The sequence below is a fragment of the Pleurodeles waltl genome, chromosome 4_2 (assembly GCF_031143425.1).
Source record: "Pleurodeles waltl isolate 20211129_DDA chromosome 4_2, aPleWal1.hap1.20221129, whole genome shotgun sequence".
In the NCBI taxonomy this organism is placed as follows: domain Eukaryota; kingdom Metazoa; phylum Chordata; class Amphibia; order Caudata; family Salamandridae; genus Pleurodeles; species Pleurodeles waltl.
This window is the reverse complement of record NC_090443.1, coordinates 332,991,329-333,135,507: the sequence shown is the minus strand read 5'-3', so window position 1 is coordinate 333,135,507 and position 144,179 is coordinate 332,991,329. Positions and strand designations below refer to the sequence as shown.

The 144,179-nt window shown below is 45.5% G+C and overlaps 1 protein-coding gene across 1 annotated transcript; it reads right to left on the bottom strand.

Annotated features, from left to right (window-relative positions):
* Positions 1-38,070: 38,070 nt before the first annotated feature.
* CSF2RB (colony stimulating factor 2 receptor subunit beta) lies at positions 38,071-132,325 on the bottom strand. The gene is made up of 14 exons (XM_069231350.1): positions 132,199-132,325; positions 126,556-126,702; positions 126,011-126,146; positions 93,916-94,097; positions 92,388-92,548; positions 82,675-82,846; positions 81,887-82,022; positions 67,911-68,071; positions 65,200-65,363; positions 62,312-62,519; positions 50,622-50,712; positions 45,858-45,927; positions 43,522-43,625; positions 38,071-42,435 (listed from the first exon to the last, which is right to left on the bottom strand). The coding sequence occupies exons 2-14, from the start codon at positions 126,641-126,643 to the stop codon at positions 41,388-41,390; spliced, it is 2,721 nt and encodes a 906-aa protein (XP_069087451.1). The 5' UTR covers positions 126,644-126,702; positions 132,199-132,325; the 3' UTR covers positions 38,071-41,387.
* Positions 132,326-144,179: the final 11,854 nt, after the last annotated feature.

Sequence of the window (144,179 nt, the reverse complement as noted above, 5' to 3'; positions counted from 1 at the left end):
GGACTTGTGGAACAGATGAATGGAACCTTAAAATCGAGAATGGCAAAAATGTGTGCTCCCACGAATCTGAAATGGCCTGATGTACTGCCGTTAGTTCTGATGACAATGAGAAACACACCTGACAGGAAAACAGGACTGTCACCGCATGAGATCCTCATGGGCAGAGCGATGAGGTTGCTAGGGGTTCCTGCCAATGCTCTTGTGAACATGACAGATGATATGGTGTTGGATTACTGCAAAGGTCTGGCTGATGTGGTTCACTCTTTCTTGCATCAGGTGGAAGCCACCACACTGCAACCGTCTCAAGATCAAAGCCACAACCTGAGAGCGGGTGATTGGGTTGTGATCAGAAAGCATGTGAGGAAGATGTGTTTGGAGCCTTGGTAGAAAAGTCTTTACCAAGTAGTACTGATCACCACTATAGCTGTGAAGTGTACTGGAGTTCTAAACTGGATCCATGCCAGCCATACTCAGAAAGTACTGTTGGACAATGAAGAAGAGCTGTTGAGAGTGCCAACAATGTCTAGACCGACTCCAGAATTGGAGAGAGGAGAAGGAGAATCAGAGACGGAATCTGAGCAGACTGAAGCCAGTGCAAACACTCCTGTGAAAGACGAAATGGAAGACCTACAGGAGAGTGACAGTGAACCAAACTCAACTGAGGTAGCAGGAGAGTCTAATCGGAGGAGGGATCTCCCAGAAGTGGAGAGTCTTGAAAGACAAACAGAGCAAACCACAGATATCAAGGGGGAAGGAGTTGAGGCGGATCAAAGCCAAAGAGATCTGATCTCCTAAACCAGTCGCAGGTACGTCAAGAGTGAATCCTGCAGAACAAAGAAAAATTACAAGCCCGACACTGAAAAGTACATTGACAAAAGGCCCACTGAATGGAGATAAATGGCAGAAGTCACAAGCAAAGAGAAAAGAAGCAATTGCAGTGACAACAACTGAGGAAGAAGTAGACACCACAAGAAGAGAAGATTTGAGTGATGGAGAGTTAAATGTAGATCGAAGATTGAAAAGGAAGAGAATTGCAAGTCGAAGGTATGCAGGTCCTGAATGGGCGTATGCTGTGACAAAAGAATGGCAGAGTGAATATTTGTCTTTTTGTTTTGATCGAGACATTCCAGGTCCATATTTTGGCACGTAAAGAAAATCAATGAACTGAACTGTTGAAAACTGTAAACTGAGAACAGTGCAAGAGAGAGACTATTGAAAGTAACTGGAAAATACTTTGATAACCTGATTGACAACATGCTAAACTGATTTTGACAAGCTACCTATTTTTGACAAAAGGTCCTGGAAGAAAGACTGAAAGCTGTAAATAACTGCTAAAGAAGATCGAAGATTTAGTTTTTTGATTTTGCTGCATAGCTATCATTTTCTCTTCTACTTTATGATTCTTTACAGATCATGAATAACCGTAGCCAACAAGGTAGGAAGAATAGGTGCTGTAGATACATGGGTATTGGTTTGGCGATTGCTTGCATGATATTGTGTTTGGTGTTGATTGTGAGTATGACTCTTCTTGATAAGAGTGTGGCCAACCATAACTCTGCTTTAGAGACAACTACTACACTCACAGAAGTAGATAGGTTTAGGTTAGATGAGAAATATTTGGACATAGATAATACCCAAGGAGAGCTTTCTTCTAATGTTTTCTATTGCTTACTGCGTGTGTATGTTGAAACAATGGATGCGAGAGATTGTTCTGTCTACACACAGATTCCTTCATTGGTGGAAGTAGGAGTTACTTACCATAGTTTGCCCCTTACTTATGGAATAAATTGTAGCCTGTTACTAACAAGATTCTATACCCAGGAGTACATTCAGTACTTCTAATTCAATTATGATGTGGTATTTTCGTTTGTCCCTATAATTAAGCACCCGAGTAGAGTAGCTAAGGAAAATACTGTAGAATTAGTGAGAGGATTCCTTGAACCTACATTGACATTTGGCTCAGCTTATGCACATCGCAACAATCTGACATGTTTGCTTATACTTATATAAAAGAGCTTCTTTGATCAGACAGATGATAGGAGAAAGGCGTTAAAGGGGAAATTAGAAAAGGGCTAGAGAAAGGAACATTTAGAAGTTATTATGCATTTTAGTGACATAAAGACAAAAGGGAGGTTAGCTTTAGATGCACAGCACGTAGGAAAGCTTTGTGTATATAGGCCTAAATCTAGAACTGATACGTTGTTTGTGGGAACGAGTGAATGTAGTGTAGACATCTCTTTTTGTTTCAGAGTAAATGGACATTTATGTTGAATGGACAAGACCCAGAGATTCCAGGAGTTTATTACATCTGTGGACCAAATGCATATTACCGTCTTCCTAGAGGATGACACATGTTACTTGGAGATAGTTTTCCCAAAGATTTATCATCTTGAGAACTTGAGTAAATTACCTAAAATGATTGAATTTCATCATGTTAGACAAAAGCAAGAATCGTATTCTGGCATAATTGGAGACAAATTGGAGCAATAATTCCTTCAGTAGGGGTTATTTTGAATCGAATACTGTGAATAACATGTTGACAAATTTTTTCAAAAGTCATAATCCTGCTGGATATAGAAATGGCTGCAGTAAGATCTATGACTCTTCAGAACTGCCTTGCTTTAGACATCTTTTTAGCAAAGGAGGGCAAAGTTTGTAAAATGTTGAACTCGCAACATTGTGGCTCATATATACTTAACAATAGTAATGAAATTAGGAACCTTATTAACAAGATGACTAATGATAGCGCTGATTTGATAGTTGAAAGAACCAGGAGTTTGGGAAAATGTTGGGAAAGTATTTGCTTCTGTGGGAAATTGGCTTGGCAACCTAGTGAATGGGATAATATTGAAGATAATACAAGTAATATTGATTATTGTGATTTGCATAATTGGAGCATGGGGAATATGTAAATTGTATCGTGTGATTAAATTAAAGAAGTTGAAAAGTTATCAGAGGAGGGAAGAAATAAAAATTGAGAAATTATTCAGGGAAAATCCGAAAAGGTAAAGAAGAAATAAAAGTTATAAGGAGGCCAAATTTTAGGGGAGTAAACATGTGTGTGGGAAGATGTAAGTGCGATGACATATTTAGTCATCAGAGGAGGGATTGTGAATGTTGAATTAAACTAATAAATATTCATGTATTTTGAATTATGAATCTGCATAGAATATGACTTAATTTAGAGAATACTTGAGTGGCAGCCATTAGTCATGAAGTGTCCTTATTAAATGCATATTAATGTTCATTGAAATGTTTTCGCTAGTAAAATGTAGTAATGTGCTATAGTAATTAATTTGTTTTATGTATCTGCTTAATTAATTACAGGCCTTAAGTTAGTGAGATTTTGGGCCTAGTTTGCACTGCCTCATGTCAAGCTGCACTGTTCAGATAGTGCCGTGAAAAATGTACGCTTGGGAAAATAATACGCTAATTGTTTTTACTATGTTGACCAAACGCTACAAATGTCTTTTAACTTTCTCATGTGAACTACGTGCTAGAATGTCTTGTGCTAGTAGAAGAAACTTTGTATAGTGTAGTATGTGGGAAAGCGATGTTCCCAGGAGCTAACAATGGATGCATTGACTGGAGTACAGATGGATACATAAATTGTTACCTGACGAGCCTGGCGATGGGAACAGGAGAAAAGGAGCTAATCATCGACATGTGAAAGACAGTTTAGTTATATTTTAGAGATAGAAATTAATCCTTATTGCACTAATTGTAAACGTACAATTCTTTGACCAATGGCAACGCGGGAAGTGTTTTAGACAATTTTAACTTAGCCCTACTGCACAGAGGAGAAGCAACCATTTTTCGATCATTCTCATTTGCATGCTTCTTCTATTCTGCTTGGGAGCTGAACGGTTCTGGATGACTTAATTCTATCTTTAACTTTATCGCCTAAACGTCTAATGCTGAATGCTGATCCCTTAGACATTGCTTTCAAATGGTTTGGATAGAGTCCCCATTTCTGAACCATTCCCTCCCATGGTCCGTTGCTGACCGAACAGATGTCCAACTGACGAAGATAATCACAGCTTGCTGATCCATACTGAGAAGAGGTATGACAAAATGCTATTGTTCTTGTTGTAATTTTGCCTTTTGTTTCTATGTGCCAACAGCTATGTTTGATAGAACCCTAGCTAGATGTTTTCCAAATTTATGTTGACTACATTTTTTTGCATGAAGCCCTAACATGCTATTCTAATCAGAAGGTTAATAAGGGAAACCTTGCATATTAACAGGTTTCTATTAATGAAAGTTGATGTTGCCCAGTTGCTGAATCTAGATGTATGCTATTTCTATTGTGCAGTTGTTCTTGCTATTGATTTGTACTGTAACTCTAGAATGTTTAGTGATAAATGCCCTAATTAAATTGAGATTCTTTAGAAGGTTTTGTCAACCAGTGCTGTTTTTCTACGTCTATCAGTTTGTGTTGAGATTAATTTACATGATATTAGCATTGTTAATAAAAGGAAATAAACATTCTGATTTCTACATAAAGGTGTGGTTATTCATGGTGAAAGGGGTCATGGTGCATGAGATTACTGACTCCAAAGATTATTGGTATTGTTGATTGATATTGTTGATGATTTGTATTGAAATTGAGACTTATGGTGGAACACTCTAAGCGCCGTCAAAAGGTCCATCAAACCTCTAACGTGTCCCCTTATAAATTAAAGATAAGAAACCAAATAAGGTCAGACGCGCTAACATGAGTCTGCTGAGGATCTTCAGATGTGTGCCTCTGTTCGTTTTACATGGCACCTTGACTTTATTCTTGACCTTTCAGGTTGTTGTCCTTTTGCTTTCAACTGCCCGACCTTGCAAACGTTTACAACATATTTATCTTTGCTGCTCTTCCTACACTTATGTTCCATAGTGGGGAAGACACCAACAAATAGATTATGCTGGTCCCATCCGTTAGCATGCGTTGTCATTCTTGATTGATGTTGGTGTTTGTCTGGCTGTTTTAATTCCTTCTGACATCCAGTGTACTTGTTCGAGTGTTCTTGTCTGCCCATTGTCCATGGTAATGGCATGTGTTGTGGCTCTGACATCAGTCTTTGTTAAGACTGGTATATTGGCCAGAGTGCATATTTCTTTTAAGTGCTTGTTATGAAAAGTTGTTGAATCGCTCCCTCTGATGATTGTCAGTTGTATTGCTTCCGCGCTGTTGAATTTTTCGAATTTACGGTATGTTACCAACTTCTTCAAGCTGATTGCAAAATCATCTATCTGTTCATCATCCCCTCAAAATGCTTTGTTCAATCTTCAGCATTCATAATTAGTATTGTGCTGTGTATTAAAGCTTTCCATAGGCATTTGATTAGACCTTGGTATATGGCGATGGCTTAAAGTGGTAACATCACCCATAAGTCTTCCACATCGTCTCTGACCAAGTTGTGGAACAGGTCCCTTGCTTGTTTTTTAGTATAGTTCTTGCAGGTGGCATGCAGGTATGGTTTGACAGGCCTAATCCATTTTTCCCACCTGGCTTATTTGATCTGGTTGTCTGTGAGGTCAAATGGTGAAGAACATTGGAAGACAGAGCTGGGTATGCCCTCTTCAGCCATTCTGGTGATTTAGTTGGGGTGTTTATGGTTGTGATTGCTTATGTGGGGCTAATGTTGATAAATCATTTACGTATGGTGGTATCATTTACTTTCTGGGTGCTTAAAAGTTCACTTTTTGTAAGTTGCCTGGCTTCAAAATGGCCACCAGTATTGTTTCCTATGAGATTTATGGATTGCCTCACCTTAAAATGGCTGCTCCCAAAGGCTTCTCTGAGACTTTCAGTTTGCCTGACTTCACAATGGTATTTACCTTTTTGTTTCTGTAAAGCTTACCTTGGCTTCAATTTGCCCAGTAATCTTGTGAAATCTCACATTCTGTGTCCAGGACACTGCATTCCCGGGGCACCTCTTTGAAGAAGTCTGTCATGCTTGATTGTAAGGTGATCAGAACATTGCCCCGCGTGTTTTATTTGGGTCGCTGTCTCATGCCTCTGAGGAGACTTGTTCGCTTTCTTGTGCCAGTGGCCTTGCTGCTTTGATGACCGATTCAGGGGGGGTAATGTACTGTAGCATGCGACCGCAGGGGCTGCTGCTGTTTTTCCCCTCCTTGTTAGTTCACCTGATTTCAGAGACGCTTCACTCCGTGCTCAGATTTGCAGTTCCTTTGGCGCAATCTGCAGACACAGTTTTTCACACCTATGTTTGCCACATGTTGTGTCACTGGGGAGCCAACGAGCACATAGAGTGGTAGGCGGGCCCCTTACCTACTGTATTTAGATTACCAGATATACAGGTATATAAAGAACAGCAGACCCCCTTTCTTCTGCTAGCGCACCTGGTCCTTAGTTAGTAGGCTTACAAGGGGACGCGTATAGGCCGATGAACCTTTTAAATTGCATGGAGTATCTTAGCTATGTAGTAATTGATGAACATCAATTATCAATGTAATCAATCAACAAACACTAAGAGAATTATTAAGCATGGAACAATATAGCAGCATTCATGAATAACCACAACTCAATTATGCGTTTTATCAACTTTATTTCCCTATTGGTTACAATACTAAGGGGGTCATTACAACATTGGCGGTAAAAGGCGCTTACCGCCGTGCAAAAGACCGCCAATACACCGCCGCGGCTGCGGAATTCCGCCACAGCAATTATGACACATATCTCGGAATCTGCCGAAATTCAGACACCCACACAAGTCCGCCACACCAAAGGTCAGTGTTAAATTGGTGAAAACAATTCCTCCACCATCACGGCAACAGAAACACGCCCATGCTATCACGACCCACAAATCCACGCAGCGGTCTTTCAACCGCGGTATTCCATTGGCGGTACACACCACCGCGCTCAAAATACACACACATCTCCAAAACACCGCCAAATTGGACAATTCCAAGTACACACACCTGATACACATAAAAACACCACTCCCACACACCCAACACAATATAACACACACACCTACATCACCCACAAACCCCTACGACCAAAAATTAGAGACGAAGGCGACAGAGAGAGAGCACAGCATAGACAACCTCACCACACAGAGGCACACAACACCATCACCCATACAACATTCCACGCACAAAACACCACACACCACTACACATCAACACATACACCACCCGACACATCACCCACACCACCCCATGTCACGCCAAAGACACCCCAGGTTTTCCGAGGAGGAGCTCAGGGTCATGGTGGAGGAAATCCTACGGGTAGAGCCACAGTTATTTGGCTCACAGGTGCAGCACACCTCCATAGCCAGGAAGATGGAGCTATGGCGCAGAATTGTGGACAGGGTCAACGCTGTGGGACAGCATCCAAGAAATCGGGAGGACATCAGGAAGAGGTGGAACGACCTACGGGGGAAGGTGCGTTCAGTGGTCTCCAGGCACAACATCGCGGTTCAGCGGACTGGCGACGGACCCCCACCTCCTCCCCCACAACTAACAACATGGGAGGAGCAAGTCTTGACCATCATGCATCCAGAGGGCCTCGGAGGAGTCGGTGGAGGAACGGACACTGGTAAGTCAAATCTTAACTATCATATCCCCCACCCTACCTGCATGCTATCACACCCCCCCCACCCTCATCCCCTCCCCTATCACTTCAACTCCTCACTAATGTACTAATAACACAAACCACACATCCCAACACCAAGCCCTGCATGACACAAGTAAGCATGGTCACCCCTCACTAAAGCATGCTCACTGCACATACCCATAACAACCCCCTAAACCATCATCACAAAAACCCCCACACAGGAATGCTTGCACTGGGGTACACGCATACCCACCCATTGTACACCATGACACACACACATGCAATAATCATGCTCTTATACCCCTGCAGGACCACTACGGAACGTCACCACACAGGAGGGTCCAGACATCTCCACTCCTCCCAGAGAAGAGGCCCACAGTGATGACAGCAGCTCTGGCCAACTGGATCCAGATGACTAGCCCGGACCATCGTGGGCCTCGGGACAGTCGGTTCTCCTTGCACAGGCACAGCCCAACACTGACCTTCCACCCTCTGGTAACACCAGCACAGCACCCACCCAGCGGGCCCATACCTCCTTACCCAGGACACGTCAATCAGCGGTGTGTCCACCACTACAGGGAACCCAGGATAACCCACCACCCCAACAACAACAGGGACCTGGGGACAGTGGTAGTGGGCACAGGGTCCAGGGGACGGAGGCACAGGAACACAGGGGAACTGGGAGGGCTGCTGTGCGACAGGGGGCGGACAGGCCAAGGGAACCCACTCTCCACGAGGCCCTCTCCTCCATCATGGGAGCCTACCACCACTCCCAGGAGACGATGGCGACGGTCCTGGCCAAGTTTCAGGAGACCCAGCGCCTGCAGGAGGAGCAGTATTTGGGGTTCAGGGAGGAGCTCAGAACCATCAGCGCCGCCCCGGGCACCATCGTAGGGGTGCTGAAGGACATACAAAAGACCATGAGGGACACAGTGGCACTCCAAGGGGCCCCTGACACTAGCATGGACGATGAACTGCCCACCACCTCTGCCGGCGCTAGTGGACAGGACGCCCCGCCACAGGACCATCACACCAGCACCCCACCCCCTGCAGACGGACAACCACCCCGCAAGCGGTCCCTGAGATCCAGGAACAGGACAGAGCAAGATGGCAAGACCCCCGCCAGGAAATGAGACCACCCTGATTGTCCTCCCACTGTCCCACTTTATAACCCTGTCCATATTGGAACTGCCCCAGCTCCACTACCTGTGCCCATATGGGCAAAGCACCTGTGAGACGAATAGACTGGACTCTGCCATGGACATTCCTCCACCATCACCCATCACCATTTTACAACCCCCCTCCATTTTTGAGCACTTAAATAAACACCCTTGAAGTACAAAACAATCTGGAGTCAGTCTGTGATTTGGTAAATTTGTATTATCAATGACAGTGTCAAAATGCATTTTCAATTGTAATGTCAACATACCCATGTCACACATCACAAGTCCATGAAGGATGCAAGCAGATGACACACGTTGGTAACCACACCTGTGAAACCGTAATGGAAAGGTACAACTCAGTTACCATATACTGCTACTAAATGATAGACAGGATAGAGGTAGAAGTGTGAAAGTGAATGTAATAGTAAAAAAAATATTCTCACCTGTGTGTCACTGGAAATATTGCTGTATGACTGACTCCCTGTTATCTATGTCTTCTTCCTCAGCTTCCTCCTCATCACTGTCCACAGGCTCCACAGGCTCCACAGCTGCCACAACACCGCCATCTGGACCATCCTCCTGCAGAAAAGGCACCTGGCGTCGCAAAGCAAGATTGTGAAGCATCGAGCAGGCGATGATGATCTGGCACACCTTCTTTGGTGAGTAGAATAGGGAACCACCTGTCATATGGAGGCACCTGAACCTGGCCTTCAGGAGGCCGAAGGTGCGTTCGGTCACACTCCTAGTCCGCCCACGGGCATCATTGTAGCGTTCCTCTGCCCTGGTCCTGGGATTCCTCACTGGGGTCAATAGCCAGGACAGGTTGGGGTAACCAGAGTCCCCTAATAGCCACACACGGTGCCTCTGGAGTTGACCCCTCACATACGGGATGCTGCTATTCCACAGGATGTAGGCGTCATGCACTGAGCCAGGGAACATAGCATTAACCTGGGAGATGTACTGGTCTGCCAAACATACCATCTGTACATTCATGGAATGATAACTCTTCTGGTTCCTGTACACCTGTTCACTTCTGCGGGGGGACCAGAGCTACATGGGTCCCATCAATAGCACCTATGATGTTGGGGATATGTCCAAGGGCATAGAAGTCACCTTTCACTGTAGCCAAATCCTCCACATGAGGGAAAACAATGTAGCTCCTTACGTGTTTTAGCAGGGCAGACAACACTCTGGACAACACGTTGGAAAACATAGGCTTGGACATCCCTGATGCCATGGCCACTGTTGTTTGAAATGACCCACTTGCACGGAAATGGAGCACTGATAGCACCTGCACTTCAGGGGGGATTCCTGTGGGATGGCGGATTGGTGACATCAGGTCTGGCTCCAACTGGGTACACAGTTCCTGGATTGTGGCACGGTCAAACCTGTAGGTGATGATTAAATGTCGCTCCTCCATTGTCAACAGGCCCACCAGCGGTCGGTACACCGGAGGATTCCGCCATCTCCTCACATGTACCAGCTGACGGTGCCTAAGAAGGACAACAGCGACCACAGAGTCAACGAATTCCCAGGTATGTACCTACAGCTACACAGAACACGACACCAAATACAAAACTCTTCCTGTATGTGTGTTGAGTGTAGGCCTAGGTATGTGTGACGCAGTAGTAAATGAAGCCATGTGGGCCCCTGAAATGGTGGCTGCCTGACCTCTAAAGTGGGACAATGGGATGTGAGGTATCTGCGCTGGCGTTGTACACCGTCGCGGTCGTAGACCGCGGCGCAATGCTGCATTGGTTAACATTGGACCCTATGGGTCCCAGGAGCCAATGATGAAGTGCGCCGGCGGTGATGATATGCACCGCTGCGGACGTCACCGCTGCGGACGTCACCGCCGCAGACGTCACCGCCGCAGACGTGACCGCCATTTTCTATCTGTTGAATCACTCGATACCTGATCTTCGACAGGAGAGGACCTACACTGCAAGTGCTGCTGTGACCTCGGTCTGGAAGAGACAATGGCTGTTGCGTCTGGGGAAAGGGCCCCTGCCTTCACTGCTCAGGAGTTGGAGAAGCTAGTCGACGGGGTCCTCCCCCAGTACACGCTACTCCACGGTCCTCCAGACCAACAGGAAAGTACACAGGGAGCACATTGTATGGGCTATGCCTGGGTGGAGAGGGCTGGATGTCAGTAGGAAGGGGGCAGAGTTCAGGGAACATGAAGGACTGTGAATGCATGTGCCACATGGCAAGGGTAGGGATGGGGGCCACCCACTTTGACGGTGCTGTTGTTAATGACTTCTCTTCTTCCCCTGTGCATGTCATGTAGGCCAGCGCCCACCAGAAGAAGGACATTTGGCGTGCCATAGCCAAGGACGTCCGGACCCTGGGGGTCCACCAGAGACGGGGCACCCACTGCTGGAAAAGATGGGAGGACATTCGCCGCTGGAGCAAGAAGATGGCGGAGGCTCAGCTGGGTATGGCCTCCCAATGTGGGAGGGGTGCCTGTCGCACCATGACCCCCCTGATGTTCCGGATCCTGGCGGTGGCCTACCCTGAGTTGGATGGGCGCTTGAGGGCATCACAGCAGACACAAGGGGGTGAGTACACTCTCATTCTGCGGACTTTGCGTGCAGTGGAGGGGTCTGGGTGGGGGAAGAGGGCTGTGGGTTTCCCTAGGCCAGGGTGACTTCCGTAGGCTAGGCCCCTCCGTAATGCAGGCCATGTGCCACTCCACCCCACCTCTGTAGAATGCCAAGTACATGCCTCTGTATCATCTATGTGTGCAGATGACCACCATAGCCATGTAGGCCACATCCCAGGAATTGCATCTGTAGAGGCCAAGAGCACGGCGTAGTGCAGGGGGCTGCTGTGTCTGTATTGTCCGCCAACGGTAGCGGTAAGCCATGCACTCAACCTGTCTTTCTTCTGTCGCCCCCCCTTTTTGTGCTCTCCCTGTTTTTGTGTGCATCAGCATCATCAGGCGGAGGTACAGTGGCACCGGAGCACAAGGGAGCTGCATCCCACCTGGCCATGGAGGGCCACACCACAGACTCTGAATACACCAGTGGGACGGAGGGCGAGGGGAGCTTCACGTCGGTCACCGGATCACCAAACAGCGACTCGTCCGCCGATGGGAGCTCCCTTGTGGTGGCGGCACCATCTGTGCCCCCCACTTCTACAGGTACAGCCGCCACCTCCCCTACCAGCCCCACCCTCCCAGCAGCCCCTCAGCCTTTGCCCCGTGCCCGCTCACCCAGGAGGGTGGGCATCACCTTCGCCCCAGGCACCTCAGCCCCTGCCCCAGTCACCCCTGCTGCCCTCAGTGAGGAGGCCATTGACCTCCTCAGGTCACTCACTGTTGGGCAGTCTACCATTGTGAATGCCATCCAGGGTGTAGAAAGGGAGTTGCAACATGGTAATGCATTCCTGGAGGGCATTCATTCTGGTCAGACGGCCCTTCATCGAACCCTGCAATCTCTGGCCTCAGCACTGATGGCAGCCATTGTCCCTGTGTCTAGCCTCCCCCCTCCAACTTCCTCCACCCAGACCCAGTCCGCTGTACCCCAGCCTATCCCAAGCACACCATCAGACAAGCATGCATACACCTCAACACACAGTAGTATCTCAGGCAAACATAAGCACCACACCACCCACAGGCACTCAAACAAGCATCACCCACATACAGACACAACAACCTCCACTGCCTCCACTGTGTCCCCCTCCTCGTCATCTCCCTCATCCCTCCCACTGTTGTCTACACTCTCACCTGCATGCACTACATCTACAGGCACTAGGACTCGCACCAGAACACCCAGCACCACACCCCGCTCACCTGCACTCACCACCCCCACTACCATTTACACGTCCCCTGTGTCCACTCCCAGTGTGTCTGTGACGCCCCCTCCCAAAGTACACAAATGCGGGCACCCACACACCCAACATCCATCCACCTCACGACAGCCTCCAGTACCTGCACCTGCACCCAAATCACCTACAGTTACACCTCCTACAACCACCTCCTCTTCCTCCACTCCCAGACCCCCTCCAGCTACCCATCCCAGTCTTTGTCAGCAACTCTTCCTCAGCAACGTTGACCTCTTTGCCATCACCCCCACCCCTCCAATTTATAGGTCCCGTAGTAGCACCTCAGCCAAAAAAAGTCTGGTACCAGTGGTGCGTGTTAAAGGTGTGTGGAGTGCACCGGCCACCAGGGCAGCCAGTGTGACACAGAGCCAAAGCACTGCCAGTCCACCCCCTGTAAAGCACCTTAAGTTGGAAAGTGGCCGACGGGACAGGGTGAAGACTCCTGGCGGTAAAACTGCTCACAAGGGTCCCAGGGGGAGTGCCGAGTCAGCTGTGACTCCTCCAAAGGTGGTCAAGGGCCAGAAGAAGTCTGCACAGTCTGGGAAGAGCAGCACAGCGGAGAAGGGCGCCATCCTCCCCGGCGGCCGGGACGCCACCGCTAGCACTATCGTCACTGGTCAGGAGACCACCGCCAGCGTCAGTTCCCGGGAGGGCAGCACAATCGTCACTGGTCAGGAGACCACCGCCGGAGTCATTGCCCAGGAGGGCAGCACAATCGTCACTGGTCAGGAGACCACCGCCGGAGTCATTGCCCATTACTCAACAAGCAATAGAAAATGTTAGAAGAAAGCTCTCCTTGAGCTTTAGTATAGCCATGCAAATATTTCTCATCTACCTTAAACCTCTCTAAAGCCGTTTGTGTAGTAGTTTCAGGATCAGAAGTAATAATAGCTCTTTTCATATCATGAACAGACATTCCCACAATCATCACTATAAACCTTATTCCACACATAACTGCCAATCATGTATCTACAGCCCCTAGCAATTCTATCTTGATTATTTAGCTCAGCCATGATCTGTAAAGAATCAGAAAGCAGAAGTAACTCTTATATAAAGTGCAGTAAAATCAAAAAGAAAAATTATCTTCTCACAATTCAGTTTCACATCCAGGAACCCTTTTCCTTTGTCAAATCAATTAGCAGCTTGTCACATCCGGTTTTCAGTGTCAAATCAGGTTATCAATGTCTCTTCCAGTTTTATTTTCAAACAGTCTCTTTCTTAGGTTTTTCAGATTAGCTCAACAATTCAGCTTCCTCGATTACCTTCAGGTTACATCAAAGTACTGACTCAGAACCTCTCTATCAAAACAAAAGGACATAAACTTGTGTTGCCATTCATTAGTAGTTGCATATGCCCATTCAGGACCTTCATAGAGTCGACTTGCTATTCTTTTTCTTTTCAACTTTCAATCACCACTTAGTTCTCCTTCACTTAATTCTTCTTTTCTCGTAGTATCCACTTCTTCCTCTATTGTTTCATTTATGACCAGTTCCTTTTTCTTCCCTATTTGCGATTCAGGCAATTATCTCCTTTTCTTTTTCCGTCTGTTAATATTCTTCTCAAAATTGGACTCTTTTCCTTCTCTTTCTTTATGGTGTTTTCTCTTGATGGACCTGCAACTGGCTCAGGAGGAGTCGAATCACTTTGACTTTGATCGGTCTCAACTCTTTCCCCCTCTTGGTCTGGCACTTGCTCTGTCTGCTTTTCAGCACCGTCTGCTTCTGAGAGAACCTCTGCTGAGCTAGGCTCTCCAGCTGTGTCCGTCGAGATTGGTTCTTGCTCACCCTCCTGTAATTCTTCACTTTCGTCTCTTACAGAGGTAATGGAACCATCTTCCACAAGCTCTGGTTCAACTTCAGGCTCTATTGGTTCTCTTTCTGTTCCCGGTGCGGTAACCTGTTTCACGGCTGTTGGGGCTTTCAACAACGCTTCTTCATGATCTGGTGGACACACCACTCTTTTTGTATGGCTTGCGTGTATCCAGTTCGGGAGTCCTGCACACTTCACAGCTGTCATAGTTGTTAACACCACCTGATAAGGACCCCTCCAATGTGGTTCCAAACAGGTCTTGCGAACATGCTTTCTGACAACGACCCAGTCACCGGCTCTCAGGTTGTGCCCTGGACCGTGGATGGGTGGCCTGCACCTGCTGAGAGAAAGAGCGAACCACATCAGCCAGACCCTTGCAGTAGTCCAACACCATATCATCTGTAATGTTGACAAGTGCATTGGCTGGAACTGCTGGTAATCTCATTGCTCTGCCCATGAGGATCTCATGGGGCGACAACCCTGTCTTCCTGTCAGGTGTGTTTCTCATCGACATCAACACCAAAGGCAATGCATCTGGCCATTTCAGATTTGTAGATGCACACATCTTTGCAATTCTGGATTTCAAGGTACCATTCATCTGTTCTACCAGTCCTAAAGCATCAGGGCAGTAACTACATTGCAACTTTTGCTCAATGTTTAGTGCTGCACATAAGAGTTAAATCACCTCGTTATTGAAATGAGTTCCCCTATCTGATTCTAAAGAGATTGGAAAACCGAAATGTGGTATCAACTCTCTAAGTAACAACTTTGCTACTGTCATTCCTCCTGGTAGGGTATGCTTCAATCCAGTGACTAAAAACACACACAATCACCAACACGTACTTCAAACCTCCACACGTAGGCATCTCAAGGAAATCCAACTGCATTCTGCTAAATGGACTTCCTGCTCTTTCAATGTGGCTCAAATTCACCACTGTCCCTTTTCCCACATTTAGCTGCTGACAAATTATACAGCGCAACATACTGCCTCTGCTGCCTGCCTAAACTTAGGGTTAAACCAGTCAATCTTGAACAATTTAACCATGGCATCCCTCCCAATGTGTGCCTGTCCATAATAATATCTGGCCATTTGCGACAATAAACTATTGGGCAGGACCATCTGACCCTCCTCAGAAACCCAAATCTCATCAGGTCATTGGACATATTTCAATTTGGCCCATAGACGTTTCTCTTCCTTGTCAACATTACTTTGCAATGTTTTCAACTCTTCCAGGGTATCAATCACTTTCAATGCAAAACCTGTACATGTGTTGTCTTCTTCTGACATCAATTCCCATTTGTCTTTGAACAATATACAGTTCAATGAGCAAAACCTTGCGACATGATCTGCATATCCATTTCCCAGTGAGATGTAATCCTGTGCCTTTTGATGTGCACTGCATTTCACTACAGCAATGTCTTAAGGCAACTGTATCACATACAACTCTTTTATCTTGTCGCCATTTCTTACTGGTGTACCAGTAGAGGTCAGGAAACCTCTTTGTGACCACAATTGACCACAATCATGAACAATTCCAAATCCATATTGGCTGTCAGTATAGATTGTGACCCTTAGTCTCGCAGAAACATGGCACACTCTAGTAAGAGCTACCAACTCTGCTACCTGTGCAGAATATACACCTCGAAGCCAGGAAGCTTCTAATGTACCTGTGATTGTGCATACAGCATATCCTGCTCTCAATGTCCCTATACCATCTCTGAGACATGAGCCATCAACAAAGACAATTTGGTCATTTTCGTCCAATCGAGTATCTCTGATATCAGGCCTTGGTTTTGTACACAGTTCAGTTACCTCAAGACAATCATGCTCAGTGTCTTCCTCTTTTTCAGTTTCAACAGTATCGCTTGGAAGTAGTGTTGCCGGGTTCAACACTGTACATCTTTTCAATGTTAAATTTGGAGCACCTAGTATGCTCGTCTCATACCTGTTCAATCTTGCACCAGTCAAATAGTGTATTTTCGTCCTTGTCAGTACAATCTCAACAGAATGAGGAACCATTCTCATCAAAGGGTATCCCATCACTACTCCCTCACATTGTGAAAGGCTTTGACCAGCTGCAGCAACAGTACACAGACAACCTGGTAAAGCTGCTGCGCGTGGGTCCAGGACAGCTAAAAAATAGGCTACTGGGCGATAAGCACCTCCATTGATCGGTGTCAAGACAGGCAAAGAACAAGCATCACGTTCATGACAAAACAATGTGAATGGCTTTGTGTAATCAGGCATTCCCAATGCTGGAGCTCTGCACAAACTGTTGCGCCGCGAGCCGAACATTTGGCTTGGGACTTGCCCGCGAGCCGCCGCGGCGGGACGTGCAACGCCCCTGCCATTTTCTATTTTTATCGAGGCCCCAAATTGGGCATGGGGCCTCGACATATTAAGAGTACGGCACGCCCCTTCTAGTTTTTGCCTCCCTCCACTCTCCATTCACCCCCACTTACCTTCTGCTTCTTTTTTCTTTCTTCTTTTCTGCTTTCCTCATTTCTTCCTGTATTTATGCCTTTCTTTCATTTCCATGTTCCTTTCTCCTTCCCAGCATGCCTTCCTTCTCCCTGCATGCCTTTAAAACCTTACTGACATGGTGACTTTTTCTATAGGTTTCTATGTTATATTCCCACTCCAATATGGTGTCTTTTACTTCTTGCCGGTCACTTCCTGTTCTTTGGGTATATAAGGTGTGTGATTCCTGTTTTCTTTGCGCTGCAACACTTCCTCTGGGTGGTGATCTTCACTCCTGTTCTTCTGCGTCAGTTATATGTTTTCTGAGCCTGTTCCAGCTTTTTTCATTGACATTTTTGCCTTTTGTTCAGATTTACTTTTTACTTTTTGTTTTTGTTCCAGGAGTTCTTGTTTGAGTTTTTTTTCCTTTTGGGGTTTTTTCCCTCGGGGACTCCTTCTGGAGGGCACGGACTGCCTTCGGCGTTCCCTCGATCAGCAGCACCGTGGCTACCAGAAAGGGTCGCCCCTACTTGGGTCAAGGCAGAACCTATAGGAACCAAGACCTCGCCACATTTCCAGTGGGCCACAGACATAGACAACAAGTAGGTCGTGACACAAACTCTCTCTCAGCTCTGTGAACGCTTTCATCTGATCCTCATCTAAAGGTATGGGATCCGTAACATCTTTGTGTGTCAGCTGCTGCAATGGTCTGGCAATCTCAGCAAATTTTTGAATCCACTGACAACAATAACCTACCATTCCCAGAAACATTCTGATATCTCTCTGTGAAGTCGGAGGACTTCTCTGCAGTATCATTGTAATCCTCTCTCTGGAGATTCTCCTTGACCCTTTCTCAATCTGGTGTCCCAAGTATTTCACTGACATCTGACAGTACTGCATTTCAAAGGTGAACACTTTATGTCCAAATTTTCCCAAGTGATTTAACAGGGCACTCGAGTCGTACTTACACTCGTCCCTTGTCTTGGATGCGATCAGCAAATCATCAATGTACTGCACTAGATTGGAATGGTAGTTCCAATGACTCCAAATTCTTTTTCAGGATCTGATTGAACAGAAACGGTGACTCCGTATACCCTTGTGGAAGTCTGCACCAGCTGTAGACTCTGTCTAGGAATTTTAAACTGAAAAGAAACTGACTATCCTCATGAAGAGGCACAGAAAATAAAGCTTGTGACAAGTCAACCATTGTGAACCACTCTGCATCGCATGGAATCTGAAACAGTATCACTGCTGGGTTTAGCACTACAGGACAACACTTGACCACCATGTCATTCACTTTCTGCAAGTCCTGCACAATGCGTACTTTCCCACACGGCTTCTTCAAGCCGACTTTCAGTGAATTACACAGACTGCTCAACACCTCTTACAAAACCCCTTGTTTTAGAAAATCGCCAGTTATCTGCACCACTTTCATCAGAACATCTTCTGCCATGCTATACTGTGGAAGTTGCTGAAACACTACATTCGGCTTCAAAGTAATCTTAATCGGTTCCACTCCCTTGATCATGCCCACTTCTTTACCTGTCAGGTCCCAGACACTTTTCTTGAACTGTTCCCTGCAAATCTGCATGCAATTCTTTCACAGTAAACATCGGGAAAAACTCAATCAACGGGTACTCTTCGTTAACGTTTTCAGTCTCAGTTTCGGGTGCCTGTTCTTCCTCATAATCACTATGTGTCGAAATCTCTATTCCAGCAGTCGAGCAACTAATTGAACATCTGGTCTTGCACAACAAGTCCCTTCCCAGTAGGGATACTGGATTCGAATCACAAACTACAAACTTTTGCAGTCCCTAGAAGTTGCCAATCTCAACCTGTACTGGATGTGTGATCGGATTTATCAATTCTCTGTTTGCTACTCCCACAACCTGAACTGTTCTGCCTGAAAGAGGTAAATTCGGAACTTCTGCACTTTTCACTGTAGAGCGTGTAGCTCCTGTGTCCACTAGAAATGAAACCCTGTGACCCATCCCATCACCATTCCCTTCACGAAGGGTCCTCGTTGATATAATTCTAATGAAGCTGCAAGCATACATGGCTCTTCATCCGAACTAATACTCATCCATTCATTGTTTATTTAATTCTCACTATGTAACGAGAATTGGTGCACTGTGTCATTACTTCTATCTTGTCTCTGACCTGTGATCTGTGGAGTAAGCATCCTCTGTTGCTGTTCCATCAGGGCTTGAGGTATCTGCATTTGCTTTCTAGGTACCATAGGAACCTGCTGCCGCATTGGTTGCAACTGTGTCACTTGTGCATGCAGCAGTTGCACCTGCTGCATGGGTTGAAAATTCTGCACTTGATTTGCAAATTTGGATTACGTCATCTCATTCTAGGGACTTTCACAGTTTGAAATGTATTGACATCACCACTTTGCTGAACAACTCCATCCTGCACCATCAACGGACACTCCCACATCCAGTGCCCCACGTTTCTGCACAGATGACACAGTAACATCTTTTTCATCCCTTGCTCATCATTCTGAACCGCTACAGTACTCAAATCAGGACCACGATTCATATTGACTCCATGACTCCTACCTCTCACCTGAGGTTGGAACATGACAGTTCTCTGCTGCTGTGGTATCTGTTGCAGTAAAGCTCCCTGTACTCCATTCAGAGCTGCCTTAATTTGCATCACCCTCACCTTCTCCTGCAACTTTTTCTGCTTCAACTCAATCTCATTACTACAGTATTTCGCATACTGCAACACCTCATCAATCGGTTTCGCTTGCCAGCAAATAGAATTACTCTTAATCATCTGCCCTATTTCAGGTCTCAATCCTTCGACGAACCTAAACACAAAGTGCAAGATATCTTTCAGCTCAATTGCTTCTTTAGCACTGTACTCTTTGAACGCTTTCAGCAATCTTTCATAGTAGATATGTATTGACTCTTTCACCTCCTGCACTGTCCTGTCAATCCTCTGCCAATCAATGTTTTTAGGCGAGAGTCTCTTTTTCAGGAACTCAATCACCTTATAATAATGTTTCATAACTTCAGGTGAGGGTGCACCTGTAACTCTATCTCTTTCTGGTTCACTCGTTGGACAATCCACTGCTTTTTTACATTCAACCCACAAATCGGCTGGAATCACTATTTCCAACAAGGTATTCAAGTCTTCCCTCAGACGTTTAGAAAGCTTTACAAATCTATCTGTCTGCTGGTACCACTCAACTGGTTTCTCTCTCAGTTTTGGATAATCATTTGTGAAGGACAGAAACTCCTGTGCCATGGAACATGAACAAACTGCCCTCCTGGAATTTCCATAATCGTTAAAAAATTTACTGGATCCTTTTCTTTCTGAACACTTTCAGACCCTTCTTGTGAATCTCATTTCCATTTATCCTTCTTCTTTGCCCATCTGCCTTCCCACTTTTCCAATGCTCCCCAAATCTGAGTACTCTGCAATAATTCTTGAAGATGCGCTTTCATTCCTGCTGACCTCATGTGCTCAAAATCTTTTGCCTCGAAATCTAACCTGTAGCTCCTCTTCAAGTGTTTTGTTTTCTCAATTTCTATGTCATATTTGTCTGCCAGGTCTACCAATTTATGATGTATCTTGCCCACTTCTCTCGTAATCCTTGGACACAAATACCTCAGCTCTTCTTCTGTATAGGATTCTAATCTATTCACTCCCATCGTTCCCTCGACTAGCTCAGTTATTTATGTAGCCAGCCTTACACGATTAATCTGCTCTTCACTCTTGGATGCATTTAGAGGAGCATTCAAACTATCCAACTACTCATTCAATTGTTGTGCTATCAATCCGTGTAATGAGATGTTACTTGCATTTGGCAATGGCACCTGCTATACCACTGCACCTGGAGTCTGGGGTGTCAAAACCTTCAGGCTCTGACTTGCACTCAGGCTATTTACTGCATCTGGAAGCGCAACAAGTAGATTAAGATCCATTAACGGTCCAGATCCATCAAAGGTCTGCCCTGTAGATTATATCACCTGCACATGATCACTCACTCCCCTGCTCACGAGGCTCTGTGACATTTAACCCTGTTCTCTTGCAATTGTTTTCTTTTGCGCAAACAATGGTACCACTGGACCAACAGTATTCGGCAGCCATATTGCATCTGATGCTGTTCTAACACTCGCATTTTGTGGAAGGGCTACTCCCATAGTCTGATTCATCACTGTGTCACATCTGACTGTGTCCCTGTCATTGGCTTGAACTTCGGCAAACCATGTGGCTGTAACTGAGGCAACAACATTGGAGTTGGCTCAGTCTGAACTAGCATTGGCCTCGGAACCGCTTGCTCCGACGGCACTACTAGGTTCAAAGTTGTCTCAAGAACTGGTACATCTGGATAAATCCTCTGTATCAATGGTGGGTGCATCTGCACTTGGACCACCGAAGCAGTCACTGCATTAGGAGCACTCTGCACCACCCCTTGTATCGGTCCATTATCTGTCTGCACTGGTCCCACTGTTCCCATCACTTGTGCTCGAGCAGTCGGAACAGAACTGGTACTTGAACCCCCTTTATGCGCCACATATGGCAGAGGACAATCCCTCAATATCTTTGTGAAAACATCTAAATCTTCTTTGTCTACATAAGTCTTTTTCTTTTTTTAATCTCCTGAACCCTTATCACTCTTGTCATCATCCTCTTTTTCTTCTGACTCATCTTCCTCTGCAATAGCGGGAAACAATCTAACACCCTGCAATGTTGTCATTATGCACTTCTTCTGTTCCCAATCCCACCTTGCTTCTGCCATTGATTTTTCTACCTTCCTTATCCTCCTTCGGAACTTATTCTCTTGCTGCTGTCTCGCTACGAGCTCCCAAACTGTTAAAGCCTCAAACTGTGCTGGTCTTGGAAGTGACTTCGTCTCATATAAGGTCATTCGCAACTGATCCAAAATTCTCAAATTAAACGTTCCATGCTCTGGGAACGCTAAAGCTCCCTGTTTTTCTGTCAACTTGCACCACTGCTTTAACCTTACATGGTGCAACACCACGGTCCTCCATCACAATAAATGCTGGAGAATTTTCAGGTGGGGTAGGCTCCCCAACTGTCGCCTTAATGTAAGAATCACCCTTCATGCCACTTCTAAACGCTTTGAAGAACTTCATCTTGCTATCTTTTGTGCATTCGATTCAATAAGGAAATGACTTTTACTCCCAAGATTCCTTTCACCCGCTTACTCAACCAATTGACTCTTATGGGCGGCTGCCAATCCACTCGCGACTCTTCTCACTAACAACTTATCCCAGCGCGGCTCACTCTGACATCACCCTCACACACTGCGGCTGACAAAGTCTTGTGGCTTGTCCTCCTAATCTTCGATTCACATGAAACTAATGCAAAATTATTGCTAGCACTAATCAAAAACCAATAACCAAAAACAAATCAGCTGGTTTACTACAGGACGGTACACAGTCGCTTCAGAGACCTTACAGATTTTCACTAATGGCCCTTTTGCTCATGTAGCTATTCCTCTTTCTCGGTCTCCCACATTCGCAAGCAAAATTCAACCTGCGAATTTCACTCTCAACTGATCAATGGGTCTGTCATGGTGCACATAGGACTCGCCAAATCTCAGTCAAAAAATGTATTTTACTCGCTCAACTCACTTAACTGCAGTTCAATTGTTCCGTTTTCACAAAGTTTGACCTGCTTTGGGGTATTTCCTCTGGCCTGCATTGTGCTGGTGCATGATGCTTAATATCCTTATTTTGATGCTTACAGGACAAGCAAGAAAACATTCAGCAAGAGGGTTTGAGCTTCCAGAGAGCATACTTCTAGCAGCCTGCACCTTCAAGTCTTTTAGTCACACATGAGCTTCTTAGAGATTAGGTTTTGCTGTCAGCATAGTTGGGAGGGAAACTGTGCCACAAGAGCTCTACGAAATGTAGTGTAAGAAATACATTTGCCTTACAGTGGTGGTTGGTGATCTTTGAAAGTAAATCAGGGTGTCAATTTTTGCCCCAAATTCCTGTGATTAAGTTATGTGAGCGAGCCTCACTTCTAGGAAGATTTGTGGGTCCCTCCTCAAACCCAGAGAAAACTTTGATGATAATGAGGTCAAATAGGGCATTTTAAATTATACATTTACCTAAACATATTAAAAAGGCAGATGATAGTATTGCAATAGTTTCATGTTCTGCCAGTGAGGACCAATGCTTACCACAATTTGACCCTACATTGTTTTTCAGAATTTGCAATGCCCTCCCTCCTAACATGTTAAGAATTACCTTCAGTGTGTAATTGCCAGCATTTAGCCATGGGTGCCACTGATATGCTTTGAGTGCCCCCTTACACCAATAATTATGTGGAGTATATCAGCACCAGAACTTTGCCGTTTATGTCTCCTTATACCTTGGGATAGCTATATGTCAGAAATTACCCCAGTATGTCATTGCCCCCTTCCCAAACTTACCTTCAATATGCTGGCACCATTATTTTCGCATTGGTGCCCAGTATACCAAGTACTGTCTTCAGTATGGCAAGACCAGCACTTTGCCTTGAGTGAACCAAATACAAGACGTACCTCCCAAGTGCCAGTGCCACACTGTTGTCATGGGTGTCCCCATAAGCAGGCCCACTGGAATTATGCGATGCTTTGGCTGTAGAACTGTTCGCATAATTATAGATTTTGCACATAATTCATCACCTGCATCATAATGTACAGATTTTAACTAAAACAATTTGTAGCAGCTCAATCGAATCAAAAGTTACTAAAATTGTTGCTGTGCAGTGAAAAGCCGTATGCAAAGGTTGACTTGTTACCTTTCTGTTGCTTTTTACTGTATTTGGTTGTTAAACTGGTACTAATGAGGTGGACCCTTTGCCAAGACAATGTTTATGTGTACAAATAACAAACTAGTGAAGCATTCCTTCGCATAATTTTCCTTTTCTTGATGCATAGTTTATCAACCTTGCTACATAATGGTTTTCGACACTCTTCAACCGCATAATTCCAGTGGCCCTGCATATCGGTCCAGAAATACCTTAGGCATGCCAATAGCCTGCAGAAGATTATCACTTACACTCATCCACTCGCCTTCACTCACACTGCCTCACTCTTAGTTCCTTGCTCTCCCTCCTCATTCTCACTCATACTCTGACTCACTCTGTCACACTCAATCTCATGTATTCATAGACACACGCTCACTCCTTGATTTACAATCTCAGTCACACACACTCTCATTCACACATAACAACAGTAGCTCCACTAGATTATGCCCTCATTTCTCTACATTCAACTTCTTCATGGCTGCAGTAGGACAGGAATCTAGCACTGGACCAGAACCAGCAATGCACATTTCTGTGTTGGGAACAATGAGCCAGGCAGTAGCAGGGAAAGGTTTAACAAAAGTCACACCAAATTCAAGCCCTTTCCAGCTTCTGCTGACGTCAGGAGCACAGCTCTATCAAATGAAGGGACAGGGGTTGAGATCCCACCCCTACTGTACTATGTGGACTCCTCCTGGGCATAGGGATGTACTGTCTACCTTCAACACTGCCCACTTTTAACAGAGTTGCTGTGCTGCCTGCAGCTTATATAGTATGTACAATGTCTGTTTATACAATGTGGTCTTTAAAGACAGAGGGAGTCATTACAACATTGGTGGTAAAAGGCGCTTACCGCCGTGCAGAAGACCGCCAATACACTGCCGCGGCCGTGGAATTCCGCCACAGCTATTATGACCCACAGCACGGAATCTGCCGAAATTCAGACACCCACACAAGTCCGCCACAACAAAGGTCAGTGATAAACTGGCGAAAACAAAACCTCCACCGTCACGCCAACAGAAACACGCCCATGCTATCACGACCCACGAATCCACGCGGTGGTCTTTCAACCGCGGTATTCCATTGGCGGTACACACCGCCGCGGTCAAAATACACACACATCTCCAAAACACCGCCACATTGGACAATTCGAAAAACACACCTGATATACATACAAACACCACTCCCACACACCCAACACAATATAAAACACACACCCACATCACCCACAAACCCCTACGACCAAAAACTGAAGACGAAGGCGACAGACAGAGACTACAGCAATAGACAACCCCACCACACAGAGGCACACAACACCATCACCCATACAACATCCACACTCAAAACACCCCACACCACCACCACACATCACCACACTCATCAACACATACACCACCCCACACATTCCCTACACCACCCCATGTCACGCCAAAGACACCCCAGGTTTTCTGAGGAGGATCTCAGGGTCATGGTGGAGGAAATCTTACGGGTAGAGCCACAGCTATTTGGAGCACAGGTGCAGCACACCTCCATAGCCAGGAAGATGGAGCTATGGCAAAGAATCGTCGACAGGGTCAACGCTGTGGGACAGCATCCAAGAAATCGGGAGGACATCAGGAAGAGGTGGAACGACCTACGGGGGAAGGTGCGTTCCGTGGTCTCCAGGCACAACATCGCGGTTCAGCGGACTGGCGGCGGACCCCCACCTCCTCCCCCACAACTAACAACATGGGAGGAGCAGGTCTTGACCATCATGCATCCAGAGGGCCTCGGAGGAGTCGGTGGAGGAATGGACATTGGTAAGTCAAATCTTAACTATCATATCCCCCACCCTACCTGCATGCTATCACACACCCCCACCCTCACCCCTCCCCTATCACTCCAACTCCTCACTAATGTACTAATAACACAAACCACACATCCCAACACCAAGCCCTGCATGACACAACTAAGCATGGACACCCATCACTAAAACATGGCCACTGCACATACCCATAACAACCCCCCAACCATCGTCACACAAGCCCCCACACAGGAATGGTTGCACTGGGGTACACACACACCCACCCATTGCACACCATGACACACACACATGCAATAATCATGCTCTTATACCCCTGCAGGACCACTACGTAACGTCACCACACAGGAGGGTCCAGACATCTCCACTCCACCCACAGAAGAGGCCCACAGTGACGACAGCAGCTCTGGCCAACTGGATCCAGATGACCATCGTGGGCCTCGGGACAGTCAGTTCCCCTTGCACAGGCATAGCCCAACACTGACCTTCCACCCTCTGGTAACACCAGCACAGCACCCACCCAGCGGGCCCATACCTCCGTACCCAGGACACGTCAATCAGCTGTGTGTCCACCACTACAGGGAACCCAGTATAACCCACCACCCCAACAACAACAGGGACCTGGGGGCAGTGGTAGTGGGCACACGGTCCAGGGGACGGAGGCACAGGAACACTGGGGAACTGGGAGGGCTGCTGTGCGACAGGTGGCGGACAGGCCAAGGGAACCCACTCTCCACAAGGCCCTCCCCTCCATCATGGGAGCATACCACCACTCCCAGGAGACGATGGCTACGGTTCAGGAGACCCAGCGCCTGCAGGATGAACAGTATTTGGGGTTCAGGGAGGAGCTCAGAACCATCAGCTCCGCCCTGGGCACCATCGTAGGGGTGCTGAAGGACATACAAAAGACCATGAGGGACACCGTGGCACTCCAAGGGGCCCCTGACACTAGCCTGGACGATGAACTGCCCACCACCTCCGCCGGTGCTAGTGGACAGGACGCCCCGCCACAGGACCACCACACCAGCACCCCACCCCCTGCAGACGGAGAACCACCCCGCAAGCGGTCCCTGAGATCCAGGAACAGGACAGAGCAAGATGGCAAGACCCCCACCAGGAAATGAGACCACCCTGATTGTCATCCCACTGTCTCACTTTGTTACCCTGTCCAGATTGGAACTGCCCCAGCTCCACTTCCTATGTCCATATGGGCAGTGCACCTGTGAGACTAATAGACTGGACTCTGCCATGGACATACCTCCACCATCACCCATCACCATTTTGCCTCCCCCTCCAATACTTAGCACTTCAATAAACACCCTTGAACCACAAAAAAATGTGTAGTCAATCTATCTGATGCCCCTGCAGTGTTCGCTCAGTTTATGGACAGGTATCTAGTGTGGGCCTCGCCCATGCATTGTGGGCCCAGGGGTCCACGGACATTGATATGTGCATACCTGCAGTACTAATCGTGATGTATGATTTTCGAATGTTTATATATATCTGTATATATTTGGTTACTGTATTTTGATACATTACAATGTTTGAACTGTTTTCCTTTTGTCTTTGCATTCTTCCGGGGGGGTTGTGGGTTGTTACTGTGCTGTTTGGAAATGCATTGGTGTGTGTGTTGTAGTGGGTGAGGGTCGGGTTGGGGGTGGGGGTGTTGCGTGTGTGTGTCCCTGACTTTTGCCTCCCCCCTCCCCTATGTCGTAGGTGCAGTACTCACCGCTGTCTTCGGCACCTACGTTGCTGGTGTTCGTAGAGGAGCAGGAAGACAAGCGCAGGGAGTATTTGTAGTTCGGGCTCCATGGTGGCCTCCTTCCTCGTGGAGTGTGTTGAGGTGAGCGTTTTCCCATTGCAAAAGCTGTTTCCGCCGTGTTTTTATCCACGGTGAATCCGCCCCGGAAAAGGTGGCGGATTGGCAGGCTGTGATACTGTGGACGGTACATTGTCTTCCGCCTGTCTGTTGGCGGTAACCAAAAAAGTGGCTGTCTATGTTGGTGGTTTCCGCCACGGTCATAATTCCCTTTTTTTGTCCGCCGGCCTGTTTGAAGTATTACCGCAGCTTTAACATCGTCCGCCAGGGTTGTAATGACCCCCAGAATTCGCTGATAGTGTCACACATGACACGCTGCCAACTGAAGAGTACCACAACATTTGGCTACAGGAACTAAGTACATGCTTTGCTGCGAATTAGTAAATGAATCCTAACACCTGCATTCTCAAGTTGTCCCACTTCAAGTGAGGGTATTTCATTCATGCCTGTTTTTCTTTGCATTTTGGTATTTGCAGGTTTGCTTTTCTCATAAATCCAGGAGTAAACATGCTAAACAAAAAGATGAAAACCTGGTACCAGCTACCCAAACTGGGCCAATTTGAAATATTGAATAAAAGTAAGGGATACTGAGGGAGTCCCAGACAAAATGTACATTTGAAGAAAAGGCAAAACATGGATGTTGGGTCACCAAAATGGCAGGTGTAGTGGAAGAGACGTCAAACACCGTTTGACTTTAATGACAATACACGGAAGCACCATCTTATGTCCTTTGAACCTGAATCTTTCCAGAAAGTGACCACATAACTTTAACTATGATAACATCATAAGAAAATAATATCTCAGAATTTTCATGAAAACTGCATGACTGCTATAACAACGCAACACAGACAATGATATGCCTATGGAGCATTTACCTGCATGTTACAGTCGGCGACTTTGGCAAAGTGATAGTCATGGATTGGTTGACATCACCACACATTTCCCGCCGTAGTCCTGAATGACTGACACAATTCACTCATGCAATGGGTCCAGCATACAAGTGCTGGACAAAAGATCCAATGACGAGACAATACGCATTCTTTTCAGGGATCAGTAAATCCTTTTCCTGACTTACGTTTTTGTCCCAGTGAGTGAGAAAACGGATCTTCTAGAAGGATAGTATCTAGCCAGGGATATCTCTGAACACTCACCATTATTGTCGCTGAAGGAGAAAAGAACAGATTTCGGAGGTATACCTGGGAGCTTCACGACAAAGAAGTGGTGACGGGAGTTTGGGTGGGCCCTTCACTGGACTTTGCAGAACATGTAGAATCAGTAGACTCACCAATCTTGTTTTAGTAGGCATACTAAGCAGTCCTTCAAGATAGGGGCCAAAATATTATCTCATAAAAACGGAAATGCAAGACAAACACATAACTCTTGAGAGGGAGCTATTGATGTAGAAAAAACTACATATTGATACCGGGTCACAGACTAGTCTCCGGCTCTTGGAGGCCCTTTGAAAAGATTACTTATTTTTTTTAATGACCTCTATTGCCAGGTTCTTCATTTTGTAATGAGTGCACCTTTAACCTAAAATATACATACAATATATCATGCCAAAATTTTGCCATTATTGCCGTCCTCATACTATAAGTGACCATTAAGTCAAAAGATACCTCTAATATGTCAGCAACAGCATTTTGTCATGGATGCCCCACACACATATATTACCATTGTCCTTATGCCAATAATTTCCTACAGTGTGACAGCAGTGGCATTTTTCCACAAGTACCACAGGCCAAGATTTGCCTCCAGTGTGCCAGAGCCAGTATTTTGCCATGGTTATCCCTTATGCAATTATTGCCTTCAGTATGCCAGTGGCTTCATTTTGCCATAGGTGCCTATATATCCAAAAAATATCTTGACTAAAATATCTTGACTATGCCAGGACCAACAGCAATCACACAGGCATAACGACACATTCTCACTCAGGTTCACCTACTTTCACTTACTGTGACACAGTCTCCCTCACTCACATTCTGGCACTGAGGCCAAAGCTCACAACATTAGTGTCAATGTTCACCATGTGCAAGCAAGGCGTTGCAGCTGCAACTGCGAAATGACATCCATGCAGAATGTACCAGGCAATCCTGCAAGACAGTGAAGGCATGTTTTAGTTCTGGCTACAATCAGCTTTAGCTTGTTTAGGTTGAAGTCATGAGCACCAAAACATACACAGAGAGGGACTGAATCGTCCCCCTTCAGCCATTGGTTCATTTTGAGTCAGTTGCTTTCGGCTATTGTTTGAAAATATCATCCACATTCCGGATTAGGCCAGAGGAGTATTTCACTCTCTCCGCTAGTTTTGAGCTAGTAGGTACCAGGGCTCAAAAAATCAATTTTTTTTTACTAGACCTGCAGGTCGAGTAACTTTAATAATCTACCTGACCTAACTGTAATGTATTTGACCCATAAACGGGTCTCAAATTGTGTGACCCCAGGCAAATCGTTTACAGAGTCGCCTTTTTCATAATTCTCACAAATTATTGCACCTTCAAATATGTGAGCTCAGCATTTCTGCAGTACAAAAAAACCTCTTTTGTTTGATTGAGTAGACTAAAGTTTGCTGCATGCATCACAAGAATCTAGCCCACATACCCATGAGGTCTAGCCCACATCACCTATGACTTCTTTTAGTTTACTAACAACATTGCCATCAGCGCAGGAGTGTTTCTCAGTTTGTTTAAACACTCAATTTTAATAATTATATTACTAAACTATGATGTGGTAAAATATTGTCATCTACACACAGTAACTTTCCAAGAAATGTCCCAAAACCTCTCCACTAACTTGCAGCTTTACTGATAAAACTATATAGGGGGTCATTCTGACCCTGGTGGCCGGTGACCGCCAGGGTCACCGACCACGGGAGCACCGCCAACAGGCTGGCGGTGCTCCCGAGGGCATTCTGACCGCGGCGGTTCAGCCGCGGCCAGAAAGGGTAAACCGGCGGTCTCCCGCCGGTTTACCACTGCCCTTGTGAATCCTCCATGGCTGCGGAGCGCGCTCCGCAGCCATGGGGATTCTGACACCCCCTACCGCCATCCTGTTCCTGGCGGGTCTCCCGCCAGGAACAGGATGGCGGTAGGGGGTGCCGCGGGGCCCCTGGGAGCCCCTGCAGTGCTCATGCCCATGGCATGGGCACTGCAGGGGCCCCCGTAAGAGGGCCCCGCAAAGTATTTCAGTGTCTGCTAAGCAGACACTGAAATACGCGACGGGTGCAACTGCACCCGTCGCACCCCTGCAACTACGCCGGCTCAATTCTGAGCCGGCGTCCTCGTTGCAGGGGCATTTCCTCTGGGCCGGCGGGCGCTCTTTTGGAGAGCGCCCGCCGGCCCAGAGGAAATGTCTGAATGGCCGCCGCGATCTTTTGACCGCGGTGCGGTCATTCAGCGGCGGTACCTTGGCGGACGGCCTCCGCCGTCCGCCAAGGTCAAAATGACCCCCATAGTGTTTTAAAAATCTGTGAAAATTGGGTTTCAGAAAACAAATCCTTTGCACATCAACATGTAAAGTATTCTGATTTGTTTTCGTCCTATTAAAATATTTTTTCATCACACAGAAATATAAAAAAAGGCTTTCACAACTCCTAAAAAATATTTTAAATGTTTGCACAGTCAGTCGACTTAGTCATTTAGATGCTGTGTTTTAGGAAAAACCTGACACCCTTTATCCTTTTATTTTACTCTCTAAGCAGCAGGTCACACAGTTCAACTTCTAAAGTCCTGGAACTCTGCAGTCAGAAGGAAAATTAATTGTAAGAAAAATTGACTTTTGACCTCTGTCTGTGAACACAGAGCAAATGTGACATAAGAACAATATTTAAAGGCATTTTTTATTGCCCGTCCACTTTTCAACTGAACAGAACACCAGTTCAGTGTCAACTTTCCAAAGTAAGGGGCATATTTATACTCTGTGTGCACCAAATTAGCGTCACTTTTTTTACTCTAATTTGGTGCAAAACTACTTTGGCGCTAGACCTGTCTAGCGCCAACTTTTTGGAGTTAAAGTCATTTTTTGGCCGTGGAAATTTACCTTGCCTTAATGAGATGCAAGATAGGTATTTCCATGTAAAAAAATTACTCTATGGCCTTAACGCCATATTTATACTCCAGTGCCAAAATGGTGCACGGGACGGAGGAGGGTTCAAAAAATGATGCAAAGCTTGTTTTCCCCCCTTTTTTAATGTCTGCATCAGGGCAGGCATTAGGGGATCTGTGGGCCTATTTCCATGGAGGTCACTCCTCAAGGGGAGCATTTTTTATGCCCTTGAGGGGAAATCAGCCTATATTAATTAGGCCCATCTGCCCCCAAGGGCGGTAGAAACCTCTAGACGCCAGGGATTGCTTTTATTTCTTTTCTTTTTTACTGGTGGGCAGCGACCCATTAGGCAAGGGTCGCTCCCCTGGGGGCAATTTTATTTTAGGCCATTTCTGCCCACGCTGAGGGCAGATCGGCCTATTTTCCTAGACCAATCTGCTTCCAATGGGGGCAGAAACCACTAGACACCAGGGATTTTTTTTGCACCAATTTCACACAAGGGGAGCGACCCCTTAGGCAAGGGTCGCTCCAATGGGGGGCAAATTTATTTTAGCCTATTTCTGCAGAAACCACTAGACACCAGGGATTTTTTTTTTGCTCCAATTTCACACAAGGGGAGCGACCCATTACACAAGGTTCGTTCCCCTGGAGGGCAAATTTATTTTAGGCCATGTCAGCCTATTCCTATTAGGCCCATCTGCCCCAAGGGGGTCAGAAACCACTTAGGAACCAGGGATTGGTGTGTGTGTGTTTTGTTTGGGGGGGGGGCAGCCTCTTGGGCAAGGATTGCTCCCCGTTGGGGCACATTACTGTTGGCCATTTCTGACCCCTTTGGGGGTATATAGGCCTATTTTTGTAAGGCCCATCTGTCCCCAAGGGGGGGGCAGAAAGCCCACCAGACACCAGGGAAGATTTTTTTTGTTTTTTAAAAGAGGGTGGGGGTATGGCTATACCCCCACCCCAAATAAATGGGGACAAAGTTGTTCTGCCCACCGGTGGGCAGATAGGGCAATTACCCCAGATCCACTTCCTGTGTGGACAGAAAGTATACTAAGTGCCAGGAAATTACAAAACAAATATTGGGGTGGTGGCTACCAACCAGTATTGGCATGGTTATGCCCCTACCCCAACTGAAGAGGGTAACAGTCTTTCAGCTCTCCCCCTGCATGCTAAAATAATTTATCCCAATGTCAAGCAAGAGGACATTTGATTATTTTAGGTTTTGGTTTTACATTTGGGCCATGAGAGCTTGTCTAAGTCCCAGAAGTCACCCCATTTTGAATTCCCCCGGGTGTCTAGTTTTCAAAAATGTATAGGTTTGCTAGGTTTCCCTAGGTGCCGGCTGAGCTAGAGGCCAAAATCCACAGCTAGGCACTTTGCAGAAAACAGATCAGTTTTCTTTGGGAAAATGTGATGTGTCCATGTTGTGTTTTGGGGCATTTCCTGTTGCGGGCACTAGGCCTACCCCGACAAGTGAGGTACCATTTTTATTTGGAGACTTGGGTGAGTGCTGGGTGGAAGGAAATTTGTGGCTCCTCTCAGATTCCAGAACTTTCTATCATTGAAATTCGAGGAGAATGTGCTTTTTGGCACATTTTGAGGTTTGCAAAGGATTCTGGGTAACAGAACCTGGTGAGAGCCCCACAAATCACCCCATCCTGGATTTCCCTAGGTGTCTAGTTTTAAAAAATGTAGAGGTTTGGTAGGGTTCCCTAAGTGCTGGTTGAGCTATAGGCTGAAATCCACAGCTAGACACTTAACAAAAAATATGTCAGATTTCAATGTAAAAATGTGATGTGTCCATGTTGTGTTTCCTGCTGCGGGAACTAGGCCTGCCCACACAAGTGAGGTGCCATTTTTACCAGGAGACTTGGGGGAACACAGAATGGCTGAACAAGTGTTATTGCCCCTTGTCTTTCTATACATTTTTTCCTTCCAAGAGTAAGACAGTGTGTAAAAAAGACGTCTATTTGAGAAATGCCCTGTAATTCACATGGTAGTATGGGGATCCCGGAATTCAGAGATGTGCAAATAACCACTGCTTCTCAACACCTTATCTTGTGCCCATTTAGGAAATACAAAGGTTTCCGTGATATCTATTTTCCAATCTTTGTATTTCATCAAATGAATTGCTGTATAGCCGGTATACAATGAAAACCCATTGCAAGGAGCAGCTCATTTACTGGCTCTGAGTACCTAGGGTTCTTGATGAACCTACAATCCCTGTACATCCCCGCAACCAGAAGGGTCCATCAGATGTACCGTATATTAATTTAAAAAAATCTGCCAAAGCTGGAAAAAGTTATAGAAGAAAACATGGACAGAAATGGCTCTTTTTTCACCTCAATTTCAATATTTTTTTAATTTAGCTGTTACTTTCTGTAGGAAAACCTTGCAATGTCTACACAAATGACCACTTGCTGAATTCAGAATTGTGTCTACTTTTCAGAAATGTTTAGCTGTCCAGGATCCAGCATTTGTTTCACACCCATTTCGGTCACTAACTGGAAGGAGGCTGAAAGCACAACAAAAATAGTAAAAATGGGACATGTCCCAGTAAAATGCCAAAATTGTGTTGAAATATGTGGTTTTCCTATTCAAATCAGCCTGTTCATAAAAGCTGGGAAGATGATGATTTTAGCACCAGAAACCCTTTGATGATGCCACTTTCAAGGAAAAAAACACGTGCTTTCTTCTGCAGCCCTTTTTACCCATTTTTTGAAAAACAAAACATTTTAGCTGTATTTTGTCCAATTTCTTGGTCTCCTCCAAGGGAACCCACAAACTCTGGGTACCTTTGGTATCTCTAGAATGTTGGAAAAAAAGGACGCAAATTTGGCATGGATAGTTTAGGTGGCTATGAGGGCCTAAGCGTGAACTGCCCCAAATAGCCATAGAAGGCTTGGCACATAAGGGGGAAAAGGCCTGGCAGCGAAAGGGCTAAGGTTCTTACCACTATGACTTTGGGGTCCCCTAGTTACAAATGTCCTAAGAAGCGCTGTTAAAAGTAATATACCCTCTTCTTGGAAACTGGCAATTATTATTCCTATACTCAAAAAGGGCAATAGACAAGACCCTTCTTGTTACAGACCAATATCTTTGATTGATTCTACGGCCAAGATTCTGGGCAGTGTGATTTTATCTTGCCTGGAGGATTGGGTGCTAAAGGCACAGATTTTATCTCCAATTCAATTTGGTTTTCGACCCGGTTTGGGTACAGTTGAGCAAGTATTAAACTTGCATCTCATTCTTAGTAAATACGTAACTGCCAAAAGGGAGTCAATTCATATGGCCTTTATTGATTTATCCAGCGCATTTGACTTGGTAAATAGGGAGAAGCTATGGCAAATCATGGAAACCCTGGGGTGAGATGAGACCCTATTGGAACTTATAAAGCGTCTCCATATGGATTTAAAGGTTTCAGTTCAGTTTGGCCCATCGAGACAGAGAACCGTCCCCATTTCCTCATTGAGGGGAGTAAGACAGGGATGTATTTTAGTCCCTTTTCTTTTTCTGATATATATAAATGGGCTTTATGACTTTTTGATAAAAAACGGGAAAGATGTACCAAAGATGGGTCAGAGATTGCTCCCAGTTTTATTATATGCAGACGATGCTGTACTTATTGCTCGCACTGCAAATGGTTTACAAGGCCTGTTGGACCTCTTTTTGAACTTCATGCTGGACCTTGATCTGAAAGTTAATTATTCTAAGACATTTGTTATGACATGTGGCCCCTGAAATACAAAATCTAAACAATTTACTATGGGGGGCAATATCATTATTAAGGTAAGGAGTTTTTGTTACTTAGTTATGCATATAAGTTCTTCCATGCTTTGGAATACTCACCTTAAATTTAAGACCCAACAAATGGCAAGGAACATTGAAGCGATTTTTCGTTTTACTCGTAAACTTGGTCATGGACCGTCTTCTCAGATCATGATGTTATATAATTCCAAGTGTGCCTCAGCAGCCCTATACAGGGCTGGTGTCTGGGGCCACATCAAAGTACCCACTCTCCAATGTATTGAGAATAAATTTATGCACAGATTACTGATGGTACCCAAGTATATAGCAAACATCATTAGCCACGAGGAGGTGGGCCAATGCTTTTTAGAGGACACAGTCTCTATTGCCCCCCTTTTGTTGTGGATTAGATGTTGGACGGATCCAGCGGCAAGTCTTGTGCAGGAATATATTTCTGAGTGCATACAATTGGCCAATTCGAACAGGATTCCCTGGCTCTTGTATTTGCGATCATCCTTTGACAAGCTGGAGCTTAGGTATATGTTTGAAGAACCACAACTGCTAACCACAACTGCAAGGTCTCTGCTGAAATCATGTCACTCTGAGCATACTTTAGACATAAGACTTCATAGTTGTTTGAAACTGAAATCTTTAGATTCTTATACTCAGATTGTTATGGCCTCACATATAGAACCCTATTTGACTTGGTTTTCATGTCCAAAAATATATTCTCTATTAACTCTATTTAGACTGAATTTGATTCATTTTCAGGTGGCCTTTCCCAATCAGTGTATCTGGCAAAAAGACTTACCACCTTGCCCCTGCGATGCAAGTTCTAAGCAGAGTACTTCCCACTTTTTTCTTTTTTGTTCCCTTTATGCTAAAACAATTTATCTTACCTATTTTACGTACATTAAGACCGATCCATTTTAAGGAAGCCTTGATATATTTTCAGAAATGATCAAACGTCAAAATTTGTTTTCAGGTATTAAACTTTATTAGATCATCTATTGCTATTAGGAACCGGTATTAATATTTTGTAATTTATTAATCTATTTATGCTATTTTTTTAAATCTGTTTTGTTTAAAATGTTATACTTCATATGTGGTTTAGGATAGTCTTATTCTATATGGAGTAAGGATTTCTATTATATTTTAGGGTATTTAAAATTTTTGGTATTATATTTTATGATACTAGTAAACGTTTTGATAAGAATTATTGGAATATCTGTGAAAGAGGAATTTAGATTTGACTATTTTGTCCTCTTTTTTGTAATCCATGTATGATATGATCTTTTGAGCTGTGTTTTAATTTGTTCTTTATTCTGTTGCCTGCTCACTTGACTATGTGATTTTATCTGTACTTTTATGGCAATGGCCGAATAAAGATCTTTGACTGACTGACTGACTGACACTATGAAAAGAACCATTGTGTCTAGTGGAAAAAATAAAAATAACACAAAAGGGTTGGTTTTGTATGCAATAAAGTTGAATTTAACTGAGTGTGATTATTGTACTTTTCTGTTGTAAAATAGTCCCTCGTGCATTGAAGTGGAACTAATTCCTATGAGATGCAATGATACACCAAACACCCGGTCGCATGAGATCAGAGATATATTTTCCTCTGGGCTAATTCAAGATGTTATTGATGCCATCTTAAAGCAATGGGGAAAGTGGGCTCACCCATATAAGCCAATAGTTGGGCCTAACCCAAAGCTTTCCCAGTGTACATTGTTAACACCACATAGGCAGGCAGCTGCTGTCAGGTCAGACCTAAAAATGGGAAAATGTACCAAACGCCACATAGCAAAAGTAACACAGGCTTGGGGACTAGCATAATGTGGGTGGCCGGCATGTGAGATGTGTGGCATTAACAAAGTTGAGGGAATACTGATATTGCTTTGAAGGCGGAGTTCCTGTGTGCGAAGCAATTAATCAGAAATGAGCGGGATGAAGAAAGATGTGGCAGAAGAAAGAACTGGAGTGAAATCAAACCGGATACCGGTAGTACTGCATGAGATGTTGGAAGTTCAGCAGGTCTACTGGGGCAGTAATGTAGGAAAACACCCACTTTAGCAGCTTACACAGAAGCTGCCACTGGGCCCGCTGTCCTGATGAATTCGTTATTTATGGCTTTCTTCTGTCTGGTCTGCACCAAAATGCTCATACATATTACCGTTAGGGAATACATGAGAGAGGGGACGAGGCCTTGGGTATGGCATTCACAGTGAAGGAAAGAAAGAACAATCATTGGCATAGCCAATAGCATTTGCCTACCTATAAGCCAATGGAAGAAACAACATGGACAAGGGAGGGAGAGAGAAAGGAGCAACAAGGACCACAGGAGAAGAAGAAAATAGTACCTTAACCACAACATGAGCGGTGATAATTAAGCTAATGAATAGTAGGCAGTGGGCGAACTCTAAGCCCCTTGTACAGAATATTTCTTGCAAGGGACAACGCATGCACGCTGTCTTAGGCAATGCCTGAAAATAAGTGAAATGGGGGGAAGCAGAGAGAGAGGAACAAGCAGAAAAAATGAACATGAGAGGGAAAGGTAGAAAAAGTAAAGATGATAGAAAAAAGTTGGGAGGATAGAAACGGCCAAGAACGTGAGGAGGGAGGAAGAGTGACAGGAACGAAAGCGACATTAAAGGAAAGAAGAAAAAAGCTGAAAGGTAGGATGGAGGGAATGAATGGATGGATAGAATGGTGGGTGGGGGATTGGTTGGATGGAGAGTTAAAGCTTCGACAAATGTAATGGTGAATGGTCAGGTGGAGAAGGGTGAGTAGATGGATGGGTTAAAGGATTGTTTAGCGTGCTCTGTGCGATTAGAGACAGTTCAAGTGGGGAGTAGTTTAATTTTCTGACTACTCCCTTGTTTCAGAGGTATCACTGTGAAATTAATTAAAATAATACTTTGTATGACTACACATACAGGACCTGTCAACGCTTGAATATTTACAGTATTTCTTTTGTATTGTCATGAGATCTCATTTATACATTAAACACTAAAAAATCAGGACAACGGTTCTTTTTTTGTAACTTAAGTGTAAAGGTTTTCTTTATTTAAAAATGTGAATTAAGCATGGACCTTGCCAAAAGGCTCATAGTGCACTCTAAACTAATTTAACACAAAAACAACACTGGTGAACTACAGTTACCTACAGAAGTGCACAAATAAACAGTAAAAATAATTTTTAGGTTTCATCTCATTATTGTCGCAAAGATTTCCATAGTTGCTCTGCATTCCTTGGACCCATCAAACGTTACAAGTAATGTAGCCAGTATAACAATTTCCCAAAAGCTTGTTTTGATATGTATGTTGTATGCTCTTTTCTCGTATATAACAGAGGGAGATAAACAAAGACATTGGCGAAAACGTGGGCGGCGGAGCTGCTGAAAACATGGTTTAACGTTTAGCTTTTTCCCACTATGGGAATCTTTGGACATAAGGATTCCTTGCCGCTGGATGGTATATAATCCTAGAGATAGCACCAATTTAGAGGCCAGGTAACCTGTCTGCTTAAGTATGGTGTTTAAGGAGTCAGGTACCCCAACTTAAGTGGACAACTAATGGGAAGATTCATGCCTAAGTCTCAAATGATCCAGTTTTTTTCACACTTGAAGAACTCCGTTCAACAGAATGGATTTTGGAGGGCAACAGGGCACATTTAAGTATCCCAGGGCAACCAAACAAGAGAGTTTTAGAGATTGCACTACAGAATTAAAACTATCCAGCGCGAGAAGTGGTTGAATCCATCACAAAAAAGCAATACCTATTAGACTAATTTAGAATCGTTTGCCAGGAGCTGCTGTGATTATAATTTCCTATTTAGCCGAAAGCCTCAATATCCCATCTCCGGGTCAGCCGGGGCACGTAGTACTTGTTCCTTTTATGAATGACAAAGCCCTGTCCACTTTCTGGTATGTTCTGCACTGAGGACTTCCTTACCACCATGGCTAAACCTTGTTTCCTTCAAAAAGTGTCCTATGATGAGTTGTCTGTGAGGCACATCTCTTTACTGATCTTTTCGCTGAGGGTGTCACCCAGGCACTTGGGGCTCTGTGTAGCTCCCTACTGTGATAGGGAAACTCAGTTGTTGATATTGGGCACAGCAGACTTGGCCATGATGTTAATAATACCCTTACTCCTTTACCATTTCCACAATATCTCTTTGGTACACCAGCCGGCCTTCCCTTAAACTCTTGGATGGTGGCAAAAACTAATAATAATAAGCAGAAATTCTAACGACTGTGCAGAATTTAACGGGGTATTAAAATTCCAATTGCTTGGATGATCGGGCAACTGAGAACTGGAAACAGGACCAGACCTCTCAGGGCAGATGAGTAAGTACTCGGTTTTGTAGGGGTTGAATTTCCAATATGGCTCTTACATGCAGGCCTCACTCACCCAAAGCCAGCCCTTCAGATGAAACCCGTGCATCTCAAAAGACACCTGATGATATATTTGGGTGTCTGATTGATGCCGACACCATATGCATCACCAAAATCGCCTAGCTGCTCCACATGCAAGTTAAAACCAATATTGAGCATTATAGGCTGGACGTGTGGGGTCAGAGGCCTTTGGGGAGTCATACTGTTACACAGATTTAAATATATGCTTACATATTTATAGTAGTTATATTTTGGAAGAGACATCCATATCTCACTACACATTTCATTGTACATGCCAGTGCATATTTCAATATATATTGTTGTGTAAATTTCAAAATGCATCCTGGTGCAGATTCCTTAAATATACCAAAATATATGAGGTAAATCTGTTTTATCTCTGGCTTGGGGTCACTGTGACATTGCCACCCTGTTGTCCTTCCTCCAGGTTTAACCAGACAGAGGGCACCATTCCCACCTCTATCTGCAAATACCCTTCTGTTTCAAGGCTACTTGGAGAGCTGAGTTCTGGTCTAGTGGGCCTGACTCTCTTAGCTACACAAAACCTGAGATCCTGCTTTCTCGGTCCCTCTATTTTTGGTGCACTCTGTGATCTGCTATCACAACCCTTCGTCCAGTGTTGCTGCGTGATCTGCTTCTGTGTCCACCCCTTTTCAACAGTGCCCCTGGTACCAGCCTGAAGTTGTTCGGCCTCCAGTGCTGACGTTGTTACTCCTTTAAAAACTCATCATCTCAAATATTGGAAAGCACTTTTCTATGATTGGATCGTCCATTTATTAACTAATTTCAAATGTACTAATTCTGCATTTGAAGCCTCCATACCTGGGTTTTAATGGCAGTCTTGGCATAAGATTGTGCAAGAATATTATAAAGATAAGGGTTGATCAGAAAAAGGGTTAGCGCTGTTGGTAAAGTGTTTCATGCTTTCATGACAGACACCGAATGGTGTGTTTATGAGCAATAAAGGAAGTCTGAATAGCTTTACCATCATATTTCTCCTTGTCAATTTCTTTGGTGCAAGTTTGTGAAAATAAAAAGTACATTTACAGGCTGGTCATGTATTTTATGGACTACATATCGGCTCTCCTGAGTCTGCCCACATCTGTGCCCCCTCTCTCCCAATGTTTGGGTTCATGGATAAATGTTTCCCATTTCCTGCATTGGTAGTCTCATTGCCCCTCTCAATTGCTAAATTAATTTGGTGAGGGAGAACTAGATTTAGAGTTTGGAGTTTGACTCGGTTGATGGAAAGCTTACCTCGACAGCCTGACTGAGGAGGGTGCCCACTGAGTTGTGTCATCACAACACATGCTATATTGAAGGCAGATTAGTGATTTTTTTGATGTTTTTTTTTCTGTCTGTCACACCCAAAAATCTGGTGTTGAGGGACAGAAAAAGCAATAATGACTTTCACACCCTGGGAAAGGACTTCTTGTTTTTCAGACGCAAACCCCCATTCTAGAAAAAAAGTTGTTTGCTGAATGGCCATCAAAACCAACAGCGGCCGTCCACCTAACTATTTGTGCCTTTGAAGAGAAGCTTCTGAGTAGAGGTACCAATACAGAAGTTAAATAAGTGTTTCCTTTTGGGTGGTCACAAACAATGAGTGGCTCTCCAAACAAGCTGCACAATTTGAGGATTAATAAAGGAGGCATATATGAAGCAGAGGAAGGGGGAAGTGCTGTACAAGGTGGTATAGAAAACACATTTTTTTAGAAGAACATAAAATGAAACCTAAAGAGAATTTATGGTGCCTGCAAAATCCTTGCCATGCCCCCTCAAGCATTGTCCCAATTGATTAATCAATTAGATCAGACCCACCACCGTGCATCATTTTACATCGAAGTTGGTGATATAATCATCGACCTTCCTCATCCCATCACACTGCTAGTTTCTCTCAAAAGCTTTGGTTTGAATATTCATGCATCATTGTCTGCGCGGGCCAATCCTATGAAACAGCCACGTAATCATTTTTTACCAATTTGAACATCTCTGTGGCTTCGATGTGAGGCTGGGGCACTCTGACCTGGCTGTCCTCAGGTGCCATGAACAGACACAACTTCGGAGGGTCTGCTGCTGGTGGGACTTTTTCACCTACCACGTTGTTCTCCGGGACTCTGGAACTAGGCAAGAAACAGTAGTCACCAATTTGATGCAAGATGATGGGAGTTGCTTCACCTGGGCTGAATAAGAACAGCCTGTCCTTGGGTGACTCGCTGGTGTCTTTGTTGAATTCGGGAGGTGGAGCTGGTAAGAGAGTTGTACTGTTGGGTATGGTGATTGCTGGCTTGTGCACCTGAGAGCAGTCTGGATCCACAAATGGCTTGCCTTGCTGACTGCTCAAGCCCAATGTGGTTGGAAAGTTAGTGGCCTTCAGCAACAGACTTGGTGGAGCCATGACATAGTCAACAGGGCCAAGAGTTGACAGTGCCTCTTCCACTCCAGGTGGTGGTTTCTGATTTGTAAAGGTTGCCAAGTTGTCCAGGAGTGGATTTTTTTGGTAGGTATCTGCCTCGGTTTGGAGCTGATGCCTCCAGCACTCTCTATTTTGGGTTTTCGACTCAGCAGAATCAAACATGGCTTCGGGTGGGCACAGGAGATAGCCAGATTGGGCAAAAGAGGCATTTGAGCTTCCTGGTGCTGCAAGCATTTTAGTGCCCCAGTTGGGAGGGAGACCAATGTATTCCTCCTTTCCAGCCAGGTGCTCAGCATCAAGGTTCTCAGAGTGGCATGAAGAGCGTGGGAATAGTAAATATGGGCCATTAAAGTCAGAAGAGACACTGCCTTCATATTGGATAGTGCCTGGTTGTGGGCCCTTGTAATTTCCCACCACCATTGGAAATGGCTGGTACCCACTGCTGTGACCCGAAATCGGACCGGGGAGGAGGCCTTGGTCAGACACAGCTTTGGATGATCTCTGAAGATCCAGGGTGGCAGGACGTGGTGTCTCCGCATTTACTGAAGATGATGCCATCACCTTGACATCTTTACAGAACCTGCATTCAGAAAGGAATTAATGCTCTGCAAGCAGTCTCACAACAACACTGATTTACAACAGCTACAGGGTTCACATCAGCCGAACAATAAGCTTTGTTTACCACAGTCTTACAATTCAAACCATTTAATACAGTCCAACATCTAAAAGGGCCTACAATAAATAACACAGAAAAGTGATGGATGGAACACTTGAATTAATCTCAGCCACTGGCAATTACTTGGGCCACTTTCCAATCCATCATTTTTGTCAACAGTGCTACCTCAGATGTGACCCAGCCATATGTAAATAATCATTGATCCTCAGCCACTGGCAATTACTCAATCTCATGTCAAAATCAGTCGTATTTTGCTCATGTTGCGACCTCAGATTAGAACAGCCATGTGCCAGTCAGCTTTGATCCTGCTTCAACAGCAACAGTCAGCCTCGAACTGGCAAGGAGGACTGATTTGCACTTGTCTGGAATGGCACAATGGTAATAAAATGATGGTGTGAAATGGAGCCTGGGAGCTCACCAGTGGCTGACATTAATGTAAGCATTTTTTTCAACATCATATGGCTTTGCAATGATCACCCTGCGTGTGGAGAATATGAGCAGATGTGGCTCCCATGCTTGCTATGCCATAGGACTAAAGCTACACATCACTGATAAGACCTCATTAGGTCAAAACGAGCCTGGTGTTACTTGTGTTCCCAACTGGATGGAACTCTGCCTGGCAATTCACACTGAACGTTGCCTATTGGAACAGGACCAAGACCGATTTGCTTTATGCAGCTATTTGTCTTGAATTGTACATTGGGCAAAAAAAGTATAGTTCGGATTACAGCTCAAGCGATTGCCAGTGGTTGAGATTAATGTAAGTATTCCTTCTGTCACCTTGTTGTTTTTTATATGGGTAATCAGGTCCACAATCACCAGATTTCATAGCAGCCACACCGTTGTCCTTGTTGCAGCCAGACACACAGTACCACTGCTTAGAGCAGCAGGTCACACACCATTGTCTCCTCATATCAGCCATACTACAACACAGCCCATCCTGTCTTTACATTAATCAAGTGATCCTCTCTTTTCCATAGATATCCTCACCCTTCAGTCACAAGCGAGCAGCTGGTGCGGTCCTCAGTTTCTGGAAGGTATTGCTGGCCCCCCCCTGGGCTTCTGATGGTTGACTGGAGAGCTAGAGACCCCTTCTGAAAATAAACACACAGCACAGGCTGCTATTTAGGCAGGTTTGCCCAGTGAGATTGTTGATAGTATGTGGATAATTGTTAGTATTTAAGATGAAGGGGCACAGTCATTAATTGAGGTGACATGAGAAGTTATATTCCAAACCAACTCTCACTGCAGCCATTTCCCTAACCTTCACACAAACCCTCTAACCTGGCCTTAATGCTATCCTCAAACCTCTCTATTAAAGTTTACAATAAACCTCTCCTTTATCTGGAAACCTAACCCGCAGTTTAAAGTCCATCATAATTTAAAAACCAGAATGAATCAGTAATCCCTAATCTCCCCTCTCAAACTGCAATCTAAACCTTAATGCTATGCTTAACTTTAAAGCTTTACTTTAGTCTTAACCTCCAAACCTGTCCCTGCTTTAAATCCTCATTTTAAACCTATCCATAGCTGTTAATCTTAAACCAAACCTTTCAATGAATCCTATCTTTGTTTTAAAACCTTATCCCAGCCATTAAACATTACTTTAATCTTGTCTGTTAACTATATTCCACCCTCAATACTCTAGGTGAACCCTAACAGGCAACGTACCTGTACTTCAAATCTTTACTGTATGTAGCCCTATTTATCAAACCATACTTTAACTTGATCACCTAACCTAATTCCTAATTCTAAATCCTTAATCTAAAACATAACCTGTCTCTAATCACCAACACTATACTGATGTAAAACTTTACTTTTACCCTGAAGGCAAACATTATCCCTAACTTTGAAACCGTAGTCTAACACTAACCCTGTCCCTACATTTAAAATGGTGTTCTGACTCTAACAGCTACCCAAAATCTTCAAACCTAACCATTCTCCAACCTTCAAGTCTCACCATAAAGCTGTAACACAAACCTGCCCTTTCCATTATGCTACTCTTAAGACTAATCACCAAATCTAACCTGCACATCTACCGTAGTCTTGTTATTTGTTGTATGAGAAATCAAATCACTATATAACCATGAAACGAGTCCAATTCTTAACCCTCTGAACTAACTGTAACCTTGAATGTTTAAACTTATTCAAACCATGGCCCTGATTCTGACCTTGGCGGACGGCGGAGGCCGTCCGCCAAGGTACCGCCGCCAAATGACCGCACCGCGGTCAGAAGACCGCGGCGGCCATTCAGACATTTCCTCTGGGCCGGCGGGCGCTCTCCAAAAGAGCGCCCGCCGGCCCAGAGGAAATGCCCCTGCAACGAGGACGCCGGCTCAGAATTGAGCCGGCGTAGTTGCAGGGGTGCGACGGGTGCAGTTGCACCCGTCGCGTATTTCAGTGTCTGCAAGGCAGACACTGAAATACTTTGCGGGGCCCCGCGGCACCCCCTACCGCGATCCTGTTCATGGCGGGTTTCCCGCCATGAACAGGATGGCGGTAGGGGGTGTCTGAATCCCCATGGCGGCGGCGCGCGCTCCGCCGCCATGGAGGATTCCCCCGAGCAGCGGAAAGTTGGCGGGAGGCCGCCGACTTTCCGCTTCTGACCGCGGCTGAACCGCCGCGGTCAGAATGCTCGGGGGAGCACCGCCAGCCTGTTGGCGGTGCTCCCGTGGTCGGTGGCCCTGGCGGCCACCGGCCGCCAGGGTCAGAATGACCCCCCATGTCTTAAAAACATTTGTCAAATCCTAAACCCTAATCATCTCCCTAATCTTCAAACCTTATTATATTCCTTAACCCTATGTCCAACTTTAAAACTTTACATTAATCATATCCTCCAACTCTATCATTAATTTTAAATCTCTGCTTAAACTTAGTCCTAGCCATTCAACCTTACATTAACCCAAATCCTATGCCAAATCTTCGACTACTCACAGCCGTCTAACAGATCCCTGCTTAATCCTCAAACCTAATCTAGTCCTTTCGTTAACCCTTATCTCCAGCCTTTTTAAATAATCCTGAAGGTACCCCATTTGCTAATACTCCAGCTAGGCCCTAGACCTAACCCTTAATGTTAAAAGCTATCCTAGCCATTACCCTAAAACTCATACTTAAACTTTAACACCCAAATAACAGATGGCACCAGTACAAAAGTAATCTGTACTCCTTTTATCAGCCACAAAAGAATGAAAGTTATGATACACTATGCTAGGATTCAAAACTGTGATTTGCAGGGCATAAAGATCTCTGCAACGGGTACATTAACCTACATATCTGCCTGGTCAGGGCTAGGAATGCTTTCAGAACTCTGGCACCGCGTTCATTACCTGAAGGAAGCTGGCCAGCAATTTGCTTTTGCTAGGATTCGGAATCTCATCTTCCCATCTGCGCCTCGACCTATGAGTGACAGAGAAGAAAGAGGTCAGGGGTTATGACAAAGAGGGGACTGTCAAGGCTGACGGACACAAGCACAAAAGTAAGTTTTAGAAACATACCAACCTGAGAATGAGGCAAAGTGAGGTCAGAGAACTGACTAACAGTGAGGTCATAAGTCACATTGATAGATACAAAGAGTGGAGTAAGGTCGGGGTGAGAGGTGTAAGCAGTATAGTAAAGTCAGAGGTCACAATGACAGGTGAGAGCAACAGAGTGAGGTCAGCGATCAGACTGGCAAAAGAGAGCGCTTGAGTGAGACCAGGCTGGCAGGCGCTGGGAGCTGTATGAAGTAATGGCTCATATTGGCAGCCTAGAGCGGCATTGAGAGGTCAAGTGTTATGATGGCTGCTAGTGAGGGCAGCAGAGTGAGGTCAGAGATCAGAATGACAAGTTATAAAAGATGAAGGGTCTTGGGATCAGATTTACTAAAAAAGTGGTTTGCGATTTCCCAGTAGTGAATTTGTGGGAATCGCTGTTAGGAAATCACAAACTACGATGTGCTACAGTGTCTAAGGCACTGTTTGCGGTTCCCAAATGGGCCGCAAGGGACCTGCCTAATTAATATTCATCACAGGGATGGTGACCTACTGGGGTCAACAGACCACCATGTCTGTGATTGCTTTTTAAATAAAGTAATTTTATTTTATAATGAAGTCCTTTTTCCTTAAAGGAAAAGGTGCTGCATTACAAAAATACAAATACAACGTTTCATTTTTTCAGAGCAGGCAGTGGTCTGTGGGATCACTGCCTGCTCTTGAAAAATGTTGGAGCCCCATTCACAAAGGGGAAGGGATCCTGTAATGACCCCTTCCCCTTTCTGATGGTTACTACTTCCTTCATGGAGGGCTAGATGTACGAAGCGTTTTCCAGTCGCAAGCAGCCCAATGGGCCATGTGTGGCTCTAAAAATACTATTTGCTATGTACCAAAGGCAAAAAGTGACTTGCTAACTTGTTACTGAATTGCAGTTTGCATTTGCGATTCGGGATTAGGAAGATGTGTGTTTAGAGCGTCCCTTCTTAATACCGAATCGCACTTGTATGTATGAATGTTTTGTGACTGGAATCCGGTCACAAAACATTCATACTTTACTGACTCCAATCCAGATGTACTAAAAAAGTGGTTTGCGATTTCCTAATAGTGAGTTTTTGTGAATAGTTACGCCCATGGATCCTCACACCCTACCTCTCGGCCACCAGGCAGAATGAGAGGCGATAAAACACAGCACATTGCTGAACGAGAACTGTGATAGAGCGCACATTTTGGCTGCTGAAATCCAGGTTCCGCTGCCTCCACAAAAGTGCCCTGCAATATGCGCCACAGATTGCCTGTAAGATGGTAGCAACCTGTGCCATCCTACACAACATTGCCTGGCTCTGAAGCCTACAAATTGCTGTGTCTGATTTGGAGTCAGAAGATGAACAACCAGCATGCCCAGTTCAGCTGCCAACAGAGGAGAGTAGAGCAGCGAGGGGAGGCGGCGCAGGAACCACATTGCCACACATTACTTTTCAGGTCAGTTATGGTCTATCAACATGTTGAATGAAAATGCTTGCGCAATAGTTTGAATGATGCATGTGAACCAAACTTTGTCAGGTATCAGTAAATGTATTGAAATGAACAATTTAGCACCTCAACGTATGCAGCATCCCTCAAAATGTTGGTTGGTTACATCACCAACCTGACATTAACAAAAAGATTACCTTCCAGGATCCATAACCCTAATTTTTTCTACTGTGTGCCTCTATTATGTTTAGCTACATCATGTAGAGGTACAGGAGTACGGGTGGAACTGCATCACAGCACTCGGACTACAGTGGCAGAGAGGCAGCTGACACCTGGCCTGTCCTCACTGTCCGGCAGGCATGCAACACCCCCATCTTCAAGTTACGCTCTCCGTATGGCCTCCACAACAGTGGTAATGTGGCCACGGCCCTTTCCACATTTCCACTGAACTGCCCCATTTGTGCCTGCTGTTTCACAGAGCACCTGGATAAAGCTGAGGTCACATGTGCTAGCCATCCAATGGGGCTAGATAAGGCAGCCATGCACACATCATTGCTCCTCCCTTTGTGCCTCCTGTGGGTGCTGTCTTCTGCTAACTGTGTGCATAATTACTCAATTACATAAATCAGCCTGTACATTTGAGTGGCCATTGTATTGAATGCCATGGACACAGCATGCTGCATGTTATGCAATTTTCGGTTCACCCCTTTTATTTCTTTGTGCTGCAGGCGCTGAATCTGAAGCATGGATGACTCAAGATCATGAAACATTGCTTCCTGTCCTGCACTGAGCTTTGAGCCAGAAGGTGCATGCACATGAGGTCTTTCAGGACACCTACGGGCACACACTGCAAAATGCTGGTTTTGGGGAATGTCAGCTCATGGCTGGATGGTGTTGTGCGGCTGGGCGGGCTCCACTTCATCACATGAAGGTGGCTGTGGTGAGACTGGGGCACCAATGGAGTGGGCATGAGGTGTCGTGAATTCACTATCCACAAATACTGCTCCTTTCTAATCCATTGGGAACTGTTTGTCTACCTCACCACTTGGAGACTCTATTTCCTCATCACATGCATTTATTAGAGGAAAGGACACGCTATTAATTCTGTTGTTGGGGGATACCATTTGAGTTTTATTACAAGTTCCATGATGCACCATGAGGGCTACTGTTGCTGTGGAATGGTGCCATGTTAATCTGCCTGTCTCAGTTCTAGGTTCACATGTATCTACCATTCAGTGACACAGGGTAACACTTAGCTTGCGATGATGAAGCTGCTGACTTGTCAAAGCTGCCAAATCCCATGGCTGCCTCATGGTCCAGGGTTGCCTCCAGTGCCGTTGAGGGGGGTACGGTTGATGGACCACCTCCTGTTGCAAGGGACTCACTAAGGCAGTTGGCCACATGTTTTTTGGTGAGAGACTGGAAGTCGTATCACCTCTTACGTATTTTGTTGACTGAGCACTGTGCAACACCAACAGTATTGATTTTTACCTTCATGTCCTTCCAGATTTTCTTTTGCGTTTATGGGTTTCAGGCACGGTCTGGGATGCACATCTGAACAGTTGCCCATGGTAGTTGCAGCACTCCTCTGTCAGTATCTCTAGTTCTTTCTCAGAGAACTTCAGTTTGCGCTTGCTTGCAGGTGTCTCCTTCTGTGGCTGTTGACTGGACATTCCTGCACAATATTCCATTACTCCTAGCACACCTTAGCTCACTGGTGTTGTGCAGCAGTTCTGTCCTCCACACTATGGCTGCTATCCTGGCTTCTAGTGGGCAATACTTCTTGTGGTGTGGGTCCTTGCGATGACGCAGGAAGCACATTCTCAGGTTTTGCACAATGCAGTCACAATTTGCAATCACGGGTGCAATTTGCGACTCCCAGTTGCAATTTGCGAAAAAATAGATAAGCAAAAATTGGTAGGTGCTATTTACCACTTATATTAATTAGCAAATCACTATTTCTCGCCACCAGACAATAGTGCATCCCATTTTGCAATTCTCTAATTGTGAATCGCTATTTTTCGCAATTTGAGAATAGCAAAACGGTTCTTTAAGACATCTGGCTCAAAGAGAAGACTAGTCTCAGCCTGACAGATGAGAGCAGCAGAGCGGAGTTGGGCTCAGCCTGACTAGTGAGAGGAGCTGAATTCAAAGGTCGGAATTATAGATGAGAGCAGAGTAAAATCTTGCTTTTTACTAATAGTCGAGCAGCTGTGTGAGGTCAGAGATTTGAATGACTGGTGAAAGTAGTAGAGCGAGAGGAGGATGAAAGATTAGAGAAGCTGAGTAAGGGCAAAGGTCAGAATGACAAGTTAGATCACCTGAGTCATGTCCTACAGGGCCTGGCAGGTAAGAGCAGCTGTTGAGGTCAGCAGCGTGACGTAAGCCTGACAGGTTGGAGCAGCTGAGTGGAGTTGGGGAAACACGATGACAGATGCGAGTAGGAGATGAAGGTCAACATGAGACGTGAGAATAGCTAGAGGTCATAATGACAAGTGAAAGTAGCTGAGTGAGGTCAAAGGTCAATCTGAAAAGCGAGAGTAGCTGAGTGGAGCCAGGCAATGAGGTGAGAATAAGTAATGAAGTCAGAGGAAAGAACAGCAGGTGAAAGCAGCTGAGTAAGATCTTAGCCCACCCTGACAGGTGAGTGTTGCTGGTGAGGTCACTGGTGAGGTCACTGGTGAGACTGACAGGTGAGAGGAGTAGCGCGATGTCAGAAGGAAGGTCAAAGAAGGTCAGTAGGATCCGTGGTCAGACTGCGATGGGAACAGTGTGAGGTCAGATGGAAGGTGAGAACTTCTGAGCGAAGCCAATGCTTTAGCTGACAGGTGAGAGCTGCTGCTTGTCATTGATTTGATAGGGGGGGAGCTGAATGATGTCAGGGGTCAGACTGAAGGGTCAAAGAACCTGCAGAATTTCAAGGGTAAGAGTTGTGGCTGAAAGCAAAGTGATGTCAGGTGTCCCCCTGTGAGTTTACGTTCTGCACTGGTCGAGGGGGGCTACAATAGTAAGTATTAGAGGTGAAACACAAATCAAAGGAGCTTGCAGGGAGTATACAGAGGAGGGGTGGAGAAGATGGGAGATTGCCTGGGATGAGAGACTGAAGCTGACAGGTCTGCAATAGATAGTGTATGAATGTACCAATCTCACCTCTTCAGGTAATTGTAGCAAGGAACAGCTGCAGCCAACATAACGATAACCCCCACAAGCAGCAGCACATACAGGATCTGTGGATCCCAGACTGAAGAGAAATGAGGTGTGAATTAGACAGTGTGCAACATGAGATACAGCCAGCCCCAGAATAGCCATCACCAGCTCCCTTTGGAGCTTTCTTTGACCCCCATTTATCCTCATTGCATTACAGTCAGGGTCACTGGAATTGTGCAGCCAAGGCATTTTCCGTGTATTTATGGATTTTTCACATTTGCCACAAAATCCATGATCTGATGCATAATCTGTAGATTTCAGAAAAAAAAAAACTATTTCTAGCTCAAATGGATAAAAAGTTATTAAAAGTGCAGCAACATGTGTTGCAGCAACATGTGTTGCCGCAAGGTGGAGGGAACTTCGCAGAGGTTGACAGGTCACCTGTCTGTTGCTTATTACTGTATCTAGATGTTAAAGTTGTATTATTGAGGTGAATCCTTTGCCAGGAAAGTTTAAATGGGTGTAAAAATGCCAAATTGATACTAACACAAATTCTGCAATATTACACTGCATAATTTTCCTTTTCTTGCTGCATAGTTTAGTCAACCCTGCAGCATAATATGGTCGTCCCCTACTGCATAACTCTACTGGCACTGATTACAGTGCACTCTCAAACACTTGAAGCACCCCCTCAATACATCCATCCCTTATTATCATAAGTATTCCAGTTGGTCTTCCTGGCATCAGCAACATGCAAAGGAGCTCTTTTAACAACACCACAATGATCCTTCCCTCCAGCATTCAAGGAGACATTTCACCAGCACCAAATAACACCACATCGCCAATATACAACAGATTTGTGCCCCCCCCCAATGAAGAGAGATGTGTTAAGTAGATAAGCTAGTGTCTGACATGCACTTTAACCAACAGGCCAGTGAATTACCCTTTACCAGTGGCCCTCTTTGCCCATACCCCAGGAAGCACCCATTAGACATATCAGAGAGAGCTTTTCTTTACTAACAGCACAGGAAGACACTTTAAAAAACTTCAAAATGTTCCCCTCCTCTCATCAACTCTCTCTCTTACAAGATATTGTAATCCAGGATTAACAGTGATGATGGAGGGACGTGCTTAGTTCACACCATACTTTTCAGACAGAACCCCCCAGAATGAAAATATAGAGGGAGACAAGAAAATGTGCAACCAGCATTTTAGAGATCTTGTTTTACCCATCACAGAGATCTCTGGATTCTAGGATGAGGAGAGTTGAAAAAGGCATGTCCAGTGCAAATTATTATGATTATGGTTCGCTGTGCACCAGTGTTTACACTTGGGGCTGTGGTCATGTCACTTTTAGGATAAGGTGTTTCTTAAGTGGTTGTCTGTGCTCTGCTTTAGATGTAGATGCTTTCACCCTAGCTCTGCTGTTTACCATCCCTGGTCAATATCTGCATCATCTGTGATTACATGTGAATGACTGTATGTTGCTAAGGTTAGTCTTCTATCTTTCCTCAGCCTACGAGGCAGGTCCTCAGTTCTGTTCTATTGATTACTAAGTCTATTGTGCTCAGTGTTGATTTTTATGCTTTACCGTTTGGGTGCCTTATTAGTAACAATTCACTGTGTTTGGGATTGTTGGCAGCATTGCCATCTGGTCCGTCCTAACTGCTTGGTCTTTTGTTGTTTCTACTTTTCTCCGTACACCACTAAGGTGGTTTCTTGTTTTCATCAGACATGTTCTTTGAGGTGCAGAGAATCACATTCATAGCTTTAAGGGCAATTGTTGGACTTGCCACATTTTGCAAGGTCATCTACAAACTTTTTACCTTCTCCTTCCTGTTTTCTGAATTCATTTTGTTGGCTTTTAGGACACTGCTAACCAGTGCTAAAGTGCTTGTGCGCTTCCCTTTAAATGTAGTGAAATTGGCTTACATTCAGTTAGCACATTTAATTTACTTGTAAGTCCCTGATAAAAGTGGTACCACATTTACCCAGGGCCTGTAAATTAAATGCTACTAGTGGACCTGCACCATTGAGTGTGGCACACAATTAAGTAGCCTTTTAAACATGTCACAGATCTGTCATTGCAGCCTGTGTGCACATTTTTAAACTGCCATTTTGACCTGGCAAAATAAAACTTTTGCCAGGCTTAGACCTTTCTTTTTAATACATATACGTAACCCCTAGAGTAGGCCCTAATAAGCTCACAGGGCAGTGTATTTAAAAAGGTATTACATGTCCTGGTAGTGAAAAATTCCTAAATTCGTTTTCACATGGGTGAGGCCTACCTTTCATACATGATAACATTGGGTTGTCTTATTACATTTAATAAGTGCTTACTTTTGATTGGAAGCAGATATATCATGTTTGGTGTCTGAGACATTGTAATTAAAAGTCCTCTTTAATGGTAAAGTTGGAATTTAAGTTACACGTTTTAAAATGTGACTTTTAAAAAGTGGGCATTTTCCTGCCCTTAACATTTGGTGCCTGCAGCCTGTTCCTGGGTCACATGACTGGGAGAGGTGTAGTTGGATTTTGTAAATTCATCCTAGACAGCCACACAATAGAGGGTTTAGTTGTGCCTGGCTCTCCATCAGCTGGCAGGATGGGGGGGCAGTGCTGCACACCGCCCCACTTGCAACTAAATAGCCTGTGCTCTGCTTTCGCACAGAGGAATTCTCACCACTGCATTGTTCATGCAGCCATCTTGGAGCAAGAGAGGCAGGAAACTTCAAGGACTTCAAAGGGAATTTTGCAGAAACTTCTAAGTGGGTACCAGGTATAAATACTGGACCATCAGACCCAACTCTTTAGTACACATCTGGACATGTGGATTCTACAGAACAAGGACTCCTGTGCTGCTTTGCTGCCAGAAGGACTGCCAAACTGCTGCCTTGCTACTCTGCTGCCTGCTGTCCTACATGCTGAGAAGGAAGACTCGACCTGTACCCTTCATCCCAGGCTTAAATGACTCCAAGGTTCAGCTGACTGACCTCCTGTTTTGGACCACAGGCCATAACAGGCTCTAGAGGCTTCCTCAAACTGCCTAGCTGATCTGCTGTCTAGACCTGCTATTGGACCTGCAGCTGGATCTGCCTGAGCCCTTCTGGCCTCTGCTGGATTGAGTTCCTGATCCCCAAGAGGTGCCTTTAGGCTCTGGACCCTTGGTGTGGCATCAGTCGAGCTCTCTCTTTCAGAAAAAAAGAAATCCTGAAGTTTTGGGCTCTTCTTGAACTGGCCAATTTGAACCAAGATCTTGCTGTCTCTATCAATGCAAAGTTCTTGCGAACTTGACTCTTCACGCCACAGCAACCGCCTACGATGCTCGTCAACATGAGATACAGCATTGACAGCTCACGGTGACTGCCAATGCAAAGCTCCAGCAACGACAGTCTGCGATGCCCAACAGGATATTTTTGCTGCAGTAATGACTGTCCGTGACACCCAGTCTGCTCTTCACACCACATCAACGACCAACTGTGACACTCTCCCTGCTCCTCGTGGCCCCTTCCACTACAAATTGAACTTTTCGCGCTGGACTTAGAAGGTAAGTTTTTTGGCTGGACTAACTCGGTAAATCTATCAAGCCTGCTCTCTATGATGATTGGCCTAAACTTGTAACATTCACCTGGTCTCGCATGACCAGCAAGTGGTGCTTTGTGCTTTTAAGCTCTTTACTTACGAGAAACTTTTAAAATTGCATATCTCTGGTACTACTGATTAGATGTTTGTCATTTTCATGTCAAGTAATTTATTACATTTTACTCTATTTTTCTAAATTGCTGTGGGATTTTTGTGTTGTGTTTTCACTTTATACTGTTTGAAGTGCTCCATAAATACTTTACACATTGCCTCTAAGTCGAGCCTGACTGCTTTGTGCCAAGCTATCAAAGCACAGGTTAATTTGGGGATTGCTTGTGACTTCATCCTGACAGAAACTGTGGCTGCTGCTTGAGTAGGGCTTCACCCTCCTCAACAAGTTACCCAATTTCCAACAGCAATGTACAACAAGCATTTACAATACAGTGGGTCACACGTTTGCTCAAGTTAGAGCTATTAGCGTTGTTAATTCATAACTGGACTTTTGTTGCAACATAAATGTAAACAGAAAGGGAATTTCACCCTTTGGGCTAAGGACAGTGTTTGTCTGTTAACAGAATGAAAAGTGTTGCAAACATTTTTGCCTCACATTTCAACAAAGCTCTAATAAAGGTAGCAAAGTAGCCTGAGAAGATTTATGGCCCCAATAAAGGAGATAAGCAATGCCCTGTGTGCGATTTCATGAGTGGTGGCAGAGAGGGGCTCTGGAGAGAGAGACTCTCTGCAATGCAATGTGAAGGCATATGGTGTTTGTTAAGTAAAATAAGCTTATTTTAGGAGCTGGGTAAAGGAGGACAGCACTGGAATAAAGTCAAAACAACTGTCCCCGGCATGGGAGGAGGTGGAAGGAACAGGATGCTGCAATAAAACGCAGGCAGCTACCAGCCTAAAACACAGTGAAAGGGCGCCACCAAAGAAATGTAAAAGAAATGTCAGTCACAGCAACAGATAAAGAAATCAAAGTGTAACAATACAGTAGTTGGTCACTGTTCTGGAACAGAAAAAGGAGCGAGAAAAATGCAGAACTGACCACTAGCGATCAAGAATTTTTAAAGGACACTGCAACCAACAAATGAAATTGCTTTAACCCACAGTATAAGTATACTTAAGTATACACCAGGTCGAACGCTTACCCTCGACCTAAAATGGTTAACCTAATCAGTTTTTTTTTCATCTAGTGCTTTTAAAATGTAGAGCTGACTAACAATGAACAGGAGACATCAAATTTGAAGCTGAAGTAAAATTAATTCCCCCATAGTATACATAGTAAAACTGTAGGTGTATATTAATGGCTGAGATAAAATTATTTTGTGAATTATAAATATTATAAGATTGAAACCAGTAATGGTGACCTATTTGAAATTTTGCTTACAATATCATATCTTTGTTTTCTGCCTGAAGATGTTTATGAGAGGGCAAAAGAAATGTATTTACAGACACGCTCTTATTAATCATGTAATCATCAATAATCATGATAAAATATGCCATTACACATATCTGAAGCAGATAACCACTATTTAGTCGTGTAGTCTGATTTTTTCTTGGATTTTACAACATACAGGGCCTCAAGCTTTATTCTGCCTATTCAGTAAAGTATTCTTTTGTAGATCATGGAGATTCTAGTAGCAAAAATAAATGGGAAGCTACAATTAGCATCTAAGAATGTTTTGTATCCAGCCTAAATTGTTGAAGCCTCACATCTTACCCTGTACTGATGCTTCATATGATCCTGCCCATTTTCAGTCAGTTGGCTTTTTTTCCTGTTTTGTATGGTTATGTGGAGGATGATGTTCTCACATTACTGTGCACCACCTCTACAGTATTACAGTGAGTATAAACTCCTTCTTTCTAAAACCTGTAGATTTCTTTGACGGGGAAATGCCTTTCTCTTATGGACCTTATTAATATATGGATAACTTGTGAAATAGCCAGATGCCCTAAATATGTAGCTTTTGAACTAGATATTGGTTCCAATGTTACAGAAAGACAATATTGCAACTGTATGACTGAGGAAAAGTAAAGATGGAATGATTGAACCGCTTACAAGCTCGTGTCTACCCTTGGTCACTGTACTAAAGAAGAATATGCAAAGGCCTAGTTTACTTTATGGTTTACTGGAGTAGGTTAATCTCCACATTTGATTTGAAAAAATGTGTCCGCAAACCCTTTTAGATGCCCAGGTTATGAAAATCAGGTTCTGTCACACCTATTTTGTCAACTATCCAGGCAAACCTGTAGTTTACCTAATATTTTATTGGGGTTGGTGGTACCGCTGTATTTGATTTGACAAAAGCATTTTAGCAATCCTTTCAAATGACCAGGTTCTGAAAAGCAGATTTTATGAGTCAGAACTAATTGCTGTTAATCTGTCATACTGTGAAGTCCAACATCTTTGGACAAAGTGCTGACGAGTTCTATCTCCGAAAACACAAATCCAAAAGTTTAAATGGAGAAAAAAGATTCCACTGTAAAAGTTAATGAAGAAAGACCGTTCTTCTCAATTCCCACAATTAGGCATTGTGAAAGCAAAACCATAGATAAAACACTCCTTTTTTCTTGATAAACCTCTGCAATTCAAGAGAAGAGATTGAAAATACTCATGTGTAGATAAAAGGAGATTTGCTTGCTTAGAACATTCCATGCAGTGAGCTTTATATTTGTATCATATTTGTTGTTAGAAAAATATCTATATTTGATGGGTCTCTGAACGTTTAGTGTGGGATGGGGAAGCATAATGATTTTTACTGTGGGGTGGAAGAACGTGCTAGACAGGTGGGGTAAAAATCATTTGGACATAGTAATTTGATAGTTCTGGGTAGTGTAATCTAGTGTAATCTTTAAGATTGGTGACTCTTTTACTCACCGTGGAACAATCTCCCAACCTTTTCGGACAATTCTTCTGCTTGTTTATGAAGATTTCCCTTTGCATTGCATTTTTATATTACCTTCTTGCCTGTATTCCTTGTTGCAGTCCTTACTGTAGGAGTTATCAGTTCCTACTTGCACACACTTCTTATAATCCAAGCTTGAACCCAAAAACTACAAATATGTCCTCTGTACTCCCCCTATGTTACTAAGTGGAAGAAGTCATAATAACACTTCCTGTTTCGTTTTCTGTTGTGCTTTTTATGCTAACTGTCTTGAAAGAGCAGTAAGATTAATGATTACTGAGTCTTATATTAGTCTCTTTGGGGTCATGGTAAATAAAATACATTTACTAATTTTCTGTAGTGCACAGCTTGAAAAGTTTGTGATGTGACCTGTTGGACATGGTTTAGCAATCTGGCTCTGTAAAAACATAGACTTGCGAACTTAGGCTCAGATTTATACTTTTTCACGCAAAACTGCACTAACGCAGTTTTGCGTGAAAAAGTATACAGCTGGCTAGCACCATGTCAAGATGCCTGCCAGGCATCATATTTATGGAATGACGGTAGCCAGCGGTAAGGCCTGCCTAGCGTCATGAAAAAGGACGCTAGCATGGTGGGGGAGGCATGGGGGAACAGGAAGTTGTGCGTCAGGTTAGAGGCATAAAAATGAAATTGACAATACTCACCTGTACTTTACCTTACGTACCTGGGATGGGGTCCCCCCATCCTCTGGTATCCCTCTGGTGTGGGTGGGGATGTCCCTGGAGCTAGGGAAGGGCACCTGTGGGCCCATTCCATGATCTCTGACCATGGAAATAGGCCCACAGGTCCCCTAACGCCTGCCCTGACCCAGGTGTTAAATAATGGCGCTAAGCAAGCTATTATTTAAGGCCCCCTCACCCCGTGCTTGATTTTAGCACGAGGGATGAATATGGCGCTAAGGCCATGTCGTTATTTTTTGCACAGGAATGCCAAACTTGCATCTCATTGATGCAAGATAGATTCCCACAAGCAAGAAATGATTTTAACTGCGCCTTATTTGCGTTAAAAAAAAAGTCACAAATTCAGCGCAGAGTATAAATCTGGGCCCTTGTGCTGCATGATAGATTGGAGTGGCGCCCCACCTTGATCCGACATTGTGCATGGGCCACCAACATTTGGAGATATTTCTTTGCAGTGGTTATGGCTAGGACTTCATTGTTTTGGTTACTCTGCTTTGCTATTATGTGATAGGTAGCACTGCCGAAAACCAAAGCAGTTTCTGGTAGAGGTTGCAATAAAGCAAGTCAAAGCACCCCAGAAGAGGCAACATTCTAAAAGAACTTCCTTGCCTAAGTCATTTAGAAAGAGAGATTTACAAACTCAACCAAAGGATAGAATCTCAGTTGGCACAATCCTGCAAAATATTGATCAAGCTGTTGAGAATATTTTGTTGATAATGAAGGGGGTGCCTCTTCCTAAGGTTTTACAGGGTATAGCATCCCAAGACAAGATGCTGGATGGAGAACCAGAGGATGACGACTTTTGAGGTTGGTCATTTAAGAACCAGAAATGTCTGACATGCTGCAACATTTAAGGGAGAACTTATGTTTTCCTTATACCTCTGAATCATCAGAGTATCAAGATGACTTTTTAATCAGACGAGAGACATGAGCCTGAAAGCCTTCCTTTGCATCCTGCTGTAAGGAAGGTCCTAGCTTATGAATGAAAAGATGTGAACCACCATTTGTAGTTGTTTCAAGATTCTTGACAAAGCGGTACATGTTGCGAAAGTTCGGTGAAGAGGTGTAAATAGTGGTTAATGTGAATTTGTTAATGGCAGGCCTCATCACAAGAGATCATCATATAAGAAGCACCCTTGAAGATGCAGTGGACAAGAAAGAAGAGTCTGCAGTTAAAAGAAAAGAGTGTACATTGCATAACATTTTGCAGTTAGATACAACACATGTACTCTAAATATAGACTTCAATCTCTGCTGAGAGACTATGAACTCCTTATAGATCCAGTACAAAAAGGCACCAGTTTCTCTGAAACCCTGTATTGAATTGAGCAGCACGTACTACTTTTATCAGACAAGTCATTCAACTCTCAAAGTGGAGCCACATCATCTGCTGTTTTCAGGTTCTAATTTGTTTGGGCATAGTTGGAAGAATTGATATAACTGCAGAGGAAACAAAGTTGCTAGCCCCGTCCGTACATTCATTAGAGGGGTACATTTTGGACTTTAAAAAGTTTTTGATCCTACTTTATTTGCAAAGGGAGGGAGCCAACACTTTCAAGGTAGGTGCTGTGATGGGGCATACTTCAATCATGAAAAAGGAACAGGGTTTCCCAGTTTAGTATTGGCACAGATTTGCCTTTGGGCAGAACCCAATCTCCTGAAGTGCAGCATATCTTACAGGGAGGGAGAATGGGTGATCAGACCAGCTTGACCTGTTCCTTCCCATCTTTGGCCTTACAACCTCTCCATCCCATCACTTTTCATCTAGGTTCTGCAGAGGCTTAGAGCCCCTTGGCTCGACCTTTTGCGACCAGAGTTGATGTCTTCCTTCTACTGCTTTTCTGTTTTTGACCAATTGAGGAAGCTTGGCCAATGGATACATTATTAGTAGTATGGCCCTGGGAGGTGGGGACGGGGGTGCTGATATTTGCATTTCCACTAATTCCCTTAATTCTGAGGGTATTTCATAAGATTCAGGAAGATCAAGCAGAAGTGTTGGTGAGGGTGCCTTACTAGCCTCAGCACACTTTGGGGCATATTTATACTTTTTGATGCAAAACTGCGCTAACGCAGTTCTGCATCAAATAGTTTAGCACGACTTGCGCCATTCCTGAAGCCGGGTGCCATATTTATGGAATGGCGCAAGACAGCCCAAAGGATGGGCTAGCTTGAAAAAAAAAGACGTAAGCCAAGTGGGGTTGAGGTATGGGAGAAGAAGGTTTTGCACCAAAAAATTATGTTAGGCTGGTTATGGGCAAGAAAAATGCATCTAACCAGCCTAGCGTCATTTTCTGACACAAAACCATCCATACCACATGACTCCTGTCTTAGAAAAGACAGGAGTCATGCCGACCACCCCAATGGCCAGCACAGGGGACCAGTGTCCCCTGGGAATGGCAATTGCACCCAGTGCCATGCAGGGGGCCCCAAGCTGGGCCCACGATGGCACCTTAATTAAAAAAAAATGTACTTACCTATACTTACCCTGCTTACCTGCGATGGGGTCCCCAATCCTCCGGTGTCCCTCTGGTGTGGGTGGAGGTGTTCCTGTGGGCTTGAGGAGGGCACCTGTGGACCCATTCCATGGTGTTCAACCATGGAAATGGGTCGACAGGCCCACTAACAGCTGGTCTGACCGAGGCGTTAAATAATGGTAGTCAGTGGGCTACAATTCTAGACTTTAAACAGAACGGAAGTTCATTCTGTGGCTAATCTGGTGATAAGATTATTAATATTTAGGATGTTAGGAAAATCGCAGTTTGCGCCATGCAAACGGCCTCACGGGATGCACATTCACAAATAGGAAGGGGTGTTTCCTTCCTATTTGCGACTCGCATCGCAATTCAGAATTGCTTTGTGACCGCGAATGCGGTCGCAATGCAACTCGCAGTTACCACCAGTGTCACACTGGTGGTAACTCATTCGCAAAAGGGAAGGGGTCCCCATGGGACCCCTTCCTCTTTGTGTATGTCGACAAAAATATTTTTTCAGAGCAGGCAGTGGTCCCATGGACCCATCTGCCTACTCTGAAAAAACACGAAACCAAATGGTTTCGGTATTTTCTTCATTTTGTAACTCGTTTTCCTTTAAGGAAAACGGGCTGCAAAATGAAAAAAAAAACTGCTTTATTTAAAAAGCAGTCACAGACATGGAGGTCTGCTGACTTCAGCAGGCCACCATCCCTGTAAGTGCAGGGGCTCGCTATGGGGTCGCAAAATGCAACCCACCTCATGAATATTGATGAGGTGGGTCTTTGCGACCCCATAGCGAGTCGCAGACGGTGTCTGAGACACTGTTCTGCATCCGAGATTGCGACTCGGAAATTGCGAGTCGGACAGACTCGCAATTTCTGAGTCGCAATCTCGGACTTTCCTACATGTGGCCCTAAGTTCTTCCTGTTTATAAACCGTCCACTTTGTCTTCAGAAGAGGAGGCCCTACAAACCTTGGATGTTGATAGGGAATTTATGATTTCCTAACTGCCACCTTCATGAAGGTGGAATCACTGTTTGTGACTTTCGGTTTGCAGCTCGAAGATAACGCAATTCAATATCAGCTTGGAGTAGGTGGCTTAAGCAGACCATCTTCACAGCTTATGGCGAGGTGAGCAGATAACTTTCTTGTGCAGTTCAAGAAAACCTATTAGGGGCATGCCAACTTTCTGGGCAGTTCTAAAGGGAGCATCAATCAAAGATGTGTTGTTAGCTGCCACCTAGGTAAACCCACACACACGTGTGACTCATTATCTCCTCCAGGTTAGGGGTTGCTGCATCTGTGAAGTATGGAGAGCAATTTCTTCATTCAGTTGTAAATAACAGTTAAAGTATGGTTATAGTTATTAAATCACAGACTTTTGCAGTAGTTTAGTGTGACTTGTTATAGTTTCTAATTTCTCATTACTGCTTGGGTAAGATCTCCAGTAGTAAGGATTGGGACGAGGAAAACAGGCCCAGTTACCTATCAGTAAACTTCATTACTCTGGTGTCAGGTTTTTCTTGTTTCCAGTTCAAGGTTGCCCCCCCATCCCTACCCATAATTCCTGCAATTGAAAGAGAAGATGGGGCAACCAGCAAATTGTGTTGTAAGTTTATTTTTACTTTGACATAGTCAAGAAGTGGAGTTATGACTCCTTCCTTTGTACAATACAGAAAGAAGAATGAGGATACATGTGGAGTGTTTATGTTTATGCTTGGCTAGATAATGATTTGAGTAGGAAGCAATTACCAGTAAGTAACCTTGTCTTTTTTTTCGGGCTCTATAAAGGTGGGTTTGGGAGAAGAGGCAAAATCATATGAATTTAGTTCTAAAGCCTGTTTTTGTGGTAAGGAAGGAGGAAAGGAAATATGGCAAACTTGTGAATTTTCTCCTCCACCCTTGTTTAGAGTTGAGGGTTCCTCTTTGTCACTCACGAAGGACTTGCAGTTCCCGTGGAATAGTTTTTGGATGCCAGTATGTTCGGGGTGAGAGGTTTAAAGTTTCTCCTTTAGAGAAGGCAATTCTTACCTGCATCAGTCTCCCATATGATAGCCTTGCTCCATTCGCTCCATGGTCCAGCATAGCACTTTGCAGGATCTTCTAAGTTGACACGGGCTCGCACCCTTGCCGTGTAGTGACTGAGAGGTTCTAGTTGAGTCTTCAGGTTGAAGGAAAGAGTTGGGGGTCCATTGGTGATGTTAACTTCTTTCCAATGAGAAGGGCAGCCCAAGGAGAACTGCAGAGAGGTGATGGAAAGGATTTGAGGTACAGAGGGAGAATGGACAACCCAAAGCAAGTTAGAGAGGATTAAAAGGGCAGGATGGAGATAGTGAACAGGATTTATTACAGTTTGAGGATTATAGGAACACAACATAGCTATTAATTTCTGCATCTCATGTTACACATATTGTTAGGAGGTTTTAATTCTTTTCTTCATATTGTATTCCTTTGACCATTTCCTTGGGGCATATTTCTATGTAGGTAACAAGCACAGTGAATGTTGCATCTTAACTGCACATTTCCCCTAAATATTGTGATTCACTTTTCTATGAACTCCAGTAACAAGCAGCAGTTTTTCTTTTAGGGTGTCGCCCCTCTTCCTAATATGCCCCCCAGGGATGAAAAATAAAATGGTAATAAAGTTAATTTATTATCTTTTTTTTTCCATCCTCCCGTCCTGAACCGTGTTTCAGGGCGGGGCGGGCCACTGCTGCTGAGTGGCAGCAGGAAACTGCGCACTATGTTTAAAGTGCACATGTCCCTTTGGCCAGTCGTCTTGCAATGGCCGGCCAGACATGCCCACTTTAAACATCCCTAACCTAGCTGTCTTAAGACAGCTAGGTTAGACAAAGCACAGGCCTCCAGTGCTCTTAGAAGCGCTGAGATAGGCCGCTCCCTTCAATCCTGATGCTTCTTTCATACTGGTTGCCAGCATGAAAGCAGCACTAGAACTGCTTAAGGGAATTTGTGGGGGCCCAAGAGGATTCCGGAGCGAGGAGGATGTCAGACGTTGTGCAGCAAGCAAGGTGTTGTTTTCTTTTTATTTGCACACACCAATCACCTTGCATGCATGCACACACGCACCAACACCACATTTGCCTGCCCCCCCCCCCCCAACTCTGCCTACATGCCAGCCGCTGCTGGTAACAAGTGGTCAGGCTTTGCTGAGTCAGCTTCATTTTTGGGTGGCACTTTGGAATATCTGTTTTTTAAACTATAGAACCACCATCTTTGCTTGGAGCAGTCTATTGTTCCTTATTAATTCAGTATGTACAGCCCCTACTCAAGGTGGGTTGCCACCTGCAAACAGAAACTTTGATCAGCTTTGAAACAGCCACTCGGTATTTTACTAACTGCATGTCCCACAGGGCAGTGCGAGTTCACACTGCCCTCGGGGCAGAACATTCATTCTAAAAGGGTGCACTGTCCCTGTTCGCATCTGGCGCACCTGCTTAAAGGTGCACCATGGCACAAACAAGGACAGTGCGCCCTATATTTAATATGGGCCCAGAAGCATCTACCTGTCCGAGCCTAACGTGGTACTAATTCTACCCCACCCACTCTTTCAAACAGTTAGGATATGCCCTCACCTCCAGAGCGACAAGCCCAATTCATAGGGTCGAGTTCTCGAAAAGCATAAGCACTTAGCTCCTTCACAGCTACGTACACCTTTCCAGAAGCATCCAGAATTGCTCCCGACCCACCGAGCACCCACTGGTGGTCTTGCATTCCATCTGGAAGGTTGTATGACACAAACACCATGCCGGAATTACGCATGCCTTAACAGTGCGGTAGGACCCATGACCGCATCTTTTCCACACATGCCTTTACCACGGGTCTTTACAACAAATTTTGTTGCAAAAGTATGCTTAGTAAAGGAATATGTGGAATTGGCATGTGTGGTTGTGTTATACAACCCCCCCTTAACCCAAAAAACTACCTTAACCCCCCCCCCACCTGCACTGAGGCCCAAAACTACCCCCACCCCTAAAACCCTCCCCCAAAAAACCCTGGCTACAGTTTACATAAAAAAACTACCCCGACCCCCCCACCTGACCTGAGCCCTAAAACCTCCTCCACCCCCACTTGCCTCACCACGTTCTCTCCCGATCCTTCCTCCTCTCCGCACCGCCCTTCTCCTGCCCTTCTTAAACCTTCCCCGCCCTTAAAAAATAAACTACCCCGACAACCCACACCCGCCCTAAGCCCTAAAACCTTCCCCCACCCCTAATAACTAAACTACCCTGACCCCCCACCCTGCCCTTAAAAAATAAACTACCCCGAAGCCCCCACCCACCCTAAGCCCTAAATCCACTCCACCGCTAAAAACTACCTCACCAGACCCTGCCCCAGCCCCACTTACCGCACTGCATCCTTTCCTGATCCTTCCTCCTCTCCTCTTCTCTCTGCCTGTCTCCTGTCCTTCCTTAAACCTTCCCCACCTCTAAAAAATAAACTACCCCAACCCCCACCCCCAAAAAATAAACTAGCTTGCCCCCCATCCACCCTAAGCCCTAAAAAATAAATGACCCTGACTCCCCCACCCCACCCCTAAAAAATAAACTACCCTGACCATCCCACCCTCTCTAAGCCCTTACTCCACCCCACCCCTAAACACTACCCCCAACCCTGCCCCAGCCCCACTTACCTCACAGCGTCCTCTCCTGATCCTTTCTGCTATTATCTCCGCACCACTAGACCGCTCTCTGCCTTATCTCTGCCTTAACCACGCACATGTGTGGTTTAGGCACATGCATGGTTAAGGCAGAGAAAAAAGCAGTTGTGGTTTAGGCAAACATTTCTCCGCTTGTGTGGTAAGCGTCTGTGTGGTTTAGACTGCGTTGTTTATGACGTTTCCCCATCTGGAAGGCATGTGTGATGCACAGGTTGGGAACAGTGCACTAAGGCCTCCATACCTGGTTGATGGCTCGGGCCTTGTCATTCTTCTCCTGCTTCTGGTAGCAGAGCTGATATTGCTGTGAAATGCTGTAGCCCAGAGGTTGGGGGCTCCAGGAAAGGTGGTACACTTGCCTGTCTTCTTCAGGTTCAACTTTCAGGTCAGAAGGTGGGAACGGCTGGACTGGAAGACACATTAACGAGAGGTCAAGTAACGCAGAGGTCAAATGAAAGTGTGGTCACATTCAGCTAGAGGTGAAGTATGGCAAGAGGTCACCTAGGAAGGGATGTCAGATGTGGCAGAAGGTCCCATGGGGAGGTTGCCTACTTGGGAAATCAGTCACGTCACAGTCCCTTTGAAAATCTCCCTCGAGAACTTTACCTTCTTACTTCTGCTACTGAGCCTCCCTTAATTCCACTCACACTCTCCTGGCACCCTTACCCCTTCCCCACACTACCTTCTAACTCAAATCACATGTTGCTAGCTGTGGAAAAGGTATTCTAAATAGATGCTCAGCATTAGTGATTTGAAAGGGTGAGTGGGCTGGACAATAAGGTGTCACTTTACGTGGATGAATTGCTCATCAACCTTCAAAATCCCAGATTGACAGGCCCTCTGTCACTACAAATGCTAAGCATATGTAGTGGATTTCTTGGCTTAAAAGTTAACAGGTCTAAATCTGTGGAGTAGTCCATAGGAGGGGGAGGGGTTTCGGTTGTGGGCTGGGTCTTAGACTCTGCTCGAGACCAAAAGTTCAACATATTTGGGGATATATGTTTCAGGAAACCTTGCATAAACTGGCAGGGAAATCTGGCCCCTGTACTGGACAGCCTGTGAAACAACCTTACATACGGGTCCACCCTTCCATTGTCTTTGATTGGAGGAACCAGCATCTTTAAAATGGTCTCCCTCCATCAGCTCCTACATGGGCTCCAAACTATTCTCACAAAATCACCCAAGACTTCTTTACGTAAATCAACTCTTTGATAAGAAACTTCATGTGGAATGGGGCTATCTTTAGAGCTGAAATTAATAAACGCTTCATGGCCCCATTTGACGGAGCTCTGTGAATGGCTGACACTTTATCATACTATTGTGCCTCGCAGCTAGTGGATGTCATTGACTGAATATGCATCTCAAGCTCAAGTCCCTACCTTGGCAGTAGAGTGTTGGCAGACAGAGGATGTGCACCCACTACATGTTCTCTATGCGAGAACCTTCCCTATCCCACCACTCTTAAAGTGTTCTGGCTTTAGCAAGAAAGCAGGGCAAGTCCTCCATGGAGACCCTGCTGTGGCTAGTTGCGACACTTGACAGATCTACTTCTTCATGCTTTTCAAGGGTTGGGACATCATAGATATGTCCAAGCTCTGGGATGTATTAAATCATAATTCTCTCTGCTCATTCAAAGACCATTTGGAGCTCAGCCTCCACAAACATCAATTATTTAGATACTTGCTACTCCACCAGGTCCTATATTCGAGAACCTCCAAGACTTGAACTTATTAGAGGCCAAAGTGTTGATGCAATATATAGGCAAATATAAAATATTGTGACTTTATCGATCGTTAGTGATTAAGATGCCATACTCCTTCCATATGCTGCATAAGACAGATATGAACTAACTGATAGATGAAGAATGGCAGGTTATCTTGTGGTCCTGTAGGGAAACGGTGGTTGCAGGCCAGTTCTGCTCTAATACCTATATCATATGTATTATTCTCTTGAGAAGCTTTGGGCAGTGCAGTGAAGCACTTCAGTGACATGCTTGAGATGGCTCCAGATGGTGACATAATACATAGAATTTGGCACCCCAGTGAAACACAACCCCTTTGGCAGCGAACTGACCACCATCTTTCGGAAGTAGTGGCATGGCCAGTGAAATTTACTGCCAGCATGAACTTAAACAACGGTTTCACTGACCTAGATATCAATAGGTACATCCTAGCATTGCTCCACTTTGGCACAGTTGTAGCTAAAATGGACCTGGCATGTAAATTGCATCCTGTGGATTACTCTGACTTGTGGTGTTGGGCACGGATCGCTGCATGGCAGTGTTATACTGGGCCATGGGGTTCCCACCAAAACAATGCAAAGCATAGGAGGTTTGTGGGCACATAAAGGGTTTGAAGTGTAATATTCTTTGATTTATTGCAGCGAAAGGAAAAACAACTTGGTGGTGCTCCTGGTCCTGGAACACCCAGGTGTCTGGCCATTCGGGGGTTGTAATACAGATGTGCTGTATATTTTGAATTAACATTGGGCTCGAAAGTCTTTCCTGCTTTGTAAATGAGATGCACTTTCCAGAATTGTATGTATGGTTTGTTAAATTGGCCTTGTTCTGAGTTACACATCAACTTTATCTTTCTTTATCGGAAAATGACAATGAAGTTGTCTATAAAACCTCATACTATACATTTATCCTTCCGCCCTCCCTGATTCTAATCGAAATGTATCTCCGTTCATCAGTCTCTAGCTCCGTCCCCTGGTCTACCAGCTCCTTGTCTCACCATCTACCCATACAACTCCTGTCTCCTCTTTCCTTCCCGCCTCTTCTGCATTGTGACCTTCGTTCCACCTGTTTGTCTGCTTCTCCCTTTTCTCTCTCTAATCTCCAACTCTTCTTTTTTGTTCCTCTCCTCTTCTTAATTCGTCCTGTCCCTGTTCATTTCCCAACATTTATGCATTCATTTCATACTTGCATTGATGCACTCATTTTGTTGGACTCACTGTTCAGACACTGTCGAAAGCTTTTTGTCTTCGTCTGTGGTCTGACGGAGATCTGGACCAGTCCAAGCTCTTCTGGGTCGGAGAGGAGAAACTCACAGCTGTAGAACCGGATGACACCCCGGGGGACTGGCTCCAGCTCTTCCGGGTGGCATGGGGTCTCACTGAGGGAAGCAGAAGAGAACATACTGTATTAGAAGCTTAGTCATGCAGCAGTTTTAGTTTATTATAGGTTTACTTCAGGGGTGTTAGGTTCTGGAGGGCGGGATCCATGCCAGATTTTCATGATAATGACTGTGTGTAAATTGCTTCTATTTTGATTCACTGCAAATGTTTCTTTTATGGCTAGCCATATTACCGGAGACAGAATTGGGCGCCATGGACCACAACCTTTTAAGGATGGTTGTTAATCCTTAATGGTACTCAGAATATCATTCATTATTGGGCTTGTGTCTGGACGGAGGGCTTTTTTCCTGACAATCGCAGTGGAAATGAATTCTTCCTGGAGAGCCAGCAGGGATTCCAGCTTAACATGAACAGTGATCTCAAAACCTGCATGAGTACTTCCACACATGCTTACTGTGGTAGTGTGCCGGGCCAGGGGTGGCTACCTCTGCTACTCTCTGAGGAACCAGTTGGGGTTATTCTCCAGCCCTCTGGACTGGCCACTCAGTTCATCAAACCTCACCCCCTACCTGTGTCCTGAACTGGAGCAGTATCACTAGCACAGCCTATAGCCTCTATGAAGAGAGCATCACAAAATGACAAGTGACCGGATGAGGAGCAAGAGGAGGGGTGCTGACCTGAACACGGGCCAGTGATGACATCACCAGGCTCCAGTGTGGACTGCAAAGCATTCCTGTATTTTGACTCCGAGGTGGAGCGTCCCTTGTGTCTGGTGGCTCTATCTGTCACTATGTTCCTACGTACAGCTGCCGGTGGAAGCCTTATAGGTCCAACGTGAAAGGGATTCCATATTTAATGCTGGATTGTCTCTGCCATAAGCACACAGATGTACAGACATTTGTCTCAAGGGGCAGCAGAGGAGTTATTTGGTTTCTGAAAAGAAAGGGTCACTTGCTCCCTATCACTCCTATTTATTTGTGATGTTAAAGGATATAACTGACAGTACTAACTACACTCTAAACAAGCATTTGCAATGCAATCGGTCTCACATTTGCTTGAGTTAGAGCTATTAGTGTTGTAAACTCCTAACTGGACTTTTTTTGCCACATAACCTGAAAATCTAAAGTAAAACAGTTTCACATAAGCGAGCCGCTTCATAGCGCCACAGCCGCCATGAGCATCAGCGTAAAGAGACACACAAAAGGAAAAAGAAGTTTGCTTGCAGTCAAACTTATCGGCAAAAGTGCAATAAGCCACATAACAGGGGCGATAGCCAAAGTGTAACAGAACCTCCCCAAGGAGGGACAAATGTAAACCATTCACCAATGTCATCAAAGGATTTCTGAAGTGCAAGCCCACAAACGAGTGATAGTGATGGGCATGAGGTGGGCGTTGTTAAAAGCCCAGATACATACCAACACGTCGGAAAAGGAGCTCTTGCGCACTGTTATGCTCGACCTAAAAATGGACAATTGCCCCCTCCACCTTAGAGTAGAACATTTTAATCTAAAAAGTGAAGGTGCAGAGCATTAAGATGAATCAACGTTTGTCATAATTTTTTGAAAGAAGAAAAGTCACCGGAGAGTGGAAGAACTCATTTTAGTCTTGAGTTGATAAGTCTGGGTTCTATCTAATAGTAGATTTACAGCCTGTACTTATTTGGCACCTTTATGGCACACACGCCTGGGGCCTTTTCAAGGCTATGGGTGATTACAAGTATAAAGAGAAGCATAAGTAATTAAACAGTCATACATACAAAGCTAAGTCACGTTGTCACAGTTTTGTAACACATCACACGTGGGTCCCGGCAAAACAATGGGAGACCATTATTGAAGTATAAAAAATCCTAGACCCAGTAATGGATGGACAGGATAAGGTATTTAATAGCCCCAGGCGGGGAAACAACTGGGACTCGTGAGTGGTATTGCATGTATCAAGGTTGCTTCTGGCAGGAAGGGATTATTATTGCCTCCAAATGTGTCAACTTCCTCTGTCTAGTAGAAAGGAAAGAATACATATTGTATATATGCAAATCTGTAGTTGGTGGTCGTTGTAGGGAAAGGAGGGTATAAGGAGTGATTGGAGAGCCAGGGTCTCACTGACATGTGCCTTCGGTGGGGAACAAATGGAGACTGTTGTCCCAAACATGAGGTAAACAGAAAGTGGGAGTTCTTTCAATGACCCTGTTAATCACTCTGTGACTGCGGAGGAGGCTCCTAGGGGCAAGAGGGCGGCACTTACTCATTATGCAGTGGAATCAGTTGCATCCATATAGCACTGGTACTGCGGTCTGTGTATTGGGTTGGTTCACCAGCGTCGGGTTCGTGTTCCAAGTCTGACCCGGCCATCTTTGGTCAGAACTCAGCACACAGACCACATTCGGAATACTTCTTTGGGGGGCATCATGTACACTGCTTGCATGTAAGTGCCAATCTCATGCTGGTAACTCTCCTTCACACCCTTCATTGCAGTCACAGAATGCGTGGCAATTGAACGAACTCTGATTTTACTCATTTTCTTGAACGCAATTTCATTCATTTTCCTGCTGCAGGTACATTTTATTTAGACTATTACTCCCCTCTCCCTACAACTACGATCACGTGCACACGGTGAAAAGCACAATAATACAATCCACAACAGAAAAAACAAAGAGAGGAGACAGAATAAATGCAAAAGCAACAGTGTTGCAAATATAAAATATCAATATGCAAATCAAAAACGAACCATCAGATTGTTTGATGCGGTAGTATGAAGTGAGCAATATGGTGACATCTGGTTTATCAAGTACATTCCGGGGACACGCTCAGGTCATACAGAGGCAGTTTCAGCTCTGGAGTCTCTGTCTGTTGAAGCATATGATCTCAAAAGGGGCCTCAGATATTCAGAGCTCTCAGTTAAGGAACCTGCAGTGATGTATACACCCTTGCCTGTTCATTACAGAATATAGCGCCTTTCGACCAGTCCTGATACCCAGGAAGGAAGGGCACCACTCAACCACGCCTCAACCACTCGTCATCAAGCGAGGTCCACTAGCTGTTACGACTCTGTTGTCCCATCTCTAGGGGGTGTTGTAAAGGAACTGTCGGTAGCCTGGGAATCACCTTGAACACTTATCTAGAGTCCCTTGCTGACTCCCGTTTGTTTCTCTTTTCGCTATGGTATGCTTTTGTAGAATTACATTTGCTCCCTAGATCTGCAAATCCCATAATGCACAGCCTGGTAGTCAGGAAAGCCTGGATTCAGGTATACATTGTTTTCTATGGGAGAAGTCCAGTTGCTCCTTTTCACTGGATCCTCTCCTCCAGGACTTGCAAGTGTCTGAAACTACACACACCTGAGACCTCTCCTGTGCAGCTCAGTCATGTGATTCCACCTGGGTTTGCTGCAGTTTGGAACTGCTTATAAGCAGCCATTTCCTCAAGATCCTCATTGTCCATTGGAGTTTGATTCCTTTGTGTTACAGACCCCTTATCAGATGGTGTTCCAGTTTTGTTTCTGTTCTGTTTCAGCTTGAACCTGTTTCCTGTTTCTCTGGCCTGTTCCTGATTGTTCAGGCCAGAGTCTGCTCCTTATCTCTTAGCCTTATACTTAGCCTTATAGTGTTTCTTCCAGAACCTACTCTGTTTCTCAGTCCTGAACCTGCTCTCTGTTTTCCAGTCCTGTTTACTGCTTATTCCTACTCCATATCTTCCAGCCCTGGTCTTGTTTGTTCCAGCCAGAGCCTGCTCTCTGTTTCCCATTCCTGTCTCTGTTTGTTACAGCCAGAGGTTTGTGCCCTGTTTTCCAGTCCTATTCCTGCCTCTGCTTCAGCCTGAGTCTGTTCCCATTTCTTGCCTCTGCCTCTTAGTTTGTTCCTTCTGTTTCCGTTTCTTCTTGGGTATTTGTGTCTGGTAAGTGTTCCATCAGTCTTCACCAGTGTATAAGTGTCCTCCTTTGTACTGGGGTTGGCTCCTGGTCTCTAGGAGGCAATTCTAGCCCGATCCGTGTCTAGTGTTATACGTTGTCTTTCGTGCCTAACAGTGACAGTGTGCTACTGCTATTTTTCCAGGAATTGCCACTGTGTTTCCAGCTGGACCCACAAGAGCTTGTCTTGTGTATGTAAGTACTATCCTTGTTTGTGCTCTAAGGGTCCAGAGACAGAATCACTTCTGCTGCCTCCTTTCTATGGGACTTGCGGGTGACTATAAGAGCAAACTGCACAGAGGGCTTGACATTCCCTGTTGCTGTGGGAGGTTCTGAGCCCTACCCTGGGTACAACCTTAGTGGTAACCCCAGTGTGTTTGTCCATTAGTAATCCGTTTCCTGTTGGTTCACAGTAAGGTTGCTCTGCTTTTACTTTCCTGTTTCCTGTGCCTGTCCATAGTTGTCCTTTCCTGTGTATGCCTTTAGCTGCTCTTCTGCCCCAGTACACTACCTCTTTGGAATATTCTGTGACCTCAAGGGGTGTACTAACCAGAGTCCTGATCAGACCCACCCGAAACTGTGACACTAGCAGGGCTGCAGGCTTTCTCACACCACAGGGAATGTTGGCAGCAAATCCCTGGATCATGGTGAGTGGTACACAAGGGAGTCTAAAAGTTAGCATCTTGCTAAGTCTGTCAAACACCTCCGTCCAAAAGGATTGAAAGGGGGGCAAGCCAAGGTGAAGTGTACAAAATCAGTAGGATCAGTGTAGCATCAGGTACAGCTCAGAGTATGCAAGGTGCATCTGACTGAGTCGATGTGGGGTGTAATGCACGACTGATAGAAATTAAAATGTGTAAGCTTTTGTCTTTGATTAAAGGAAAACTGTCTTATCCTTGTACAGCAGTGTGTCCACACTTTCTGAGAGATGGACTCACCCAGATCTACCTCCCAAATGGTCCCTAGGATCGTTTGCTGCAAGAGGGACTAGCTCCTCAATCATTTTATATGAGTGGGAAACCGAACTCCTAGTGGTGGCCGAGAGATACAATTGCGTTAGAGGGTCCTGTGGATTGGGAGCACTGGTGCACCGTTGCAGGTGCAGACGCTACATACTCTGTGTGCATCTCCATTCGCAGGTATGGTGAACTGTTGCTTGTCAAAACACTGACAACTACAACATGCGGTACCAGTTAAAGTCCACAACTTCCTCCATATTCTGCCCAGAAGACTGTTGATACCGCCTGAGCGAGAGGCTAGTGACAGGGGTGGAATAGAAACAGCAATTACAAGAGACGTCAAAGACTGCACTGTGAAAATGCGGGTCAGCAGCCCTTAAGTAGTGAACCTGTGGATCTTTCAACTTACACAGTGCTACCATGTGTCACACAATATCGGCTCCGTTCACACAGTCACCCGGTGAGGAGCAAATATCACATGGTATTAGGGCAAGCAGATGTCCTGGATTTGCCCGGACAGTCTCTGTTTTTCAAGGTCTGTCCAGCAGTGGCGGCTGGCTTATGTTTAAGGCGGGGTGTGGGAACAATAATAATAATATTAATATTAATAATAAAAAATTAAAAAACAATCACTTACCTGCAAGTGTCTTCCTCACAACGTCCTCTTGCTCCTGGAAACTCCAACACGTGGTAATGTGAAACACCACTAACCAATCCTGATGCTGCTTTCATGCTAGTCCAGCATGAAAGCAGCATCAGGATTGGTGGAAGTGGCCTTTCTCAGTGCTCACAAGAACGCTGTTGGCCTGTGCTCTCTCTAATGCAGCTGTTTTAGGACAGCTGGGTTAGAGAAGTTTAAAGTGCCCATGACAGGCTGGCTGTTGGCAGACGGCGGCCAAAGGGACATGCGCACTTTAAACAAGTGCACAACTCCCTGCTGCCACTCGGCAGCAATTGCCCCACCCCGTCCTTACACTCGGTTCAGGACAGGCGCTGGAAAATAAAATGGTAATAAACACAGTGTAGGTCTGGTGGCATTTTGGGGGGGCATTTTTTGTAGCGGGGGAAGCTCCTCCGCTAACATGGAAGGGGCTTTCCTGCTGTCCAGGCAATTTTTCCCCATGAGGCGTCCCTCAGGGTCCCCTTCATCTCTCCTATGGGGTCAGGATACCTGTATCCTGGCCCCTTATGTCAGTTTTTTTGCCCACGGAGCTAGCAACAACGAGCGCAGGGATGGGGGTTTGCAGGGGGAAAAGTACACCACTGAAAAAGCAATACGGAGCGCGGGGGAAGAGCATAGAGAGAGAGAGCTTAATGATAATTGGACTCATAGAGTGCCTAACTTAAAAAAAGAAAAGGTCCACTAACGGTGAGTATTGGAAGGATATAAGTCACCCAAGTGAAAGTATGGTAAGATGATTATGCTCCAGGGAAAGGACAAACCCAACAAGCATTTGCAATGCAGTGGATCACACGTTTGCTCGAGTAAGAGCTATTTGCGTTGTAAATTCCGAACTGGACATTTCTTGCACATAATTTGAAAATAAAAGAGTAAAACAGAAGTTTGCTCGCAATCAAACGTATTATCGGCAAAAATGCAATTTTCCATGTAACAGGGTCAATGTGATGCAAAGCGCTTGACAACTGCCCAGCAAGATTACGTTGCGTAGGAAATAAATAGAAACAAGTAGTCCAGAATCCATACAGGAAACACAAAGCCTTGTATGTTTTCAGTAGTTGGCCGGTGCGCTCAAGGAGGGCTAAACACCGGAAAAGGCATGACGTATGCATGCTTTCCACCAATGAAAGCAAGCAAATTTTAAAAGGCAAGCCCACAAACCAACCAAACTCATGGGTGTGCGGTGGCATGGTTATAAGCTCATAGAGAGATTACAACGGGGATAGAGAACTTTGCGCTCAACCCTAAAAGGACAATGAAAGCCATGAAATAAGAAGCAAGCAAATAAAAGCAACAATAGAGCCAACCAATGGTAAGCAGTGGACGGACTGGGAGCCCACTGTAAATTCACAATAGGTCATTCGCAACCTGGCATCTTGCAGTGGCTGTAGGCGAGACCTAAAAGGTAACCAGCCTGACTTGTGGTGCTGCAAATAGGTTCTCAAAGTGGCCTTTCAAGAATCAGAACTCCTAGTGTACTTGGACTTCACTCGAGGTGAGCAGACTTCACTTGCACGTTGGATGTTCATGTGCGTGTTGTTTGGCTTTAGTTATTATAAAAATTAGGTAGTAAAACCAACGTATCTATGTGTTTTCGGCATTAAAGAACGAGTTACTTACCTTCGGTAACGACTTTTCTGGTGGATACATTAGCTACCTGTGGATTCCTCACCTCATGAATACTCCCATGGCGCCAGCATTCTACGGAAATCTTCTTACTAGTCTCTGCACGTCGACGAGGACGTCACTGTCTCGCACGCGACGCCGTCTGACGTCATACAGGCAATAAGAGGTCCTCGACGACGTGCGGACGTCAGTACCAATCATTTTTTACGTGCATGAGAACAACCAGGCAATGCAATGAAAGAACAAAGCAACATCCATTATATTGTAAAAATACACCACATTGTATGAATAACTGTAAATCTTTTTATGTACATATATATATATATATATATATATATATAAAACTCTCTCTTTTAAAATATATACACACACCAAGTATATACATAAAGATATATACACATATACCTATATATATATAAATATATTATATATATACATCTATTGCACCCTCAAAGACCAAGAGGAGCACACTCAAGGATTACTTGGCAAGACCATAAAGGCAACGGGGAGGCGGGTGGGACCGTGAGGAATCCACAGGTAGCTAATGTATCCACCAGAAAAGTCGTTACCGAAGGTAAGTAACTCGTTCTTCTGATGGATACAACTGCCTGTGGATTCCTCACCTCATGAATAGAGTCCCAAAGCAGTACCACGCCCGGCGGTGGGTGCCTAAATGGTCAAACCAAGAAATCCTGCAGCACTGACCGTGCAAAATGGCCGTCCCTTCTAACCTCAGAATCTAAACAGTAATGTTTTGCAAAAGTGTGAAGGGACGACCAAGTTGCGGCCTTGCAGATGTCGACCACAGGAACACCTCTGGCTAAGGCCGAAGTGGCCGACTTAGCTCTGGTGGAATGAGCTCTAATGCCCTCAGGAGGATCCTTCTTTGCCAAAGAGTAACATATTTTAATGCAAAGAACAACCCACCTGGATAGTGTTCTCTTGTGGACTGCCTTTCCTCTCCTCTTGCCCACGTATCCAATAAACAGCTGATCCTCCAGCCTGAAATCCTTTGTTCTATCGATAAAGAAGCTCAACGCTCTCTTTGGGTCCAGACGGTGCAGTCTTTCTTCCTCTTTGGAAGGATGAGGCGGAGGATAGAACGTGGACAAAGTAATGGCCTGAGCCAAATGGAAGGGTGAAACAACCTTCGGGAGGAAAGCAGCCTTGGTCCTCAACACCACCTTATCCCCATAAAAAGTTGTATAAGGGGGTTTTACTGATAAGGCCTGCAACTCACTCACTCTCCTTGCTGATGTTATAGCTATCAGGAAGACTGTTTTTAAAACCAAATACCTCAAGGGGCAAGAATGCATAGGTTCAAAAGGGGACCCCATAAGGAAAGTCAGGACTAAGGACAAATCCCATTGCGGCATAACGAATGGCTTTGGAGGATATTGATTTAGAAGACCTTTCAAGAATCTGCTAACAATAGGGGATTTAAATAAAGATGGTTGGTCTGGAAGACATATGAAGGCTGACAAGGCCGATAAATAACCTTTAATGGTAGCCACTGCACAACCTTTCTGCGCCAGAGATAGAGCAAAAGACAAAACGTCCGATAGATGAGCATGTAAAGGATCAATCTGCCTCTCTCCACACCACGCAACAAATTTAGACCACCTATTAGCGTAGATAGATTTAGTGGAGTGTCGCCTGGCCGCTAATATAACATCCACTACCTCAGGCGGGAGAGAGAAGGAACTCAGGTTGCCCCGTTCAATCTCCAGGCATGTAGGTGCAGACTCTGGAGGTTGGGGTGTAGAACCTGCCCCTGCGACTGTGAGAGGAGGTCTGCCCTGAAAGGGAGACGGAGCGGCGGGCACGTTGAGAGTTGGAGAAGGTCGGAGTACCACACCCTCCTTGGCCAATCCGGAGCTATTAAGATTACTAGAGCCCGGTCTTGGTGAATCTTCCTCAATACTCGAGGAATCAAGGGTATGGGAGGAAACGCGTAAAGCAACTGGCCGCACCAGGTCATTTGAAACGCGTCCCCCAACGCTTCCTGCATCGGATACTGAAGGCTGCAGAACAACGGACAATGCGCGTTCTCTCGAGTGGCGAACAGATCTACCCGAGGAAACCCCCACTTCTGGAAGATTAAACGGACTTGATCTGGATGGAGACGCCACTCGTGGTCTGCCGAGAAGTGGCGACTGAGACTGTCCGCACGCACGTTCAAGACTCCGGCCAGATGGTTTGCTATCAAGCAAATCCGATGGTCCTTTGCCCAGGACCATAGTCGAAGAGCTTCTCTGCAGAGAAGGTACGACCCCACTCCTCCCTGCTTGTTTATGTACCACATCGTGGTAGTATTGTCTGTTAGGACCTGTACCGACTGACCACGAAGGGAAGGGAGGAAGGCCTTGAGAGCCAGACGTACAGCCCGTAACTCTAACAGATTGATGTGAAAAATCTGTTCCTCTGGAGACCAAAGACCTTTGATCTCCAGATCCCCCAGATGAGCTCCCCACCCTAGAGTGGAAGCATCCGTTATGACTGTGGCCACTGGTGGCGACTGCTGGAACGGCTTTCCTTGTGAAAGATTGTTGCTTGCAATCCACCACTTCAAATCCACAGCAGCATCTCTGGAGATCTTGACAGTACCCTCTAGATCCCCTCTGTGTTGAGACCACTGCCTTCGGAGGCACCACTGAAGAGCCCTCATGTGCCAGCGAGCATGCGTGACCAACAGAATGCAGGAGGCAAAAAGACCGAGCAGACGAAGGACCTTGAGGACTGGAACTACCGCTCCATTTCGAAACATTGGAACCAAATCCTGAATATCTTGAATCCGCTGAGGCGGAGGAAAGGCCCGACCCAATGTCGTATCCAGTACTGCCCCTATGAACAGGAGGCGCTGAGAGGGCTCCAGGTGAGATTTGGGCTCGTTCACCGAAAAGCCCAGGTCGAACAACAACTGGGTTGTTGACTGCAGATGACGCAACACAAGCTCCGGGGACTTGGCTTTGATCAACCAATCGTCCAAGTAAGGGAATACTGCTATCCCCTTCCTTCTGAGCTCTGCCGCAACCACCGACATCACCTTCGTGAAGACTCGAGGTGCTGAAGTAAGACCAAACGGAAGGACCGCAAACTGGTAGTGTTGCGATCCCACCACAAACCGGAGATACTTCCTGTGTGACTTGAGTATCGGGATATGAAAGTAAGCATCCTGCAAGTCGACAGACACCATCCAGTCTTCCATGTTCAACGCCAAAAGCACCTGTGCTAGGGTCAGCATCTTGAACTTTTCCTGCTTGAGGAACCAATTCAAGATCCTCAGGTCCAGAATTGGTCTCAAACGACCATCCTTCTTGGGAATCAGGAAATACCTTGAGTAAACTCCTTGACCCCTTTCCTGCTCCGGGACCAACTCCACCGTGCCCTTTAAAAGGAGGTCTTCTACCTCCTGTTCTAGCAACAGGTGTTCTTGTGAACAATACGAAGGGCGGGGCGGGATGAGGGGCGGAAACTCCCGAAAGGGAAGGGTGTAGCCTTTTCCCACAACACTGAGAACCCAAGTGTCCGACGTAACAGTCTCCCATTTGGTGAGAAAATGCTGTAATCTTCCCCCTACAGGAGAGGAGTGAGTGGGAAATGGTGGAAGCCTAAGGCTGCTTCCCCTGCTGCACCCCGCCAGAGGATGAGGAAGAGGCAGAGTGCTGCTGAGAGGCTCCCCTGGTGCGGACCCTACCCCTCCCCCTAAAAGATCTATAGGGGTGGGAAGAGGCAGGTTGCTGATATCTTCCCCGAAAGGAAGAGGAGGAAGAGCCACGCCCAAATCCACGAAACCTCCTGAAGAATCTGGAAGAGGCCGTGGAAGAAGGAGCTTGGAGTCCCAACGACTTAGCCGTGGCCCTGCTCTCCTTAAAACGTTCCAAGGCCGAATCAGCCTTAGCCCCAAACAGTTTGTCCCCATCAAACGGGAGATCCAACAATGTGGACTGTACATCTGCCGAAAAGCCCGAGTTACGGAGCCAGGCCTGTCTCCTTTCCACCACAGTTGTGCCCATTGCTCTGGCTACCGAGTCGGTGGTATCCAGTCCCGTCTGGATAATTTGGGTCGCAGCAGCCTGGGCATCAGAGACAAGATCCAAAAGACCCTGGGGAAGCTCTGTAAACGAAGAGGAGATGTCATCCATCAGAGCATGAATATACCTCCCCAGGATACAGGTCGCATTAGTGGCCTTTAACGCCAGACTGCAGGACGAAAAAATCTTCTTCGACTGCGCCTCTAGCTTTTTTGAGTCTCTGTCCCCAGGCACCGTCGGGAAAGAACCAGGCGCTGACTTGGACGAACAGGAGGCCTGCACTACCAAGCTCTCCGGCGTAGGGTGCCTAGATAGGAAACCAGGATCAGTTGGAGCCGTCCGATACCTCCTGGCCACGGCTCTGTGAACTGCTGGGGAAGATGCCGGCCTCTTCCACACCTCTAAAACCGGATCCAGCAGAGCGTCATTAAAAGGTAACAGAGGCTCCGCCGCGGCTGAGGCCGGATGCAACACCTCCGTCAAAAGGTTTTGTTTTGCCTCCACCACCGGCAAAGGCAGGTCCAAAAAACTAGCTGCCTTCCGTACCACTGTATGAAAGGAAGCAGCTTCCTCAGTATATTCCCCCGGGGACGAAAGGTCCCACTCAGGGGAAGTGTCCAGCCCACTGGCCGACTCCAGTCCACGCAGCCCATCACCCGAGTCCTCTAGCTCTCCTTCCTCTAGGGCTCGTTGGTACTCCTGCTCTTCTAGTACCCGGAGAGCACGCCTCCTTGAATGCAGTCGTTGCTCAATCCGCGGAGTCGACAATGCCTCCGCCGAAGTCGGAGATCGGCGCCGATCTTCCGAAGCCACCGACGCCGCATCCGGCGCCACGGGTAACTTCGGCGCCGACTGAAGAGCAGCTGAAACAGATGGACCCACCGGAGTCACAGGCCGAAATCTCGACGTCGACGGGATGGAAATCCCTGGGGCCAATCCCTCCGAAGCCACCGGAGCGGCCACCGGCGCCGACACTGGCGCCGAGCCCACGTTCCCAAACGGGAGAAAGGGCATAAAGGGTGCCGGCCGAAGAGGCGCAGGATCACCCAAAGAAAAGGCCAAAGGCCCAGCCGGAGCACCCCCTGGAGCCATCTGTTGGAAGATGGCATACATCGCATTCAAGAATGCGGAACTATCGGCTCCAGGGGTGGGAAAAGCCGGATACTGGGGTGCCTGTCTCGGAGGCGACCCCGACTCCGGCCTCGGCGTCTGCGCCGGAGAAAACACTTGAGGCTCCAATACCTCAATCACCGACGCCTGTCCAGGCGAAGTTGGTGACGCCGGAGAGGGCAACGGCGTCGAAGGATGCGGCGTCACCGTGGGGCTGACCTCCCATGTCTTTCGGCGCCGATCCGGAGACCTGGAACGAGCCTCCCTTGAATGACGCCGAGATTCTCTACGGCGCCGGGAGTCTCGATGACGCCGATGTTTTGGAGAAGACTTCTTGTGATGCTTCTCCTTTGACTTGGCCATAAACAGCTTCGCCTCACGTTCTTTAAGGGCCTTCGGATTCATGTGCTGACATGAATCACAAGTCGAGACGTCGTGGTCGGAGCTCAAACACCAAAGGCAATCGGAATGAGGATCCGTCACCGACATCTTGCCTCCACACTCACGACAAGGCTTAAATCCAGACTTTCTCTGCGACATTATTTCCACAGAGAAAGAGTACGCAGCAAGATATACACTGTAACCGCAAGAGTAACAGTTGCTCCCTCGAAGATAACCGTTTCGAATGCACGGAAAAAAGGGAACTGACGTCCGCACGTCGTCGAGGACCTCTTATTGCCTGTATGACGTCAGACGGCGTCGCGTGCGAGACAGTGACGTCCTCGTCGACGTGCAGAGACTAGTAAGAAGATTTCCGTAGAATGCTGGCGCCATGGGAGTATTCATGAGGTGAGGAATCCACAGGTAGTTGTATCCATCAGAATGTGCTGTTTTAGCAGTGGATCACCATCAAGTCTCTGGAGGGAGCCGAATAACGCCAGTTCCTCACACTGCCTTAAGGGTGGAGATTAGAGCCAGGACGTTTAAGAAAGCTGAATTCCCGCAGTAACAATGGTGTTGTGATGGCACAACCAGTACTACTGTTACTGGGAAGAATTACCTCATCATTTGTAGGGCAATACAAGTTTCTGGGCTGGAATGCGGAATAACGTGCAGGATGCAGTAATATCATACTCTTAGCTGCATGTTTTACTGTTTACTAGGCCTTTTCTGGTCGGATGTTCCACCTGCTTTAAGCATGTGGGCCTGTGTCCTGAAGCACGGCGCCAGAGAGGTTTTCGATCCAATTGAGAATACCAGCCCACTTGTAAAGAGGTCCATAAAGTGATAAACTGGACATCTATGGAAAATTTAAAAAAATACTTGTGCTCTACCTTTGCAAAGTTAGGGTAATCTACATAACACCTGTATTTTGAGACAATCTATATTTTTCTTTTGCCAGACATGCCACTCTCCCAAGAATCCTTAAACATTTAATTTTGTGCTAAACTCAGTTTATTGCTTTACATTACAGTGCTGTGAAGCCCAGAGAATTCCATGGAGCACATGAGAGCTGCAGGCTATGTCATGTCAGTATCTTACGTCACTTAGGAGCGATCTGGGTGGGCGATGGATGTCATGCAGATGTAGACTGTCTCTTACCTTGCCTGTGAGCTTTCTCTGTAGTACAGGATGAATGAGACAGACTCGGTCACCTCCGCCCTCACTTCCCAGGTGCACCTCATCCTGTTGGTGGCGTCGAAGAAGCATTGCAGGTTCTTGGGGGCAGCTGCCGTTCCTGGCGAGAGAGAGAGCAAAAGACACCAAGAGACAGTCTCAGCAGTGGCAGGCTTTACCTCTTCCGCAGTCCGCTGAGCCTTATCGCAGACACGGAGACTGCAGACACTAATGCCGTGCCAACTATCGAGGAGAGGTTGGTACATCTGTTATTTACAAATATAAATTCCCATTGGGTGTAGATTTTCAATTAACTCCACCAAGCTTATTGCACCCTGGATATGACTTGCTCAGTTTCTCTGTGCTAGAATTGCGGGTTGGATTTGCTGTGCTGTGTATCTCTGTGTCAGTGCCCAAAACTAACCATCCCTTAGGATGACAGGCTCCTCCAGCCGGTGACAACTCCCAGGGCCACAAATCCCTTCAGGCGACAGGGTATGTTCTCTGTGGCAATTCTCTATGCCATTCTGTCCTGTAAGTGGCATGCCCTGTATGCCTGTGGCACTCTTTGAGCCATTCTTCTATAGAGGTGGCAGTCTCCCTTTGGCAGTCCCCTTATCCATCCAGCCATAGAGGCAACATACTCTGTACCCCTGTGCCAATCATTTAGCCATTTCACTGTAGCATCAACAGACTGTACCCCTATGCCAACCCACTTAACCTTCCACCCACAGAGGCAACAGGCTATATCCATTTCATAAGGTGTACTTTACCTTCGGGCACTGTCCATGAGAGCACCGTGCTCCATTCACTCCAGATATGGCTGATGCTGGCACCTTTTGGAAGGCGGGTACGGACCCTAGCTACATAGGTGCTTCCAGGCACTAGCTGCCTGCTCCCTAGGGTACAGCTAGTGCCACTGGAAACCGGCAGTGTGCGGGAAACCTGCAATCAGAAAAACAAGACAAACAAGATAGAACTCTTCCAGCAAAGAGTGTGGCAAAGGTGGTCCGATTCTGTGGGTAAAAACCAGGGTTATAGAAGAACGAGTTACTTACCTTCGGTAACGACTTTTCTGGTGGATACATTAGCTACCTGTGGATTCCTCACCTCATGAATACTCCCATGGCGCCAGCATTCGACGGAAATCTTCTTACCAGTCTCTGCACGTCGACGAGGACGTCACTGTCTCGCACGCGACGCCGTCTGACATCATACAGGCAATAAGAGGTCCTCGACGACGTGCGGACGTCAGTACCAATCATTTTTTACGTGCATGAGAACAACCAGGCAATGCAATGAAAGAACAAAGCAACATCCATTATATTGTAAAAATACACCACATTGTATGAATAACTGTAAATCTTTTTATGTACATATATATATATATATATATATATATATATATATATATATATATATATAAAACTCTCTCTTTTAAAATACAGGGAGTGCAGAATTATTAGGCAAGTTGTATTTTTGAGGATTAATTTTATTATTGAACAACAACCATGTTCTCAATGAACCCAAAAAACTCATTAATATCAAAGCTGAATATTTTTGGAAGTAGTTTTTAGTTTGTTTTTAGTTTTAGCTATGTTAGGGGGATATCTGTGTGTGCAGGTGACTATTACTGTGCATAATTATTAGGCAACTTAACAAAAAAAAATATATACCCATTTCAATTATTTATTATTACCAGTGAAACCAATATAACATCTCAACATTCACAAACATACATTTCTGACATTCAAAAACAAAACAAAAACAAATCAGTGACCAATATAGCCACCTTTCTTTGCAAGGACACTCAAAAGCCTGCCATCCATGGATGCTGTCAGTTTTTTGATCTGTTCACCATCAACATTGCGTGCAGCAGCAACCACAGCCTCCCAGACACTGTTCAGAGAGGTGTACTGTTCTCCCTCCTTGTAAATCTCACATTTGATGATGGACCACAGGTTCTCAATGGGGTTCAGATCAGGTGAACAAGGAGGCCATGTCATTAGATTTCCTTCTTTTATACCCTTTCTTGCCAGCCACGCTGTGGAGTACTTGGACGCGTGTGATGGAGCATTGTCCTGCATGAAAATCATGTTTTTCTTGAAGGATGCAGACTTCTTCCTGTACCACTGCTTGAAGAAGGTGTCTTCCAGGAACTGGCAGTAGGACTGGGAGTTGAGCTTGACTCCATCCTCAACCCGAAAAGGCCCCACAAGCTCATCTTTGATGATACCAGCCCAAACCAGTACTCCACCTCCACCTTGCTGGCGTCTGAGTCGGACTGGAGCTCTCTGCCCTTTACCAATCCAGCCACGGGCCCATCCATCTGGCCCATCAAGACTCACTCTCATTTCATCAGTCCATAAAACCTTAGAAAAATCAGTCTTGAGATATTTCTTGGCCCAGTCTTGACGTTTCAGCTTGTGTGTCTTGTTCAGTGGTGGTCGTCTTTCAGCCTTTCTTACCTTGGCCATGTCTCTGAGTATTGCACACCTTGTGCTTTTGGGCACTCCAGTGATGTTGCAGCTCTGAAATATGGCCAAACTGGTGGCAAGTGGCATCGTGGCAGCTGCACGCTTGGCTTTTCTCAGTTCATGGGCAGTTATTTTGCGCCTTGGTTTTTCCACACGCTTCTTGCGACCCTGTTGACTATTTTGAATGAAACGCTTGATTGTTCGATGATCACGCTTCAGAAGCTTTGCAATTTTAAGAGTGCTGCATCCCTCTGCAAGATATCTCACTATTTTTGACTTTTCTGAGCCTGTCAAGTCCTTCTTTTGACCCATTTTGCCAAAGGAAAGGAAGTTGCCTAATAATTATGCACACCTGATATAGGGTGTTGATGTCATTAGACCACACCCCTTCTCATTACAGAGATGCACATCACCTAATATGCTTAATTGGTAGTAGGCTTTCGAGCCTATACAGCTTGGAGTAAGACAACATGCATAAAGAGGATGATGTGGTCAAAATACTCATTTGCCTAATAATTCTGCACTCCCTGTATATACACATACCAAGTATATACATAAAGATATATACACATATACCTATATATATATAAATATATTATATATATACATCTATTGCACCCTCAAAGATCAAGAGGAGCGCACTCAAGGATTACTTGGCAAGACCATAAAGGCAACGGGGAGGCGGGTGGGACCGTGAGGAATCCACAGGTAGCTAATGTATCCACCAGAAAAGTCGTTACCGAAGGTAAGTAACTCGTTCTTCTGATGGATACAACTACCTGTGGATTCCTCACCTCATGAATAGAGTCCCAAAGCAGTACCACGCCCGGCGGTGGGTGCCTAAATGGTCAAACCAAGAAATCCTGCAGCACTGACCGTGCAAAATGGCCGTCCCTTCTAACCTCAGAATCTAAACAGTAATGTTTTGCAAAAGTGTGAAGGGACGACCAAGTTGCGGCCTTGCAGATGTCGACCACAGGAACACCTCTGGCTAAGGCCGAAGTGGCCGACTTAGCTCTGGTGGAATGAGCTCTAATGCCCTCAGGAGGATCCTTCTTTGCCAAAGAGTAACATATTTTAATGCAAAGAACAACCCACCTGGATAGTGTTCTCTTGTGGACTGCCTTTCCTCTCCTCTTGCCCACGTATCCAATAAACAGCTGATCCTCCAGCCTGAAATCCCTTGTTCTATCGATAAAGAAGCTCAACGCTCTCTTTGGGTCCAGACGGTGCAGTCTTTCTTCCTCTTTGGAAGGATGAGGCGGAGGATAGAACGTGGACAAAGTAATTGCCTGAGCCAAATGGAAGGGTGAAACAACCTTCGGGAGGAAAGCAGCCTTGGTCCTCAACACCACCTTATCCCCATAAAAAGTTGTATAAGGGGGTTTTACTGATAAGGCCTGCAACTCACTCACTCTCCTTGCTGATGTTATAGCTATCAGGAAGACTGTTTCTAAAACCAAATACCTCAAGGGGCAAGAATGCATAGGTTCAAAAGGGGACCCCATAAGGAAAGTCAGGACTAAGGACAAATCCCATTGCGGCATAACGAATGGCTTTGGAGGATATTGATTTAGAAGACCTTTCAAGAATCTGATAACAATAGGGGATTTAAATAAAGATGGTTGGTCTGGAAGACATATGAAGGCTGACAAGGCCGATAAATAACCTTTAATGGTAGCCACTGCACAACCTTTCTGCGCCAGAGATAGAGCAAAAGACAAAACGTCCGATAGATGAGCATGTAAAGGATCAATCTGCCTCTCTCCACACCACGCAACAAATTTAGACCACCTATTAGCGTAGATAGATTTAGTGGAGTGTCGCCTGGCCGCTAATATAACATCCACTACCTCAGGCGGGAGAGAGAAGGAACTCAGGTTGCCCCGTTCAATCTCCAGGCATGTAGGTGCACACTCTGGAGTTTGGGGTGTAGAACCTGCCCCTGCGACTGCGAGAGGAGGTCTGCCCTGAAAGGGAGACGGAGCGGCGGGCACGTTGAGAGTTGGAGAAGGTCGGAGTACCACACCCTCCTTGGCCAATCCGGAGCTATTAAGATTACTAGAGCCCGGTCTTGGCGAATCTTCCTCAATACTCGAGGAATCAAGGGTATGGGAGGAAACGCGTAAAGCAACTGGCCGCACCAGGTCATTTGAAACGCGTCCCCCAACGCTTCCTGCATCGGATACTGAAGGCTGCAGAACAACGGACAATGCGCGTTCTCTCGAGTGGCGAACAGATCTACCCGAGGAAACCCCCACTTCTGGAAGATTAAACGGACTTGATCTGGATGGAGACGCCACTCGTGGTCTGCCGAGAAGTGGCGACTGAGACTGTCCGCACGCACGTTCAAGACTCCGGCCAGATGGTTTGCTATCAAGCAAATCCGATGGTCCTTTGCCCAGGACCATAGTCGAAGAGCTTCTCTGCAGAGAAGGTACGACCCCACTCCTCCCTGCTTGTTTATGTACCACATCGTGGTAGTATTGTCCGTTAGGACCTGTACCGACTGACCACGAAGGGAAGGGAGGAAGGCCTTGAGAGCCAGACGTACAGCCCGTAACTCTAACAGATTGATGTGAAAAATCTGTTCCTCTGGAGACCAAAGACCTTTGATCTCCAGATCCCCCAGATGAGCTCCCCACCCTAGAGTGGAAGCATCCGTTATGACTGTGGCCACTGGTGGCGACTGCTGGAACGGTTTTCCTTGTGAAAGATTGTTGCTTGCAATCCACCACTTCAAATCCACAGCAGCATCTCTGGAGATCTTGACAGTACCCTCTAGATCCCCTCTGTGTTGAGACCACTGCCTTCGGAGGCACCACTGAAGAGCCCTCATGTGCCAGCGAGCATGCGTGACCAACAGAATGCAGGAGGCAAAAAGACCGAGCAGACGAAGGACCTTGAGGACTGGAACTACCGCTCCATTTCGAAACATTGGAACCAAATCCTGAATATCTTGAATCCGCTGAGGCGGAGGAAAGGCCCGACCCAATGTCGTATCCAGTACTGCCCCTATGAACAGGAGGCGCTGAGAGGGCTCCAGGTGAGATTTGGGCTCGTTCACCGAAAAGCCCAGGTCGAACAACAACTGGGTTGTTGACTGCAGATGACGCAACACAAGCTCCGGGGACTTGGCTTTGATCAACCAATCGTCCAAGTAAGGGAATACTGCTATCCCCTTCCTTCTGAGCTCTGCCGCAACCACCGACATCACCTTCGTGAAGACTCGAGGTGCTGAAGTAAGACCAAACGGAAGGACCGCAAACTGGTAGTGTTGCGATCCCACCACAAACCGGAGATACTTCCTGTGTGACTTGAGTATCGGGATATGAAAGTAAGCATCCTGCAAGTCGACAGACACCATCCAGTCTTCCATGTTCAACGCCAAAAGCACCTGTGCTAGGGTCAGCATCTTGAACTTTTCCTGCTTGAGGAACCAATTCAAGATCCTCAGGTCCAGAATTGGTCTCAAACGACCATCCTTCTTGGGAATCAGGAAATACCTTGAGTAAACTCCTTGACCCCTTTCCTGCTCCGGGACCAACTCCACCGCGCCCTTTAAAAGGAGGACTTCTACCTCCTGTTCTAGCAACAGGAGGTGTTCTTGTGAACAATACGAAGGGCGGGGCGGGATGAGGGGCGGAAACTCCCGAAAGGGAAGGGTGTAGCCTTTTCCCACAACACTGAGAACCCAAGTGTCCGACGTAACAGTCTCCCATTTGGTGAGAAAATGCTGTAATCTTCCCCCTACAGGAGAGGAGTGAGTGGGAAATGGTGGAAGCCTAAGGCTGCTTCCCCTGCTGCACCCCGCCAGAGGATGAGGAAGAGGCAGAGTGCTGCTGAGAGGCTCCCCTGGTGCGGACCCTACCCCTCCCCCTAAAAGATCTATAGGGATGGGAAGAGGCAGGTTGCTGATATCTTCCCCGAAAGGAAGAGGAGGAAGAGCCACGCCCAAATCCACGAAACCTCCTGAAGAATCTGGAAGAGGCCGTGGAAGAAGGAGCTTGGAGTCCCAACGACTTAGCCGTGGCCCTGCTCTCCTTAAAACGTTCCAAGGCCGAATCAGCCTTAGCCCCAAACAGTTTGTCCCCATCAAACGGGAGATCCAACAATGTGGACTGTACATCTGCCGAAAAGCCCGAGTTACGGAGCCAGGCCTGTCTCCTTTCCACCACAGTTGTGCCCATTGCTCTGGCTACCGAGTCGGTGGTATCCAGTCCCGTCTGGATAATTTGGGTCGCAGCAGCCTGGGCATCAGAGACAAGATCCAAAAGACCCTGGGGAAGCTCTGTAAACGAAGAGGAGATGTCATCCATCAGAGCATGAATATACCTCCCCAGGATACAGGTCGCATTAGTGGCTTTTAACGCCAGACTGCAGGACGAAAAAATCTTCTTCGACTGCGCCTCTAGCTTTTTTGAGTCTCTGTCCCCAGGCACCGTCGGGAAAGAACCAGGCGCTGACTTGGACGAACAGGAGGCCTGCACAACCAAGCTCTCCGGCGTAGGGTGCCTAGACAGAAAACCAGGGTCAGTCTGAGCCGCCCGATACCTCCTGGCCACGGCTCTGTGAACTGCTGGGGAAGATGCCGGCTTCTTCCACACCTCTAAAACCGGATCCAGCAGAGCGTCATTAAAAGGTAATAGAGGCTCCGCCGCGGCTGAGGCCGGATGCAACACCTCTGTCAAAAGGTTTTGTTTCGCCTCCACCACCGGCAAAGGCAGGTCCAAAAAACTAGCTGCCTTCCGTACCACTGTATGAAAGGAAGCAGCTTCCTCGGTATATTCCCCCGGGGACGAAAGGTCCCACTCAGGGGAAGTGTCCAGCCCACTGGCCGACTCCAGTCCACGCAGCCCATCACCCGAGTCCTCTAGCTCTCCTTCCTCTAGGGCTCGTTGGTACTCCTGCTCCTCTAGTACCTGGAGAGCACGCCTCCTTGAACGCAGTCGTTGCTCAATCCGCGGAGTCGACAACACCTCCGCTGAAGTCGGAGATCGGCGCCGATCTTCCGAAGCCACCGACGCCGCATCCGGCGCCACAGGTAACTTCGGCGCCGACTGAAGAGCAGATGAAACGGATGGACCCACCGGAGTCACAGGCCGAAATCTCGACGTCGACGGGATGGAAATCCCTGGGGCCAATCCCTCCGAAGCCATCGGAGCGGCCACCGGCGCCGACACTGGCGCCGAGCCCACGTTCCCAAACGGGAGAAAGGGCATAAAGGGTGCCGGCCGAAGAGGCGCAGGATCACCCAAAGAAAAGGCCAAAGGCCCAGCCGGAGCACCCCCTGGAGCCATCTGTTGGAAGATGGCATACATCGCATTCAAGAATGCGGAACTATCGGCTCCAGGGGTGGGAAAAGCCGGATACTGGGGTGCCTGACTCGGAGGCGACCCCGACGCCGGCCTCGGCGTCTGCGCCGGAGAAAACACCTGAGGCTCCAATACCTCAATCACCGACGCCTGTCCAGGCGAAGTTGGAGACGTCGGAGAGAGCAACGGCGTCGAAGGATGCGGCGTCACCGTGGGGCTGACCTCCCATGTCCTCCGGCGCCGATCCGGAGACCTGGAACGAGCCTCCCTTGAATGACGCCGAGATTCTCTACGGCGCCGGGATTCTCGATGACGCCGATGTCTTGGAGAAGACTTTTTCTTGTGATGCTTCTCCTTTGACTTGGCCATAAACAGCTTCGCCTCGCGTTCTTTAATGGCCTTCGGATTCATGTGCTGACACGAATCACAAGTCGAGACGTCGTGGTCGGAGCTCAAACACCAAAGGCAATCGGAATGAGGATCCGTCACCGACATCTTGCCTCCACACTCACGACAAGGCTTAAATCCAGACTTTCTCTGCGACATTATTTCCACAGAGAAAGAGTACGCAGCAAGATATACACTGTAACCGCAAGAGTAACAGTTGCTCCCTCGAAGATAACCGTTTCGAATGCACGGAAAAAAGGGAACTGACGTCCGCACGTCGTCGAGGACCTCTTATTGCCTGTATGACGTCAGACGGCGTCGCGTGCGAGACAGTGACGTCCTCGTCGACGTGCAGAGACTGGTAAGAAGATTTCTGTCGAATGCTGGCGCCATGGGAGTATTCATGAGGTGAGGAATCCACAGGTAGTTGTATCCATCAGAAAAGATGGTTACTATGAAAGGGCGGTATAGGTTGGTGTTGTGGTCACTTTCGTGTTACTCGCCTTTCATGTCAGGGACGACAGAACTGAGAAGGTAGATGCGGGATGGTCACTCACTTACTTCTCTGGCTGGTACACCCTGGCAAAGGTCTTTGGATTGGGAAAGAGTTAGCCAATTGTTTTTATTATGTTTTATCCTGTCTCTGGAATAAAGGCACTGTAGAGATAAAGTTAGGACAGGCAGCCTGGCATGTCTGAAAAGCCTGTTGGGCTGGGGCGGGCTCATTCGCAAGCCAAGCGTTCCCTTTGTCTCTAAATTGGAGGCACTGCATAGATCAAGGTAGGGCCTGAGCACAGAAGAGTCAGTTACTTGTCTGGTCAGCGTGGTTTGAAGCAAGTTAATCTCCGGCATGCATAGAGAAGGGTGGGCCACTGAAAACTCAGCTTCTCATGGTACCTCGAGCCCAAAACGTGACAAGCTATCACAAGAGGCGACGTGGCCTCACGGCTACTCCTGACACCATTGTATCAAGGAGAACCCGGTTCGAATCTCGGCCTCCGCTCTGCATCCTGTAAATTCTGGCAAGCCTCCCTCTGCAAAATAAACTTTCACCATCTGTGTCTTACGCAAAGGGCTCATACATTTTTGGGCAAGGTTTGTTACAAAAAACATGTTTCACATTCTGTTTCTTGCAGAGAGCTCCTGTAATCTTGGGCAAGGTTTGCACTGTATGAAGCTGCCCAAAATAAAATGTGGATTCTGTCTGTCACCATTGCTTTAATCTCATTGTCAAAGAATTATTGGCAAAGTATTAACCTTTGATGAAAGAAAGAGATAGCCAGCTAATGATCGAATTGAACAGTGTGAAAACGAAAAATCTGGGATCAATATCGGCTTCTTCTTCATCAAAAAAGGAGGTTGGAGAAGTTTTTAATTGAGTGGTGTTGCACACGTCTTCTCCATGCAAAATCTAATAAAGAAAATCAAATGAGCGTGCTGTTCTGCCAGACCACCAAGTCTTAACTTAAGACAGTGGGGTCAGAAAAGTGTGTTGCCCTCATAAATGGCATGCTCCATGATCAGGCTGAGCTCCTCGCTGGGTGGACCCAGCTGATGAAGCATGCCACTTTTGTGGGTGAGGGCTGTTGCATCCTACAAAGGATATCCCTTATTGACCAACTTTTCTGGCCCCACTGTCATCAGTTAAGACTTGGTGGAATGACAGAATGGCACACTCATTTGTTTTTTGATTTTTCTAAATAAATTCCATCTTCCTTGCTTGCCCAAATTGTGTGATCCTACCCAAATACTTTATTTCACGAAACCTTCCTTTTTTTCATTATCACATATAAGAGCACTTTCAGGATGTGCCGTGAACAATAAACCTCTGTCATGTTTAATAGCTTATAATGTTGTGCTCCACGAGAAATTACTTGGCTTCTAGTTCACTAATAACATTGTCATCAGGATGGTGGCAAGAATGTTTCACAGTGTATCTTTAACAATTGTCATTTTTAATAAATACTTTTAAAGTAATCTAATATACTAAGGTAAAAATCTTCTGTATTTTAAAGAAATGTACTTTCTTCAATTTTGAAGGCACATTATCATATTCTAACATGATCATTGTGGCCTGCTATACGTGTCAGAGATATTTAGGCCTACACTTGTCCAGGACTGTTAGAGCCAAGCCAGTCCATTGGCTCAGTGCTGGATCAGCTCTCCCAGCTGTAGGCATGAGGCTGACTATGCTATAGTAGTACTTCTCTCTTAGGAGACATCCTTAACCAAGCTTGAATTTTGGTCCATCTAGTCTACCCCTGAAATTCCCACGCTCTCTTCTAGCTCTTTGCTTTTCTCTCTTACCTCCCACGTTTCCCAGTTCCGCTTGTACTGCACTTCATGTTCCAAGTTCTCAGAGGTCAGCCGACTTCTTTTCCCATCATAGGGAGTCTCCCAGGACAGCAGGAAGTCTCCAGAGTTGTTAGAGGCTTCAATCTTCAGTTTTAGGGGAGGGAGTAGGCGGACTGCAAGAGGATTTGGGAATCAGATGCTGGATGTCAAACACAGGCAGAGGGAGAATTGACAGATAGAGATGTATAACAGAACGAGACAAGCAGCTCGGCAAATGGAGGAAGAGAAACATACAGATTTAAAGTAGGCAAAGCTAGACAATTGCAAAGAAGCAAACCGTATGTGAGACAGAGGTGGGCAGAAAATTTAACACAGACAAACAGAGCTAAAGTACATTATAATATAATATAATATAATATAATATAATATAATATAACTGAAACAAGCAGAAAAACACAGACTAAGGAAATAGACACAGTTAGATAAAGAAACAAAGATGCAATTAAGGAGACAAGCACCCAAGAGAGATCCAGAAAAAACACAGTGAACGGTAGAGCAACAGTAAAATGATAGGTGGGGATAACGCACTGAAGCAGACTAATGACGATCCAGACCAAAATGGGGACAGTGGTAGGAACAGAGACAGACTGGCAAAGAAGCTGTCACGAGACATACAAACACAGTTACAGGCACAAGGACTCACACAGGGATGGGCAGATAGGCAGATCATTCTTGCACCTCGCCGCCAAGACGTGGAACACTCTTCCCACCCACCTGCATCAGATCAAGGACCTCCTTACCTTCAGGAGACATCTCAAGGCTGTTCGAGCAGTAGCAGCCCCCCCAGCCCCCCTCAGCTCCTTGAGACCCTCACGGGTGAGTAGTGCACTTTACATATTCCCTGATTGATTGATAGATACCAAGAAGGAATCAATGAAAGTTATAGACGCAGCCGGCAGACATGGAAAGAGTGGTGCATTCAGAGGTATGCACAGAGACAGGCTGGCACAGTATCAAAAAGAAAAAAAGATGCATTGATAGATGAAAACACAGGCACAGAGACCCACACAAAGGCAGACCAATACATGATACCACAGTGATGAGTACAGATATGTTGTAGTAGCTGTATATTTGGAGCGTACTGATCACCCCCAGGGTATCCTGGCACTGTAGCAGGTGAGTGTATCCCTGGTGGGATTTCTTGAAGAGCCAAGTTTTCAGCTTCTTGTGGAATTCAAGAAGGGAGGACGAGGTTCTGATGTGTATTGGGAGGTTGTTCCAAGTTTTAAGAGTCATGTAAGAGAAGGCACAACCTTCTATAAAGAGATGCAGAAAACATAAAATGGACAAAAATAGGAAAGAACATAAAGTGCCACACAGATAGGCAGAACAGAGGCAGACACAAAGCAAGATGCTGAAAGGAACACCTGGGCAGACAGAGAGGTAGACACAGCTGTGGGTGGCTCTCACTGCAGTGCAGCCAGATTCAGAATAAGAGAGGCAGACACAAATGGTAGCCACAGGAAGGGGTGGGTCTCACTATTTTCCTGAAGACTGATGCTCAGCTTTGCCTCCAGTGGTTTGTCCGGGATGAAGGAGTAGTAGTCCACCAGAGGGATGCTGTACTCAAGCTCTTTCTTGTCCCCTTGAATGGAAGTCAAGGCCAGGTAGTGCCCAAGGTCTCTGCCAGGCTCTATGGGGTCGTAGGTCCTATTTGCAGCTCTTCACAAAGAGAAACAAAGGCTCACTGGAGTAATGTGGTGCATCCATCGCAACGCAGGGCCCTCAAGCCCATGGCACAAGATAAACAATGCTAGTCCATAAAGGCAGCTGCGTCTCCTCTGCAATGACAGAGGAGCATCGCCCCAATGGCTCAGTCCCAGCCTCAGAAAAATAAAACAATATTTCACTATTGTTTTATTTTTCTGCTGCTGGCTGAGCCAGCCTATGCAGGGAGTGGGGGGCCCGGGCCATGGGAGGGGGGAGTGGAGTGTGTCCTTAACTGCGCATGTCCGTTTGGCCAGCTGTTCTAGGCCTGCTAACAGACATGCACAGTTAGGTTTCTCCAACTCAGCAGCATTTGATAGCTGGGTTGGAGAAACAACACAGGCGCTCTGTGCCTGAGCAAGCAGAAAACCTGCCTGCTCAGGCCAATTCCTCCACTGCTCCCATGCTAGGTAATACCATGAGAGCAGCGCGGGGATGGCACAAAGAGTCTTTGATGCTCAGACCAGGAAGCAGAGGCGAGGCGCTGACAGCACCAGGTAAGTGTTTTTTTTTAATTATCCCCCCACGCTCCCCCTTGCGCAGCCCCCCCCGGACTCCCCCCACACTCCCCCTCACCCTCTCCACCTGCCCCACCACTTTTAATTTATGTCAGCCGCCACTACATAAAAGTTAGACGAAGGAAGGGGGACTTTTCATGATAGAATACCTCTTTTCTTTGGATTCAGTCAAGATGATTCCCTCTGCCTGCATCTCCCATAACATGTTAAATCCCACCAAGGGGAGTCAGACCTGAAGTAGAAGTACTTGGAGCTGAAAATAGAGCATGCACCTGATAGAGCTACACACGAAGCAGAGATCTGCCCCCAAAAACATGATCAAGATTGAGTGGAAGAGTTCTGAGACTTCAGGGGGTTGAAGGCACCATTGCAGTCCTATTTAGACAACATGCACATTTTGTCAACTTTCAAATTCAGAAACTCCACAGAATCCTTAATCAAGCTTTATGACTTTACCAATAATCTGAGGAGCTCGGATCACATTGCCAAGCCCTGAAAAGCGCTAAATTGGCTCCCACTTAAGCAGCCAGCCGATGTTAACAACCCTTTGCTTTCCCTGTAGAGCTTTTGGTGTAAATGCCTAGATTACTTACCAGTAATCTTCATTGCACTGAGGTCTACTCTTCCTTGGCCCAGTTCTTATCAACGAGGAGGGTCTGGCACTCTAGGCACCCCTACGCCCTAATTCTAACAAAATCATTTTTCAAACAACTTTAAGTTTTCTCTGCAGCATTACAGAGTCTTGACTGCGGGAAGGATACATAATTACAGTAAAATCTTAACTGTTAATTAATAAAAGTAAAAATATATCTGTGTACGTAAATTAAATAATATAATATTCCTGGTTTAACAATACATGATCTCTAATTTATATAACATACAAAAACATTTTGACACCGCCCCCTGTCTCATCTGCAGTGCTTAATTTGCAAATAAAATTGTGACGGTGCTCAAAGCCCTCCTCTGAAACACGCGGCTGCTGCAATTAAATGTGCGAGCACAGAATACTGAGGCAGCGTAATCCTGAAGCCATCTCGGGCCTTTTTTAATCCATTTACAGCCACTCCATGCCCCTTCAGCTCACTCTTGCAGCTTTCTGCTTTCTCTTTTTGTGACACTTTTTCTTTTTTCTCTTACTCCGTCTTTCCCGTATGTGTCTTTAGCTTGCAGTAAATGACTGATGCAGGAAGAAACGTGCCGGCCCTCCAATATAAGTGCGGGTGCCCCCACTGGAAACTACCAGCTCAAATTAAGCATTGCTCCTTTGGGGGACATATACGAGGGTTACACCAACTAAGGGGCATATTTACAAGCCTCTAGCACCACCGGAGCGTCACTTTTTGTGACACTCCTGTAGCCCTGTGCACTCTGCCATATTTAGAAGACAGCGTTAAGCCACTTTTGTGGCTTAACACCACCTTGTCAATATGGGCCCCTCCAATGCAGTTTTCTGCCGCAGAGGGGCGTGCACTGAGTGTTGCTGTGAGCGTTCCACAGCAATACCCATTGCCTTTTGAGGATGGCCTATATTTACGAAATTTCGTAAATCTGAGGCAGTGCCAAAATCTAACGCCACCCCAGACGTGGCGTTAGCATGGCCTAACGAGGAGAATTGCTTTAATTTCTCCTCGTTTTTTGCTCTTTCTATGTGTTTTGCATTCTGCAGCACACATAGAATGAGCAAATCGCCTTTGAAGATTGTTTTTTTGCAAGAAGGTATCCCTTTCAGCACAAAAACAATCTACCCCGCAACACAGCCATCCTTTCACCATGGCGCAAGGCTGGCTGCCAGCCAGGGGGAAACACAGGGGTACGTCGTATTCTTGTAATACGGCGCATCCCTGCATTTCTAAAGTGAGGCAGCGCTGCCAATTTTGGTGCAGCGCTGCGCCACTTTATTGTAAATATGCCTCTCCGTTCTTCCAGCGGCAAGCAAGAAACCAACATCAATGCCTTCCACTCATAAGGACTGGTGTAGGTGTGGCACAAGTAAGAGGACTGAGAGTAATAAAGACTACCCATAAGTAATCAGAACTTTACTAGTTTATCACTCCTCTTTATGCCATTCCTTAATCAGCAGTGAGGGAGGCATTGATTCAACACACAGACAGTGATGCTACAAAGGTGAATCAGTTTAATTAAGAGGAGAAAGACAAGGCTTGTATGGCCACAGAGCTCAACACTTCCGACCCATGCAGCCTTGGAAGCAACCACCTAGAGCCTATAGTGGGACATGAATGTTTCAGGAGCTGCCCACGTGACTTGGTAAATGGATTCTTCTGCCCCATCGCCATGATTGTGCGATAATGAAGTACAGGAAAACACTCTCATGCGAGACAATAATTGAGACAACATTAAGGATTGATGTATAGCCTCACACTGGCTTCTTATTCTTCGAGTAGGAGACAGAAGTAGTACGTTAATAATTATGCTTGGAAAACAGAACTTGCATATAAGGAACTGGTAAACAACGTCACTTATTAATTAGAATTGAGAGGTCCAGCCTGAGAGGCCGATCATTTTCTTTAACTGAATCTAAGCTTTACAGTGCCCTCCCTTCTAGGGTGACCAGATTCTGAGGAGCAAAAACCGGGACATCTCAAACATAAAAGAAGGACAAACGACTTTACACTCACTTTTATATGGGGCCTGTCCCTTTTTTTGCGTAGCTTTGTGAATGTGTGCCTATACATGTGTGTGTGTGTATGTATATGAATATATATGTGTGTATATATATATACACACACAAACACACACACATTTACAAGACTACATATATAAAATTAGCTATGGCTTGTCCTCCCAGCCTGCACCCGCAACCCACCCCCACCCACCTCTCTCTGCTCCCCAGTCCGTCTCTCTGCTGGGAGCAGACAGGGGACTGTGTTGCCTGACAGTAACAGATAAATTACTTTAATTATTGCATACTATGTAGGCATCTGTTAAAGGAGAGCATACCTTTATTTTATGCTTCCCTAGATAATCTGACCTTTGTCCTCAGAACCGGGACATTTATGTAATGATCTGACCTTTCTCCCAGAAACCGGGACATTTGTTTAAAATTAAGAGAAACGGGACAGTCCTCTAAAAACCGGGACTGTCCGGGGAAATCCAGGACGTCTGGTCACCCTACTCCCTTCTCCTGTCAATTCCACTTCCTGTCCGGTGGCTTTTAGGAAGAAACTGAAACCCTCCCTGTTTAAGCAGTGGACCCTCTCCTTTTACATCGACTCTACGTTTCCCTTCCTGTCGCCCTCACGTAGCGCCAGGAAGCCTCCACGGCGTAACCGTTGTGCTTTCAAAACTCACTGACATAATAGCATACCTTGCAGTCGAGTCCTCTGTTTTGAGAAAATTCTAACTTTAGTTTCTAACAGGCAGTTGGACGAGAATAGTACGAGGTCATATAGGATTTTGAGTAATTATTGGGCTACTTATATTCTAACTTTGTATAATAATAACCAGAATTTTATACTGATGACAATTTTTTTGCCTGTAGAACCTACTCAGATTGAGATGTCAGTTAATCAGTTTGCTGAATTGATCAATATGCCAAACGGTTTGGATGCCAAAGGTCCTGGCATGATTCTATAATAATATCTTAAGGGAGGACCCATTTTGGTGGTCGTGGGGTTTTCTACTGATTGATAATGTTGTCTGACAGGTCACACCATATTGAATAACCAGAGAGGGGCACACTTGTAGCAATTTTTAGGTCTGGATTTAGCCACGCCCTTTTGTTTTTACTAGAATTGCACGCAATATAGATTTGGTTGTGAGAGCTTACAGACAGTCCTCTTTGGCCATAAGCCTTCGTCCATTGGTCTTCTATTGTGTTAATTATATTTTTCTTCTGCCTACTACAACATACAAAATGTTGCAGTGGATCAGCCCACTCCAGCCACTGGCTAATTTTACTGTGCAAAAATTATGACAAAACAAGCATTGACAAAGCCAAAAGGCTGGCAGCTCGCCCTTGACTTGTTAATCTTAACAATGCTTGTTAAGAAGAGTGATCCACATAGCTTGTGGGACAATCATCCTCTTTTCAGTTTTTCTCCAAGATTCTCTTAGTGGAAATGCAAACCTGGATTGCTTCTAATTCGGTCCTTTATGCTGCTCACGTCTGATTTTAACAGCAACTATCAACGTTGCACAGTGGAGTTTCACTTATCCATTTTGAGAGTCATGCCTTAGAGCCAGGAGGGTAGCTTCTTCATTGGGTTATTACAGATTTTCGTAGCGCTGTAGATTTTATTAATCATGCCTGGCTAAACAAAAGTTAATCACTTTTGAAATGCCTAGATGAATAGTTCATATATTGGCAACACCCCGAGCCTTATTCCCAAATCGAATGATTCTACTTTTGCCCCGAGGACTCTATCCTATTTGAATGATGTATTCCAGCACTTTCTATTTCCCTTGAATGGAAGTCATGGTGACGGAGGTCTCTATGTGGTCGTAGTTCATACTGGGAGCACTTCACAAAGAGAAACAAAGGCTCATTAGAGTAGTGTCTGTCTGTGTCTTGGCTCCCACCCTATTTGAGTGACCTGAACACAGCTCTGGAATGAAGCTGAGCTTTCCTTTCCAATTTGTTGAGACCTAGGATGGAAACCATAATCTACATCGTTTGTGATGAAGCAGTTGTAGGGTTATAGCGTGTGTTAGACATCTTGCCAAACTGCTCTAGGGTTAACGATTTAAAAATCAACGGAAAGATGAATTAATGAATGAATAATTTATGGTGTAGTTAGTTAAAACCATTACAAAAGCTCAAAATATATACAAGTAAAAAGTAGCACCATACAAAATCAGAATGTGTAGAATAAAAGCGATAACATCAACACACGAGAAAACGCAACAGAGAAAAAAGAGACGAGAAAAGCACCAAGTACATGACGTGATTAAAACCATAACAGCAGGCGTTATGTAGGAATGTTGTCCAGATAAGTTAAGAAGGAAGTGTTAAGAATCATGTTGGCGGGGCGTACACGAAAAGTGCAATTTAAAGTGCAAGAGTCCCCTAGGTTCAGATAGGTTGCAAATTCAAGGATTACAAGACCGACAGTTAAAACCAGAGACTTTAATTAAGAGTGGGGATGTGATGAGGGTGCTGTCAAGTAAATTAGGAAGCAAGTGTCAAAGAGGTCATGATGACTGAACAATATCCTACAGTGCAGAGTGTAACCATAATATTTAAGATCATGCATGTGCCAACAGACTACAATACTGCAAGCAATAGCCTGCTACTAGTGCCTGAGGTCAAATGGCAATAAGGTGTTAAAATGGACATACAAGGCAATACTGCAAGCAATATCGTGCTGGCATAAGCTCCTTCAACTATATGCCTAGTTGTACATTGGGTCAGAAAGGTGATAAGGCAAAAGAACTGACATACAAGGGAAGGCATACCACCCTTCAGTGACTTTAATCTGCCACTGGGCATCATACAGGCTCCGTCCAGCTGTGACCATAAATTTGCTAATCTGGGCCAGGTTTTTTGCTGTCAGTGCTGAGTAAATAAATGTCATGGCCTCATTGCAGGTTCTTATTCCATTTTGTAGAAAAACGGGACTGAGATAAATCTTTCTCTGAGTAAGCAATGCAGGGCAACAACATATCACATGGCTGACAAATTCTGGGGAGGTGGCACATAGACAACAATTTTTGATTGCTTTGGGATTTTTTTAAAACGTGCCCCGTATTTGTTTATGGGAAGGTTAATAGCCATGTCATTAGTATATTCCTAAAAGCTCGTCTCCCCAAGGCAACTTTAAAATATGGCTGTAAGTGGGAGGCTTCATATGATTGAACTAAGCCCTCTAAACCATGGCTGCCTTTGATTTTCTTGATGTCCTGGTCTCTTGATAATCATTTACCCTGTGCTTTTAGCGTCCTCTTTAGAGCTTCTGCTGTCAACAGGATGTTTTCTATAGCCTCTAGACTCACATCCAGGGTGCCTGCAGGCGTGACTAAATATCGTGACCAGATGGATGTTTTTCCTTGGAAAATGATACAAAGTGCAGCTCTCAGTGAGTCCGGAGCAGCCCTAGACACCAGATGATAATTCTTGATTATATCTTTTTTACAATAAATGTCCATATTGTCCAGCCCAAATTCTAGGCAAATCAAGGTGCACTGTGTCCCTTTGGAAGTGCTGAAGATCTTTCGATATGCTGAGACGTGGCAATGTTCCAGAGTTTTGGTGAACATGACTGGAAATGCCAGGTGGCCATAGGTAATGATAGGTAGGACCTTAGCATGTATCACTCTCAGAATACCTTCCACTGAGATACTCTGGAAGCTATGATCCAACTTACATAATGCGGCTTTTCCGGTTTGTGCTTCCTCAATGCCTGATGGACTTTCCTGAGTCCGACAGCCAGACCCCGAGGTAGTTGTATTTACTAGTCGTGCTTAACCTGAGTGGGTACAGTTGCCATCCTAGCTGTCTTTTTTTGGATTTTCACCCGAACACCAAGACCTTTTTTTTTTTGAGCATCTACCTGTAAAGCCTTCTTGATATTGTAAGCATGGAGTATCCAGCAATCTTGTTAGGCCAACTCAGGTGTGATCCAGCAATACTTAATCATCGGCATATTGCATTATAGGAAGTATGCGGTGCGACAGTTTAGGTGGAAATGTTTCACCCTTTAGCAGCACAGCACCCAGGGTGGCTGTATAAAGAATGAAAAGAGTTGGAGCGATGACACAACCCTGCTTGAGTTCCTTATTGGCGTATATTTTCCCAGTGGCGTGGCTATGTGTGATCCTAATGCGCACCTATGTACCCGCATACAGTGCTATAATTGCCGCTAGTAGTTGCTTTGAAATGCCCCACATGGCAAGCTTGGCCCAGAGAATGTTCCGATCTACTCCATCAAAAGCGAAACTATAGTCAATAAAACAGGCATAGAGCGGGCCATATTGGCTTCAGTGGCCTTCCCCCCAAATAAGAGAGGGTGATTACGTTGTTGATGGTTGATGAATTTGGCCTAAACCCAGTCTGATAGTACAGGATGATATTACTTTCATTGATCCATGCCTCAAGTTTGTGCAGAAGCACCTTAGAAAATGCCTTTCCATCGACATCAAGCAGGGCAATTAATCTGTAATTCTTGGGGGCAGAACAAAGGCCCTTTTTGTGAATAGGAAACAAAATGGAGCTTTTCCAGGATTCTGGGATGGTATGTGACAAAATCCATTCATTGATCATGTGTATGTATAGTGCCTAAAAGGTCCAGTCGTCCTTGAAAATGCTGCCTGGCAGGTCAGTGGGACCCGGTGCTCCATCTGCCCTAGTCCTTTTGAGAATGCTTGATATCTCTTTTTCAGTGATACATATTGGGTTCTCTTCCAGATCACCAACACCTTCAGTGAGAAATCACTTTGTGGCTGTATTCTGTATCTCTGTGTCAAAGTATAAGGTGGTTACATGAGCCCACCACCCATCTGCTGAAACTGCATTGTACTTAACAGGTGATTTGTTAGGCAAGTTATTAATATAGTTCCAGAGCTCCCTCGACTTATTTGGTGCTAGCATGGAATATATACATAACCATTTGTTCTCTATTTGTTTTTGTTCCAGTTGCCAAACCAGATTATTATGCACTTTCCTAGTGCTTTTCAATGTATCTTCTGCATAGAGATTCTTCCAGATTCTATAGTAGGCCCAGCATGGCAACAATTTAGTTTGCTTTCCTAGAAGTCTTTGTTTCCAGAGAACATCGAACGATGGTGACCTCCATTCTCTGATGAAGACTTCCTATGTTCATTTCTGGATAAGGCCTCATGCAGTGCTGTAATTATCAACTCCCATTCCTTTTCTGGGGCGTTGTAGCACTGAGTGCTAAAGTTGAAAGGGAAGTTGGGGGTTTACAAGATGCATACCTATTCTTTGCTTCTTGCCCTCATTTAATCTGTCTAGTAATGGGGCCTACGTTGCATGAAAGTGGTTGTTCAATCCATTTCTCCTTCATATATGTTGTTACTCTTGCAGTCATTACTATGGATAGCGGGTGGTGGTCACTTTCTGATCTTTGCAATACTTGAAATGCAGTGAAGTAGTTCTGTAAATTCCTGCTTAAGAATATGTAGTCTAATGTAGAAATGTTTTAAAATGTTTGAGGTTGCGTGCCATTGTGATTTTCCAAACTAAAGCCGAATTCATGATAGTAAGCTACTAGCAGATCACGTCGGGAGCCCCTATTCTGTGGCCCTGAGGGGGCCTAAATCATGCATGTTAAAGCCCCCTGCAATGATACACTTGTAGGCAGGATATTCATTCAGAACAGATCTCCTATTTTTACCAGTTCTTTAACCTTTGCTGGTTGGGTTGCCCTCCGGGGGTTGATGTACAGGTTTAATGCTATAATGGGAGCTGGAGTGCCGTTTCATACCACACCTTTAAGCACCAGCGCCTGCAGATCATTAGAGGAGAGACTAAGGCCCATGTTTATACTCAGTTTGCTCTGAAATAGCACAATTTTTTAATGCTAATTCATCGCAAATTTAACTCCATATTTATATTTTGGCGCTAGACACGTCTAGCGCCAAAATATTAGAGTTAAAGTCATTTTTTGGATGCTTGAAACCACCTTGTGTCAATGAGATGCAAGGTGGGCGTTCCCATCCCAAAAATGACTCTGAGGCCCTGGCGCCTTATTTATCCTCCTGTGCAAAACTGTTGCACGGGAGGGAGGCGGGCCTAAATAATGGCACTTAGCCTGCTTAGCACTATTATTTAAGGCCTGGGTCAGGGCAGGCGTTAGGGGGCCTGTGGACCCATTTCCATGGTCAAACACCATGGAAATAGCCCACAGGTGCCCACCCCAAGCCACAGGAACACCCCCACCCACACCAGAGGGGCACCAGAGGGTGGGGGACCCCATCCCAGGTAAGTAGGGTAAGTAGAGGTAAATATATATTTTTTTAAGTGAAATTGGGGGCCCTGAAATGGCCCCCCTACATGGCACTGGGTGCAATGACCATGCACAGAGGACCCTTGTCCCCTGTGCTGGCCATTGGGGTGGTGGGCATGACTCCTGTCTTTTCTAAGACATGAGTCATGTGGTATGGATGGTTTTGCATCAGAAAATGATGCTTTTCTGGTTAGAAACATTGTTTTGCCTCTAACCAGCCTAACGTCATTTTTTGGTCTAAAACCCCCTTGTCCCATACCGCCATCCTCACCTGGCTAATGTAATTTTTATTGACGCTAGCCCACCCTTTGCACCAGCTTGCGGGATTCCATAAATTTGGCGCCCTGGAATCACGCATGCCGGTGCTATACTTTTTGATGTGTTTGCACAGTTTTGCATGAAAAAGTATACGTGACACTTCCACAAGCAGGTCCGATTTTACATAAATGGTGAGGCCTCCCAGATCGTTTTTCCTTTAAGGCTGGTACATGGATTGCATGAAACCCTTGAGTGGTGATAGGTGCTGTCAGCCATGTTTCTTGAAAGAGGAGGATAGCCCCTGTTTGCAAGAATTCCACAGTATTTGTGCTTGATACTATATGATAAAGGTTGGCCACGTTCCAGCTTAACTGTGGCTCTGTGTGACGCCGTGTTACCCCATTTATGATTTGATGTAAGGCTTCCCCTTGACCGTGAGCACTGTTAGAACCCATGACCAGTCTGCATGATCTATGCATTTCCTAATTGTTTGACGTGCTGAGTCTCTTGAAGGGTGATTACCTTCTGTGTCTTGTGCCATTTGGATAATAATCCTTTTTTCTCAATTAGAAGGTCTTATTTGCTTTGTACATCACAAAATGCTTTAGGCAGCCTTATCCTGTATCAATGTACTACATTTATTAGGACTGTTCTGGAGTTTTTCTGACAGAACTGTTGTTTTTCTGCCAGAATATACAGGTACTTTTCCTGGGTCAACCAGCATACGTTAAAACCAACTTCAATAATTTCTCGGCTTCAGTCATGATTTTTCTGGTGTCTTCAGAATTGGACCATTCCGTAAAGGTTTACTCCTTGAAGTTAGCTAACACACTGTTCTTAAACTGCAAAGACAGCAGGTGCACTGTTGTAAGATACCTGAGTGATGGAATAATATTCAAGAGGTACAGAATGTTGGACCGATGTAGTATATTCCAAGGCCCTCTTGTCTTATGGTGTGGGTAAAGGTCAGGACAGTATTAGGTGGTACCAGCACATGTGCCGAATTATCACTGTAGGTGGAGAGTGGCTGGTGATCTTCGTTTTGGATTCCTGCGTCCCGGTCCTTGCCAACTGTCAACTTTGTGTGTCAGAAGATTTTTGACCACGCACCTCCTCAGTGCTTTTTTGCTCCACTGACTCCTCTGTAGTGGCCCTGCCTGGAGCCTGATGAAGACCAACATGCCTGGCAAAAAGGTTGTGCTGATGTATAGTTCAAGAGGGCTGGAAGCTTGATTGTTGTTCAGATCTTTTGCCAGTAGAGTCTGCCACATGGGCATGTATGGTTTCAGATGGCTGGAAACCTGATTGTAGTTCCGACCAATTGCCTGTAGAGTCCACCACCTGAGCATAGGTTCACTTTGGAGAATGCAGAGCCTTATGTTGCCACAGCATTACACCAGTGCCCGTTTTCCCTTGCGTGCCTATTTGTTGTTTGGCTTTGTCGATTGATGTTTGAGTCACAGCATTGAGGTTGAAAATTGGACAGGTCACTGTGAGCTGTCTGGTGATACCCATACTGTTTACCTGACCATCGATGCATTCTATTGCAGTACAACTCGTTTCCTGGGTGATGTGGATGCTATGAGATGAGTTGGGGGGGGGGGGGGGGGTGGCGACTCAGTCTTCTGCTATTTTTCATGGCCTTTCTTAATTTTTTCTTTTGACGGCAGGAGAGTAGGCCTTTACCCCTCATACTTCCAAAATCCGCCTCACCTGCCTGATTTCCTAGCTGGAGGGCATTGTGGATTCCCTCAGCTTGTTCCACAGGCCATCTCTGCTGATCTTCTTTACTACCAGTATTATCACTTTTTGTTTTGGGAACAAAGGATTCTGCCCTTGGACAATGCTCGTTAGCCTCTGGGCCTGCAGTCCTATTATGTTGAGCCCTCTCTGAAGCACGGTTGTCTGTTCTGTCTTTGCCCATACAGCCTACATTCGCAAGGCCCTCCTGTGAAGTTTGAGCATTAGATTTTCCATTATTTGTGGCATTCAATTACATAGTCTTGCAATGATTTAATAATGACATCAGAAGCTCTGGTAATGTAGTGAGCTTATCAATAATGGCTCAATTTGTTGTATGATTGTTGTATTTTTGGGTGAGGAAATGATCAAGCTTGATGCTCAAATTGTCCATCTTCTTGTCTAATGACAAGACACTCTGTGCCAGCGTATGTATTAGCTCAAACTGAACCTTTAACTTATGTGGCTGCCACGTGAGTGCCTTGACTGCCGCCATTAAGGAAGAGTTGATGGTGGTAATGATGTAATCAGCTGTGCCGTGGTCAAGTGGTTTGTAATCTAGAGAATCATCGTCTATTAAATTGGAGCCTTGGTGTGCCCGCTGTTCCCCCTCAATGCCTATTACCTGTTCCTCAGGATTGGCTAGTGGATAAATCAGTGTGCATTGTGACTTGTAGGGGCAACCCAGCTCCCCTTTTGTTCATCTCTATTTGTCAGATGGTGTAGAGCACATCCGATCATCCCCCTCCTGCATGTGGTTCTGCTCATGTTGTTGTACTAATGCCCCTGTTAAAAGTTTGTGTCCTAATTCCGATGGGGCAGATTTCAACTCTTCTGAGTTTGAGGAGTGGACCGAGCCCTGGCTGTTACTCTTGGTACTCAAAGTCATTACAGCTGGGTTGAAGCTTGGATTGCACTCCGTTGTGTAACTACTGAGTTTGCTTTTGGGATGTATGTCTCCCTTTTCCAGTGTTAAAGAGATTTAGAAGATCACAGGTCCTTCAGCCTGCTCATTTTTGCTCTGTAAAATCATTACTGAAACTGCCAACTCCACCATCTCGGTAATTAAAGACTTCTCTAAGCTGGTGCTTTCGAGGCTACTAGCTTCCTGAGGTGCTGACACCACCACCTCAGGGTGCGGTAGTTCTGTCTCGGTTATTTCGCTAACCTACATCTTTCTTCTCGTGAAGTACTTGTGTAAAGTGTTTTTTAAGAGCTGATTGCCTTCTGCATCTGCATCTACAATGAATGTTGTGGTCTTCAGGAGCATTTTTCCCTTTTCCAAGCCCATATCTTGGTGGGGACCAAGATCCTTATACTTCCTTTCATCACACAAAATAGCCTGTGGGCAGGTGCCAATGTTACTATTGTTCCTCACTTTGGGCTTGACAATTTTGTTAAATGCCGGTATGCACAATCTATCAGATATTTGTGACAGCTGAAATGACTTTCGGATTCCTAGGGCCAGATTTATACTTTTTGCCGCAAACCCACATTAGCGCAGGTTTGCGTCAAAAAGTATAGCGCCGGCTAGCGCCATTCCTAGACGCTGGGCGGGTGCCATATTTAATGAATGATGCTAGCCGGCGCTAAGGCCCTGTTAGCGTCCTTTAAAAGGACGTAAACAGGGCCTGGGAGGCATAGGGGGAAACGGGGCTTGAGCGCCAAATTATGGCGCTACACCGTTTAGAGGCAAATAATTGCATCTAACCAGTGTAAGGCCATTTTCTGGCGCACAAGCCCCATGGACATGGCTCCTGTCTTTTTAAAGATAGAAGCCATGCCCACCACCCCAATGTCCAGGCCCAGGGGGCGATTGTCAACTGGGCATGGACATTGGGGCCAGCGCTGTGCAGGGGGCCCCAAGTCAGGGCCCCCGAGCGGCATTGGATCACAAAAAAAATATTACTCACCTGACATACCTGCGGATGGGTCCCCCATCCGTGGGTTACCTCTTGGTGTGGGTAGGGGTGGGTGGGGGTGTCCCTGGGGACAGGGAAGGGTACCTGTGAGCAATTGCCATGGTCTCAGACCATGGAAATCTGCCTACAGGTCACCTTACGCCTGACCAGACCCAGGCGTTAAATAATGGCGCTATTTAAGGCCCTCCTTCTCCCATGCGTGATTTTTGCACGGGAGGGTATATAAGGCGCTAGGGCCTTAGAGGCATTTTTTGCCCGGAAACGCCTACATTGCATCTCATTTATGGAAGGTAGGTTCCCGCAGGCAAAAAATGTTGTTCACTCCAATATTTTGTTGCGCCGGATTTGCGTAAAAAAAAGGACGTAAATCCGGCGCAAACAGAGTATGAATAAGGGCACTGGTGTTCCCAGAGATCTTTGGATTCTGTGTGGCCTGGAAGCCTGCCTTTGGGCCACAAAGGCTCTGTGGGAGACCTTCCAGTTTGTGTAGAAAGTCAAAGGCAGTTGTTGACAGCACCTTGTGAGGCTTCTGTGTCTGAGCCACAACCCCAGCCTTGTTTGACCCCTACTCCTTAGATTATCCAAATCGTTCAAGGAGTCCCGCTTGGTATAGCCGTGCTGGTTCCTAGGAATTATTTTTATCCAGCCCTTCCTTCCTTGGATCCAGCACCTCCCTCCAGGCCCGACCATGTGACAGCCCGAACCCACTGACAAGAGAACAGGGGGTTCTGAGCCTGGCACATCAGCCTACCCCAAAACCCGCACCCTTCCCTAGCTGGGCCGCTTCTGCAGGAAGGTTGGGCACACAGTCTCCAAAGGGCAGCTACACCCCTCACGCTCAGGGAACCCCACTTATAGGGCCTGCAATACTTGAGTACTTGGAGGCCCAAAACTACGCTTAAAACTCGGAGGGTGTCTCGGTATCTCACAGCATCACTTAGCCCTGGCCTGGCCTGAACGGAAAGATGAGTCAGACCACAGCATTTGGAAACAGCACATTTTAAGGGAAGTGGTTTACAAATGGTATGTCACTGGTAGAGCTTAGTTCCAGTGGATATTTTAGATAGTCAACTGTACTGAGGGCTGTTAGTGAAGCTTAGAGGCACTCATTTCAAGAGGTAGGTTTAACCAGTGATATGGCGATTGCAGTTTACAACCATTAGTTACTGTTTACAACTTAAATGAGTGATATGATCAAATGTCATCAGGCCCTGGATGATACATGATGCAGCATGCAAGGTTCCCTTAAAGGAGTTCACTAGGGAGTCTGGAAGACCTTGGAGCAGGGCATTAACACCACCCAGATGCTAGGGATTGAATTTGAATAACAGTTATGAAGTTGCTCTCTCACCAGCATGATTTCACTTTGTTTAGTAGAGGAGCTTATACCAGGGTATTTTGATTTTCTTTTTGATGTACTGTATTCCTTGATGGTGAGTAATATATTAAACAAGAGAAAAACCCCTGAAGTACTGAGGGAATTATGTAAAACTTAAAACAAATATAATACTGTACCCGAACATGAACTCCAGTGAAGTGATCTGGCACTATTTATGATGCAGAAAATCCACACATTTCAAAAAAATATTCCTAAAGTAATTTTTAGCAATATTCAGTCACCATAACCAGAGCAAACGTGTCCCTCTTATGACTAAATTGTCACATGTTATTTTAAATTGGTGGGTCCCTCTAGGTCTCGGACTCAACTGTAATTAAAAACTGTCGTTGATACAGGAACATAACATATCCTATATATTTTTTTCCTTTACAAGCAAAGACACAGATCGATTTTCTAGTTGCGATATCTCAAAAAACAGATGTAAAAAACATTAAAATAATCCTAGTCAGTGAGGTACATTCTGAGTACATTTAATATGTTTTAAATGATTTACTTTTCCAAGAGTTTTCCTTTTTACAGGATGTCATCTTTAGCTGCTAGTGTGAGTTCAGGTAGCGTACAGGCATTTATAATGGGCCACGATTGAGAGCTCTAGAGTTGAAACTGAAGGCAGGTTCCTACAGTGCCGGTCATAGTGTCATAAAGGTGTTCAGAATACATGCTCATCCAATCCTTGGCCTCTATGCAGAGCACAAGGAGCAATTATGACGTGCCAATTGCAATTGTGGTACTATGCGAAAGCCAAGAGTAAAAGAAATTGAAGTGGTTAAAGGTGAATGTGTGGGGGATATTGAAGTGAAGGAGATGCAATGAAGTATATTTTCAGTTCTATTTTTTCACAGCAATATCATTGTTACTCTATCTTATACTTGTAACACATGTTGAAAAAGCCAAACATCTGGCTTGTTTAAGCTCCTGCCTGTTCATTATTCTGTGATGTGTATGAATGCAATAACAGAAAGCTCACAAAAATGCACTTAAATACTACAGGATTTTAATTTACGTGTTTACTTCACACCCTTATTTACATAGGTCATGCTTCTTGGAAAGGATTCCTAGTTATACTTCTGTGGGTATGCTCCTTTAAGAGAGACCCCCCCATGTTTTTCATGCACACGTACACTAGTATTATTAAATGCTCCCCTCCTTCGTCAAAACAAACAATTTCATTTGTTCGTGAGGGCAAACTCCAATAATAATTTCAAGTTGAATCTTTAACAACTCAAAGGAGATTTACACACTTACAATCACATAAAGTGCATAAGAAAAAGTGCATGAGCAGGGTCATCGATACACTCGTGGGTCCCAACCTATCAAAAGGTGCACCTTAAATTCAAAGGGCATAGTTCTCCAAAATGGCTCACATCCAAACGCCCATCCTTCATGTTTCGAACTCTTAAGTCAATTTACAGAGCACTGGATGAATGAGGTGGGAGCACACTTCTTAGTGTCTTTTGTCTAGTGGTTTCTAAATTTATAATTTCTCGATGTGGCCTCTCACTCAATCAAAATTATTTCAGGAATACTTAATTGTTAGAATAGTTTTACTTGTTGCTCTTGGTGGACAGCAGGAATTCTGTGACGGTGGGGCTAATCCTCAAGTAGGGGCTGCAGTGCGGGTCTAAGATGGCTGACATATCCCCTCTCCAATGGCCATTTACATTGACTCAAACACCCGGGGACATCATTAGATGACCTTCTCGGAAGGGAAGTCTGGATTGAGTGGTTGATGAACTTGGATTTATTGAATCTTGTTTATGCTTCACCAAAATATGTTTAGATCCTAACTTAGGATGACTGTTCATCCAGTATCATTCAAGGTTGATGTCTGTTCATTGTATAAAAGTAATTATTCCAAATACTGTGAGATCTACGTAGGTGGTTGGCAGCAAAAAACTCATTTGTTTCACTATTTACCCATTTTAGAGGTCAATGGGGTCAGGTATGATATTCAATATAATAAAAACTGTGTTTCTTTCACAGTTCAGCTAAATCACTATTACACGTACTATTTTATTGTAATGTGTTACACAATCTTAGGCCAGCTATGTGCATACTATTTTATTGTGCTACTATGTCAAGTAATATTTAATTAGCTTAGTTTATGAACAGTATAAAGCTAAATATTGTAATGTCTTATTAGCTGCTATGATTTGATTATTGAATTACGTCAGCTGGAGTAAATTGTGTACATTTAATATTTTTAAACTATGACACGAACTAATAAATAAACACTTGCCCCTAATACTGTTACTAGCTTTTAGCTCTGACATACCTACTCTGTTGTAAAAAGAAAATATATCACTTCTGTTTGACATATCACCTTTAAGGCCCTTATCCTGGTATCCATGCAAATCTTGATTGGGTGCAGAGAAGTCTGCATCCAAATGGGAATCCTAGCTCAGATGCCCCTTTGCACACACCGAGGATGTTTGCATAACTCTGGCACACATTGTGCAGCACACTACCTGAATTCTGACATTGCATATCTCACATGAGGGAAAAATGTACAATTAGAACGTTATCCTCCACACCAAGGTCCGAAACTAATAATTGTGTGGTAATTGTGCATACAGTAAATACCACAGCTAGTGGAATCGATATTTACCAAGTGCAGGACACAAGGAATGGAGGGAGCAAGGGGGTCAGCTCCTATTTAATCCTTCCAGAACTGTCAATTGTTTAAGAGCCTCTTGGACAATCGCCAACAGACTCTTAAACAATAGAAGGGGAGACATGGTTCAGACCCTCCGTTCTAACCTTTCATTCAGTGCGAATATCGACCCTGACACTTCAGATCGCTTGCTTATATATTGCATTGTTGCAACTCAGTAGAAGAGGGAGCAGTCTATCTGCATATTATTGCATTAGGAAACACAGAAGTGGACTCAGGAGTGGCTCCTCCGCAATGGCAAAGGAGCGTCGCCACACTTGCTCAGAGCCAGCAGCTGAAAAATAAAACGATATTTAGTTATTTTTTAGTAATTGGCTCTGAGAAAGCATGTGCAGGGAGGGGCAGGGCTGGGCCATGGGATGAGGGAGGAGGACTGGAGTGAGTGCACCTAAGTGCGTATGTCAATTTGTCTGGACGTCTTAGGTTGGCCAAACTGACATGCACACTTAGGTTTCTCCAATCTGACTGTGTTGCACAGCCGGGTTTGAGAAAGAGCACAGACTCCAGTGCACTGTCTGAGCAGCAGACCATGCCGCTCACACCAATCCTGACACTGGTCTCTTGCTAGGTATAGAATGAGAGTAGCTCCAGGATTGCATGGGGTGAGCCTGTGCTGGGACCCCAACACTATCGGGAGAGTAGCAAGGTGGACAGGTACATTTTTTTTTTTTTGTAAATGTATTAATTTTTTTTATTGCCACCCAGCCCCCATCTCTCCCTTGAGTTTTTTGGTGGCCGCCACTGATTACAAATATATGTTTGCAACCAATTCCCTGTTGCTACTGGTATTTTTATGGCTTTCTTTATTACAGATAACCCCAACCAGAAGATCTCTTTCTCATCAGTGTACACAAGATCAACAATTTAAGGGAGTTTGAAGGGGTTGTATGATGGAACCACGCATGCGGCAACCACGCACGCCTGAACAACACGGTTGGAACAAGGACCGCGTTGTTTTCACTTATGCCTTTACCATGCATGCCTTTACAATGATTTTTGTTGTAAAGGCATGCCTAGTAAAGGCATGTTTGGAAACAGGATGTGTGGTTGTCACATGCTACCCCCCCAGCCTAAAAACAGAAGTACCCCGACTTTCCACCCTTAAAAACTACCCCGATACCCCCACCCAACCTGAGTCCTAAAACCGACCCCTCACCCCAAAAATGAAACAACCCAACCCCTAAAAACAAAATTATCCTGACCCCCATCTCCACCCTAAATACAGAAGTACCCTGCCCCCACCTTTAAAAACTACCTGATAACCCCCACCCGCCCTAAAACTGACCCCACCCCTAAAAACAAAATTATCCTGACCCCCACCCCGCCCCTAAAAACCCGACCACCCGGCCAGCCCTGAATACAAAATTACCCCAACCCCCACCCCGCCCCTAAAAACCCAACCCCACCGCCCACCCTAAATACAAAATTACCCCGACCCCCCACCCCTAAAAACCCACCCCCTGCCCTCAATGCAAAATTACCCCAACCCCCATCCCCACCCCTAATAACTCACCCCCCACCTGCCCTGCCCTGAATACAATATTACCCCATACCCCCACCCCGCCCCTAGTAACCCGTCCCCCCACCCGGCCTAAACACAAAATTACCCCACCCCTCAACCCTAAAAACGTGCCCCTGCCCTAAATACAAAATTACCCGACCCCCCATCCCCGCCCCTAAAAACCCAAACCCCACCCGCCCTAAATACAAAATTACCCCGACCACCCACCCATGCCCTAAATACAAAATTACCCTGACCACCCCACCCCCACCCCTATTACCCTGACCACCACCCCTAAATACCCACCATCGCCCGAAAAACATCATTACCCCTACCCCCCAAATACAAAATTACCCTGACCCGCCCATCCCCACCCCTAAAAACCCGACCCCCCCACCTGCCCTAAATAAAAAATGGCCCGACCCCCACCTCTAAAAACCCACCCCACCCTAAATAAAAAATTATCCTGACCCCCCACCCCTAATAACCCGCCCCCACCTGCCCTAAATACAAAATTATCCCAACCCCCAGCGCCCGCCCCTAAAAACCTGGCCCCCCCCACCTGCCCTAAATACAATATTACCCCGACCCCCACCCCTAAATACCCGCCATCCCCCTAAAAACATCCTTACCCCAACCCCAACCCCCATACAAAAGTACCCTTACCCACACTCCGCCCCTAAAAAACCCAACCCCCACCCGCCCTAACTACAAATTACCTTGACCCCCACCCCTAAAAACGCGACTCCTCCTCCCCTAAATACAAAATTACCCCGACCCCCACCGCTAAAAATAAAATAACCCCGACCCCCACCCCTGCCCTAAAAACCATAGTACCGACCCCCACCCATTAAAAAAATAAAAATAACTTAACCACCCAAACACCTTCATCCCCCTCCCCCACCCCTAAAAACTACTTCCAACCCTGCCCCAGCTCCACCTACCTGGCTGCGTCCTCTACTGATGGATCATCCTTTTTCTCTGCCTTAACCACGCATGCGCGTTGTTCAGCACATGCGTGGTTAAGGCAGAGAAAGAGGCCTGCATTGTTCAGGCAAGCGTTGTTCCGCTTGCGTGAACAACGCAGGCGTGGTTCCGGACGCGTTGTTCAGGATCTTTCATGTATGAAGGTGGCCGTGTAATATAAGTAATAAAGAACCTCCTCTCACATGTCACCTCTGAGTCCGTGACCAAAAGAAAACTCTGCTTCTGCCTTGTTCCTTGCCCTGTATTGGCCGGATCTGTGCACGTGACGATGAAAGGGGTTGTGAAGTCAGGTGCCTTACAGACATTGGTGATTCAGAATATCCATCACATGAATTGGAATCAGTTGCATAGTCAAAGGTCATTTTAAAAACATGCTGGGATACTGCAGGCTCAAGTTGGAGAAGCCTGCTTTGTAATGTCATAAAAAACCTTTGTGACCTGAAAAATCTTTGTAACCCATGGGGATGATGCTGAAATGAATATAATATTTTTAGTTAAGAGGTCCTCCAGCTCTTAGAAGGGAACAGCTTTGGAGGTCAACAATATAAAGGAGGCCCCTCCCTGCGGAGTTAGAGCAGAGCAGTGCTCCCCAAGCCGCAGCTCTGCAGATCTACCTCTCTCTCTCCTCTTGCAGGGCTTTCCTTCCCCTTTTCACAGGAAACTTATGGTGATGTCTAATATCTGCAGGGGACAGAAGAGCGGGACGTAAAGGTGGGGAAGACCTCGGCCAAACTAAACATGTACCCTTTAGAGGCTAACAACCCTGTGCCCATCAGAGACGCCACAAACATCTGGGAACATCAAAGGCTACCAAACTCTTGTGTGTTATCAGAGACTCCGAAACCTTCTGTGACCATCGGAGACACCTACACTTTTTGTGAGATTCAGAGGTCCCCCATATCTCACGTGACTGTCAGAGGCCTCCAAACCTTCTGTGATTATCAAAAGCTGCTTAAACTCTTGTGTTATCAAAGACCAGGAAACCATCTGAGATCTGATATGCCAAGCATAATGTATACAAGGGGGCCATTCCAGCACTAGGAAGCCCGCAAAAACGGTGCAGTGAAATTTAACAGATTTCACTGCGTCATTGTTGGCGTCATTTTTAACACCTGTTCAGAGCAGGCGTTAAAATGACACTCTCATAGAAACCTATGGGCCTCCTTACACTTCGCTACACTAGTTTCAAAATTTTTGACGCTAGGGCAGCAAGGCGCCACAATAGCATAAAAAATGTTGACAATATTGTGCCAACAACCGCCATGGTGCACCGTATTATAAATACGGTGCAACCATGGTGCCGTTAGGTGCCGGTGGGGGGTAGGGGTGCAGAAAAAGTGGTGCCCCACCTCAGGTGCGCCACTTTTTTTTAAATATGGGCCTTACTGTTCTAAGGTGTGATAGTCTAATGGAAGAAAAGCAAGACTACAATATCCAGAATGCATTATAGTCTAATTAATATAATGGAAGCAAAGCAAGACTACAACACAGAAACTGCATTATACTCTCATTTGTATAATGGAAGCAAAACACCACTAGAATGCATTAAGCAATCATACGAAATTCAGAACCAGAAACAGTGGCTCTAATGGCCTGGAAGGAGGTGGTCACTCAAATCTCGCTCGCCACATTTGGCCAAATTGTGTGCCCTTGGGAAACTGCTTTTTGAAATATTTCTGTGCTTTCATTTGCTATCTTGTTGGGTACTGTTTAGAATCAATCTGAAAGCTGATTGTATGTCTGTTGTAAAAAGAGCGGGCTTGATGGTACCTGGAGGGTAAGAGGAGGCGAGGCAGTGCCAAGTGTCATGTGCTATCTATTAAAGCATAATATCGTGATAAATGTATAGCATTTGGTGTAAGCAGTATATTATTTCAGTTTCAGGTCTCCATAATTACCAAACTATTTGATCTTGAGCAAATCATGCACTTCTTCTGACTCTGTCCCCCAATCTGACAAGATGTGAGCACTTTAAAAAGGGGTTTAATGGAAGAATTAAACTCCGGGGCATAGTACCAGGAGACGCCACCAGCATGGTTTTAATGCACATGTACAAGGCTGTTTAGCTGCAGGCGTATAAATTCCATGTTAGTATTTCTAAAGGAAGATATGTTCTTTAAATTGCATTGCCCTGGACCCCAATATGTACATTGCCTGAGTTGAGTGTGTCAGAAGTCATGACACAAACTCCTCTCAGGACAAGATGTGAAGGGGGTTAATCCTGGTGATGCCAGAAGCAGTATAAATAAAGGGGCCGCATAAGCACCAGTTAGTGTGAGGCGCAGCTAAATGGTTGCCCAGGAACCCTGTATATTAGGGAAGCCAAGGGAAGTGCCCCATCGCCAAGGCCTGCGTTGAAGCACCTACATAAGGATCAGTCAGATGAGTGCAAGCTGTAAATGTGCCACTCTGAGAGCAATGTGCCTTGAGCAATGCTACAGAATTTCTAAAACTGCGTGACCATGCATTCCAGGGGTACATTTCCAAGAAAGTGGCGCATCATTGATGATGCTCAACTTTTCTTGTGCCCCCCTACGGCACCTAATGACACCATGGCTGCGTGTATTTACAATAAGGCGCATCATGGCAGTCGTTAGCACAATAGCGTCAAACATTTTGACACTATTGAGGCGTTTTGCTACACTAGCATCAAAAATATTTGATGCTCGTGCAGCAAAGCACAGGGAGGCCCATTGAACATAATGGGTGCGTCATTTTAAGGCGTGCTCTGAGCAGGCATTAAAAATTAAACAAAAATGGTGTAGTGAAATCTTGTATATTCCACTGCACCATTTCTTGGGCCTCGCAGCGCAGGCATAATGTGGTGCAAGGGGTTACAAGGTGGCACAATGCAAGCATTGCACCACTTTTTTAAATATGGTGCATTGGAAATCCCTACCTAACACCACATTTGTATAAACAAAATGACACCAATGTGGCCAAAGGGGCTTGTAAATATGCCCCTCAGTGTGGTGATATGGAGATCCACACTAGGGCTGAGATTTATGTGGTCCTAGTGCCATTCTAACGCGATATTAGCATAATGTTTTGACGCTAATGTGGCGTTAGAAGGTCAAAAACGCCACACCATATTTACAAAGTGACACGATGCATGCATTGCGCCACTTTGTAACCTCTTGTGGTACATTATACCTGCACCAGGCATAATGTATGCAAGGGGGGCATTCCAGCACTAGAGGGGGCCAAAAAAATGACACAAAGAAATCAATTATTTCTTTGCGTCATTTTCATTGGCATTTTTTTGCGCCTGCTAAGAGCAGCCATTAAAAAGAGGCTCCCGTTGGTTACAATGGGCCTCTGGGTGCTTTGCAGAATTAGCATCATAATTTTTTACGCTAATCCTGCAGTGCACCGGACTAGCATCAAAAAGTATGACGCTAGCCCCCCTGACTACAGCCATGGTGGCATTAGGGGGGCGCTAAAGGCAAAGAAAAGTGGTGCTGCACTTTTCATAAATCTGCCCCTAAATGCCATCACTAAGACATCCACCAGAGGAACATGCAGACCCCTCCTATGGTGCGGCTCCTCCCTCCTCTCAGGCAGCAAACACATGCCAGCTGATGATGGGCACCTCTTTATAGCTCATATAGCGCTGAATGACTGAGAGTGGGACCCTCAGGCCACATATGGAGTCCCATTCCGCAGCTCAAGTCCTTCTAATTCTCCTGCTTTTCCTGTAACTCGAAAAAGCGAAAGTGTTAGCTTCCTGCACCAGCTCAGTAGAGGAGCTGGGCGTACCACCCAAAGGTAGGACAAAAACGTTAGAAAACGGGACAGTTGTGTATTCTAGCTCAGTTTGATTGAAATCAAAGTCGTCCATAATGGATTGTGGTAAAAACGACCCTTGAAAACCCCCCCCACCACTCCCCTCCCCCCGGAAGTGTGCATATTATCTTTCGGATTTTGTTCCTCGTCGCCACACTTGAGGGTCGTGGCTAAAACTGAATTATGGAATGGGCTATATTACCTATTCACAATCCTATTTTGATGAGTGATTTTCGACCGACTGCTTGCTACCATCTTTTTCAGATGTGCCATCTCGTGTCTCTTTGGCATTTTCTTCACGCATAGTCATTTTCTTCCTACAGTCCAATTATACCCGAAACAACTTTTTTCTCTTTCACAGACTAGTCCACAGAGACAGAGAGTCATAGCTAGCTAGCCTTTAAGCTAAAACATTGATCACCTACTTTTTTAACACTCCATTTTTTTGTCTGGTGAGTAGCGGCTTTTGACTATGACTAGCAGTGCCCGTTGTTTTAATTGGAGAAAAAACGGTATTCAGACATCTCAACGCAAGCACCTCGATTGCAGTAATGCCTGATGTTCCTAAATATTCCAATTCTTTCTGTAGTGGAACGAGAACCACAGAACCGGGTGGATTTTTTGTCCCTTTAGTTGTACAGGCAAACCTCGCACACCTTAGTTAAAATAAACCAGATTAAAATGAAGTTACCCCAAAACTATGGCCCAGATTTATGTTAAAGTGGCGCAGCACCGTGCCGCACCAAAAATAGCCGTGCTAGAGGAATGTGGCGCACCCCTGCATTTCCCCCTGCGCTGGTGCTGAATTAAACTACCTAGCGCCATAGTACAAAGGTGTCTGCATTGAGGGGATAGAGTGTTTGGCCCAGATTAATAAAAAGTGGCAGTGCACCTAGTTCAGCTCACTTTTCTTGCCTCCCTTAGTGCCCCCCGTAACGCCACCATTAGTATGCCGTTTTTAAAATACGCCACACCATGGTGGTAGTCAGGTGGACTAGCGTCATCATTTTTTATGCTAGTCCGGCGCTTTGCAGGACAAGCATCAAAATAATTGATGATAATCCTGCAACGCACCCAGAGGCCCGTTCAACAAATTGAGAGCCTCTTTTTAAAGCCTGCACTTAGCGGGTGTTAAATAAATGACAATAAAAATGGGGCAAAGGAATCTCATGGATTCCTTTGCCCCAATTTTACTTCCCCCCCATCATACATTATTCCTGGCGCCGGCATAATGTGGCACAAGGGGTTACAAAGTGGCGCAATGCAAGCACTGCGCTACTTTGCAAATATGGTGCAGCATGTTTGCCCTTCCAACGCCACATTAGCATTAAAAAAATGATGCTAATGTGGCATTGGAATGGTGCTGGGCCACCATAAATCTGGGCCTTTGTGTGCAGGAAGGTGTCCCTTCCTGCACATAAAAAATCTATAATGGCGATTTGGCACTTCTATGTGTGCTGCAAAAGGCAGCACACATAGAAATAACAAAGTGTCATTTTGAATGATTGTTAATGTGCAGGAAGGCCCTTCCAGCACATAAACATTCGTCCATGGCATTTTGCTTCTATGTGTGCTGCAGAATGCAGTACACATAAAGAAAGCAAAAAATGAGGAGGAATAAAAGCATTCCTCCTTGTTGTGCCATGCTAACACCACCCCTGGGGTGGTGGTAGTTTTTGGCGCTGCTTCAGGTTTACGACAACTCGTAAGTGTGAGTCAGCATCAAAAGCAATGCGTGTTGCAGTGGAACGCCCACCACAACACCCATTGCAGGCCCATCTGATGCAGAAAACTGCGTCGGAGGGGCTCATATTTACAAGGAGACGTAACGCCACAAAAAAGTGGCGTTACACCTCCTTGTAAATATGGAGCAGTGCTTAGTGCCACCGGAGCGTCACAAAAAGTGATGCTTCGGTGGCTCTAGGGGCTCTTAAAAATGCCCCTATCTTTGCATTGTGTACTATAAAAATGGAAACATAAGTGACCATAAAAACTAATATTTTGTGTAAATAACTTCATTTGAAGTGTTCTATAGGTAAATGGGGTTGGGACCCCGGTAGCAGCTGCTGTGTTAGATGGGTACAAGGCCAAGTGTCTTAGCTGACAACATTAGAGGTGGTCTGTTTTGGGTCCGCTTGATCCAGGCTAGTTTACTCAGTTAGTGGCCTACTACCTCTCAGTCTATAAAGCGCCATATTTTCCTTCTCACTCTTACCGCCCACTCCCAGAAGAAGCAGAGATGCATCTTCCAATGGTACCTAAGCAAGTTAGGATCACCCCTCTCATTGAGTGACATGAACATTTTCTGGGAAGATCCAAGGTCGCTGTCCTCTCCATATGAAGTACATTATCTTATTGTGCAGTACATTAATGTCTAATGTGGGACTGAAAGAGGCAGAGAACCCTGGGGAGAATGTTCATTTTGATGACATTGACGTGTCCCAAACAGGATACCTAAAGAGTTTGTTCTGTAGGGCTGGCCCATTGGTTTCTATTCACGACTCCAATGGACTGGTGAGGTTCAGTCCTGAGACATGGATCAATCTTTCTATCTATAAGACCATGGACTTCTATTTCAATGCTTGTGCCTCTGCTGGGGGAACAGATACCTTACAAATAAATACTGTTGTTTGTTGACCTTAAATCTGCGTAGCGCTTATAACTCGTCTACAATTTCCCCACTACCTGGAACGACCTCCCCGAGTCTGTTAGTGACTGCAGGACTTTATCTGCAAGGTGACACTGCTATGCACGATGCATGTAATGCCTTGATGTCTTTACAGGATAGCGGGTTGATGCAAATGGTTCAACCACAAGGACGAAAAGTGAGGGGGAAAGTGGGCATCCCTGCCTTATACTCCTGTAAAAGAGGAAGGTGGGGGTTCTTTGTCCATTCACTTACACTGAAGCCACGTGGGACTCATATCCTGCCAGGAATCAGCTTTTCATCTACTTCCCAAATTTCATTTTTTCTAGGGCTTTCAGTTTTGGCTTCGAAGGATAGCAGGATTTCTTCTGACCTTTTTCAACAAGTAGGCTAAATGCCTAATGTTGAACCTGCCCTCCTTCTGCTTGATGAAGGCTGCTTGGCCAGGATCTATAAACTGGAGCATTATTGCTTCAAAACAGTTGGCTAAAAGCTTGGTGAAGATTTTTGTCAGTGTTCAGTAGTGCAATTGTCTTCTACAAGACTCATTCTTCCAGGCTACTTAGGGTATTAGCATGACGTCTGCTTCGTACAACATTGGAATGAGGTCTGGAATGTGGTGAAAGGTACTAAATATGGCTGCCAGTAGCTTTGCTAAGTGTGGGAGGAATGTTTTGTTACATAGGACTGAGAACCCATCGAGCCCTAAAGTGTTGCCTGGCAGCATGAACTTAAGTACTTCTCGGATCTCCGTTTCCTCTCAAGGAGACTCAATGATGTCTTTCAGACTCATTTGTATGAGTCTAGATAATCCTTTCTAGCTTCTTTTCCATTCTTGTAGAGCATTTGGTAGTATTCACTCCAAAGTGTCTGTCCTGCTTGCCGTGATCTCCGATTAAATACACGCTGTTCCATCTTTTCAGATATCCAATATTTTGTCTTTCCCCTTTGAAAGCATAGCCTTCTGCCTATCTTGTATCCAACATCATTGAAAAACTGGTCTATTTTTTATTAATAGTGCAGTCTCAGCTCTGTTAATTTTGTGTGATCTATGCTTTCCTTAAAGCAAAAAGAACAGATGATGGACAGAATGCTGAACAGTGCAAACATTCACCCCCAGTCACAAAGGTCTAGGTATCACCCTTCTTCAGCCAGGCTCACTTGAATCCAGTGGCACAGTGCACACGGGACCAATGTCTGGGCATACCCTTCCCAAAGATGGTGATGAAAGCAAAAGAAACACATGATGGACAAAATGCTAAACAATGCAAACATTCTGCCCCAGTTACAAAGATCTGGGTTTAATCCATTGTTTTTTTGTCCATCACACCACCCCAGTTTGTACCCAGCCATTTGCAAATCAGCCTTGACCCTGATCCCCATGGGAACAGTCCAGCCTGAACTGCCAAGCCAGGTCCTCTCTGGACCGGAAACAAGCATCCTGAGACCAGTTTCACAGTATCACCCTTCTTCAGCCAGGCTCGTTTGAATCCAGTGGCACAGTAAGCACGGGACCCACTCTGGGCATACCCTTCCCACTAAAGGCGACAAAAGCAAAAAGAACAGATAAAGAATGGAATGGTCAACAATGTAAACATTCTGCCTTAGTTACAAAGATCTGAGTTTAATCCATTGTTTTTTTGCCCATCACACCACCCCAGTTTGGACCCAACCATATGCAAATCAGCCTTGGCCCTGTTCCCCATGGGAACAGTCCAGCCCAAACTGCCAAGCCAGGTCCTCACTGGACCAGAAACAAGAATCCTGGGACCAGTTACAGGGTATCACCCTTCATCAGCCAGGCTAGTTTGAGTCCAGTGGTGCAGTGAACAAGGGACCCAAATCTGGGCATACCCTTCCCACTTGGGGCAACAAAAGCAAAAAGAACAGATGATGGACTGAATGCTAAACAATGCAAACATTCACCCCCAGTCAGAAAGATCTGGGTTTAATACATCGTTTTGTTGCCCAGCACACCACCCCACCCCAGTTTGGACTCAGCCATATGCAAATCAATCTTGACCATCTTGACTGGAAACAAGCATCCTGGGATCGGTTTCAGGGCATCACCCTTCATCAGCCAGGCTAGCTTGAATCCAGTGGCACAGTGAGCATGAGACCCACATCTGGGCATACCCTTCCCACAGGGTGACAAAAGCAAAAAGAACAGATGATGGATGGAATGTTGAACAATGCAAACATTCAGCCCCAGTCACAAAGATCTGGGTTTAATCCATTGTTTTTTTGCCCACCACACCACCCCAGTTTGGACCCAGCCATATGCAAATCAGTCTTGACCCTGTTCCCTAGGGGAACAGTCCAGCCGAACTGCTAAGCCAGGTCCTCCCTAGACCAGAAACAGGCAACCTGGGACCAGCTTCAGGGTTGTCAATAGAAAGCAGTCTAAAGTGGGGCAGAAAACCAACATTAGGAGACAGGAAGAAAGACAGATCTCCCAGAATTACTATTGCCCCTCCAGAAGGCTCAGGCCAGAGTCTAGGAACCTAATACTCTAATATCTACTTGAAGCCAGCATAAGAAAACCATCTCTCATCCAAATCATGCAGCATATTTTGTTAATGCTGTGGCAAGCACTGAAGTGGGTCTTCGAGGGGTGTGCAATATTTGATTAATTTGCTTTCGCATACTTACACAAAATCCCACGAAAATCATGTGAAATTTGTGTACTGATGTGAAATACAAATACATCATTTAGTGCTATATTTTAGTATGAAATGTGTCCTCTCGTCAGTTTTTTACACAAAGGTTGTATTTTACTCTAAAACTTTAGCGCCTCATTTACAAGGTTTTGAAGCATAGCAGAGCTGAAAGGATTCCTGCTGTGCTGCCCTGCACCAAAAGAAAAGGGCAGGAATGTGCTGTATCTATGAGATATGGCGCATTCCTGCCCTCTCCTTCAGCACTGGCGCACAATGGGTTGCCATTCTCCATTTCAGGCACCCTTGCACCATGGTGCAAGGGTGTTTGGGTTATAGGGATGATTGTTTTTGTTTTAGGAAGGGACACCTTCCTGCACACAAACAATCAATGGAGGTGTTCTCCTCTTTCTGTGTGCTGCATTATAGAAAGAGGAAAAAACTAGGACAAATAAAGTTATTTCTCCTCGTTACACCTTCCTTACGCCTCCCATGGGAGGCTTAGGCTTTTGACGCATACCCAGCTTTACAAAATCTTGTAAATCTGGGAATTTGTCAAAATCCATGGGTGTTGCGTGGGAACATCAACTGCAACACCCATGGAACGTCTCTTTGCAATGTAAGGCAATTCATCGACTTGGGCTGCGTTGACTTACTCCACATGTACAAGGCCATGAAAAGCCACGCAAACTGGCTTTGCATAGCCTTATAAACATTGGCCTGCGCAGGTGGTACATCGCAAACAGTGACGCACCAACAGCGCAATTGTGTGGAACTCACAAATGCTGCGAACAACATCGCTTACATTCCGGTTGTCTACATTGCTCCTGCACTATAATTGTGCAACAAACGGCACAGGAATTACGCAACATTGTGTGATGGTGTCATTTTGAGAATTTTGTATAACAAGAATAATGCAAAACTCCCCAAATGACCAGAATTACACTACCACAGCTTGCATTTCGCCCAGGTGTATTGTCAATACGTCCTTCCTTTCTTAGGTAGATCAGCTGTAGTTACCGTAAAGCACCCCAAAGAACATTTTGAATCAATCACATACTACCACAACACAAGGAGAAAGAAAGGGATTTCTTGGTAGATTTATTGTTATTTCAGTGAGTAAACAATCAATATAGTACCAGAATATCGAGTTTCACATACCATTGTACAAAATTATTACATCCAGAATATCTAGTATCAAAATATCGTGAAGGCAGGTGTGTATAAGTATAGATCTAGAGGCATAATTAAGAACAATGAGGCTGCACACAGTGCAGCGCCACCTTTCTTGGGCCCCTTAGCGCCCCTGAACGCCACCATGTGTGGGCCATATTTAAAATACAGCACACCATGGTGGTAGTTAGGGGACCAGCGTCAGAATTTTTTATCTAGTCCGCCGCTTTAAAGGATTTGCGTAAAAAATGTTGAGGCTAATCCTGCAAAGCAGCCAGAGGCCCATTGTAACCAAAGGAAGCCTCCTTTTAACGGCCTGAAGAATAACTGCTGACAATATTGAGTGGTCTCCCAAACATGACTGGATATGCCCCGGCCCACCAGCCTGTCAGTGTGGCCATCAGCCCTATCCCATGGGGATTCGCTCTGTAGCGCCTATCACAGAATAATATACCCTGTAGGGCCAATGTGTCTGTCACGTAATTACCCCCTCACACAATCTGCTTTACACATTTGGGATTCTGACTACGCCGGAGACGCTCTCACCTCACCGTGCTACAATGTGCGTAGTTGTACTGTGCCAAAAGTATAGCTCAAGGTATTTAGGCGCTATACAGTTAGGCATGGCAGATACTGTGAGAAGTGGATGAGCAAAGAGCGAAAAGACAGAGAGCTTGTGAAGAAGAGATGAACAGGATGAGGAGACGAGAGACTGAGCCCGCTATGAAGAGAGGGACGAGGAAGAGACAGGACATGTGATGAAAGGAGGGACAGAGAAACGAGAGATGGCCTGCTAGGAACAGAGGAAGAGTATGAGTAGACGGAACATGTGATGATAGTGGGACGGCTGCCCTAGCCGCCAGCAGAGAGCCATCACTCTGGCAGTGCTTTCCCTGTTTTAGGAATGTTGAGCAGCTGTTGGGCCCCTCGCTATCTTCTTCCCAGAACACATCGTGTAGTTAGCATTTTACAAACTGAGGGGGCGATGCCAGCAAAGGAGGTGTCTGCACCCACATGAGGGCTGTAGATGGGCAGCATAATCAAGGAATGACGATTAAAACCAGAAAAGCCTTTAGCACAAGCCAAAACAATGGGGCGTGGCTCAAAACACAACGCAGAGTGGGAGACAGAAGGAGTGCAAGTTTGAAGGACAGAGACTGCAGACACATGCACTGAAGCACTCTCAGTGCATGTGCAAAAGTAAATTAAAAAAGAGTACCCGCTTGCCAGTGAAAGGAGACTAGCCACCAGAAGCAGTACTTGGTCCAAGCTCCACAGCTTTATGGAAGAGTCAAAGAATCTGAAGAGTAGGAGGAAACCGAGGCCAGCAGTAGCTACTGACCTATAGGAAGCAAGGTCATGAGACCCACCTGGGAGCCAGCCAATGGTAAGAAGAGGTAGGTAATGGGTGGGCTCTAAGCCCCTTTTAAGATTTTTTTTTAATACAATAGATTTCACCAGCACTGCGCAGACGAAACATAAAAGAGAAAAATAGATGGAGACGGTGGGGGATTGAAAGAAAACCATTCAAATCAGTAGTCAGCACTTAAGACCTACATATTTTCCTAAATTCTTTACCTTGGACTCTGTGTACATGCAACAGGCATTCCAGCGCAAAGAGACAACTTTGCAAATGTGCGCTATGTAAATGTAATCAATCTGGTCTCAAGTTATTGACTTACCTGCTCAGGTTCTGCCAGTGGTAGAGGCGAAGCTTCACGAACTGGCGGGCAGCTCTGCTCTCCTCCCACGTGCATGTTGTCTGAGTTCGGTAGTCATTGCAGCATTGCAGGGTGTCGAGCGGGGATGGCGTCCCTGCTGGGAGGCACAATACAGATACATGGGAGATCTTGGTAAGCTGGTAAGGAAACTCAGTGGAGTTGTGTGTCAGCTGCAGACTTCTGCATCGGGGTATATGCTTGTTCGTCCCTGTAATGTGCAGGCCAAGAACTGAGTCCGGGCTGGCCCAACTTCCAACATTGAAAGAAGTTGATCAAAAGATCACTATTGAATTACGATGTTAGTAACATGCGTTATTCACAGGTCTAGGAAGCCCTGGAAAGGTAGCAAACACTGTAAATGACGTATGTTTTTACTGCTTTAGTAACTAGGGACTGGGTAACTTGAACAGAGAGGTTTAAATAAAGAGTGGAGAAAGAACCGAGATCCTGTCAAAGGTGCGCAGGAAATTGAGGGGGAGAGTGAGGGTTGCTGGGGAAGGACGTACCTTGATGGTTTTGTTTTCCATTGACAAAGCCTAGCAGCAGGAAAAGTGGCATCCAACGGCTACAGGACCCCCTCGTGGTCAGCATCATTGTCTGCCTCTCCGTGATGCCACTCGGTGCCACGCGTCCAGATGTCACTGCAGGCTGCCCTGCAGACAAGGAAAAGACGAGAAGAGCACTTTGGAGGGGGACGTGGGCCCTTCATCAAAGCATGCCGCACAGCCAAACCATGGCAGCAGAGAGGTAGGGTGCCATTGCGTCACTAGGGTGTGTGTCTGTATCCACGCCTGGCACTTTCTAAGGGCGGAGGTGCCTGGCTCCGGTCGTCCTCTCTGGATGTTGTGTCAGTCCTTGTGATGCCTCTTTCCGTCTCTTATCATCCTGCGGCGTGTCTTTATCTCATACGCTTCCTCTCTGGGGCTCTCAGTTTCTCACTTATTCTATCTACATAAGTATGTTTAGGATAGCGTGCGTGTGTGCGTCTCTGACTTAATGTGCATTTTTGCTGTCTGTTCCGCACTTGCCTTCTGAAAGGGTGTGGACTTTCTACTTCCTTTCCCCCACAAAGGAGCTGATTCACTTCCACAAAAATGTGCCACATACTTATATGGCTTTTCTTAGTATTCACTGATGAAAAAGTTACAAGGAAAGGACATTAGTGTTTGTCAGTCACTTCCACTTGTCTGTTTTAGTGGCTATGTTTATGTCTGTGTGTATTGGATTCTGACTTCTGAGTGTGTGTATAGTTTGTGATATTATGTGCATGTTTGTAGCTCCTTGTTTGTGCCATTGTTTTTGTGAGTCTGTGTGTTTCTGTATGTTTAAAAACTGGTTATGTACATGTGTCTCTGAGCATATTTTTCTGTCTGAATATTTGTGTCTCCAAGCTCAGTTAACACCGTGGGTGTTTTAGGCATCTGTAAGTACTTCACAGCATCTTAGGGCCGGATTTAAGAAAAGTGGCACTGCACCCAGTTCAGTGCCACTTTTCTTGTGCCCCTTAACACCCCTTTAACGTCACCATGTGTGCGCTGTGTCTTCCATGGTGGTAGTTAGGGAACTAGCATCAACGTTTTTGATGCTAGTTCAGAGCTTTGCAGGATTAGCTTAAAAAATGTTGACGCTAATCCTGCAAAGCCTATTGAGGCCCATTGTAAGCAATTGTGTGCCTCCTTTTAACGCCTGCTCTGAGCAGACGTTAAAAGTGCAGAACAAAATGACGCAAAGAAATCTCTTAGGGGCAGATTTACGAAAAGTGATGCTGCACCTAGTGCAGCGCCACATTTATTGCACCCCCTTAGCGCCCCCTAAAGCCACCATATCTGCACTATATTTAATATACGGTGCACCATGGCGGTAGTTAGGGAAATAGCCTCAGAATTTTTTATGCTAGTTCGGCGCATTAAAGGATTAGCGTCAAATATTCTGACGATAATCCTGCGAATCACCCAGAGCCCCATTGAAACCATCGACCCTCCGCACTCTCAAGACCTCTGCAACTCCCTCTCTAGCTACTTCCACCGCAAGATTGCAGACATACACGAAAGCTTCATATCGTCGCCACCCACCATCATCACCACCAACGCAGCCAACACCACAATGCCCTGCTAACGTGCTGAACACCTGGACCCCCACCAACGATGAAGAAACCAGCACAACCATGAGCTCCATCCACTCAGGCTCCCCAACAGACCCCTGCCCCCACCACGTCTTCAACAAGGCTAGCCAAATCATCGCTCCCAGCTCCGGGCTGTCATCAACAGCTCCCTCGAGACCGCAACCTTCCCAGATATTTGGAAACACGCCAAAGTCAACGCTCTGCTCAAAAAACCCAAGGCAGACCCCGAAGACCTCACAAACTATCGACCTATCTCTCTACTCCCCTTCCCCGCGAAGGTCATAGAAAAGATAGTAAACAAACAACTGTCCCGGTTCCTGGAGGACAACAACATACTCAACGTCTCCCAGTCTGGATTCTGCAAAAACCACAGCACCGAGACCAGCCTCATCGCCTGCACAGATGACATCAGGACCAGAGTGGACAAGGGTGAAACCATTGCCCTCATCCTTCTAGACCTCTCCACAGCATTCAACACGTATGCCACCAAACCCTTCGCACACGCCTCTTCGATGCCGTAATTCGCCACAAAACGCTGGACTGGCTCACCTCCTTCCTCTCCAAAAGAACCTAAAGAGTTTGCCTCCCTCCATTCTGGTCTAAGGCCACCAAGACCAGTTGTGGGGTCTCCCAAGGATCCTCACTCAGCCCCACCCTTTTCAATATCTACATGGGTCCGCTCACCAGCATCGTCCGCCCCCACAGCCTCAACATCATTTCATATGCCGACGACACCCAGATCATCCTCTCACTCATGAGGAACCCATCTACCGCCAAGAACAACCTACAAGCTGGACTGCTCGCCATCGCTAACTGGATGACAGAAAGCCACCTCAAATTGAACTCAGGAAAAACCAAGATCGTCATCTTCAGACCAAGCAAGACAGCGTGGAACAACTCTTGGTGGCCTGCCACCCTAGGACCACCCCCAACACCCACCACCCATGCACGCAATCTCAGCATCATACTTGACTCATGTCTCTCCATGACTCAACAAATCAACGCCATATCATCCTCCTGCTTCAACACCCTCTGCATGCTACGCAAGACCTTGAAGTGGATTCCAATAGACACCAGAAGAACAGTCACCCACGCCTTCATCAGCAGCAGACTGGACTACGGCAATGCCCTCCACGCAGGGACCACAGACAAGCTTCAGAGAAAACTCCAGCGCATCCAGAACGCCGCCGCACATCTCATCCTCAACCTCCCTCGCCACGAGCACATCTCTGCCCACCTCAGATCTCTACACTGGATGCCCATCAAAAAAAGGATTGTCTTCAAAATCCTTATCCATGCTCACAAAGCCCTCCACGACAAAGGTCCGGCCTACCTCAACGAACTAATCAACTTCCACATCCTGCCCTGCCAGCTCCGCTCTGCCTATATGATTTTTCTTTTAATCTTTGCAATACACCTTGCTTTTGTCTTGATTGATGATATGTCTGGTTGTTTTGCAAAGGATTTCATTGTCATTTTTTGTAACATGTCCTTTGTTTTACTTCTATTAAACGTTGGTTTGATTTGTAAAGGTTTTTACTAACTCAGCAATAAATATCACCTCCACACCATCAACTGATTCTAGAGATGAACCTATGAGACAGCAAGCATGGTATTCTCAAATCAATTACTGTATACTGTGATGATGACAACTTTAGACTGAAGTAATACATCTACAAAGATATACTTATTAGCACAGTTATTTGCCACATATCTTTTTACCGGCTTAGCATAAACAATGGTATGTACAAATGACTGAACAGCAGTAGTTACATATGATGTCAGCCTTGCGAAACAGCACAATAGATTGTATAAACATACTATGCAGGATTCTAGTCCTTGAAAACCCACAGCATTTAGCATTTTAGTTCTTAGAGGTAGGGTCGGACTAACCAATAGGGAAATCAGGCAGTGACTACTGGGGTAGTCTGACAAGTCAGTGTGTAGGCGGGTTTACTGGCTGTTCGTGGGCATGTTTTATGGTCTTGTGGGCCGGTTTTTATTGTTTATTTCTCTCATATTACCACAAACATTGTCTGCCCGAAGTGCAAATGCATGCAGTCTCCCCTGCATTGCAAAATACTCGCACCGAGTGTCTTTACTAGTTCACAACTGCCCTAATTTGCAACCCTGCTATTTTGTTTTAGATTTCTAATTCACTAACAGGACCCACTTTTATTTTGGTGCCTGAGGATATTTTTTGTCCCAGTCTGACCCTGTTTAAAGGTAAGGAAAGAAAAAGAAATCTGATGATTAAACAGTGACAAGGACTGTAATATTAGAACACGTGCTGTAAAATGGGGTCATTGATTAGGATGGGCTAACTTTTTAAGTTTTTGTTGATACTTTTGCCATGCTCAATGCACCTAGGATGATAAAACTAATGTCAGTAATAATAACAAGCATGTTTCCATCCACACACTATTTCTGGATTAATAATCAAGGAGCAAGAGAAAATGTTGTCACATTTCCTAAACTGAGCCACCCCTACTCATCATTTTCACAGATATGCACTAGCATGTTACTGCCAACACCACATGGTAGGTGAACTACAATACTGTTTAATGTGGGTTCCACTAGAATACTGGCCTTCTGTGTTTAGTTTTTACCCTTCACGGATATACATGTTACATGGCGTGCATTGTGTGCCCACTAGTGTTTAACATGTTCCCAGTACATACCAGCACAGCACAACATTTCCCCTACACTATTTGCACCCCAGTGTTTACATTTCTCATTGCTTAGTATGTGGCCCCTGGCTAGAAACACACCAACACACATTAGGACACAGCTAAATACACTCTGAGATGTACTGGCTTTGGAAGATTTACAGATGCCTAAAATATACAGTACACATACAAAACACAAAGCCTTAAGTGAGCTTGGAGACATAAAGGCTCTGACTGAAAAATGCACTCACAAACACATGCACACAACCACTTTCAAACATATACAAGCATGCAGGCTCACAAACACAATGATAGATAAATAAGCACCTAGAAACGAGCGTATATTAAAAACAAACCATACACACACTCGGAATCCAATGCCCACAGATACAAAGCCACTGAAACAGAGAAGTGCAACTGACTAGCAATCACGTGTGTATTTTCCTTGTAACTGTTTCATCAACGAACACTAAGAAGAGCGCGTGGAACATTTTTGTGGAAGTGAATTAGCTTCTGCTTCCTGTATGTTCCCCATTACACAGCATTTGTCCCCAGTGCTTTCATTCCCTGGCCTGTGCATAGTACATTTGTTCCTCATTACCTGGCACTTGTCAATCAGTGCACAGTAACTGTACCACAGTGTTTTCATCCTCTAGTAGTGGTTGTGGCATTACATGTGTACCCCATTACAAAGCATTTATCCCCATTGCCCAACATGTGTACACTAGTGCTTTCATCCTCTAGTGCTTAGCATGTGCCTCCTGAGCTAAACGGGTTTCCATCTCAGAGCATTTGCCTACCACATTTCGTATGACTCGATGGTTATCGCTTGGCCCTATACTTTCAATTTAGCAAACAACGCCACGTTTTTGGCGCGTTCCCCTCAGCTCAGTAGCTGCCTCCGCTGCTCCCATTTGTCCCCCAATAAATAGCAGCTGTCTCATCCTGCTTAGCGTCCGTCCCCTGTGCTTGGCACAGAAGGCCCACCCACACCCCGGGCTTCTCCTGTCGCTCAGTCTAATAGCTATTCCCCTGTGCTACGTACCAACCGTTTACTCAACATGTCTTTCTCCCCCGACTGGCACTTCTTGTCACATGCTTAGCGCGTCATTCAGCGTTCGTTGTGCCCCAGAGTTAAACACTTTGCTGCCCCGTCCCTCCTACAAAGCACCTTTCCTCTCTTTCTCGGAGACCCTCTGGGAAGACAGAACTTCCCGATAGAAGCGCAGTGCATGTCCAATGGGAGTGGCGGGGAGGGGTTTCTGACGCACCAGCTCCTATTTTCAAGGGGCCGTGTTCCCCCCTCCAGACTCTACTTGCATTCACCAGACGAAAGGTAAACGCCGTTTGGAACTTACCGCAAGGGCTGGTGCCAGTAAAATAATGTCCGTCATCAGTGAACACGGTCAGTCTACCATTGGCGACGAGGCAGGGCCGAGAGTTCAGGAAAGTAGAAGTCTGAAGCAGCGATATATCAGTGGTGGTTCCCCAGCTATCCCCCTTGGTAGAACTCCCCGCCCAATGATATCCTCCACACCTCAGACTATAGGGGTAAGGTGCCCAAGCCTCACCCCGAGGAAGGAAGGACCATCCTCCAGGCAAAACGCGCACGCGGCATATTCCTAATTCTGGCCAGCAGCCATTACAGAATAGAGCCGTTTTTGGCGCCAAGACGTTTCTGGTGACAATTTTTTGATTAAAGAGATGTTATTTTTCAGTGAGCCTTTCCTGTCCAGAGAGGATTCCTGGCAACAAAAGAGTCTACTTCCCCAGCAATAAGACCTTCCTGTGGAGGAACAATTTCGTCCCTTAAAAGTTACTACTGAGGAGTGTACCTTGGTAATCAGCCAGTTCTGACAAGGAGCCATTCTTAATGAGAACTGGCCTTTTGAGGTGGGATTTTATTACCCATAATGAAACATTCATGGTAACTAGGTATTCTGATGAATATTCTAACCACAGATTCCTCACTTTTAGAATATCCACAGGTGCCAGACTGGATCCAGAAGATTTAAGCAGCATTGCTGCAGCTTGTTGGTAAGTGGCTCCGTACAGCTCCGCCTTGATTTTGTTCTGCCCTGAAGTGATGATGGAGTCGCATATAAGTGCCATACCTGCGAGTTCACATCAGTGTCCTTCTTTCCATGCCTGTGTATGCAGATCAGAAGCTTGCTCCCAACTTTTCTTGTCAGTTGACAAGTGTTTTCGTAGTAAATTATTTTTTCCAGTATGCAAGGGAACTATGTCCCCTCCTAAAACTGCAGGATTTAAGCCTTGTAGGAACAGTCATAAACACATGTTTGTGACATATTTCCACGAGCTTTCCCTCTGATGTTTGGGTTTGGCACACAACTCCAAGCCCTGCGAGGAGTGTGTTCCTATGAGCCTAAAAGCGGCCAGGAAATGCAAAGTTAAGCTACACATTGCTGAACACCGAAAGAGGTCTCTGAAGTCTAGCTCAAAGTCAATGGAGCAGACCTGTTCTGCTGTCTAGGCCGTTCCCTTGAAAGGTTCTAACCATGGTCCTTTTTTCTGCCGGTAAGTCAAAGTGGAAGCACAAAAAGTCTGAATGGGTTTTGTCACAGTCCTGTCACTTTCAGACTGAGAAGTTGCAATGATGTCAGTGTGCATTAAAGTCTTGCTTTCAGGCTCTCGCCGAAAAGCTGATCCTGCAACTGACCCCGATGCATCCGGGGATTCTGGGTCCAGTGGAAACTTTGCAACAGATTGAGGCCTTTAGTGAGGCCCTCTTTCACATTTTGTACACTCTCTGCCTCTACCTCTGGCGCACCTTTGAGCCCCAGGAATCCCCTGGAGGCCATCATTCAGGTTACTGCCAGTGAGGCTGTCTTGGCACCGTCTGTGCCTCCTGAACCCACCTTGGGTTCTGCCCCAACACTGGAGACAATACAGCTGGAAGAAGACCATATTCCCATAGTCCTATCCGACTTAGAGCTAAATGTATCTGGACGCCAATGAGGTTATGTCCCAAAGTCATACCGATGTACCCAGCACCCATTCAGTCTGAGAACCATGTACTCAAACAACTTTCTAGTTCAGATTCTGATGAGTTAACCAGCCTTTGGAGATAACAACGAAAATGAGGGGGATTGTTTTCTGCAAACACTTTCATGGTGGCAATTTATAGTTGGACTTGAAGGATGCCGTTAGGTTGGACATGTTCCTGTATGCTTCCCCCAGACCACAAATGGAAGAGACCTCTTCCTTTGCTTTAGTAATGAGACACAAGGCAGTGGTATTGGATTTACAACTACATGGAAGGTAAAACGAATGAACTAACAGAAGGTCTGCACCCAGGACAACCTTCATAAAAACCCTTACTTCGATTCAATGACTCCCTAATTGGCAACCTAATGGGCACCTGGTCCAAGCCCTGTTCCTGTTGATCTGTGAACTGGCAGGTTGCCAGGTTCCACAAGCTGGCACTTTGCGACCCTGATTTCTTGATGCAGCACCCTATGGCAGGAAGTTTGGTGGGTCAGGCTTCCATCAGCATGACAAACGCCAAGTCTTTTGCCATGATGCCTCCTAGCAGAGAATCAAAATTAATTGAGATTTTGAGAAAAATATGTTTTTCTCGGCCAGTTTAGACCCTCAGTTAGCAATGCCAGCTGTTTATTGGGGAGATATACCCATACTTTACGGGACATGTGGGCAAGATCTTGCCAGCAATTCCAGATGAATTTGATGCCAATTTGGTTTAAATCACCCAGGATGGTCAGGTCCCTGCAAAGTACACGATCCATTCTAGGTTGGACCATACTGACTGCTTGGGCAGAGAAATTGGTACTAGCGTGGTTGTTCGGTGCCATGCTTGGATGGGATCTACTGGCTTCTCTGAAGGTCGATTCAGCTTTGCCACACTTTAAAAAATACTGGGAAATGGGGCGGTCCCAGGCCTATCTATCCTTGCTTGACTGTATCCTCAACAGTTCTTTCCCTTTTAAGGCTACTCTAGGGGTTTGGCCAAACACCAGGGCAAATGCCCTCACTCCTGCAACAGGCATCCCAGTATTTATGGGTTCTTGGATGGGGATCAAGCAGGCAAGTTCCCAGTCCCCTGTCCATATTGCAACAGCCTGCAAACTGTTTTTGGGGCGGGGTCAGGGTCAGATATTTACTCCAGTGGTGACAGAATTTAATATCTGAGAGGTGGGGCCACCAGATTGTCAAACAAGGGCATACTCTGCATTTTTGTTTCAACCTTCTGCCTCTTTGAGCCACAGCAGAACATCTTTAGAGGAGGACATATTCATCTTGCTAAAAGAATTGGAGGCTTGCTTGGCCAGAGGAGCTATAAAGAGGACCCCCCCCAAGAAAATAGGGATTGGCTGTAAATCCAGCTATGTTTTTGTGCCGAAGAAGGATGAGGCCATTGACCTATTTTAGATAGCCACCGTCTAGACAAATTCAAGATACTCACGCTGGCCCAGGTTCTGACTGCCCTCGATCAAAGCAGCTGTCTGGCGGCTTTGGACCTGTAGGATGCTTACATTCATGCACCCGTTCTGCAGTCCCACAGATGCTACTTGTGGTTCAAGGTAGGCCAGGAGCATTTTTAATTTCCTGTGTTTTGTAGGTTGGGATTTCCAGTTTTCCCCTACCTCAGTGACTGGCTGTTGAAAAGATACTCTTTACAGTTAGTTGTAGACCACCTCCAGATGAAGGCAACCCTCCTGATAATATTGGCATTTAGTATCAGTGTGCCAAAGTCACAACTGACTCCTTTGTAGAGGCTCCTTTTCATTGGAGCTATCCTTGATATAGTGCAGTTTCGGACCTTTTCTCCACCACACAATCCAGGAAATTCAGCCTACGATTCTGATGTTTCAACCTCATTCCTGGGTCTCAGAGAGCTCGTCTTTGTAGCCTCTGGCTTCTTGGCATTCTGCATCCCGCTCGTTGACTATGCCAGGTGGCATATGCACACTGTAGTAGAACCTGAAATCTCAGTGGACCCAGAACCAGGGGAACCTGTCAGATTCCATACAGATTCTGAAGGTGACTGCAAAAGACCTGCAGATATGGCTCAACTGCAGTTGGTCTGATGGCAGGCTCCTCACCCTGCCCCACCCAGAGTTGACTGTGGTGACAGATGCGTCACTGCTGGGTTGGGAAGGCCATTTCAGAGAGGAGGCATTCACAGGACTCTGGACTGGCAGAGACCTTTCTCCCCATCAATCTTCTGGAGTTGTAGGCCATTTGAATCGCGCTGAAAGCCTTTCTAAAATCAATCAAAGAGAGGCTGGCTCAGCTTCTCATATATAACACCAGACCCATGTGGTTTTGCAATAAGCAGGGCAGAGTGGGGTCTTGGGTCCTGTACCAGGAAGCACTTTGTCTCTGAAGCTGGCTGTAGCACCAGGGCACTTTCCTGGTAATGAACGACCTGGCAGTATCTTTAAATACTGGGCTGACTGCACCTGGTGGATCATAAATTGCAGTTACACCACCAGCATTGCATTTTGTAACAATGGGGGTAACCCTGGCTAGATCTTTTTGGCACTGTTGATAACAAACTGTCAAAATGTTTGCACGCTGTAGCTTTCCAGAAGGCTTTCTATTGGGAACGCATTCTGGATGGAGTGGAGCACAGGACTCCTGTATGCCACCAGTTCTGTGAAAGGTGAGTGTGGTACCTGGGACTTTTGGGTATGAACATATGTCCTCTCATAAGGCTTCTGAAGATCTCCAGTCACAGCTGCAGGTCACGGTCTTGTACCCAAACCTGCACAAGATGCACCTCCATGTGTGGAGACTAATCAGCAGCAACTGACTGCATTCAATCTTCTCCTGAGGTTGTGGATGTCATCCTTGCTACCGGGAGTCTCTCTACAAAGTCTGTCTATACCTGGCCCTGGGACAGGTTTGGAGCTTGGTATGGCACCTGCAATGCCAACCTATCACAGGCCACACTATATCATGTCTTGTTATTTGTCTTACCCGTTGCCATCTTTCAGGTTTATTTGTCAGCCCTTTTGGCCTTTTTACAATTACCAGACCAGCTGTCCTTCTTTAAATGAGGTTTCTAAAAGGTTTGACTCATTTATTTCCCCCAAACCCTTTCTGATCCCACAGTGGGATCTTAATTTGGTCCACACTTTCCTCATGTGCACATCATTCAGACCCATTCAGAGCTGTCCAATACGTCTCCTGACTCTGAAGACTGCGTTTCTGTTCACAGTGCTTTGCTTGTCACATGACTGAACTCCAAGCTCTCTGAGTACAGCCACCTTACATAACCTTTTTCCCAGATGAAGTGATACTGAGGACCAAGGTGGCTTTCTTGCCTAAAGTTGTGATTGACTTTCACCTTGGGCAATTCCTCACTCTCCCAAAGTTCTTTTCCCACCCAACCCGTCAAAAGAGGAGGAGAAACTCAGTTGGCCGGACCCTAAAGCCTTAAGCTTTTATAGCGATCACACCAAAGACCATTGAGTGCACAATCAGCCCTTTGTGGGATCTGTGAGGCTAAGAAAGGCAAGGCAGTGTGAAAAAGGAAAGGACTTTATCAAGGTGGTTAGCCCTCTGCATCAAGATGTGCTACACATTGGCCAGGAAGCAGTCTCTGGAGGGGTTGAGAGCCCATTCCACTATGGCCAGGGTTGCTACTATTGTGCTGGCATGTGGAGTGCTTGTTCTCAATATCTGTCAGGATGTGACTTGGCCATCAGTGCACACTTTCATAAAGCACTAGTGCTGTGATAGCCAGGTCAGATGGAAAGGGCATTTCACCTATTCCATCCTGCTGGACTTTTTGGTATGAGCCATTTCACAATACACCACCTGGAGAGGTACTGTTTTGGTATCTATTCTAAAGGTGAAAAATCTGCGGTTATCAGAATCAATTACCTTTGATAGCTCTTTTTGGAGGATACTCTATTTAACTGTGAATTCCCCACCATACTCCATCCTCCCTTTTCTTTGGAATGCCCTCTTTTTAAAAAGCTCCAAAACTAAAGATCTGCACACTGGTACCTCTGATTATTGTTGGGTTCCACGTCTGAGGGCGTGGACAGATTCAAGAAGAAGCTGACATTGGTGCATAGGGGTGACACTTATATGAGGGTCCCTCATCACTTCCAGGGAGGAACATAATCAACGTTAATCCACACAATTCCATCTCCTGATGGGCCGGAGCAATGCTGTTTATGAGGATATTCTAATGGTTAGGGATATGCAGTTAGATAGAGGGGCATATTTAAGAGCCCCTAGCACCAACTTAGCCATCCAGAGTGTCATTTTTTTTACGCTAAGGCGGTGCTAAAGTGGCTTTTTCCCCCATATTTACAAAATGACGCAATGCATGCATTGCACCATTTTGTAAACCCTTGCGCAGAATGTATGCAAGGAGGGCGTTCCGGTGCTAGGAGGCCCTCAAAAATGGCGCAGTGAAATTTAACAGATTTCACTGCACTATTTTTGGCATAATTTTCAACACGTGCTCAGGGCAGGCGTTAAAATGACACTCCCATAGAAACCTATGGGCCTTCTTACACTTTGATACACTAGCGTCAACAGTGTTGATGCTAGTGTAGCAAAGCACCAGAACAGCGTAACAAATGTTGGCACTACTGGGCTAGCGACCACCATGGTGCGCCGTATTATAAATATGGCACAACCATGGTGTCGTTAGATGCTGGTAGGGGAGAGCAAAAAAAGTGGCGCATCAGCTCAGTATCGAGGAGAAAGAACCTCACCAGAGGCTAGTAACTTCTTCTACTTGCTGACAAACTGTTTCTGGCCAAGAGTGAATTTAATTGAGTTTCCAATACTTTGTCAAGCAGTTGATTGTAACAAGTAATTGTCAGCAACAAATTATTATTTGAATTTAATCCACCGCTAGATAAAAGAGTGCTGAAACGCAAGCCCTGCATACATTAGTTGGGTTTCATTCATGGGCCTGCGTTACTCCTGTTTTCTTGCCTCTGACTGAGATGAAGAACTTCAGGTGCATGACGGCCTTGCTGGGCTTTGGCCTCCTTCTATTTGCCGTTGGTCTGCCTGTCTCGTGCATGGAGTGGGGTGGATGCGTCATATGTGAACATTTGGATGAGGGTTGTTTGGAAATGATTTCTCCGTTTTGGGTTGATGGCGACAAAAGGAGTAGTTAGTGGTTTGGTGGTGTGGGTTTTGCGTGAGCAGAGGGATCCTTGGATTTGGCATTTGGAGATTCAGTTGCTGAGTACATTATTACCCCATTGCTGTTTGCGGTGCTGAGGTGCTGTTGGCCATGTCTGGTTCTTGGAGAGAGGGGTTTGGGGTGCTTCTCTTCTGCATATGCAGTTGGGGTTTTCCTTCTGGCAGGAGCCAGTACTGTGAGCAGTGGAGTGGATCAGAAACGTACAGCCAGCTTGTCTGCCTATTACCCACTACTTCCTTGAGCTAAGGTGCCAAACTGCATGCTTGTATGTTTAGCTGTGCCATGGGTACTGCTGGCTCAAATGCACAGTTATGGAACTTTAGCCTCAGTGAGGAATGGAAAGCTGAGTCATATCTCTTGCCGAGATGCTGGGAGCTAAGGTTTGGTTCTTCAATGCTGTGTTATGCTGGTGGTTGGGCCTCTAGTTCTTTTCTCTGTCTACAATTATGTTTGTGAGCGAGTAGTGTTCCAGTGTTTGGGTTGTACTTCCCTTGGTCTGTGGTTTGGAGTCACTGCCTCTTCTATTCTCCTTCCCATGCAAATTCTTGGTGCCTCTGATTAGGTAATTGCTCTGCTGGCACTGGGTGTCTCTGGTGCTTGCATAGTGGTGGTGACAGTATTTTCTATATGTATGTGCTATTTCATAGCACAAACCTAGCCAAAAAGCAGCAGAGTGCGGTACAGTGTCAAAAGAAAGCATATAAGATCCACTGTGCGCCTAGCCTGACGATCTCAGACCACCTCCTCATTTATCCAAGGAAGTTAAAAACCTCGGAATTACCATGGACTCCAAGTTAACTATGAATGCCCAAGTGGACAAAGTAGCACGAGCAAGCTTCATCACCTTGAAGACTCTGCGACGCACCTTCCCCCACGTCGGATTTCCACACAAGGTACAGGCTACTATTTCTCTTGTACTATCCAAACTGGATTATGCCAATGACCTCTACCATGGATCATCTCTATCTATTATGAAAAAATTACAACATATTCAAAACTCCGCTGCCAGACTACTATTACATGAAAATCTGCAAGCCCACATCTCCCCTGCCTTGAGAGCACTACACTGGTTACCTGTTGCCAGAAGATCCACCTTCAAGCTGCTTCATATCATCCACAAAGCTATACATGGAACAGGACCACTTTTTGTCAGAAACAAAATAACCAAATGCATTCAACAAATAAATCTCCGCTCAAGATTGGCACCCAGCCTTAGAACACCGCCATACAAGAAAAAGACTATAGGTGGTACATTCTTCTCCGTTCAAGCAGCCATACTATAGAATTCATTACCCCCAAATATAAGATCTACGGATAACTATCTTGTCTTCAGAAGACTACTTAAGAGTTGGCTCTTTCCTTTATAACCACCATACTCAAACAGCAATGGACTGCGTATGCCTGTGTTGATAAATATTTTAATCTGAATATGTGTATATTCTAGATACGTATAGTTCTTTAGGAAATATGTATCGGTACTATGTCATAACAATAAATTACACACATACTCTACCTGTTTACCAAATGTATATTTACTCACAATTAAATATGTATAGGTATGTGAATATGTATATTTATATATATATATATATATATATATATATATATATATTTGTATATACAAATAAATTAAATAAAATCTATAAATAAAACTCAAATTATAAATAAGTAATTTAAAGTAAAAATAAATAAATAAATAAATAATAATGAATAAATAAATTAAAGAAAAATAAGATAATGATTAATAAAGTATATCTATATATATATATAAAAATACAATTATAAATAAATAAATATAATATAAATTTACTCTCTTGTAAGCTTTACTGTGTCGACCCATCACCATATGTCATGTCTCTATCAATCTATCCTCCATCCCCACTCTGACTCATCCCAAACCCATTCTACTACTTTCAACTCCAAATAACCCTGCCCAAGCTCTTCCCTCCTCTTCCACATTTAGCTCACCCAAACCTCACTTTACTACCATGATCTCCCAAACAACCCTGATAAATTCTCCCTCATTTATCTCACCTTGACTCATCCAAAACCCCATACGCTACTATGATCTCCCTATCCCTTTCCACAGACTCTTCCCTCCTCCATCTCTCCTTTACTCATCCGAAGCCTCATCCTATTACTATAAACTCCTAATTAACACTTCTGGATTCTTCCCTCCTCTAGCCCCCCATTACTATTGTCAATCCAACTAATAAACTCACATGTCCTCTGCTCAAATTAACTCATAAAAATACTAAAACTGAACTCATATTTCCCTATACTAATCCATCACTAATTCCTATTGGGCTCCGAAGTAGCATGCTACTCGCCAAAAAGTGCTTTGACGCCTCATCAGGGGTACTGAGCACTATATAAATACTATTACAATACAATACAATATAGTCAATGAGTGATAAGAAGGGTTGCCGGTTATTGTACTGTTACTGCATAGCTTTAGAGTGTCCTTTAAAGATAGCACATACTTAGCAGAGGCTAATGTTTGGGCAGGTTCTGGGGAGCTTGGATTCTGCCATTGTGGCCCCTAGGTATGCTGCTCCTGCACGCTGTCACACTCCTGCCAGCTACGGATCTCCTCCTGCTACCTTGCCTACTTGCCCTATCTCACTTAGTTGAACTCAAATGTCTATGGGATTTCCCCTCTTGTGGCCCTCTCCTGTGGAAACTTTAGAGCCGCCCTAGGTTGTCCCTTGGGTCTCTGTAGTGGATACTTTGTCATCCACTGCCTCGTCATCCCTCAGGGGAGTGTTCTAGAGACCATCTGGCATAGAATCATGGGTCCACAGGGGACTTCAAATGCAGCTTCTTTCTGCCCCTGGGTCTGGTTGGGTAGTGGAGATGTTTATCTATGGTCTTGCATTACTGCTGTGTCCTTTCAATACAATGCCTTGGATGACAATCATATTGTATCTGACCTAACTCCAGCATCGCATGATAAGTATAATAAATTAATACAATAGGTGATAGCATTAGGTAGAGGATGTGATGATACAAGTAATAATATGCTTACTATGCCTATGTAGTGTAAATGATGTAGTGGATGGGATATAATTATATTGCTTTAGTGCCTTACAGTCATGTAGAGTGGAAATTAATCCCCAACCATGAATACCACATTTTAGTTCTCATCTGTGACAGCGCATGCACTCGCCGCATGTGCTCTCACATGCTTAGTATTGTTTTCGCTAAAGGACTCGGATCCCACCCATTGCTTACCCTTCATTGGATTCATCACCACTTTTTTTTGCTGCCTCCTAATTGGCCAGCCCGTGCCTGGCATCACTTCCTTTTGTTTCTGAGGAGCATGAACCAAGCATAAATTGCTTCCTCTTGAGTGTCCATCTGATGATTGTGCTGTGATTGAGGTGCCCCTTTCAGGACACTTCCCCTGTTTCCATTTTGATGCCCCATACCTTAGCATTGGTTTTAAGTTTGGTTTCTTGTTTAAGTTACTTACACCCACAGCTGTACTAGTCTATGCTACTCTACTCTATGTTACTCCATTCTATGCCACTCCACTATATGCCACTCCACTGTACTCCATTTAACTTCATATGGCGCCACTCCACCATATGCCACTCCTTGCCACTCTACTCCACTCTATGCAACTCCACTCTAAGCCCCTACACACCACTCTACACCACTACACTTTACTCTATGCCACTCCATGCCATTCCACTCCACTCTGAGGCACTCCAGTCTATGTTGCTGCACTCTACTATACACTGCTTCACTACACACAATACCACTGCACTCCACTCTATGCCACTGTATCCCACACCACAACACTGGCTACCGCTCTACTCCATGCTACACCAGTACACACTACAACACTCCACTCCACGCTACGCCATTGTATACAACTTCGCTCCAATGTATGCTGCTCTACTCTATGCCACTCTACATCAATAGACTCTACTCTGTGCCAATGACTTTACTCTATGCCTCTACACCACTTTACTCTATGCCACTTTACACCACTCCATTCCACTCTGACACTTTACACCACTCCATGCCACTCTATGCCACTCATCTGTGTCAGTCCACACTACTCTACACCACATTACTCTATACTACTCCACTCTACTCTATGCCATTCTACTTTACACCACTCTATGCTACTTTACTCTGTCACTCCATGCCACTCCATGCCACTCTATTCCACACTACTATACTCCACGCGTTTCCATGCCTTGCCACTCCACAACACTCCAAACTATGTCACTCTATTCCCCTCTATGTCATTCCACAGTACACCACTCCTCTCTACACCACTCCATTCTATGCACTCCACATCACTCTACACTACACAATTCTTCTCTAAGCCACTCCACTCTATGCCCCTCTGGTCTACGACACTGTACTCTAGTCTACGCCACTCTACTGTACATCACTATTCATCACTCCACTGTATACCACTCCACTGTACGCTACTCCACTCTATGCCACTCCACTCTTTGTAACTCTACTCTACACCACTCCACTCTACACCATGTTACTCACTGTATGGCACTTTACTCCTTGCCACTTCAATCTATGCTACTCTATGCCACTATACTCCATCCTTCTCTACTCCACTCTGCTCTATGCCACTGCACTCTGCTTTATGCCACTCCACACTGCACTACCCCACTCCACTCTATTTTACGCCACCCCATGCCACTCCACACAATGCCACACTACAGCACTCCATTGCACTCCACACAATACCACTCTACGCCACTCCAGTCTACTCCACATTGCTCCACTCCATGGCAATCCACTCCACTCTTTTCTACTCTGTGCCACTCTACTCCATTCCACTCTATGCCAGTCCACTCTACGCCACTCTACTCTAAACCACTCCATTCCACTGAATGCCTCTCTGCGCCACTCTACCCCACTATTCACAACATCACTCCATGCCACTTAACGGAACTCAACACTACTCTACTCTATGCGATTCCACTTTACTGTGTGCCACCGTGGTGCTCTACTCTACATCACACCACACCACTCTATGCCACTCCACCCACTCTATGTTACACCACTCTATGCAACTCTATGCCACTCCACTCAATGCCAATCCACTCTATGCTAGTGGACTCCATCACACACCAACCCACTGTGCGCTACTCTATGCCACTCTACTTTACGCCTCTCCACTATGCTCTGTGC

Bases quoted from the DNA above. Each gene is read 5' to 3' on its own strand.
- CSF2RB (XM_069231350.1), bottom strand. From the start codon at position 126,643: ATGATGCTGACCACGAGGGGGTCCTGTAGCCGTTGGATGCCACTTTTC. The intron at 94,098-126,010 runs GTAAGTCAATAA...CTCTTTGTGAAG, and splicing joins CACTGGCAGAACCTGAGCAG to AGCTGCAAATAGGACCTACG. The intron at 50,713-62,311 runs GTAAGAATTGCC...ATTTCTCTTCAG, and splicing joins CATATGGGAGACTGATGCAG to TCTGGGATCCACAGATCCTG.